This window comes from Schistocerca piceifrons, chromosome 3 (genome assembly GCF_021461385.2).
Source record: "Schistocerca piceifrons isolate TAMUIC-IGC-003096 chromosome 3, iqSchPice1.1, whole genome shotgun sequence".
NCBI classification, from domain to species: Eukaryota; Metazoa; Arthropoda; class Insecta; order Orthoptera; family Acrididae; genus Schistocerca; species Schistocerca piceifrons.
In genome coordinates this window covers 364376823-364521001 of record NC_060140.1, presented here as the reverse complement: position 1 = coordinate 364521001, position 144179 = coordinate 364376823, and the positions used below count along the sequence as shown (strand labels likewise).

The window sequence follows — 144179 nt, the reverse complement described above, 5'->3', positions numbered from 1 at the left end:
TAATTCAATTTTCCAAAGAGTAGATTGTAAATCAAGAGAACACATAACCTTTACTCCATGAAATTTCTGTAATAATTCATCTAATGTCTGTGGTCGTTCTGTTTGTGATCGCAGAATGGTTTTGATCTGTCTGGAATCGAGAACAAATCTAATAGAATCATCCATCTTTTTAACAATGTGAAACGGGCTGTTGTATGAACTCACAGTGCGTTCAATTATTTCCTGAACTAGCATCGATTGTATCTCGATTGTAACTTTATCTCTGCATGCCAACGGAACAACAAAAGGTGATACAAAAAATTTATTAGGTTCCTTAACGCTGAATTCATAAGAAAATTTTTGTATAGTTCCTGTCTTGTGAGTAAAAACTTCAGAACATGATTTTAAAAATTCGAATACTCATGTATGTCTGCGTCAGAATCTACTTCATGCCTAAGTATTTCCTTTTTAATTAACTGTCCTGTGCTATTAGATTGTCCAGCTTCACTATGAAACGTAACGTCGTTCATGCAATAGTCAGCCTCAACAGGAAACAGAAAACGCAAACAGTTCACATCTTCCTTTGTCAACGAACATTGAAATTTAAGCGTTACTGGCACACGATTTAGTTGCAACACTACTTCATCATAGCAAAAATTTAACATCACTTTATATTCACGTAAAAACCCTGGGCCCAAAATTTGCTCCTGTTGACAAAAAGGGAACTATCAGAAAATTCGCAGAAAACTTGAATCACTCCTTTCAATTTAGTTCTTAATAGCAGCAAAGTTGGACAAACAGATGATAGAGCACATTTACTAAACACTGCCTCACGAATCGCATTAACTGGAACACCAGAACCAAGTGCAGCAGAAAGCGAAATGTTTCGTGTGGAAAAGTTTTGAAATAGGATGTATAAGTGTATTTTCACAGTCGTCATTTTCTTGCAATATTGTGTCTCTAATGTCATCCAAACATACAAAGTTAATATGGTTCGTACGTACATTGTCGGCAACTGAAAACGGTTCGTTTCCGTACGTGGATGGTAATCACTGGTGCAAGTTCATTTTACCTGGAGCTGTTGCATGAGTTGGGCGATCTGATTTCTACAGTTGTACCATGCTCAGAATTTGAATTTCTATGATGACACAAATTTTGGTTTGCTCTGTCATCACAATTAATTCGTCCTGTGTAACGGTAACAGTCCCGTGCGCTCGATGCCCTGATTTCTGCAACCTGAGAGCATGTTCAAAATTAAAATTTGTGTGGTCACACAAGTTTAAATTTACTTTGTCATTACTACTTCGTCTGAAATTGTCTACATTGACATAATGTGTATGTTAACACGATCCGCGATCTCTATTCCTGCACTGATAATTCCGATGGACACGGGAATCATCTCTCCAAGGGTCTGTAATTTGTACTGTACGGCTGATGTTTCTATCATACCTGTTTTCGTCGCATCTATCATCATACCGTTCACTTGAATTTCATCTACGTTTTCGGTTACGCTGCTGACGGTAATTTTCTCAATACTGACTGTTATTGTAACTTTGTGTGTGGTCATTATTGTCAAATTCAAGTTCTTGCAAAAGAGCTTGAAAAGTTTCGAAGTCAACCCTACGACGACCTGCCTGTGTCGTAATCTGAGAGATAATTTAGTCAAACAAATGCGGAATAATTCCGACGGACTGTACAGATTAGTTAAATGTCTCTTCATTCGCACCATGTTTTCAAAGTACTGCACAGGAGTTGATAAATTCGATTGTTCATAATTTTGCATAATATAATGTTATGTATCTCTCGATCTTGAGTTGTTTCAGATCAGTACGTGGACGACAATGTTTGCTAAAATTCACCATACATGTGACATTCACGTTCTATCGATCTCATTATTCTCGCAGGTTCTCCTTCGAGATAACTGCAAATTAATTCAAGTTTGTGGCCAATTGGGCATGTCGGTAGCAGAAATTCAAATTGTTGCAAACAGTCCCTTGGGTGAATTTCATTGCTAGCATTGCAAAAAATCTTAAAATTTCCTTACTGAGAGAAAATGTTTGTAATCGAAGCCACCGTTTTTCTGAACATACGAGTTTTCTCTCATACCGTAACTCGCATTCCAGATATTGTGTCCTGCGAACTTATCACGTTCACATGATAAGTGATCAGTATTTCGAAAATCGGTGCTTTTATTGTGATTTCCAACGTGATAATTATTGAACCTATAGTCGTATCGTTATTGTGACCTATCTTTTTTTCGATATTCGCAAGCTGTTCGTGTATCACGTTTATTTTGCTGATTAATTGTCATTTGTCCTTCTTTAAAAAGTTGCACAAACTGAAATGCTTCTGTATCAGCGAACGATACCGGCTGAATATCGTCTGGCCATTTTTCGTTTATATCACTATCCGAATAATTCTTCGACACGTTTTGCAACAATCGTCAACTGATTTCGCGACTTCGAAGATTCATTGTTAGTCTCTAACTGTAATGAACTCTTTTGCTAATTCTTCTACTTGCAATTTTTGTTATTACGTCTGTTGTCTCAACAATATCAACAGATTGTACACTGTCATGTCTGGATCAAAGATATTAACATCAGACTTGAGTTCCTCGCGTACCTGAGTTTTCGACAATCTGAGACTTCCTGTAATTTACGATTTAAATGGTCATTTGTCTCGTCACGAAACAATTTGAAGTTCTCTTACTATAGCTTCCAGTTCTGTTCCTGTTTGCTACTAGATTCTTTGATCTCGCCACGAAGTTCGTCATTAGGTTTTTTAATCTCACCGATCTGAAGTAGTATTAACTATGTAACATCGTTACTGAAACACGGGAAGACATACTTACTTTGCTCTGTAGAAATAGAAGCCATACCTGAATCTCTCATAACAAAATAGAATCTCAGAGTACTTTGCTCTCCTTAAGTATTTGTAGTTCCCTGAAATTCATCAAACGTTATTGGCTAATAATAGCCTACATCTTGAATATTCACTATGTTATTCAAAAGTTCTCTTTCATTATCCTGAGTAGAATTTTCTGCACTGCGTCTCAAATTTTCCGAGACTTTGTTTGGAGCTACTTCTGCAGTCTTGTCAATTTTTGCCTGTGCAGAAACTGTCGTTGTAGCAATAAAGCAAATGATACCAAATGCAAAATAAATATCTTAACACACAACTTTTAACTTCACTGTTACAAAATAAACAAACAAATTCTGAACCAGAAAGGTACTGAAATAAAAATTTTGTATTAAGGCAAAGCAGCGCGCAAGCAACAACGGTGCTATGATACGCCTGCTGACCGGCTACTACTGCATAAAATTTTGTAAATGCAGTAGCAAGCCGAAGCATGTCTAACAGCGAAATCATCCAACAAAACGAGATCCTGACAGACAATTCGACAGGTTGAAAGTTGTTTAGTTTTTATTAACCTTAGTATATTTGAAATTATTATTATTTGGTTCCTGGTGACAGACGTATGGAAATATGTGAAGGTCCATCTCTGACAACAGCAGTATTCTGATTGAAAAAAGAAAATTCATTAATATCTGTATGACCATCTTTTCCGAGATGGTTAGGACTCGGCTGTTTAGTACACAATGTCAAATGAAACAACTTTCTGCAGGCTGATATCCAAACTGTTATTTTATTGGGCTACCACTTTCCGCGATTTACTACGCTATCTTCAGGCCCCTTGACCGACGTGTAGGGAAATTCCTACCTCGGTTCCATCCAAATAGGGGATAGCATTCAAAGACTAATATCTGTAAATCTTTGTTTGATACAGGGATCAATTTCACCTTCATCTGCCGACTCTTCCTACAAACCATACGAAATAATTTCTCTAGTGTCTGACTGCGAATTTTAAGAGATTTTCTAACGCCTTCCGACAGCTCTGCAAGGTAGCATATTAGGACCAGTGCTATTCCTGATATACATCAATGATTTTACCAGTAGCGTTACTCATAGTGACAAAATTTCCTTCGTTGATGACAGCAATATTATAGTCACTGAGAAAGCAAGAGAATTAGTTGTCAAGACAGCGAATGAAACTTTCAAGGAAGTTTATGATTGGTCAATAAGCAATAAAGTGACATTGAACATAAAGAAAACTAATGCCATGAATTTCAGTGTGAAGAGGAAAAATGACAATGTTTAATTAAATGTAGATGGCATCTCTATAGAGTATTGATTCTCAGTTGAAGTGGTGTGAACAAATTAAAGGCATTCTCAAACAGAATGTCATCAGCATGTTATACCCTTAGAATCGTATCCTCATGGTCACAACTACTGGTACAACTGCTGCCAAACTGTTTTTATACAGAAATTGAATGATTGCCTGAAGTGATGTAAAAATCAAAGAAATCGTTAAGGACTTTAATCTGCTATGTTCACAAAATTGATGGTTTAAACCCTGAAAAAAATTACACAGATCTTTCTTTTTGTTTGACTGTATGGTCAGCAACAAATCTAATTATTCCAGAATGTCTAGAAACAACACTCATGTCTCTAGCCACAACAAAGATATGAATATTGCTCTTAGTCTAGTGACACACAAATCTAACAAAATCCATTCAGTGTGCAAGCAAGCAACAACTACATGCAACAAAAAGTCAAATTACCAAAAACCTTAATGAATACCAAAGTCTCCTCAGGCGCTACTAGACTGCGACCTCTCATGTCACGGGAATTCTGACCTCCGAAAGCCGTGTCCGACGACTTCCAGTTCTTGTCAACAACAATTCAGACTCGCGGTTTATGTATGCACATGACAGTAGAATTAGTGATTAACTTTCCAAAGAAATAATAAAGTTCAACTTTCAAGTATTCTAAGGACAGGTGTTCAACGCTTATAGCTGTGTAGAGAAATAAAGGATAAATATCTGCAAGCCAATAACTTACTTTCTATAACGAGCCTAATGTGAGTTTTGTACACTTTAATTTTAAGATATGGCGTGATAAAAGCATATGCATTATATCGGCACCATCATATGAAAGTTTCTGCACATAGCATAAGGTCAACAAAGTAAGACAGTACCTTACGTGAAGAAGTCAACAGTCGTGTAGCTTGTAGCCTGAGGGCTACATATAAGAAGCAGTATAGGCTGTTAGAGGAAAGACGAAACTGGAAAAACACATCTCAACCCAATTACTGAAATATAAAAAAGAATTAAAATTCACAAATACACCACAAAACCTAGTAAAAGAACTCCATTGATCATGTGAAATATATTGATCACGTCAGTTAGAAATGTAGACGGAGCTCTAGGTGCTTCTATCGAACAGGAAGTAGAAAAGGAACATCACACACTATTACGACTGCGATACAGTACCATACTTTCATTTAATGTCAAATATAAATGCAAGCAGTAAGAAAAACTTCCGTTCATTATGCAGGTTGAGTCACCTAACGTTACCACTGGATATATTTCATAAATCACATCAAATACTGACGAATCGATTCCACAGACCGAACGTGAGGAGAGGGGCTAGTGTAATTGGTTAATACAAACCATAAAAAAATGCACGGAAGTATGTTTTTTAACACAAACCTACGTTTTTTTTAAAAATGGAACCCCGTTAGTTTTGTTAGCACATCTGAACATGTAACTAATACGTAATCATTGCCGTTTGTTGCATTGTAAAATGTTAATTACATCCGGAGATATTGTAACCTAAAGTTGACGCTTGAGTACCACTCCTCCGCTGTTCCATCGTGTGTATCGGAGAGCACCGAATTACGTAGGGATCCAAAGGGAACGGTGATGGACCTTAGGTACAGAAGAGACTGGAACAGCACATTACGTCCACAAGCTAACAACTTTTTATTGGTCTTTTTCACTGACGCACATGTACATTACCATGAGGGGTGAGGTACACGTACACACGTAGTTTCCGTTTTCAATTACGGAGTGGAATAGAGTGTGTCCCGACATGTCAGGCCAATAGATGTTCAATGTGGTGGCCATCATTTGCTGCACACAATTGCAATCCCTGGCGTAATGAACATCGTAGACGCCGCAGTACATCTGGTGCAATGTCGCCGCAGGCTGCCACAAAACGTTGTTTCATATCCTCTGGGGTTGTAGGCACATCACGGTACACATTCTCCTTTAACGTACCCCACAGAAAGAAGTCCAGAGGTGTAAGATCAGGAGAACGGGTTGGCCAATTTGTGCGTCCTCCACGTCCTATGAAACGCCCGTCGAACATCCTGTCGATGGTCAGCCTAGTGTTAATTGCGGAATGTGCAGGTGCACCATCATGCTGATACCACATACTTCGACTCGTTTCCAGTGGGACATTTTCGAGCAACGTTGGCAGATGATTCTGTAGAAACGCGATGTATGTTGCAGCTGTTTGGACCCCTGCAATGAAGTGAGGACCAATGAGGTGGTCGCCAATGATTCCACACCATACATTTACAGTCCACGGTCGCTGTCCCTCTACCTGTCTGAGCCAGCGAGGATTGTCCACGGACCAGTAATGCATGTTCCGTAGATTCACTGCCCTGTGGTTTGTGAAACCCGCTTCATCGGTAAACAGGTAGAACTGCAACGCATTCACTGTTAATGCCCATTGACAGAATTGCACTCGATGATTAAAGTCATCACCGTGTAATTGCTGATGTAGCGACACCTGAAACGGGTGAAAGCGGTGACGATGCAGTATGCGCATCACACTACTTTGACTCAGTCCACCGGCTCTCGCAATGTCCCGTGTACTCATGTGTGGGTTCATGGCAACAGCAGCTAACACACCAACTGCACCCGCTTCCCCTGTGACGGGCCTGTTACGGACCCATTTGCGTACTACGACCATACCTGTTGCATACAGTTGGCGGTAGATGTTTTGCAATGTGCGGCACGTTGGATGCTCTCTGTCCGGGTACCGTTCTGCACACACCCTGCAGGCTTCAGCTGCATTTCGTCGACACTCGCCATAGATGAGTATCATCTCCGCCTTTTCAGAGTTCGAATACACCATGGTCACAGTTCCTACAACACTACACTATCACAGACGTCTGGTAACACGGTGTACTACAGTTGGTCTGCGTGCGGAGACGAATGCAGAATAACAATAGCAGCAAGCGCTACATGCGGACACTGCGACAGCTAGACCAAACCACAATAGTACACTACAGCCACAGTCGTAAACACGGTCGTCATCGTAAACATGTCCCTGCAGAAGCAGCTCGCCGACCGTGGCCCGTGTTTGTTACAACACGCAACTGAACGTCGGAGGTTTCAAGCGTCAACTTTAGGTTACAATATCTCCGGATGTAATTAACGTTTTACAATGCAACAAACGGCACTGTTTACGTATTTGTTTATATGTTCAGATGTGCTAACAATACTAACGTGGTTCCATTTAAAAAACGTAGGTTTGTGTTAAAAAACATACGTCCGTGCATTTTTGCATGGTTTGTATTAAACAATTACACTAGCCCCTCTCCTCACGTTCGGTCTGTGGAATCGGTTCGTCAGTATTTGATGTGGTTTTGCGAAATATATCCAGCGGTAACGTTAGGTGACTCACCCTGTATATAATGCATTCATGAACTCATTCTGCAATGTAGTCTGAGATCTGGATGCTACATAACAATGAAAGTCGTTGTTGTTGTTGTTGTGGACTTCAGTCCAGAGACTGGTCTGATGCAGCTCTCCATACTACACTGTCCTGTGCGAGCTTCTTCATCTTCAAGTACCTACTGCAACCTACATCCTTCTGAATCTGCTTCGTGTATTCATCTCTCCCTCTACGTTTTTTACCCTCCACGCTGCCCTCTTCTGTAGCATCACATTTCGAAAGTTCCTTTTATCTTCTTGTTTAAACTAGTTATCGTCCATGTTTCACTTCCATACATGGCTACACTCCATACAAATACTTTCAGAAAAGACTTCCTGACACTTAAATCTATACTCGATGTCAAAAAGCTTCCCTTTTTCAGAAACGCTTTCCTTGCCATAGCCAGTCTACATTTTATATCCCCAATACTTCGACCATCATCAGTTATTTTGATCCCCAAATAGCGAAACTCAACAACTACTTTGTCTCAGGCCTTCGTAAGCAACAACAACAAATAAATATGCAATAATTGTAGATGTATGTCTATCTTTCAGTGTGGAGTCTATAAATAATGTATAACATGTACAAAACGTCAATGTAGTGTATAAAGCGAGATCTAGGTAGTAAGTACATGAAGACGAAGAGTGAAAGTACGATGCGAAATGTAACGCATGTCCATTGTCCAATTAATTACAACACTATAAAGAAATACAGTTACAATATATTCATCATTATATGTGGATACACTATGGTCATATGGTTGATCTGTAGGAAAGTTAACTTCTGTATAACCAAGATAGAGAATAAGCAGTCCTGAATCAAAAGTGATTAATACTGGAATTGCCTTGAATGTATGTAGAATGTCTCAATTTTGTGCCACGTGTAGCTCATTGTCTGATTGTCTACATAACGTAAATTGGAGAGTTACATGTGATATAGAACGGCATGTAGGTTTTGAATCCACCGCCAGACAATAATATTCCATGGAATAAAGTACCTAGAAGTTATGGAAGTATGAAATGCACCAAGATAATTATAGTGGGCATTGTTGAATGCCTGCAGAAATATAGATATGATAGTTACATGTAACAGTGAATAATAACGACCCCAAAGAGACATAATTAACATAAAAATGCCAATTAGTTATACAGTAAAAGGTACTTAGAATGTACAGCGGACTGAGGTCCCGGAACACTGGTAACTTGAGGGACAAGTTATATATAATTATTGAGCAACGTAAATCAATCAGGTCTAATGTGATGGGGATTCCACTGTCTGTGAGAGTTTTACGGAGGCAAAGTCGATAATTTCCGTCACATCCAAGTACACAATGCCAACCATGCTTTGAACTAGCAGGCAGGTCCAACTAATGGCTCCAGTACCTAGGATTAAAAGTAGTCATTTATGTATTTTCATAAAACTAGAACACCATCCTGCAGCACCTAAGATGAGAAAACTGGCTACTGGTTAGGTGGATACTATTGCTCTTTCCTGCATTAAGTTGAACAATGACATCAACACTGCATTTATCCACAAACCTGTATCGAGAACAATGACTACTTCTGAGCCTTCCACTTCCACTTTTATAGGAGACTGAGATACACTGCAAGCTACCAGGGGTTAGGATCTTGTGTTACTTTTTTTATAATATCCTCAACATCATTATACCTAAGCATACGGATGTTCTTCTCTCAGACTCTCTCACAACTTAGACTAACATCTCTGGGCTACAAGCTGTTGTTACTTTAACGCTCAATGAAGAGCAGTCAGATGACTGTCCTCTGTGACTTCTATGAAAATCCGAAACTGGTTTCGCCAGTGACCACCTTTATATTTAACGGGAGGGTTATTTTTTGCTACTGAGATTGTCACACATTTTGCTGATAAACTGGATTGTACCTTATATCATGTCACTTATCTCTGAATCGGCTATTATCCAGTTATAATTTCCTTAATTATTAGTGAGGTTATTGTACTGTTTCCGAAATGAATGGTTTGCAGCAGTGTGTCTTGTTCTATTCCTGGACCACATAATATGGTTTTGACACTGTAACAGTCAAAGGCCGTTGATTAAAAGTTGACTGTCTGTGGACTCAAATTCAGTATGTTGCCTTTAGCCTCTTCATACAACATATCAATGGTATCAATCATAGACAATAATTCTTTCAAGTCTGTGTCACTGGTGTCTACGAGTTTCTCTCTATTATTTATGGGTAGCTCGTCTTTCGAAGTACGCACTGTATCCTTTGGCGAGATACTTTCTGTCCAGTAATATGTTTTGTTCATATATTTTTCAGGGTATTAATATAAGGACAGACGTAGGGCAAAATGCATTCATATATTTAAAGATATATAAAAAAATTACAGCGAAAATAGTAAAACTTGAGACTATTACGTACAACATACTGCTTAATATTCTGTGTAGTTTTTGTTTGAAAATCCACATCGACATACATTTCATAAAGATTTGAATTTTTAAGTATCATTATTTCTATATTGTATAATTTCTCGTAAAATAATAAAGCAATAACACTGGAATTTCATAGTTTACATCTGCGTAAGAGGCTAATAAAGCGTGTGGAAAAGATTTTTATTAGTCATAGTTACTTTGAAATTAATTTTTCAGCTTTTTGTTACCTGGGACCGCTCCATTTGTCAGATTTTAAAGGAGAACTGTCCTCATAGTAAAGATCACGGAAAAGTGCTGCACAGGATTATTCAGTAAGTAATTCGTATGAACTAAGCAAAATTTCGAATTGTTAACTTTTATAGTTCCTCACAAAAGGTACAGTATAGATAAAAAATATCAGTTTATGGGAATTCACATTTAAAGTTTTATTTCAAAATTTTTGACAGTTTTGCTACACTTTTAGTGGCTTCCCGTCGGATCACTGAAGTTAAGCGCTGTCGAGCTAGGCTAACACTCGGATAGCTGACCATTCAGTCTGGAAAGCTGGATGCACTCATTCCTCGTGAGGCAAACTGAGGTGCTGCTTGACTGAGAAGTAGCGGTTCTGGTCTCGTAAACTGACATACGGCTGGGGTAGAAGTGTGCTGAGCACATGCCCCTCCATATCCACATCCAGGAACGCCTGTGGACAGAGGATGATACTGCGGCCAATCGGTAGCATTGAGCCTTCAGGGCCACTTCGGGCGGAGTTTTTTTTTTTTCTTTTTTTTTTTTTGAGTAACTAATGCTGTCCATATCCATATCCTGTATACACTTTATTCTCTTCCTCGTCTTCCTGGAGTAATCTCTTCCCCTGCCTCTTTTGCTTATCCAACTTTTGCATTGTTTCTTCTTCTGCCTGAACTTTGTCCAGTCGCACTTTATCGATGCTTCTAAGTACCTACATTTGGAATGCACCTGGATGGAAGCCTTGTCTCTGCATACACTTAATCCTAGCTCATTTCCACTACTGAACACTAGACAGGCATCGCAGACGACTACCTTCATAACAACTGAGGACACAAATACTGCTTTTGCACAATGCATCCATATGATGTGACTGTAGCTTTCATTTTCATTCTGTGTTTTCCAATGTAGACATTTTTTCTGCAGTTCAGTGTTGGCTGGGTACCTGAAAGTTCGTTTTATAACATCTAAAACAGCAAGCAGGAAACCCTGTTTGTGTGTGTATGGCTTTCCAATGGCTTTTGCCTGAAGCTACTTGCAGTAAGATATGTCACAAAGGGAGTATTGAAGATTATCATCTGAGGGAAGTTTGCAAAAGAGTATTTTCCATATGGCTTTCTGCATCGTTCTCACACTATGTAAGTTATCCTTGACAGCTTTTCCATAATATATTTGTAAGGTGTGAATTTCCTTGTCTGTGAGTCTGTTAACACCTCCCAGTGGCTTCCCATCTGATAATGCCTTGCCTTTCATTTCTTTCTCAGTCCGAGAAGTCTACCTCCCATATACTTATCAACATGCTCCACACATTCCTGTTTTTAAATTTTAGTTTGTGAGCCATGAGGATTGCTCTCTAAAACAGTCTTAAAAGTACTGGAATCTCCATCACCTATATACTCTCACATACCTAACACCATATTGTTCAACTGACCACTGGAATATTAGTTCCACCCCAGCTGCTACCATCCCACCACTTGATCCATGGCAATTATTGTTGGACACTTTCTTGTGGTCCTGTTGCCACCTTTCTTCTTCCTGCCATCAGTGTCATTTCTTGTGTCATACTGACAGAAAAATTCGCTCATTACCTTGAATCTAAGATTTTCCCTGTATCCACACTAATGACAGATAATAAACCATGAAGTGATGTATGTCCCATCTTCACCCAGGTTCCATCAGAAGAGACACATAGATCTGTCTTCAGTAGACAGTATCCTTCATCTTCGATGTTAATATTTGCTGCTTCCTCAAATGCAGCTTTCATGTCTTCCTTGCACTCAACTTCAAGAGTTCTGAGGAGTGTTCTGTCATAATCACTGAATCTATTCACTGGTGCATACATCTTAAACAAGCCACAATACGAATTTGTGCCTTCTCTGCCTATACATAAGCATCTCATGGCATAACAGAGTCTTGTATTCGTCTCATACATTTTCCATGGAGAGCAGATGGCTTGAATTGAATATCATATTAACAAACTTTGCACCAAATATACATATTAATTACAATCACAATTCTATCAGTTTTATCATACAGTGTAAGGCCCTTTGACACACAATTACCACATGCACATGAAACATTAATCATATGGAAAAGTATTTCTAAGTCAGTTCACCTAAATCCACTGGAAAACTCGTATTTGGCTCTGTATACAGCACCATCGGTTCCCTCACTAATTTTGTTCTTCGATTAACTCAGTGACTTTGTCGAAGATTGTTCTTCAGACTTAGGAGCAGCAACTGTAGCACTGTAACTTAACTTTCCTGTTCCTTTTACATGTGAAATTCGACATTTACTCACTTTTTTGAATATGTGTCCACTGTTACGATCCAAGTCGACCAAAACAGGTTGTTATATGCAAAACTAAAAACTGAAATAAGTTTGTAGCACGTACTATTAAAAAAACCGCGTTGTAAACAAAGGGACAAGAAAAGATAATCTTTCTCAGGGCCATCTAAACTCATCTGCAGTTCACATCTTCAATTTTTATAATCCTGCCTTCCTCTGTTGCGTGTAACATTACGGTACTGTGTTAATTTTTGCTTGTTGACCGTCTGACTACAACTGAGTGAAACACAATTTTCATGCCATGCACGTTTCGCTTTTATTCTCTGCAAAGCGTTTTCAGTGGCCTAGAGTTTTACTTGTTGACAGGCAATGCTTGACACAGGTGTACTGACATCGTAGTTGGATGGTCAACAAGTAAAAATTAACAGTATACTCTTATCATCTACAGCTCGTTAATATTTTGTGAACGAAAAATTAACGCACAAAAAGTTTCTGGAGTGAAGATGTGGCTCACAGCATAGAAGAAGGGGGACTTGGGGTAGGTGCAGACGCCAAAAGAAACTTTTTTTACAATGTATTTCTAGCCAGAATTCTATTATGAAACTTCCTGATGTTATTATTAAAGAATCAGTCTAATAAATTAAGCAACAACAAAAATTAGAATTTTTTCGCAATTTTGCTCTACATCTGCCTTTAAATTTTCTTGCTACACATTAAAGTGTTCTGAGTTGAATATTTATTTGTACAGCCTTTCATACATGTCAGGTGATCAATATTTAGTAGTAAATGCTGTCTCGAATTCTTCACAAGTAGTACAAGATTCCGTTGTATCTTTCGCCCATGAAGTGCCGTCTCCTTGTATATATCTACTAACATATCTCAGTCTTTTGGGACTGAGTCCATGTACACAGTAACGCAGCTTTGAACGATTGTATCAATACAGTTGGGTGAATTTTCTTTTTATGCACGCTGAAGACTTGGAAATGGTAAAATGTGATTAGTTGCTCCTCCAGACGCAATGTTGGATTTTCATTTAACTCCTCCCACACTAATGGTACCTGAGGTGTCACATTCAGTTGTAAGTCTCTTTCTGAAACTGTGGATAATTAGACATACATGCTTGTCCCGGTTCATTGCTTGCATCACTAGTTATGCAGTGGTTATCTTGTTGTATCACTTCTTTGATTCTTGTATGTTAACAGTTTACTGACTCTACCTGATGGATGATTGTTGCTTTCCACTAGGCAAAGTCGTCACCCAGCTTGATTTTAACTTCTTAGAGACCATGAAAATATTCTTTACTCACTCGTTCTTCAGTAGATTTAATTTCCTTAACTGCCTATTGTACTTATTTATGTACTGTATTTGTCAACTTTTTATCTTTTTCCGTGAGCCATGACTGCAGATCACTAGCACAATGACTGCAAGGAGCTTTCAGTTCCTCAGATAGAGTTTCCTCTTGGTCGATCACTGCTCGTCACTTTCGCTTAAGGTGCCTCGACTTTGATGTCACATACACTGCTCTTAAGACTTCCAACTTCTTGAGGTAAATGTTTAAGTGCCTGAGAAACGTTTAACAGCTCAGCTGCTAAATTCCTTTGAGTTCTGGATATTTCCTTTATATTTATATTTAACGCTGTATGGACACTGGTAATTTGTATACATTGGTAATTTGTGCTGTTTGCACTGGAGACATTTCAAATAGCAATGCAATTTGACGATTGACAAGACTTTTTTGGCATTTGTTTCATCTGTATTAAAAGGGTTCTATCCTTTGTAACATTAATGTCGGCAGATCAATCAGTTGCTTGTCGCGGCCTGCTCTCTCTCTCTCTCTCTCTCTTTCTCTCTCTCTATCTCTCCCACTGCCTTCTGTCTGTTAAGTCTCTCTTGTTGGGCTATTTTAGACTGATATCTCGTCTTGATACCTCGTCTTTACTGTAGGTTTTAATGTACTCTGTAATTGAAAAAATCCACCCTAAACAGCTAGTAATATTACATGAAACACCAACAATACCCTTTAAAGTATTCTGTTTCAATTATATTCCTCTTAATTATATTCACAATAAAACAATGTATTTGTGTTGCCAATCGACATCGACTGTACACCAAAAAATGAAATAAATACTAGCTACTTAAGCTACTTACCAACTACAAAAAGGAAGAATCGTCAATCTACTACAAGTTGCACCCTCAGAATTCCTACCGCTACCTGCAAGCAGAAAAGGAAATAGGTCTACATGGCTTACTTTCCGTCAAGTAAGGGAGCTGCCCTTAGGGTCACACAAGTCTGAGCCTCTGTTTCTGGATTAAAACTTAACAATTTCATCAATTCTCTATGAATAATGGCATAAAACGCTAAATTTATATGAAATAATTGCTGCTCAATGAAAAGAGACAAATAATATTTTTACAATAATATTTTAGAACATAAGTGCGCTATTTCACCATGGCATCTGTTGAAGTGACGCCTCTTTTATACTGTCCCTTCTCTATGAAAGTTAATTGTAGACTGTATTTAAATACTAACATGTTTTGCAAATTATACATACGAGCACTACTCTCTCCTTCAGTCGTCATCTCCAGCGGTTTGGATTCCTCGCCGGAGTTTGGTCAATGTTTCACAATATATGTTTGAATTTATTGTCGTCCCAGGTTTCATGAAACTGATGAGGAGTACCAGCTTCCGATCCCAAACCACAGTCACCATAAACTTTCCTGCTGACTGTATTTGTTTGAATTTCTTTGGTGGCGGTGATCCGGAGTGACGACACTGACGAGATTGTTGCTTTTTCTCGGGGGTGTAATGAAACACTCACTTTTCATCTCCCATGATGATAGAGTCTAACAACTTCTCCTTGTTGCCTCCCTCCTCACACTGTTGAAGAAACTTGCGAGCACAGTCAAGGCGTTGCTCCTTGTGTCCATCAGTCAGTATCCGGGGGACCCAGCGAGTACACATCTTGCGATAACCCAACGTCTCTATCAAAGTTCTTTCAGTTGTGCCGTGGGAAGCTTCAGGAATGCGTTCAACAAGTTCATGGTCAGTGGCCTTCCCATCTTTGAGCAGCTCACTGTTGATCTCCTGGACAATCGCATCCAAAACCGGAAGTCTTCCACTCTGTTCTTCATCGTGAACTTCCGTGCGACCCACAGCAAAAGCCCTGTGCCATTTGCAGATGTGCTGAATGGACATTCACTCTTCATCGTAAACCTCCGTCAGTTGCCAATGAATCACCACTTAATGGATTGTTACTCACGGATACACTGACGGAAAAGGAACATCGCAGCACCAGGAAGGAGTTGTGAGACATAAAGTTGGTATGCGTGTTTCTACATCTGGAAGATGATATCTTTTCATATGCTGCACCAGTCGCATCAGAGTGGCTCCAGTAGCGCCACTGTGAGGACGTAAATCCGGTTTGCTTTAAGTACACGCTTTAATGATGACTATGTTCGGTGATGACATTGCTATCCTGAGTTAAAGTGAAGAAGAAATAAATGATCTGCTGAACAAAATGAACAGTCTAATGAGTACACAGTATGGTTTGAGAGTAGGTCGGAGGAAGACGAAGGTTATGAGAAGTAGTAGAAATGAGAACAACGAGAAACTTAACATCAGGATTGATGGTCACGAAGTCAATGAAGTTAAGGAATTCTGCTACCTAGGCAGTAAAATAACCAATGACGGACGGAGCAAGGAGGACATCAAAAGCAGACTCGCTATGGCAAAAAAGGTATTTCTGGCCAAGAGAAGTCTACTAATATCAAATACCGGCCTTAATTTGAGGAAGAAATTTCTGAGGATGTACGTCTGGAGTACAGCATTGTATGGTAGTGAAACATGGACTGTGGGAAAACCGGCACAGAAGAGAATCGAAGCATTTGAGATGTGGTGCTATAGACGAATGTTGAAAATTATGTGGATTGATAAGGTAAGAAATGAGGAGGTTCTACGCAGAATCGGAGAGGAAAGGAATATGTGGAAAACACTGATAAGGAGAAGGGACAGGATGATAGGACATCTGCTAAGACATGAGGGAATGACTTCCATGGTACTAAAGGGGCCTGCAGGGGGCCAAAACTGTAGAGGAAGACAGAGATTGGAATACGTCAAGCAAATAATTTAGGACGTAGGTTGCAAGTGCTACTCTGAGATGAAGAGGTTAGTGTGGTGTCATCGCCAGACACCACACTTGCTAGGTGGTAGCTTAAATCGGCCGTGGTCCATTTAGTACATGTCGGACCCGCGTGTCGCTACTGTGTGATCGCAGACCGAGCGCCACCACAAGGCAGGTCTCGAGATACGGACGAGCACTCGCCCCAGTTGTACGACGACTTTGCTAGCGACTACACTGACGAAGCCTTCCTCTCATTTGCCGAGAGACAGTTAGAATAGCCTTCAGCTAAGTCCATGGCTACGACCTAGCAAGGCGCCATTAGCCTTACATAGTTTGATAGTTATCGGGCTCCTATATCTACAAGGTGTTGGCACATTCGCCAACACATCATTGGCGACGAGGGAAACGTGTTCTTTCTTATTGCTTACATTTACTTGTGTCATGGCTTCGCCAGATGTACTGTCCGACTTTTATCGCTTGCAGAATCAGCAGACGCAGGCGTTATTGGATGCCCTTGGACAGCTCGTCCAGGGTCAACGTGCCATTCAAACCGATGCGGCAGCCGCCGCTTCATCGCTGCCGCCGCCACAACATGCAGTTGCACCGCCGTCTCGCAACTTTGACGCGACGCACGAATCCTGGAATGAGTGGTCACGCCAATTTGGATTTCATCTCGCCACCTACAGAATTCAAGGTAACGAGCAGCAGCCTCACTTATTGTCTTGTGTTGACGTGCAAACGTACCATGTGATAGTGAAATTGTTTCCCCGACGCGACGTAGCAACTCTGTCCTACGATGAAATTTTGTCGGCATTGGATGCCTATTTCAAGGAAACAGTTAATGTACGAGGGCGGTTCAGAAAGTAACCTCCGATTGGTCACAGTGCGGGTTGTGGGGGGAGTAGCGACGCCATCTGTGCGTTCACGCACTCAACAGGTCAGTCGGCATCAAGCCGTGGTCGAGTGAACGTCGTACCTGCGCTAGTTTAGTTTTTGTGGCAGTTTGAAATGTGTGCTGCAATAGAAAACCCCGCCAAATGTGAAGTGCGTGCTGTCATAAGGTTTTTAACAGCCAAAGGATATTCTGCGGCAGCTATTCATCGTGAGCTTTGTGCCGTGTACAGACCAAGAGTTATGAGTGAAGGAGTTGTCCGTGAATGGGTACGTTTATTTAAAAGTGGACGAGAAAACGTTCATGATGAAGAGAGGAGTGGTAGACCATCATTGGTGACTGACGAACTCGTTCAGACAGTTGATGCAAAAGTTCGTGAAAATCGACGTTTCTCAATGTCGGAGTTGTCTACTGGTTTTCCACAGATTTCTAAGACTCTCTTGTACGAGATAGTGACAGCAAGATTGGGTTACCGTAAGTTCTGTGCACGATGGGTGCCCAAAATTCTTACCGTCCACCACAAAACTCAAAGAATGGCCGCTGCATTAGACTTTCTGTCACGTTATGAGGACGAAGGAGAACCATTGTTAAACAGAATCGTGACCGGTGACGAAACCTGGATTAAGTACGTGAACCCTGAGACAAAAGAACAATCAAAGATGTGGGCACATTCAAATTCGCCTACCAAACCAAGAAAAGCCTCGCAAGATTTTTCTGCCAGAAAACTGATGGCAACGGTGTTTTCGGATGCCAAAGGGGTGTTGTTGGTTGAATTCATGGAACGTGGTACGACCATTAATCAAGACGTGTACTGTGAAACAATAAAAAAGTTACGACGGGCTATACAGAACAAACGCCGTGGTATGCTGACTTCCGGTATCGTTTTTTTTGCACGATAACGCCCTTCCTCACTCTGCTCGCAGAACAACGGCCCTTCTTGAGTCCTTCAAGTGGGACGTTATCAACCATCCACCTTACAGCCCAGACCTGGCGCCAAGTGATTATCACCTCTTCATGCATTTGAAGAAATGGCTCGGGTCACAGCGGTTTGATGACGACGAAGAGCTCAAACATGCGGTCACAGGCTGGCTCCAGGCACAAGCGGGTGATTTTTGTGCAGAAGGAATTTCAAAGCTTGTGAAGAGATACGATAAGTGCCTCAATCGCTATGGAGACTATGTAGAAAAATAGTGCAAAGATGTAGTTGTAAGATGTATATATTAAAATATTTTTATTTAACTTGGTGTATTTTTTTAAATCAACCGGAGGTTACTTTCTGAACGGCCCTCGTAGTTGCAAAAAGGTATACGTTTTTTCGTACAAAACGTACGGCCGGTCAAACTAACAGGGAGTGGGTTGCAACTTTGCAAGGACTTACTAGTGAGTGTGCATCTGAATGTGACTGTGGCCTTCCTTATTCAGATACAATGGTACGTGATGCAATAGCACAGAACGTTTCTGATGTTCGCATATGGGAGCAAATTTTGAAACTAGTTAATCACTCCCTTCAACAAGTGATAGATATATTGGATAGACAAGACACACTTGACTGTGCTCAGGACTCTTTTGAAACTTCGCCAGCAATGTGTAAAATTAACCGGCCCGCCGGGTGCGCTGCGCGGCCCAGTAACCTGCCCTCGCGCACTTCGACGCAGCTGCCGCTGCGCTCTAAACCAGGTGTGCCATGCCAGCACACAAATGCAGTGAAATCATACCCGCGGTGTGCTACTAGACATTCGCGTGAACATTGCCCGTCACGCCAAGCTATTTGCTTTTTCTGCAATAGGAAAGGACATGTTCAAAGTGTTTGCCAGAAAAAGCTCAGTTCAGACAATCACAACCATTCCAGGCCCTTTGCTTCGCGCCGGAATCGAACCAAGGACACTCAGGCTCGTGGACCTTCGCCCATGGACATTCATGTAGTTAATTCCGCTTCGTCCAGTGCCACTTTCTCTAACAGTGACTGTGTTCGTCCCACAAAAACTGTGTGTCGACGTCGCCGGAAATCACGTCAATTAGCAAGTGATGCTGTACCTGTATCAGATCAAATTGCACAAAACAGTCGCTCTTGTCGTCAGCAGGACAATAAACTTTTTATAGATTTGGACTTTAATGGCAAGGTCATACCGTTCCAGCTCGATACCGGAGCTGCAGTTTCGTTGCTTAATCACGACACGTACAAACAACTGGGCAAACCTCCGTTGCGTGCCGCAAATGTTCAGTTAAAAAGTTACTCAGGACAGTTCATCCCTGTGTTAGGACAGTGCACTCTTCTTGCAACATACAAGGGACAAACAAAACTTGTGTCATTTTACGTTCTTCGTTCTTCTACTGCAGTGAACTTGTTTGGTTTCGATTTATTTCAGTTGTTTAACATGTCTATCGTAAATCAGGTCCTATCAGTGAATCAGACTGTGCCTACAGATAGTGTTTTTAGTGTATGTGAAGAATTTGCAGACATTTTTGCACCGGGCCTTGGTTGCGCTAAGAATTTGGAACTGAAAGTAAACGCGCAACAGCAATTTTTCACAGTGCGCAATGTTCCTCACGCATTGCGTGATGAGGTCGCAAGAACATTCAACGATTTAGAATCACAAGGTGTGAGTGAATGTGCGCAATGCCTCTTCCATTTCAGCTCCGCTTCATCGCTTACGCCGTACAGGTGTTCCGTTCGTCTGGACGACTGAAAGCGAACGCGCCTTTCGCCAGTTGAAATCGGCGTTGCTTTCAACTACTTGCCTTACGCCATTCGATCCCCAGAAACCCCTTTTGTTGATGGTAGATGCATCGGATTTCGGGATCGGTGCTGTGCTTGCGCACAAAGTTGGCTCGCATGATCGCCCTATTGCCTTTGCGTCAAAATTGCTCTCGTCTGCGCAAAGAAATTATTCCCAGACAGAGAAAGAAGCTTTGGCTCTCGTGTTTGGTGTTACTAAGTTCCATGATTTCTTGTATGGTCGTCACTTTACCATCATCACAGACCACAAACCTTTGACGTCGCTTTTTCATCCGAACAAGCCTGTACCTCCACGTACAGAGCAGAAATTCATTCGCTGGTCTATTTTCCTCTCGCAGTACCGCTACGATATCTTGTATCGGTCCACGGAAACGCTGATGCGTTGTCCCGTTTGCCTGTTGCCGCTGATAAAGCATTCGATTCTTCCGAACTTGCTTGCATGTTCATCGATGCGGAAACCGATAAAGTGGTCGAATCGTTTCCGATTGATTTTCGTCGTGTAGCTACAGCCACAGCTGCTGGCCCGGTCCTTGCTACCGTTTTGCGTTATGTTGCTACGCAATGGCCTTTGTCAAAGTCTTGGATCGAGGATCCGTTGGTTCGCCGATTTTTTGCTCACAAGGAGAGACTTTTTGTTCGACGTGGTGTTTTCTTGTTGCGTTCTGATAATGATCAGTCCAGAGTCGTGGTCCCACGTTCGTTACAGTCCTCTGTTTTACGGCTTCTTCACCAAGGACATTGGGGTATAGTGCGAACGAAACAACTTGCTCGTCAGCACTGTACTTGGTTCGGAATCGATGCTGCGATTACGAATATGTGTTCTTCTTGCATGGCGTGTGCCGAACAACAATCCGCACCGCCGCGGAAAGTCTTTGCATGGCCAAAAGCCACTTCCCCTTGGCAACGCTTGCACATCGATTTTGCTGGTCCATTCTGGAATGCTCGATGGTTGGTTCTCGTAGATGCCTTCAGTAATTTTCCTTTTGTTGTCCGGATGTCTTCCACGACGTCCTCCACCACCATCCAAGCGTTGTCTGCTATCTTTTGCATTGAAGGTCTTCCGCAGACTATTGTTTCCGACAATGGCCCACAATTCATGTCCGCAGAATTTCAGTCATTCTGCCAGGCCAATGGTATTCAACATCTGACATCCGCGCCGTTTTCGCCTCAGTCAAACGGTGCCGCTGAACGATTGGTCCGGACTTTCAAGTCCCAGATGTTGAAGTTGAAAGAGTCGCATTCTCGGGAGGACGCGTTGTTGCTCTTTTTGTCTTCGTATCGTTCTCAGCGCCGAGATGGTCGCTCGCCGGCTGAGTTGCTCCACGGTCGTCCTCATCGAACCTTGATGTCTTTGCTGCATCCGCCGCATCAGGTTCCTATGCAGCGGCAGACTTCTGCTTTTGCTCCAGGCGACGTTGTATTCTTTCCCAATTATCGAGGTTCACGGCGTTTGCTCGCAGGGCGCATTCTTTGCTGCCTCGGCCGCGCGATGTATTTGGATTTGGGGGCCTCTGGTGCGGTGCGTCGGCATCTCAATCAGCTGCGCCTCTGTCGTCGCACGGGTTCTGCCGCTCCCCGTCTGCTTTCAGCGACGGTGCCGTCCGGTCAGCGCCCTGGGGACCCATCTACTGGCTCGCCTCATCCCCAGGTGTTACCGACGATGCCTTCCATTTTGCCCCATGGCGACGCACCGCCGCAGCCGCCACCGCCGCCGCCGCCTGTTCTCCCGCCGGCGCCGCCCGCATTCGACGCTTCGCTGCAGCCGCGAAGCGCCTCCCTGGGTCACGCGCCGCCGATCGCTTCCCGTGACCAGCTGTCCTCCGCCATGGAACTCTTGCCCGCTCCGGACCACATGACGTCATCGCGCGTCGGGTACCCCGACGCAATGGAGGTCGACCCTTCGGCCCCTCCTGTCTCTTTATGGGCGCATACACCGCATGTTGACGTGCACCCTGGACTAGGTTTTCAGGCGTTTCCTAGATCCCCTCGGACCGAATGGCCGGGTGCGGGTGGCACAGCCTCGCCTGTTGTTAGGCTCCCCACCTCTTCGCATACGTCAACGTGGGGTCCTCCCCACGACGGGCGGAAGCCTTATAACACGACCGTTCGCCTATTTGCGGCGGAGGAATGTGGTGTCACCGCCAGACACCACACTTGCTAGGTGGTAGCTTAAATCGCCCGCGGTCCATTTAGTACATGTCGGACCCGCGTGTCGCCACTGTGTGATCGCAGACCGAGCGCCACCACAAGGCAGGTCTCGAGATACGGACGAGCACTCGCCCCAGTTGTACGACGACTTTGCTAGCGACTACACTGACGAAACCTTCCTCTCATTTGCCGAGAGACAGTTAGAATAGCCTTCAGCTAAGTCCATGGCTACGACCTAGCAAGGCGCCATTAGCCTTACATAGTTTGATAGTTATCGGCCTCCTATATCTACAAGGTGTTGGCACATTCGCCAACACATCAGTTAGCACAGAAAGGAATTCGTGGCGGCCGCATCAAACCAGTCAGTAGACTGATGACAAAAAAAATGTTCGGTTCGTGGGGTGCTCAACTGCGCGGTTATCAGCCCCTGGACAAAGTCACAATCTTTACACAGTTCAATCTCGCCACGTTCACGAATGATAATGAAACAATGAGGACCACACAAACACCCAGTCTCTGCGTAGAGAAAATCCCCCTCGTATCCGCTAGTTGAGACTAAACTTGTGGAGTTGATATTAGTCAAGAATGCCTTTAAGGCGACAAGACTCCATTAAAAGCACCTTATTGAAATTGAACGAAGTCGTGTAATGGAGCTATGTGAAGTTCTCTGTTCCCTGTGCAGGAAGACTAGGCAGGAATGTAGCCGCTGTATATGATTGCTGGCAGCGGTGGTCACGAAACTTAACTGTTGCAAGAAGACCAGGCTCTTACAGTCACATGACGCTACCAAGAGGAAAGACCATCGCGTGCGGCGTTTGGCTCTGGTGCATCGCACTGCATATGCAACAACAACTATTATAAATCAGTTGCTTCGCCGGCCGGAGTGGTCGAGCGGTTCTAGGCGCTTCAGTCTGGAAACGCGCGACCGCTACGGTTGCAGGTTCGAATCCTGCCTCGTGCATGGATGTGTGTGATGTCCTTAGGTTAGTTAGGTTTAAGTAGTTCTAAGTTCTAGGGGACTGATGACCTCATCTGTTAAGTCCGATAGTGCTCAGAGCCATTTGAACCAAATCGGTTGCTTCAAGGACAGCTCCGAGCCAGACTCCCAGTAGCGTGCATTCCATTGCTACCAAACCACCGCCACCTGCGACTCCAGTGGCGTCAAGTGAGAGCGCATAGAACGGTAAGGTAGAGATCTGTTATATTTTCTGATGAAAGCTGGCTGGCTCTGCCTTGGTACCAGTGATGTGAGTGTGTTGGTAAGAAGGAGGTCAGTTGAGGGCCTGCAACCAGCCTATCCCAGTGCTAGACACACTGGCCCTACACCTGGAGTTGTGGTCTGTGGTGCGATTTCGTATGACAGCAGGCGCACTCTCGTCGGTATCCCACGGACCTTGAATGCGAAATTCAACATCAGTCTGGTGCTTCGACATTTTTTCCTGAATAGCATTAAAGGGGGTGTTTTCCAGACGGTTAACGCTCGCCTACATACCGCTGTTTTAGCCCACCATGCTCTACAGGGGTTACCTTGACCTGGTCGATCACCAAATATGTCTCCAGTCGAGCACATTTGGGCCATCATTGACCGACAGCTTCATTGTCATCTACAAACACCATTAAGTGTCCCTGTTGGTTGGTTGGTTAGTGGATTTTGTGGAGGAGACCAAAAAGTGAGGTCATCGGTCCCATCTGATTAGGGAAGGATGGAGAAGGAAATCGGACGCGTCCTTTCAAAGGAACCATCGTGGCATTTGCCTGAACGATTTAGGGAAATCACTGAAAACCTAAATCACAATGGCCGGACGCGGATTTGAACCATCGTTCTCCCGAATGCGAGACCACTGTGCTAACCATTGCGCCACTTCGCTCGGTAACTGTCCCTGTATTGACCGACCAAGTGCAACAAGCTTTTAACTCCGTCCCACGCACTGACATCTGACACCCGTACAAAACGATGTATGCACGCTTGCGTTCAACAGTCTGGTGGTTACACCGATTTTTAGTGTACCAGTATTTCACATTTGCAATGGTTTGTACCGCACTTACATTAACTGTGATCTTGTTGTGTTAATCACTTAAATATGTTATCTAGAAAAATGTATTCCCAAAATGTCGTTAATCAACATTAATTATTTGTTGTTGTTGCGATTTTTTTCTGTCAGTATAATATGAAATGACTGATTCTAGATATGACACACTAATCCTATAATCAAAGGAACAGAAGATCAGAACTTAACAAGACACAAACGACGGTTGACGGTAAGGTTATCGCAGGTGAACCACACGACAGGATTGCGAGCAAAGTGTCGGCCTTGACGTATTCAAAGGAACCATCCTGGATTTTACTTTACGAGATTAAGGGAATCCCTGCTAAGAATACATCTGGATTATCGAACGGGTTTTGAATTACTGACTTCACGAGTTCTCCCACTCGACCACCTCAGTTGGTTTTAGTCAAAATATACCACGCTTTTCCGTTTCGTGAAGTGCACAGTTTTGCTCTTCACTACATTAACCGCTTTTTAGCAATCACTGCAACAGGCTGTTGTTCCGTCGAGACCTTACTGGGTGTCCATGTAATCACTGAACAAAATTTCCTCATTTAAAACTGCGTCATATTCGGAAAGCTTGTGAATACAAGTAATACTATCAACTAACTAGTTAACGCACACTCCCTAACAAGAGAAGTGAAGCATCGGAGGACGTCAGATGTCACTGTAAATTTGTACACGCACACACCATCAGTGGGAATACAAATGACTAGAGCTTTAACTCTCTGTGACCTGAGCGCATTAGTGCTGCTTGTATTTAGTGTTGTTACCAAGCCTAGTGTGGTATATAAAGGATGACAGCAGCGTCAGATGTTAAATGATCCTATGAAGGGAGAGAAATGACATGTACTCATATGAGACAGCGTTATCAGCCCCTGACAGAGTTTGAAAAGAGTTTGGTTGAAGGTATCTGTTCGGCAGGCTGGTCGGATTGCGTAGTAGCCACATATGTGAGGTGTTCGGATGGAATGCGGCCCGATGATGGACTTCATGAGAATGTGAGGGCCAGATACTCATAAAGGTTGCGGTTGATTACGTCTGACTACCACGAGGTATGATCGCCAAATTGTGCACCCTTCACTTCGGTACTTGCCATCCGAGAACAAGTAGTGGATTACAGTCAAGATTCTTTATTACCTTGCACCACTGTTCGGAGATTAGCAAAAGTCATACTTGGGTATTACCAGCCAATGCGCACGTTGCAGTATACACCACAACACGGCTGCTTTGGAGTGGTACCGTGTAGAAGAAGCGTGGAGTGCTACTGATTGTAACATTTTGTTCATCCATTAACCGCAGTTTCGCACTACCCCAGATTACCAGCGTTTGCGAATATGTAGCGACCCAGGGAGGGGCCCAATTTTTCCAATGCGTTGAAGACGCACATCACTGTTACTCCTGGCGTCATGACGTGTGGAGCCATTGGGTATGGCTACAAGTCAGATCTGGTAGTCATTGAGGGAATTCTGACTATACAACAGTACGTCAGGGTTACTCTGGGTTCTCATGTATTACCTGTCATGCGACGATATCGTACAGCCATTTTTCAACAGGCCAATGTTCTTTCACGCATGGTATGTTTCTTTTTTAACTGTCTGCTTGATGCTGATGTGACCAGTAAGGTCCCCAACAGAACATGTGTGGGACAAGCTTCGACACAAACTCCATCCAATTACAGTCTTCTCCTTATTTTTCTTCTTAGCGTAACTGTCCGCTTCGTCCGAAGCGATCATCATTGCTATTCTGCCTTTATCAGTTGCCATGCGAAACAGATCTTCAGAGCTAATATTAAACCAAGGTCTAAGGTTGTCGAGCCAGGAAATTCTTCTTCGTCCCGGAGGTCTCTCTCCGTCGATTTTTTAGTGTATGATACGTTGAAGCAGCTCATATCCTCCTTTTTTGATTCCTCATGAAGTGGCCAAGGTATTGTAGTTTGCAACACTTGATGATGTTGATCAGCTCTGGGCTTTTGTTAACTCGAGGTAGAACCTCGACGTTTGTCACTTTTTGAGTCCATGATATTCTCACCCTTCATCTGTACAGCCAGAGTTCAAAGGCTTGGAGTCTAGCAGTGGTTGCCTCTGTAAGTGTCCATGTTTTCACACCACACAAGAGAACTGAGAACACACAGCAGCTGAGGAGCCGTATTTTTGTTGAAACGTCCCCTAAGAAAAATTAATGAATTACTGTGCTGATAAACATCTTATGTTATTTGATTTTCAAACAGCTGAGCAAAACTGAACGTACTCAGACATTCACTAAAGTGACACACAATATTTTTAGCGCAACGCAATCTGACTTTCAGATATCCCTACAAAAGAATGGCCCTGACTAACAATAACCTATACCTTTCATGAATTCTTACCTCACAAAAATCTTCGTTATTCGAACTACTGAAATACAGCGAGCGCCAATACTGCCAGCTAAATAAAAGATTCTAACTACTGAAGGCACGAACTACTGATAGGTACAGTTAGCAAATGAAAGATTTTGATAGAGAACAAACAATGTATTTACCTTAATAGTGTTCAAAAGTCATTAATATTTATTTATTTATTTATTTATTTGTTTATATATATATATATATATATATATATATCAGTTCATGACACCCAGTCTTACAAATTTACTGGTTCTGTCCAGATCATCTGCTCTCAAACTCCGCCATCTCACTCCCCACATCCACCACTGCTGGCGGTTCACCTCCAACTGCGCACCGCTACGTGCTGTTAACAGCCAACTGCCCAACACTACAATAGCAGTATTACAACAATGCAGACCAGCCACAGACTGCACACAGCACAGTCAGTGATTTTCATATAGAGCGCTACATGGCGTTACTAACATATAAACCTAGACAGCCTACTTACATTGTGTCCATGGTAAGATCGTGACTCTTGAAGGCTGAGCTCATCGAGTTGAAATCACTCCTCGCTTTTCCGATGCGACACCATCTCCTGCGAGTTGCCTCAAACTTCGAGTTGTCCCAAGATTCGTTAATGATGGTGCCCATATACGGGTACTGTGAAACCCGCTCTATGCTTGTGCCATTGATGTACAGATTCACACCCCTAATATTCTTCCTCCTGATGATTATTGATTTTGTTTTGTGTCTGTTGATGTCCAGGTCGAATTTATTGTTTGTTTCAGAAATTTTGTTGTTCAGCTTCTGCAGCCCTTCCATTGTATCCGCAAACACCACGGTGACATCTGCATAACGAAGATTGCTGAGTGTGACCCCATTCACTGAAATTCCTTCTTCCACGTCAGGTATAGCTTCTTTGAATATGTGTTCTGAATACAGGTCAAAGAGTATCGGTGATATTATAAAGTCCTACGTGACGCCACGTCTTATTCCCACTTGTTCTGCTCTTTTCTCAAGACTGCAGATTGGTTCCAGTATAAACTGGCTATTATTCTTAGATCTTTCCATCAATTCCTGTTTTCTTTAGTACTTCTATCATTTGTTCACGCTTCACACGATCACATGCCGTCTGATAATCAACGAAGCAAGCAAATACATCACAATTGATCTCACTACATCTTTGGATCAATACTTTTATACTAAATACTGCTTCTCCTGTGCCAACTGCATGTAGAAACCCCAACTGGTTGGGCGCTATTTGGACTTGACAAATCTTGTATATCCGCATGTGGATCACTTTAAGGAACAGTTTTAGCAGTTGGCTCATTAAACTGGTGTTACAGTAGTCCGCACATACTTCAGCATTCGGTTTCTTAGGTAGAGCAATGAACTCTGATGTAAACCATTTTGGAGGGATTTTGCCCCATGAGCAAATGTGGTTGAATACTTCTGTGATCATTTTTACTTTTTCTTTATTGAGTAGTTTGAGGAATTCTGCTTTTACGCCATCTGGCCCAGCTGCTTTCCCTTCCTTCATTTGATGTATGGCCATGTCCAGTTGACTTACTAGAATATCTGGTCCCTGCGTGGCTAATATCTCTGGTTGTTGCCTCCTCTGGTCATCTCTGAATAACTGTTCTAGATATATCTCCCACTCTCTCTCTTTTTTTCTTCCTTATTGTTTATGAGGTTGCCACTGTCATCTACTAGCTTCCCACTGTTTGATTTGTGATAATTTCCTGATGCATGTTAAAATCATAATACCTACTTTGATAAGGCTCAATTCCTGCGCTTAATTCAGTTTTTCCTCGGCTTCTGTAAAGAATATTAATGAGCAATTACAACAGTTGTAGACCTGCTAGCCTGAGGAGAGGGTAAATCGAATTTATGACACAAAATCAAACCGAATCCTGCATAAATTCAGGCCAGATGGAGTGCAACATCATAATGAGAAGTGGATTCATACTGCCAGTTAATTATAAATGTATATATGTAATCACTGAAAGAATATGAAATACACCCTCAATCCGCATTGCTTCAAATCGTTTCCTCTTCCCCTTCTGGGTGCTTCACGCTTTTGTCGGGCAGTACATAATATGAGTGGCAACGATGCCATCACTGCTGAGGCCCACGAGAAAGACAGGCCACGACGCGTACTTCGGTAAGGTAGGCCTAAAATCACTCGCTCGCTCATGTTGTGAGGGACATGTGGGTGCTATTCTGTCATTCTGCGCGACAGATTAATCAGAGATGTACCCTTTACTCTGTGGCTCCTGCAAGATGTAATTTCCACCCCCACACTACTACAGAAGTCAGACAGACGCTCTAACGTTCTAAAGAGAAATGCCTGAAAAACTTTCAGCAATAAATATCTTCTGGAGTCGTCCGCTGTAAGGAAATGACACAAAAATTCACGGAATTTCTTACGTAACTAGTGGGATGCTTGGGTACTGGAGTAGTGGTAGTTAGTGTAAGAAAAACATGAAACTAACGAAAATTATTATTTTTTTTGCAAAAATTCTGACAAATCACAATGGCACTTTTAGTTATGAACTGAACAAATTATTTCCGGGTTATTTTTGGAATGTGAAGTTACCTCTTAGGGATAGGATTCATTAATGAAATTTCTATACAAAGTTTAAGATTGTTGTTGACTTGGCAGAATGGCTGAGAGCCGCGCCTACTCAACTTGAATAATTATCCGTTAGATTGTTGCTAGGTACAGTTGAGGCTTTCGTGTGTGAAATGCAGTGAAGTGTACTGTTGTGGAGGAAATACGGGGCTCGCAATTGCTGTAGCGCACAATAGCGTAAGCTGTGATGACTGCTGTCTGCGCCGCTCACTGCTGACAAATAAGATAATTCTCGTTCTATCTGGATTGACCTTTGACAAACTCTCCCTACACCTTGATGAAGTGAAAGACTCCTATTCGCCCCTAGTCTAACTATTGGCGTGGCACACCAGTCAGATAACGAGTCCACTGCGATGCCACTCCGTTCACACCGCACAATAAGTGTGGCGGCCAACACAGTGAACAAAACTTAATCGCAAGGACTCAATATAGAGTCGCACTGTGATTCGCTCTCGACAGAGGTGCTCTCCCATTGAGGTACTGAGGAGAGACTTGTTCCTCGCTCTTTGAGTTTGAGTACACATACGAGAGCACACGCTCTCGTTACGTGTTCTCGCTCCAAGAGCGACAATGGAATGCCCCCTCTCCACGCCAGACGTGAAGGGGTATATCTTTTTGTCTCTTCCATTACTCCTTCAGCTCAAGGCGTCAGGAATATCGTCTGCCAATCAGCATTGCTCTTCTAAAACGGGAGAATGACGTTTCGTTTAAGGCGACCAATCCAGAAATCTGTAGCATTGGCGTTTGGCGTTTGCTGTCTCCTTGTGAAAACCTCCCACACAATGTGGCGGAATTTGCTTTTGAGTCGAACACGGGGTCGTTCTCCCTTTCACTTGGGCAAACGGTGTCTGCTCTAAGGGCGGTCACCGGCCGACATAGATAGGTTGACTTCCTCTGAAGTGACTGGCCTCCTGGCGTGCGGTTTGCCTCTCCCGAACTAAAAGCTTTTGTGACCGTCGTGTCTTGAATATGTGTGTGTACGCCAGCCTCGAGTATTTCAATCTCGGGGTGCACTTGCGATTTACTTGTTATTTGCAAATCGCTTACATGAATTCATGCAACATTGACTTTCTCTTATCGAGTTTGGGTTCGAATGAAGGGTCTTGATGTGCAGAATATGTTTGTGAGGGCGGAATATGTAAGCAATGAAGGTCGGAAGACCACGAGGTCTTACAATCTCAGTAGACAAAATGCATTTCTAAACCTGTTAATTGCATATTCTACTGGAATATGCTATTATGAACTCTTAATGATTAAGAGTGCTACAATAAAATTTAAGATCAATAATCGATATAAATGATAATACGGCTTGTTTATGGCATTTAGTCTCTCTTGCTTAACAGTTCTCGTTTCATAAAAGAAGTGGTGCTTTATGCTACTAATAATCATTCTGGCATGATTTTAATTTTATTGTACTCCAGCACAGCCATAACAAATTACAAGTAGGCCTATGGACTTCCGATCATTGTAGGACTAATAACAGTAAAACTCCATAATAGCAGATTCCAGTAGAAGATGCAATTGTCGTTTGTACGTTCACTCCCAACAGGTGCAGAAACGTAGTTTGTCTGTTGAGCGAGGAAACGAGCTCAGGCCTACCTTCGTGACGTACGCGCCACGGTCTGTCTTTCTCGTAGGCCGCGCATCATTGCATTGTGGCAGTTTATTTTAGTTCAGTGTCTGTACTTCACTCTTCATCGAGGATAACGTAGCGCATCTTGCCTGTACGGTTGCACCAATTAGGTGTCACAAGAGGAATGTATTTTCTTTATTATGTATCGGTGTGGTAATAAATCAAAGCTTTTAAAAAATACAGAAATACCAAATTAACTTGGATTCGTCTATCTATGGGACAGAGACTATAATGAGTCATAGGGCGAGATGGGTGGTATATCGAGAGAGCATCTGTGGAAAAAACTCACTGAAAACATCCTCGAATAGTGTAATTGGTATTGCATAGACCACAGAATACAGATGAACAAGTTCAGCATATAATTTTAGCATCTACTATCAATGCAGTATATACCATACAGACAATAACAGATTGCAATTTCCTTCACCTATTCATAAGCTCTTTTTCAGAAACTTTACATCAACGTTCCTATACAAAAGATTACAAAAGCAGCTTTAGAAACAGCACACACATCACAGCACCTGATTCTGGAACACGATTTGTTTATCGATTTTATGGAACTGTGGGTGTGATGTGTTATCCATACGCGTGCGACTGCAAAAAGCACAGTAGCAAGGATCATCTACTCCTTAACCATTCAATGCCGAAAACGTGTTCCTTCTCCGAACCTGTTTGAAGTGCGTAGCCTTGAGGCGAGGACGAGCGTGCGGGAAGATCTCGACAGTCTGCGTCATTCGTCTGTGTGAGCAGTGCGAGTAAGCATGTGGTCGCGCTGGCTCGGCATTGTGCTGGCTGTACTAGCGGCGTTCGCCAGCGCGGAAGACAACGGGTCTTCGACAGAAGAGTCCTACACAAAGGGACCTCTTGCTGTCGATTTGCCGGACCGATGTCCAACTGGCACTGTTTCTGTTAACGATCAGTGCATCAAGACGGTCAGCTTACCACCGGTGAGTAAGAAGTTTACTTGTTCGAGTCGTTCAGCAATTTTTATCGGAACTTCAAGTTGACTTCGCGTCTGCACGCGCTGTCTCATCCAGAGTTATTAGCGCATTAGAACATAAACTTGCAGTAGACCATGACCTGGATTAAACTCAAGTAATGGGACATGACGACACACATAAGTGAAAATTTAATTACTTCGTGTGTTGTATAGTATTGTATGTAAACCGGGGAACTACAAACGATGGAGAGGCTCCGTCCACGTCGCTGCCGCAGTGGTCCACAACCCCACGACGACAACCGTAGTCCACTTCACCCCTCCGCCGCCCCACACCGAACCCAGGGTTATTTTGCGGTTCGGCTCCGGTAGACACCCCCCCCCCCCCCCCCCGCTACTAGGGAACGTCACACACCAGACGAGTGTAACCCCTACGTTAGCGTGGTAGAGTAATGGTGGTGTACGCGTGCGTGGAAAACTTGTTTGCGCAGCAATCGCCGACATAGTGTAGCTGAGGCGGAATAAGGGGAACCAGCCCACATTCGCCGAGGCAGATGGAAAACCGCCTAAAAGCCATCCACAGACTGGCCGGCTCACCGAACCTCGACAGAAGTCCGCCGGGTGGATTCGTGCCGGGGACCAGGCGCTCCTTCCCACTGCGGAAAGCCGTACATCAGACCGTTCGGCTAACCGGTTGGGCTTAATTACCTCTTACTCAATGCACGAGCATTGTTATTACCTTCCTTGTTCTTACGCGTAAAACAGACACAAGGCGACACAACTGCAAACTGTAACCACGTAAGCAAAAAGAATGCTTTAATTGGAGGCTTTTGTCTCGGAATCTTTAGCTGACTTTCAACCAGAACAAGTGGCCGGCATTGTCAAAGATTCACTTTTTATTGCTAGTGGCCACGAGTAATGGAGGTTCGAATTTTGACAATGTCAGCCACTTGTGGTTGCGAAATATTAAAAAAATCGTCAAACCGAAGTTGACCGGAGATCCCGAGACGATAGTCAACCGGCAATATGTTAACAAGTGACCACGAAAGCCTCTACAGTTTTGTATAAATGGCTACGTCACATTCACTGCAAATCATTTGACATCCACTTTTAGGTGAATGCCCCTTCTTCAGTTTGTACATCTGTTGCAGTGAGTCATACGTACCCAAGTTGCTCCTAATGTCTTCTAATCTCATCTATCAACATACCATTGGTATGTAGTATTGGTATGGAGTCATGCTACCTGTTCTTTCTTATGTCTTGCAAAGCAGCTACATACTTCTTCAGTCCATCTAACGTTAATTTGCCTAGTTGTATCCCTCGAAGGTCTCCATTTCAGTTACATCACTGTCATAACTACATCATTCTCTCGAATGTGTTCCTTGACCCATTTTTTCGCTGAGGAACCATTTGTTTTTGAACGTTTTTAATATCAGAACTTCAGGTGTCACGGCCATCGCTCGAAATTGGTAATATCCACTCTTAAAAGCCGGCCGGTGTGGCCGAGCGGTTCTAGGCCATTCAGTCTCGAACCGCGCGACCGCTACGGTCGCAGGTTCCAATCCTGCCTCGGGCATGGACGTGTGTGATGTCCTTAGGTTAGCTAGGTTTAAGTAGTTCTAAGTTATAGGGGACTGATGACCTCAGATGTTAAGTCCTATAGTGGTCAGAGCCATTTGAACCAACTCTTAAAAAAGTCTGCTGTCTATAACAGGATCATTAGGAACAGAGCACAATGAGTGAATATGGCGTAAGATATTATCAGTGTTCTTTCCACATGAGCAGTCTCGCCATTCATGTTTATTATTTATCGAAACCACGGGAAACCTAAATCACGATGCCCAATTGGAGCTTTGTGGCTCGCTTTTTGCGACTAGGAATCCAGTGGCCTGATGAATGAGCTGTCTCACTCTGTAACTGACGTAAATAGAAAACTTGAAGAGTTTCTCTAACTTCTGTATTATATTATATCATTTATATTTCGATGCGTTGAATGTATAACTTGTGTTAGCCCTCTGTGTTCCAACAGCAGAACTACTTAGAATTGTTCAGTATAAACATTTTCATTAATATTTAGTGTAATGCAAATCCTCGCGGATTAGTAGCGTAGCATCAGCAGAGAATTCCTTAGAACCAAATCACCCTTCTGTTAGCCAAGTGTATTCGGCCAAGTTTTCAATATCAATTTCCATTTCTCTACGCATCTCCAAATATCTCCATGCTATTGCCATGGTTTTACGAAGTATAAATATTTACTAAAGAAAACCGTATAAACTATACAAAAATAGAAAACATAGTAATATAGTCTAGACAACTATCAAATTGGGTATTAAGATAAGGTATAAACATGTTATGAAACTATCATCCATTAAGTCTGAGGCAACCCATGTTAATTAAAAGATAACCGACATTTTCTCATAGCCATATAACTAGCTCAACTGGCGCAGCTGAAGTTTTCATTTAACAGAAGAAGGCAGCTGGATGAATCTCAGATCGCAAACAAAAAAGGAAAAAAAGGATTTGGAGTCAAGAAACGCCAAAATTTAAAATATTTGTTCCTACAGTCATGAAGTTTATTTTATATCAAAATATCTTTTATTGCATATTTTGTAAGGCATTCCTGAAAATGGAGCACAATATACAGTAGTTGTGAAGGTTTAATGCCCAGATATTTTGCTTAGTAGGGACTGTTTAACTATCTGGTTAAGACACGTAACATGTTGGTGAAATGGCACTCACAACTGGCAATACTATTGATTTTCTTTTCTATGTAGCAGCTAAGTGAGTGTAAATAATAAAACAATACGTCTGTTTGCCTTCTTCCGCCATATAACAACTGTTATTGCACCAGAGAAGCTACAACATAGCAGTCGGCAGCGTGCAATCCGGCAATGGAGAACTATGTAGTACGAGTTTGTGACTTTTTTTTTTTTTGCTATTGATAGATAGTTTCTTACGTAGTCAGCACGACGGTTCCATGTTACTGTCACTGCACAGTAACAAAAAAAGTGAGTGAAATCTTAGGGGACTTAACTGCTAAGGTCATCAATCCCTAAGCTTACACACTACATAACCTAAATTATCATAAGGACAAACACACACACACCCATGCCCGAGGGAGGACTCGAACCTCCACTGGGACCAGCCGCACAGTCATTGACTGCAGCACAGTTGCAGGTACTATATGCGCTGTTTCTCAAAGATAATCCACCTTATAATCCAGATATGATTTCAGAATATTTGTACTAGTTTATTTTTCATTGAGTACTGCTTTTTGTATCTGCTTACGGTAGCCTGTCTGTCTGCTAAAATGACACGTTCGTGAAAAATAGACCTTGAAATACAAATAACAGGCAAATGAGGTAGTACTCAAAGGAGACAAAGGAAAATACAGAATTATAACAAAAAATATTTCCCTGCCTTTCCCCGCGTCCGTCACTAACGGTGCTGGCGTTATCGGAAAATAAATGCAAATTATCATTGAATATGTGTAGTTTAAGTGACATGGTACATCGCATAAGGTGGTGTGATTTCAGTAGTTCCTGTACAGTATCGCGATAGTTCTTTGTCCTATATTTACCCAAAAGTATCTTGCAGTTGCTTAGGAGGTACACCCATGCCGAGCGGTTCAAGGCTCTTCAGTCCTTAACCCCGCTGCAGCTACCGTTGCAGGTTCGAATCCTGCATCGCGCATATATGTGTGTGATGTCCTTAGGTTAGTTAGGTATAAGTTGTTCTAAGTCTAGGGGACTGATGACCTCAGATGTTAAGTTCCATAGTGTTTAGAGCCATTTTTAGAAGTACACCCAAGTCATCTTCCAACATCACTCAACAAATCAAGGAAATGTTCATCAGGAATTAATTAACTGGTATACTGTCCTACAAGTAAACCTTCCTTTATTTTGGGTTCACTGAACCTTGATTTCTTGCAAATACATGAATCTACGTGAAGTTTTTCCATGGATTTTTATCAATGGCTTTCAGTTTAGACGAGACCTAATTTAATGTGAACTACACATTGTCAGTCTCAGGCATAGTTTACTCAGAGAAGGCTATTTTCTCCATTATAGTAATTTTCCTGTATCTGCTGTGATATTTGCGTAGAACATAGCAGTGATCTGTGTACTCGAGCTGTATGCGGATATGAGGGAATTGACCTCGTAATCTTCACCAATATGGCATTTGTATTTCTCACATTGAATAAGTGCGACTAGCAGTTCCCACATCTGTTCCTTGAATTACTTGCACGAGTACGGAACATAAGAAAATTTATTCTCATTGTAGAGACGTACTGCTTTCACACTAACTGCGCTACAAGCTGTTTACAATCGTCTCTCATTTAATCTGATCATACCAGTGTCTCCGTAAAGGACTCGATATTACTTCAAAATGCAAATAGTGTGGCTCATTTGATACACATAGGCCCTGAAATGTTAAGTTGGCCTGCTGATCACCTTCGCTGACTTCTACTTGCCCGCCACTGTACTCATCTTTACTGAGTGTCACATTCTCAGGAGGCACTGATACCGGCAAAGCTTCCCTGTGACTTTTTTTTTTCGTCTCACAGTAGTAACTGCAACGTATGCCCTCAATTATTTGATGGATGTATTCCAATATCTGTGTTCAACTACAGTTTTTACCCTTTATGGTTACCTCTAGGTAACCTCTAGGCAACCTCCTGTCCCTTCTTCTTGTTAGTGTTTTCCACAAGTTCCTTACCTTGCCGATTCTGCGGAAAAAATTCCTCTTTCCTTACCTTATCTGACCACCTACTTTTCAATATTCTTCTGTAGAACCAAATTTCAAATGCATCATTGTCTTCTGTTCCGGTTTTCTCACAGTCCTTTTCTCACAGTCCATGTTGCACTACCATATAATGCTATGCTCCCGACGAATAATCTCAGAAATTGCTTCCTCAAATTAAGGTCTATGATTGGTTCAAATTGCTCTGAGCACAATGGGACTTAACATCTGAGGTCATCAGTTTCCTAGAACTTTGAACAACTTAAACGTAACTAACGTGAGGACATCACACACATCTATGCCCGAGTCAGGATTCGAACCTGCGACCGTAGCGGTCGCGCGGTTCCAGACTGAAGCGCCTAGAACCGCTCGGCCGGTCTATGATTGGTACTTGTACAATCTATTGGCCAAGAATGTCTTTTTGTCATTGCCAATCTTATGTCTTCTGCTTCTTATGTCGTTTGCTCTCGAGGTACCAGTATATCATAATTTATTTCCTGCTCCCCAGTTCTAATGTTAAGTTTTTGGCTATTCTCGATTGTGCTACTTCTCATTACTTTTGTCTTTCTTCGATTTACCCCTAATCCATATTCTGCATTCGTTAGACTGTCCATTCCATTCAACAGATCCTGTAAGACCTATATCAGTTTCACTAAGTATAGCTATGTCATCAGAGAATCTTATTACTGATATCATTTCACCCTGAATTTTATTCCCAATTAATCCCACTTTTGAACCTTCCTGTCACTGCTTCTTTGATGTATTCATTGAGCAGTGGGGATGAAAGATTGCATTCCTGTCTTACAACCTTTTCATCCCGAGCACTTCGTTCTTGATCCTCCACTTTTATTGTTCCCTCTTGCTTCTTGTACACACTGTACATTACTCAACTTTCCTTATACCTCACTCCTACTTTTCTCAGAATTTAAAACATCTTGCACCACTTCACACTGTCGACGCTTTTTACAGGTCAATAAATCCTATGGACGTATCTTGATTCTTCTTCAGTCTAACTTCCATTACTAATCGCAAGAGCTTCTGGTGCCTTTACTGTGGGCTCCTGCCCACTCTTTTCGAATAGGGGGCATAAAGGATGCTGCATTCTGGGAATGCTATACAACAGTTCAAGCAAATAGCATTAGTACTTTTACTTCAATAAAGCAGATTGGCAATACGTAACTTTGAATTTACAAAGGTGTCGCAAGCGATGGGCGACATGCAAACAACTTAGAGTCCTTTGCTGTTTACAAGGTTCATGAAAACAACTGATATGGATCACACGTCACTGCTATTGTAGTGCCGGCGTACTACTGTCCTAATAATGTCCTCCTAATACTGTCCTAATACTGAGCGGCCGAGGCTGGCAGGAGCGGTGCTTACATTCCCTTCTCGTAGAGGCCGCTACTGTCGTGGTGCGGTCCTAATCAGCGCACCGCTGGCGATCGTCATCTCACCGCCTTCTCTTCTCTTGCATTCTTCATCTTCGTTCGGGCGCTTGCGGTTACGCCAGAACATTTACTTTTCGTAAAGCCAAACTGATGGCCATACAACAAACCTCAATTTTCTATTTCTTACTCTTGTCCCGTTAAACTGACGGCGAGATGATTCTTATGCTCCACGGGTCTTCCTATCTGTAGAACTGCGTGATTGATGCTTTTTCGAATGTTTTGTGTTATATCGCCATTCTCATACATTATACGCACCAAGGTCAGTAGTCGTGTTGCCACTTCCACTATTGATTTGAGAAATTCTGCCTTATTTGATCTTAAGTCCTCCAAAGCTATTTTAAATTCTGATTGTAATACTCTATTCCCTATAACTTTTCTGTCAGCTACTGTTTCTCTTTCTACCAGGTCATCAGACAACACTTCCCACTAATGCCTTCAGTGTAGTCTGTCCACATATCCGCCTTCTACTCTGCGCTATGGGAGGAAGGATAATTGGCCCCCATTTTATCGATGGCAATCTAAATGGTGCAACGTATGCTTATTTCCTACGTAGTGTTCTACCGATGTTACTACAAGATTTTTCCCTGCATGAGAGAGTGGCGATGTACTTCCCACATGATGGATGTCCGGCACATAGCTCGCGTGCGGTTGAAGCGGTATTGAATAGCATATTTCATGACAGGTCGATTGGTCGTCGAAGCACCATACGATGGCCCGCACGTTCAACTTATCTGACGTCCACGGATTTCTTTCAGTGGGGAAAGTTGAAAGATATTTGCTATCGTGATCTACCGACAACGCCAGACAACATGCGTCAGAGCATTGTCAATGCATGTGAATACATTACGGAAGGCGAACTACTCGCTATTGAGAGGAATGTCGTTGCTCGTATTGCCAAATGCATTGAGGTTGACGGACATAATTTTGAGCATTTATTGCATTATTGTGGTACTTAAAGGAAATCACGCTGTAACAACATGCGTTCTCAGAAATGATAAGTTCACAAAGGTACGTGCATCACATTGGAACAACCGAAATAAAATGTTCAAAAGTACCTACATTCTGTATTTTAATTTAAAAAACTACCTGTTACCAACTGTCCGTCTAAAATTGTGAGCCATATGTTTGTGACTATTACAGCGCCATCTATCACAAAGCGAAAAAAGTGGTCCAACTACAACATTCATATTTCTTTACGTGCCACACGAATATGTAGAAAAAGTGGGGGTTCCTATTAAAAAAAAACGCAGCTGATATCCGTTTGACCTATGGCAGCACCATCTAGCGGGCCAACCATAGCGCCATCTGGTTTCCCCCTTCAAGCTAGACAAGTTTCGTTCTTTGTAGTTCTTTCGTTTGACGCTTATTTCGTGAGATATTTGGCTCGGTCACGATTAATGGACCACCTTGTATAGCGTCAAGAAATTTCAAGCGTATCTCTTTCTTCCTTAATACTGCTGTACTCCAATTCTTTGCACGCTGGTACTTCCTGACTAGTCTCTTAAATTCAATCCACTCTTCATCTTACTGAATTGTGGTCTGAGTCTGTATCTAATTCTGGGTGCGCCTTATAATCCAAAATATGATTCCAGAAACTAACTATGATGTAGTCTTACTGGAATATTCCCGTATTTCCCGCTCTTTCGCAACCTATTCCTCCTCCTTTTGTGATTTTTGAACGGTATATTCGTAATTACCAGCTGAAATTTATTGCAGAACTCAATTAGTCTTACTCCTCTCTCATTTATTGTACAAAGTCCGTAACCTCCCGTATTCATTTCTTCTGCTCCTTCCCCTACAATAGCATTCCAGTTCCCGATACTTGTTAGATGTTCATCGCCTTTTAGATACTGAATTAGCCGTTCTATATCACCAAATACTTTCTCTATCTCTTGAGCCTCATCTTGGGACGTTGGCATCTGTACAAGAGATTCTGTCGTCGGTGTTGGCTTGCTGTAGATTCTGATGAGAACACCTCTAACACTGAACTGTTCACAGTAACTCAATCTCTGCCCTACCCTACCCTACCCTACCCTACCTTCCTACTCACAACGAACCCCCTACCGTTACACCATTTCTACTGCTGTTGATATTACCCTATACTCATCTGACCACAAATCCTAGCCTTCCTCCCATTTTACTTCACTGACCCCCACTATGTCTATATTGAGCCTTATTTTCCCTACCACTTTCTAACTTCTGATATTCCACGCCCCGTCTCACAAATAACGTTGTACTTTCGTTTATTAATCAATCATTTTTTCATGGTCCCTTCACCATTGGCAGAGCATTCCTGGAAATGCGAATGGGGGACTAGTCCGAAATCTCTTGCTAATGGAGAGATCATCATGATACTTTTTCAATTACAGGCCACATGTTCTGTGGATACACAACCCCATTGCCTTCTGCATCCTGATGCCTTTGATCACTGCTGAGTCTTCCGCTTTTAGGTTCAAAAATGGTTCAAATGGCTCTAAGCACTATGGGACTTAACATCTGAGGTCATAAGTCCCCTAGACTAAGAAACCTAAATAACCTAAGGACATCACACACATCCATGCCCGAGGCAGGATTCGAACCTGCGACCGTAGCAGCAGCACGGTTCCGTACTGAAGCGCCTAGAACCACTCGGCCACAGCGGCCGGCCCGCTTTTAGGGGTAGTTTCCCACCCCAAGGGCAAAAGATTGTCCTGACCCTGTGTGAGCTCCTCCGCCCTCCTTCACAAGGGCGTTGGCAGAATGTGGCGTGACTTCTTATCTTGGAAGTCTTCGGTCACCGTTGCTAATGATTTTTGTTCAATATGTAAGCGGTGGCGGAGTTCGAATCCGGGACCGAGGACGTTTCGATTAGTAATCAAAGACGCTACCCACTTTTTTAAGGGCTTTAAGATGTAAGGTCGTAGTTAGTGGAGGCAAAGATCCTCGGGATGTGGTCCAAGGGATGAAATGATGTTTTCTAATTCTTCATTTTAATTTGTATTTTATTTTAATATATTTTTTGCGAGTTATAGATGCAAAACACATCATTAATAAACTGAAGGTACCATTTAACACATCCAAACGTATACGGCAAGATTTATTGGATTCGCTAGCAAAAGAAAAACAGGACTCTGCAACGGCTCAGTTCGAATGTATCCAGGTCAGCTTCTCGCTAACTTAGAATCGTTATGTAGTCTCTTAAGTACATCAGGCGTGAAAATTAGTTGCAGAATCTTGATCTGCCACCTCATTTCACTTCTCGCACCCAGAACACCACAGCTAACCGGAAGTTCCGTGAATAAATAACCCAAGTAATTAGCAAAACGTGCTCTATATAACCCGTGTCGCCGCAAGATCATTTCTTGCTCTTGCTGTATGTACCAGAAGTCCATGACGTCCTAGTCAAAGTAGCGACACATATAATACCTCGCCATCACCTTTATCCAGTTTACGTCGTTTGTCCTGGGGGGCCGGCCGGGATGGCTGAGCGGTTCAAGGCGCTTCAGTCTGGAACCGCGTGAGCGCTACGATCGCAGGTTCGAATCCTGCCTCGGGCATGAATGTGTGTGATGTCCTTAGGTTAGTTAGGTTTACATAGTCCTAAGTTCAAGGGGACTGATGACCTCAGATGTTAAGTCCCGTAGTGCTCAGAGCCATTTGAACCATTTTTGTCCTGGTGGTGGGAAAGTATATTTCGTCCAGGAAGAGTACTTCGTCAATTTTGATCACCGTGTGGGCTGTACGAGGTAAAAGGGCCAACATTTTCGTCGTGAGAAGCCAACACTCGATTGCAGTGCCACAAACAGAACATCCGATTCGACGACTGTACAGTGGGATGAAATCTGCGTGTCGACCAGGTGAATAGAGGGCAGTCATCGACCGCAAATTTGCCGTTAATCGCTACGTACCACAAAGTAGTTACCTCCGTAGAGAGGGAGGAAAGGAGAGCCTTTCTCCACTTCTGCCAGTGTATTTCCGTGTACTTTTGTTCGACCACGTTACGAGGGTGCTGTTGAAGCAAACTTCGATATACATCTTTCGTTTTGGGCAGCCTGATCTCCGGCAAAACACACTTAATGTAACTGTAATGGACTAAGAAGACCTGAAGAATGCGAGCGGTGCCGTGATGTGGCCAACATTGTCTGACGCGCAGAGTGATTGGGGAGGTCGGGGCACTTAGTCGATAACAGCGCCCATAAAGGTGACGAGCTCGGCTCTCCAAAAGCGTTGCATCGCACTAAGAAATATCGCACGCGCCCTGCTCCTAACTCTTAGGAGTCCCATACCTCCCTCTCTCAGTGGCAGAGCAGCGTCAATGTATCATAGCGAATTTTAAAAAAGGAAGTCAGAGCTCATTAAATGTTCGAATTCTAACTGCAAAGTGATAACGGTGGCTATTAAGTTAATGCGATCGTTGTGGGCAACGGCAGTATGTGCGCCTAATGACCTATTTTTGGTGCCAAATGGACGTTGACATACTGTGCATTCTGGAACATATCTGTTGCCGGCAGTGTGTGTTGTCGTATCAATGAGCAAATCTGCCGCAGTAGGAGTCGATAATTGTCCGCTGCTGTACGTCGTCCATTTCCCAGACACTTGAGAGTGGACACGTAGGTAATGGACACTGCTGCCCCTGACGGCAGCCCTCTGCCCACTTCCATACATCATATCTTTAGTAGGTTAGTGTTACTACTCGCCACCGCCTCATACTGCTGAAGCCATCCCAGCGCCACCTGGATGTCGTCTCCTGACCTGACCAAATGAACGACGACGCCAGCGTATGCGCGGCATAGGAGAGAGGCGGTCCCTAATTGGACGCCTTCAAGACGCCGTCAGTGTGTGTGTAGCGCTCGTGCAACAGTGACTGCTGGTAAGATGACCGAAGGGGGAAACCTTGCCACACTGAGCGCTGTATTGTGATAGGCTCTGAGCCAGCATCGTTTACCAACACCATCGAGCGTGCACCGAGAATCAACCGCACGATCGTGCCTACAGATATGAGGTTTAATCCCATCCGTTCCATGACCGCACGAAGAGACACATGGGCCACGCGGTCGAAAGCTTGATCGAAATCCACTGACACCAGGGCTCCTCGTAAGCTACATGCCGTTATCAATGCTGTGACATCAATGTATGCCACTAGTGCCGTGTGTATTTTGCACTCCGCACCTAGACACGTTTGATCGTATTTTGTTCTTTACTGCCGCTTGAAGACGAACACAAAGAATACGTGCAAAGATTTTGTGGTCTACGTTCGATAAAATCAAAGGCCGGTAATCTTCTACGACCACAACTTGGTTTTGGAACGGTTATCACAATACCCTTTGTGAACTCGTTTGGGAACAGTAACGTAGGTGTGAAGACTTCATTGTACATCTGTAACCATGTCGTTCCCATATGAAGAGCAAAGGTGTGGTAGAACTAAAGAGGGAATCCGGCCGGTCCTGAGATTTGGTTAACGCACCACACCTTAGACCAGTGTCCAGATCATCAACGTTAATTTCAGCCCTAAGGCAGTCCACTTCATTGGAATGCTCGGACGCTGGCATTACTCGCAGCACACCTGCGTGTCGAGCTCTGTCCAGCTCATCCTCAGCATAGAAACAGCGATAGTGCTGAGTGAAAATAGACGGAATAATCTTCCGTAACGTGGCCCGCAATCCAACGGTTATTTCGACGCCCATATAAGTGTACGCCCCCACAGCCACCTTTCTCTCACTACATAGTGTAATGACGGTCGTTCGTCGCCTAATGCTTCGAACATCCTCGCTCGTGCTTTACCTCCTTTCATATTCACTGCTGTAAAAAGCAGCAGTTGTGCGTTGATATGTTGAACAGCCTGCTGGCGGTTGTTGGACGGAGTCTGCGTCACCAACTCACGTAGGGCTCTGAAATAAAATTCGGAAGCCGTCCGTTGCCAGTGTGAGTTATCTTCGAAAAATAGTGTGAACGTTCTGCGTTGAGCGTTTCACACAGCAGACCCACCATTTAATACATTGACGCCACGTTTCTTCAACCTCCTGGAAAGAGTTCCATACACCCTTGCTACGCCATGTACTTTGTCGTGGCAGAGCGTTGGTGCAGGTGTAAACCTGATAGTCTATACAGGCCATAGGCCACACTTAGCGTCAATCGTAGCGCTGCGAAGCCCAGGAGCAACACTTGTCGTCTAGCTGAATGGCTTGTAAGGTACGCATTTCCGTGGCTGTAGCCGCTGCGTCTTTTCCCAGGTGTCATGCAGTGCAAGGCCCCGGACCAGCATTTGTAACGCCGGGCAGGCGACGATGTGTGGGCGTTGGTCCAGTGAAACAATGCAGGAACTACAAGTGGATGCCCAAACGTCGAATCGAACCCAATGTCTCAAAAGCTAGTAGAAGAACTTTTCATGTTCCAAAGGAACATTCCACCGTTCTTTTCAGCACTACAGGCACTGCCCTATCCCACTTATCCGGCGATGCCCGACAGTGACTTTCAGTTAAAATGTGCTCACTTGTAAGGGAACTACATAGTGAGTGTTCGAGTACAGGTTGTGACGAAGGGACGAGGCAATGTGGAAATTTGGGTATGGCCGTGAATCGTGCAAGAATAATCAAAGCGGGTAAGTTGACAACTCGTGTAAATCAGAAAAACTGGGTTCGCGTCCCGCTCCTGCCCAAAATTTCATTGTCGTCATTTCCTTATATAGTTGATGATGGTCATATTCGTAACTGCGAACACATTTAGTGTATGTGATTCGTATACTTCACATATCGCGTGACACCACGTCATGTGACGCAATAGTGCTGCCCCTAGTGCATAAAGTGAAAACTAAAGAGTGTGTGACGTTAATGTGTATGGGGGTAACGCAACGATGTGAAAGACACCCCTTGCTCAAAAAGCCACGCCAATAAATGCCGCCTAAACACCACCGGTCTTCTTGGAGTAAACTCGTTTTACTTTCACCTCATCTTAAGACACTTAAATTTACAAACGCGTCATAAACATTGTTTCTTTGCTTCTTTGTTAGAACACAAACTTGACATTTACATCGTAAATGAAATGTAGAATCAAATGCATCGAAGTTAATCGCAAAAACAGCTTGATGTTTATGGAATCCAGTGCCATCTACCACGAATGGGAAACAATTGACGTGTAAATCCGATTAGCCGTCCACTGTAACCGAGCAGTTCTAGGCGCTTCAGTTTGGAACCGCGTGAGCGCTACGGTCGTAGGTTCCAATCCTGCCTCGATCATGGATGTGTGTGATGTCCTTAGGTTAGTCAGGTTTAAGTAGTTCTAAGTTCTAGGGGACTGATGGCCACAGATGTTAAGTCCCATAGTGCTTAGAGTCATTTGAACCATTTTGAAATCCGATTAAGGAATGAAAATACAATGTTGACTCCTACCACGCAGGACGGTTAACAAGGAGGTGCCCCCTTCACTAATATTAACTTCTCACATAGAACATTTTTTTCGTATGATGCTCGGATTTCGAGATATTTAGACTTTCAAGTTAAAAGAGACACTCTGTGCACTATTTGACCAAAAGTGTCTAGATACATATTAACTAGTGCGAGATGTGTTCACACTTTGGCAATATGATGGACTGAACTGTGTTTGTGACACATTCAGTGAGGTGTCTGAATGCTTACTGAAGAACAGAAACCACAGAACGTGAAGATGTCGACGTTCTAAATCATTTCAAAGGTGCTTCTTTGGATTCAGGTCAATCCGTTTCAGAAAAGTTATTGTCCACAAAATACTGACTCAAAGAAACTGCTTTGTTTTAGAACGCATTGCTGTGCTGATAAAATCACCGTCAGCAAATTGTTCCTGTGCACAGTACAAACTGTTGTAAGACATATGCAAATGCATCCAAATTTAGCGTTTCTCGACGTATATAACAGAACCACATCCTAACCACGAAAAACACCATCATACACTAACACCACCTCTTACACTGAGATGACGAAAGTCATGGGATACCTCCGAAAATGGTGTCAGACCACATGTTACCAGATGTACTGCAGCAACTCGACATTGCATGGACTGGCTCAACAAGTCGATGGAAGTCCCCTAAAGAAATATTGAGCAGTACTGCCTTTATGGTCGTTCATAAGCGCGAAATTGTTGCCGGTGCAGTATCTTGTGCACAATGCGACCTCTCGATTATGACCAACAAATGTTCGATGGGTCTCTTGTCGGCAATGTGGGTGACAAATTATTCGCTCAAATTGTCCAGAATGTTCTTCAAACCAACTGCGGAAATTTGTAGCGTGGTGACATAACATCGTTATGTGGGAACATGAATTCCATGAAAAGCCGCAGTTGGTTTTCAAGTAGCCGAATACAACCATATTTACAGGCAATGACAGGTTCAGTTGGACCAGATGACCTAGTCCGTTCCATATAACCACAGCCCACACTATTATGGAGCCAATACTAGCTTGCTCAATGCCAAAGCATTGACAACTTGGAAAGTGAGGTCTGCGCCACACTCGAATACTATTATCAGCTATTACCAGATAAAATTTGGGCTTCTCTCACCAGACTAGGGATTGCCAGTCGTCTATAGTCGAACTGATATGGTCAGAGCCCAGGGGAGGCGCTGCAGGCGATAGGTTGCTGTTAGCAAACGCACTCGCGACGCTCGTCTGCCGCCAACTCCCGTTAACGCCAAATTGCCCGTCACTGTCCGGACGGATACATTTGCCATTCTTCCTACATTCATTTCGGCTGTTATTTCATGCAGTGTCTCTTGTCTGTTAGCTCCGACAACTCATACTGAACCCACTGTGTTGTCCGTGGTGTGAGGTAATGCTTAAAATTTGGTATTCTCTGCACAGTCTTAATACTGTAGATCGCACAATACTGAATGCGTCAAGCGTCTAGCTGCAGCTACCATTCCGCGTTCGAAGTCTATTTATTCCTGTCGTGCAGTCATAATCACGTTGGAAACAGTGCCATATGAACCATATGATTACAAGTAACAGCTCAACCACCGCTCTGCACGTTTATATCTTGCGCACATGATTCTACTGCCCTATGTATATGTTCATATCACTCGCCCTAGAAGTTTGTCATCTCAGGGTAAGGAAGACAGTGGAGGAATAGCAGTCCGCTCTTCGTCAAGAGCCGAATGAGCAAAAGGCAGTGGTTTTGGAGGATGAGATGTGGAGCGAATTCGCGCTACGAATACATCCCAAAGGTGTCCCACTGGGTTCAGGAATGTTATTGTCCACGAAACATCGGTACATGGATGGCACTTCATGACAAGGTGCACTTTGATACGATCATCGTCTCCCAAATGGTCTAATGTAGCCCACTCTGCGTACACAGTCACCGTGATGGCTCGATTGCTGGTAGGCTTCCGAACTCGGGAGTCATTCCATCCGCTGTTTTCAAGCGTTTTATTACAACTTGTCTCAACAATGCCTGACGGTCTCTGTCCGTTAATCCGTAAGGTCTGCAATAATTTGGTTTTATTGTTGTTGCTTCGCGTCTCCAGTTCACAAGGACGTCACCAACAATCGATTTGGACAGCTTTAGGAGGGTTCAAATATCCGTGATCGATTTTTTATTCAGAGGTCTTCCAATGGCTTTCGCCTGACCTGTTCTGCTGTTTCTGCTTCGCTACTGACAGCAGAATTCTTGCCCCCCCTTTCTGTAATGATGGGTCGGCCTCTCGTGTCATCTAGCGATCATTCCCGCATTACATAAGTTTGTCTACATCAGGTGTGTATATACATTCCGCCCTTACACTGAGGCGCCAAATAAATTGCTATATTTCAAATAGAAGAATAGAAGAATTTGGCACTGCGGCCGGCAACGCCTATGTAAGACAACAAGTGTCTGCCACAGTTGTTGATCGGTTACTGCTGCTATAATGGCACGTCATCAACATGTAATTGAGTTTGGAGGTGGTGGTATAGACGACGCACGAGAGATGGGACACAGCATCTTGGAGGTAGCGATGATGTGGGGATTTATCCCGTACGACCATTTCACTGGAGTACCTTGCATATTACGAATCCGGTAGAACATGAAATCTTCGACATCACTGCGGCCGGAAAAACATACAGCAAGAAATGACCAACGACTACTGAAGAGAATCGTTCAGCGTGACAGAAGTGCAAACCTTCCGCAAATTCCTGCAGATTTCATTGGTGGGCCATCAACAGGAGTCACGGTGCGAACCATTCAAAGAAATATCATTGATATGGGCTTTCAGAGCCGAAGACCCACTCGTGTACCCTTGATGATGACGTCATGGCACATAGCTTTACGCCTCACCGCGGTTCGTCAACATTGACACTGGACTGTTGCTAACTGGAAACATGTTGCCTAGTCGAACTAGTCTCGTTTTCAGTTGTAACGAGCGGTTGGACGTGTACGGGCATGGAGACAACCTCATGAATCCACGGACCCTGCATGTCAGCAGGGGACTGTTCAAGCCGCTGGAGGCTCTTGAATGCAGTTGGAGTGATGTGGGACCAGTGATACGACTAGATATTACTCTGACCAGTGATACGAACGTAAGCATCCTATCTGCCCACCTGCATCCATTCATGTCCATTGTGCATTCCGACGGACTTGAGCAATTCTAGCAGGACAATGCGACACCCCACATGTCCATAATTAATAAAGAGTGGCTTCAGGAATACTATTTTGAGTTTAAACACTTCCTCTGGCCACCATACTTCCCAGACATGAACATTATTAAGGATATTTGGGAAGCGTTTCAACGTGATGTTCATAAGGGATTTCCACCCTGCAGTGCTCGAAGTAACCCGTGGTCTAGGGGTAGCGTCTTTGATTCATAATCTAAACGTTTTCGGTCCCGGGTTCGATCCCCGCCACTGCCTAAATTTTGATAAATAATCAGGATTGGCGGCCGAAGACTTCCGGCATAAGAAGTCGGCCTGATTCTGCCAACGGCCTTGTCAAAGAGGGCGGAGGAGCGGATAGAGGTTCAGGGTACTCTCTTGTCCTAGGGGGTGGGAAATTGCCCCTAAAGGCGGAAGAATCAGCAGTGATCAACGACATGAGGATGCAGAAGGCAATGGAAACCACTGCATTAAAGACACGTAACGTGTATCCACAGGACATGTGGCCTGTAACTGAAGAAGTATCATGATGATCTCTCCATTGGCAAAAGATTCCGGAATAGTCCCCCATTCGGATCTCTGGGAGGGGACTGCCAAGGGGGAGGTTACCATGAGAAAAAGATTGAATAATCAACGAAAGGATAACGTTCTACGAGTCGGGGCGTGGAATGTCAGAAGCTTGAACGTGGTAGGGAAACTAGAAAATCTGAAAAGGGAAATGCAAAGGCTCAATCTAGGTATAGTAGGGGTCAGTGAAGTGAAGTGGAAGGAAGACAAGGATTTCTGGTCAGATGAGTATCGGGTAATATCAACAGCAGCAGATAATGGTATAACAGGTGTAGGATTCGTTATGAATAGGAAGGTAGGGCAGAGGGTGTGTTACAGTGAACAGTTCAGTGACCAGGTTGTTCTAATCAGAATCGACAGCAGACCAACACCGACAACGATAGTTCAGGTATACATGCCGACGTCGCAAGCTGAAGATGAACAGATAGAGAAAGTGTATGAGGATATCGTAGGGTAATGCAGTATGTAAAGGGGGACGAAAATCTAATAGTCATGGGCGACTGGAATGCAGTTGTAGGGGAAGGAGTAGAAGAAAAGGTTACTGGGACAAGGAATGAAAGAGGAGAAAGACTAATTGAGTTCTGTAACAAGTTTCAGCTAGTAATAGCGAATACCCTGTTCAATAATCACAAGAGGAGAAGGTATACTTGGAAAAGGGCCGGGAGATACGGGAAGATTTCAATTACATTACATCATGGTCAGACAGAGATTCCGAAATCAGATACTGGATTGTAAGGCGTACCCAGGAGCAGATATAGACTCAGATCACAATATAGTAGTGATGAAGAGTAAGGTGAAGTTCAAGACATTAGTCAGGAAGAATCAATATGCAAAGAAGTGGGATACGGAAGTACTAAGGAATGACGAGATACGTTTGAAGTTCTCTAACGCTTTAGATACAGCAATAAAGAATAGCGCAGTAGGCAGTACAATTGAAGAGGAATGGACATCTCTAAAAAGGGCCATCACAGAAGTTGGGAAGGAAAACATAGGTACAAAGAAGTTAGCTGCGAAGAAACCATGGGTAACAGAAGAAATACTTCAGTTGATTGATGAAAGGAGGAAGTACAAACATATTCCGGGAAAATCAGGAATACAGAAATACAAGTCGCTGTGCAATGAAATAAATAGGAAGTGCAGGGAAGCTAAGACGAAACGGCTGCAGGAAAAATGTGAAGACATCGAAAAAGATATGATTGTCGGAAGGACAGACTCAGCATACAGGAAAGTCAAAACAACCTTTGGTGACATTAAAAGCAACAGTAGTAACATTAAGAGTGCAACGGGAATTCCACTGCTAAATGCAGAGGAGAGAGCAGATAGGTGGAAAAAATACATTGAAAGCCTCTATGAGGGTGAAGATTTGTCTGATGTGATAGAAGAAGAAACAGGAGTCGATTTAGAAGAGATAGGGGATCCAGTATTGGAATCGGAATTTAAAAGAGCTTTTGAGGACTTACGGTCAAATAAGGCAGAAAGGATAGATAATATTCCATCAGAATTTCTAAAATCATTGGGGGAAGTGGCAACAAAACGACTATTCACGTTGGTGTGTAGAATATATGAGTCTGGCGACATACCATCCGACTTTCGGAAAGCATCATCCACACAATTCCGAAGACGGCAAGAGCTGACAAGTGGGAGAATTATCGCACAATCAGCTTAACAGCTCATGCATCGAAGCTGCTTACAAGAATAATATACAGAAGAATGGAAAAGAAAACTGAGAATGCGCTAGGTGACGATCAGTTTGGCTTTAGGTAAAGTAAAGGGACGAGAGAGGCAATTCTGACGTTACGGCTAATAATGGAAGCAAGGCTAAAGAAAAATCAAGACACTTTCATAGGATTTATCGACCTGGAAAAAGCGTTCGACAATATAAAATGGTGCAAGCTGTTCGAGATTCTGAAAAAAGTAGGGGTAAGCTATAGGGAGAGACGGGTCATATACAATATGTACAACAACCAAGAAGGAATAATAAGAGTAGACGATCAAGAACGAAGTGTTCGTATTAAGAAGGGTGTAAGACAAGGCTGTAGCCTTTCGCCCCTACTCCTCAATCTGTACATCGAGGAAGCAATGATGGAAATAAAAGAAAGGTTCAGGAGTGGAATTAAAATACAAGGTGAAAGGATATCAATGATACGATTCGCTGATGACATTGCTATCTTGAGTGAAAGTGAAGAAGAATTAAATGATCTGCTGAACGGAATGAACAGTCTAATGAGTACACAGTATGGTTTGAGAGTAAATCGGAGAAAGACGAAGGTAATGAGAAGTAGTAGAAATGAGAACAGCGAGAAACTTAACATCAGGATTGATGGTCACGAAGTCAATGAAGTTAAGGAATTCTGCTACCTAGGCAGTAAAATAACCAATGACGGACGGAGCAAGGAGGACATCAAAAGCAGACTCGCTATGGCAAAAAAGGCATTTCTGGCCAAGAGAAGTCTACTAATATCAAATACCGGCCTTAATTTGAGGAAGAAATTTCTGAGGATGTACGTCTGGAGTACAGCTTTGTATGGTAGTGAAACATGGACTGTGGGAAAACCGGAACAGAAGACAATCGAAGCATTTGAGATGTGGTGCTATAGACGAATGTTGAAAATTAGGTGGACTGATAAGGTAAGGAATGAGGAGGTTCTACGCAGAATCGGAGAGGAAAGGAATATCTGGAAAACACTGATAAGGAGAAGGGACAGGATGATAGGACATCTGCTAAGACGTGAGGGAATGACTTCCATGGTACTAGAGGGAGCTGTAGAGGGCAAAAACTGTAGAGGAAGACAGAGATTGGAATACGTCAAGCAAATAATTGAGGACGTAGGTTGCAAGTGCTACTCTGAGATGAAGAGGTTAGCACAGGAAAGGAATTCGTGGCGGGCCGCATCAAACCAGTCAGTAAACTCATGACCAAAAAAAAAGTGCTCTTACGGATTTATGGACAGCCCGAAGGATTCATGGTGTCAGTTCTCTCCAGCACTTACTTCAAACGTTAGTTGAGTCCATGCCACGTCGTGTGCGGCCTCTCTGCGTGCTCGCCGGGTCCCTACAAGATATTAGGCAGGTGTACCAGGTTCTTTGGCTCTTCAGTTTATTTTCATTCTTATATAAATTTCATTTTTTACCCCGAAACATATGGATTACTGTTTCAGATCTGCCTCATTATTTACTTCGTGTCCACTCCGAGGTGGGGTTAATGGAGCCCAGAGGCGTCTTTAGTTGGGTATATTTCGTAAGCGGTTTCCAGATGAGGCATTCTCTTAGGCATTCTCTTGTAACAGATGGAAACCGACCACAGAAAACTATTCCCGTAAAAACTATGAAGGATTAGTTTCTATTTCTAGAAAAGTGAAGTGAGTAATTCGTTCTTAAAGGTCTGCTGTGTACCTGGGCTGTCGAGTCCTCAAGTCCAGTTAGCACTTGGCTCTGAGGGTCTCCCACTACAATAATATGATCGATAATGCAAGGCAGTGATCGTAAATGTTGACCTAGTGAAACTCATTCATGCAAACTGTTGAGTGACTGGAAGCCAAAATACGATGTGACCAAATTATTTTGAGAAAAATGTGTCAGAATCAGTTTCTGAATCATTAATTTATAAGAGATTCAGTGGATAGAAAAATGTGCCGCATAATGAAGAAGAATTGACAGTAACGTTGAGTAATGCCGTCCTCAGCCCAAAGGTTAATTTAAGCCTCTCAGCGCATGGTCACAGTCAGAGCTAACGTTTTCTTGCCGTCCTCCGACTTTGTAACATAGTTGCCAAGCCAGTTTAAGAAGACTTTTTAGTTTAACGTGGACTCAGTGTTACATTACCGCTTGGAATTGCTCACGTACACAAATCACCACCAGAGTTGAATACAAATTACGTAAAAAGCCTTAGTATCGATTGAAGAATCAGCACTGGGCTTTTCGAACGTGCTATATGACACACAAAATTAACAGTTTTTAGACGTCCCAGTTTCAGTGGAAATTGTGGCATCAATAACAATTGCACTGTTTATCCTTTCCTTTTCTTCTGCGACGGATGTTATGAGAGCAGTTCGATTATGGTCAGTGTCCATCTTATGCCGTTTATGTTGTGTCTGATTCGTATGGCTGTTGATTTATGTTACGGAACCGCAGGGGAAGGAGGAGGATTGGGGTTTAATATCCCTCCGACATCGGTGACGTTAACCACGGAGCACAAGCTCGCTTAACGAAAGGATAAGGAAGGAATTAGCTTGTCCCCTTTCAAAGTAACCATGCTGGCATTTGCACTTAGCGATTTAGTGAAACGACGGAAAACTTAAATCTGGATGGCAAGATGCGAATTTGAACCATCGTCTTCCAGAATATTCTTCCATTGTGCTAACCAATGCGCCATTGACGTGTCCATCACAGAATTGTTTACAATTGGAGTCTAAAACAAGGTAGTTTTTAACTAATTTCGTTGTATAAATATACAGGACGATTCAGCTGGCCCTACCTGTGAATTTTATGCAACCTGCAACGCCTTCAAATAGCACGAGTGACATTTCCATATTCTCTCCCACGCTACGAGCAAACTATTAGTCTTGTAGGAAAAATGAACAAGACCTCTTTGTAGCAGATTTAAAGTAGTTAAATTTCGTACTGGGATATGTTTTCGCCAGAAGCCAGAGTTTTCAAACTATTCAAGAAGTACAAAAGTGATTTTCAAATGTGTTTTCCTTGAAAAATTCGAAAACTGTGGCCTCCAGTGAAAACGTATCCCAATACAAAAGGAAAACTACATTGAATTTCCTACGAAAAGTTCTGATTATTTTTTCTGTAGGACTGATAGTGTGCCGGCCGACGTGGCCGAGCGGTTCTAGGCGTTTCAGTCCGGAACCACGCTGCTGCTACGGTCGCAGGTTCGAATCTTGCCTCGGGCATGAATGAGTGTGACGTCCTAAGGTTAGTTAGGTTTAAGCAGTTCTAAGTCTAGGGGACTGATGACCTCAGATGTTAAGTCCCATAGTGCTCAGAGCCATTTGAACCGTTTTTGAACTGATAATTTGTGCACGTGGCGACCGAGAGGACATGAAACTATTGTGCGTGGGTTTAAAAGCGTCGTGGGTTGCATAAAACCTATAGTTAGGGGCAGCTGAATCACTCTATATATGTAGTCCTAGGCTTTCTATAGCACAATATGATGTTGTTCATTATCGTTTCACATTTATATCTGAAACTCTTTACCGTAAAGCTAATCTCAGACTGCTCTCAGTTCTGAGGTAATTGCAGTTACTTTCAAAAAGATAAAAATTGGACATTGTTTTAATGATTTCGCGATGCCTGTAGCTGTCTATCTCTTTAGTTTTTGTATGGTTGTACAATTTCAGCCTTAGGCCATTTGCAAGTATCTGAAACGGAAGCATTATACATTGGATACATTAGTAACACTTGTGATTTTGAGATAGCAAAAAGTTATGTCTAAGCGCATTATAATTTACTTTATGGACGACTCGTTACTAATATATTATGTCATATACGCCCTTGTTCATAAGACTGCATGTAATGGTCATAAAATAATTTTCAAAAGTTTTCGATATGTTAGTAGCACTTTACTTTCGAGTAGTTGTTGCAAAGCTCTTATGTGTAAGGTCAATGGTTTAACACACTTAGCACTAGGAAGATTATAATTATTTAACAGAAATTTCTTAGTTCACCTACATATGCCTTGATGTCGAAGTAATCACTGAACAAAATTTTCTCATATAAAACTGCGTCATGTTCGGAAAGCTCCTGAGTGCAAGTAATACTATCAACTAACTAATTAAGGTACACTCCATGACAAGACAAGTGAAGCACTCAAAAGACATTGGATACCAGTGTAACTTCGTACAATCACTCACACCGTCAGTTGGTATACAAATGACTAGAGCTTCAATTCTCTATGATATGGAGAACGGTCACCAGAACGCATTAGTGTTGCTTGTATTTAGTGTTGTTACAAGGCCTGGTGCGGCGTATAAAGGACGACAACAGCGTCAGATGTTAAATGATCTCTACGAAGGGAGAGAAACGACACGTACACATTTGTGACAGCATTATCAGCTCCTCAATGAGTTTGGAAAGGGTGTCCTTGAGGGTATGTGTTCGGCGGGCTGGTCGGATCGCGCAGTAGCCACATATGTGAGGTGTTCGTATGCGAAGCGGCCCTATGATGGACTACATGAGAATGTGAGGGCGGGACACTCATAAGCGTTACAGTTAATTACGTCTGACTACCACAAATGTTGATCGCCAGATTGTGCACCCTTCTCATTGGCACTTGCCATCCGAGAACAAGTAATGGACTACGTGCAACACTCTGTATTACCTTGCACTATTGTTCGGAGATTAGCATCAGACATACTTGGGTATTACCAACCAATGCGCAGGCTGCAGTAAACACCACATCACGGCTACTTTGGAGTGGTCCCGTGTAGAAGAAGCGTGGAGTGCTAATGAATGTCGTATTTTGTTCATCCATAAACCGCAATTTCGCACTACCCAAGATTACCAGCGTTGGCGAATATGGCAGCCACCCAGGGAGAGGCCCAATTCATCCAATGTGTTGGAGACGCACATCACTGTTACTCCTGGCGTCATGACATGTGCAGCCATTGGGTTTGGCTACAAGTCAGATATTCTAGTTATTGAGGGAATTCTAACGATACAACAGTATGTTAGGGTTATCCTGCGTCCTCATGTATTACCTGTCATGCGACGAAATCGTAGAGCCACTTTTCAGCAGGACAATGTTCTTTCACACGTGGTATGTTTCTCGTTGAACTGTCTTCTTGATGCTGATGTGGCCAGCAAGGTCCCCGACAGACCATGTGCGGGACCAGCTTCCACACAAACTCCATCCAATTACAGTCTAAAGAATATTAATGAGCAATTACAACAGTAGTACGCCTGCTAGTTTGAGGAGTGGTTACAACGAATTTATGACACAAATTTTAACCGAATCACTGCATGAATCCAGGTCAGATGGAGTGCAACATCATAATGAGAAGTGGATTCATACCGCCAGTTAATTATAAATGTGACTCGGATATGTAACCACTAAAAGAAAATGAAATACATCCTCAATCCATTAAACGTTGTGACAGTTTCTTTTAGTTCAGTGTCTGTACTTCACTCTTCATCGAGGATAACGTGCTGCACCTTGCCTGCACGGTTGCACCAATTAGGTGTCACAAGAGGAATGTATTTTCTTTATTATGTATCGGTGTGGTAATAATTCAAAGCTTTTAAAAAATACAGAAATACCAAATTAACTTGGATTCGTCTATCTATGGGACAGAGACTATAATGCGTCATAGGGCGAGATGGGTGGTATACCGAGAGAGCATATGTGGAAAAAGCTCGCTGAAAACATTCTCGAATAGTGCAATTGCATAGACCATAGAATATAGATTAACAAGTTCCGCATATAATTCTAGCATCTACTATCAATGCTGTATATTCTACACAGGCAATAACAGTCCGCAGCTCGTGGTAGTGCGGTAGCGTTCTCGCTTCCCACGCCCGGGTTCCCGGGTTCGATTCCCGGCGGGGTCAGCGATTTTCTCTGCCTCGTGATGACTGGGTGTTGTGTGATGTCCTTAGGTTAGTTATGTTTAAGTAGTTCTAAGTTCTAGGGGACTGATGACCATAGATGTTAAGTCCCATAGTGCTCAGAGCCATTTGAACCATTTTGAACAGGAAATAACAGATTACAATTTCCTTCATCTATTCATAAGCTCTTGTTCAGAAACTTTACATCAACGTTCCTGTACCCACGATTGCAAAAGCAGGTTTTGAAACAGTACACATATCACATAACTTGATTCTAGAACATAACTTTTTTATCGATTTTATGGAACTGTGGGTGCGATGTGTTATCCACACGCGTACAACTGCAAAAAGCACAGTAGCAAGGATCATCTACTCCTTAACCATTCAATGCCGAAAACGTGTTCCTTCTCCGAACCTGTTTGAAGTGCGTAGCCTTGAGGAGAGGACGAGCGTGCGGTAAGATCTCGACAGTCTGCGTCATTCGCCTGTGAGAGCAGGGCGAGTAAACATGTGGTCGCACCGGCTGTACATTGTGCTGGCTGTACTAGCGGCGTTCACCAGCGCGGAGGACAACGGGTCTTCGGCAGAAGTCCCCAACTTCCAGATACCTCTTGCTATCGATTTGCCGAACCGATGTCCAACTGGCACTGTTTCTGTTAACGAACAGTGCATCAAGACGGTCACCTTACCACCGGTGAGTTAAGTAGTTTACCTGTTCTAGCCGTTCACTCATTTTTATCGGAACCTCAAGTTGACTTCACGTCTGCACGCACAGTCTCATCCAGAATCATTAGTGCTTTAGAAAATGGTCTACGGCAAATAAACCTTGACCTGGATTAATCTCAAACGATGCGACATGACACACACAAGTGAAAATTTAATTACTTCTTATTCAGGGCACGAGTATTGGAATTACCTTTCTTGTTCTTACGTGTAAAACATAAAAGGCGGCACAACTGCAAACTGTAACATCGTAAACAAAAAGAATGCTTCAGTTAGGCTATCATCTCGGAATCTTCAGCTGAGCCTGCCGGTGTGGCCGAGCGGTTCTAGGCGCTTCAGTCTGGACCCGCGCAACCGCTACGGTCGCAGATTCGAATCCTGCCTCGGGCATGGATGTGTGTGATGTCCTTAGGTTAGTTAGGTTTGAGTAGTTCTAAGTTCTAGGGGACCGATGACCTCAGATGTTAAGTCCCATAGTGCGGAACCATTTTTTTCTTCAGCTGACTGTGGTTCAAAGATCTGACTTTCTGTCAGAACCTGTGGCTGGCATTGCCAAAGATTGACTTTATACTGCCATGAGTAATGGAGGTTTAAATTTTGACAATGTCAGCCACTTGTGGTTGCGAAATATCAGAAAAATCGTTAAACCGACGTTGACCGTAGATCCCGAGAACCTAGTCAACCGGCAACCACGAAAACCTCTACAGTTCTGTATAAACGGCTACGTCACCTTCACTATAAATAATTTGACATCCTCTTTTAGGTGAACGCCTCTTCTTCAGCTTCGTACATCTGTTGCAGTGAGTCATACGTACCCTTGTTGCTCCTAATGTCTTCTAATCTCATCTATCAACGTACCAATGAGTCATGCTACCTGTTCTTTCTTATGTCTTGCAAAGCAGCACATACTTCTTCAGTCTATCTAACGTTAGTTTGCCTAGTTGTATGCCTCAAAGGTATCCATTTCATTTACATCACTGTCATAACCACATTTTTCTCTCGAATGTGTTCCCTGACCCATTTTTTCGCTGAGGAACCCTTTCTTTTTGAACGTTTTTAATATCAGAACTTCAGGTCTCACGGCCATCGCTCGAAATTGGTAATATCCACTCTTAAAAATGTCTGGCTGCAATTTTAGTTCTACAAAACGTATTTATTTTACAAAACCGCTGTCGATAACAAGATCATTAGGAACAGAACACAATTTCGGATGTAATGAATGTGGAGCAAGATATTATCAGTGTTCTTTCCACATGAGCAGTCTCACCATTCATATTTATTATTTATCGAAACCACGGGAAACATAAATCACGATACCCAATTGGAGCTTTGTGGCTCGCTTTTTGCGACTTGGAATCCAATGGCCTGGTGAGTGAGCTATCTCACTCTGTAACTGACGTAAATAGAAAACTTCAAGAGTTTCTATAACTTCTGTATTACATTATGTCATTTATATTTCGATGCGTTGAATGTATAACTTGTGTTAGCCCTCTGTGTTTCCACAGCAGAATTACTTAGAATTGTTCAGTGTAAACATTTTCATTAACGTTTAGTGTAATGCGAATCCTCAGCAAAGAATTCCTTAGAACCAAATCGTCTCTCTGCTTGCTTGCGGCACAGTGCATTCGGCCAAGTTTTCAATATCAACTTCCATTTCTCTACGCATCTCCAAATATTGCACGCATTATCTTTTGGTATTGCCATGCTTTTGCGAAGTATAAATGTTTACTAAAGAAAACCGCATAAACTAGACAAAAATAAATAGTCTAGACAACTATCAAATTGCGTGTTAAGGATAATGTATAAACACGTTATGAACCTATGATCCATTAAGTCTGAGGGAACCCATGTTAATTAAAAGGTACCCGACATTTTCTCATGGCCTTACAACTAGCTCAACTGGCGCAGCTGAAGTTTTCATTTAACAGAAGAAGGCAACTGGATGATATTCAGATCGCAAAAAAAGTATTTAGAGGCAAAAAAAAGCCAAAATTTAAAATTTTTGTTCCTACAGTCATGAAGTTTATTTTATATCAAAATATCTTTATTGCAAATTTTGTAAGGCATTCATGAAAATGGGGCGCAATATACTTGTGAAGGTTTAATGCCCAAATATTTTGCTTAGTAGGGGCTGGTTAACTATCTGATTAAGACACGTAACATTTTGGTGAAATGGCACTCACAACAGGCAGTTCTATTGATTTTCTTTTGTATGTAGCAGGTAAGTGAGTGTAAATAATAAAACAATACGTCTGTTTGCCTTCTTCCGCCATACAACAACTATTATTGCACCAGAGAAGCTACCACGTAACAGTCGGTAGCGTGTTATACGGCAATAGAGAACTATGTATTACGAGTTTGTGACTTTTTTTTCACTCACTCATACTCTAAGTTTGCTATTGATATTTAGTTACTTACGTAGTTTGCGCGATGGTTCCATGTTACTGTCACTGCACAATCCTTGTTCCAGGTACATTATGCGCTGTTTCTCGAAGATAATCCACCTCATAATTCAGATATGATTTCAGAATGTCTGTATCGGTTTATTTTTCATAGAATAATGCTTTTTCTATATGCTTACGGTAGACTGTCTGTCTGCTAAAATGACACGTTCTTGCAGAAAAGACCTTGAAATACAAATAACAGCCAAATGAGGTAGTACTCAAGGGAGTCAAAGGAAAATACAGAATCAGAACAACAAATATTTTCCTGCCTTTCCCCGCGTTCGTCACTAACGGTGCTGGCGTTATCGGAAAATAAACGCAAATGATTATTGAATACATGTAGTTTAAATTACATGTTATATCGCATAAGGTGGTGTGATTTCAGTAGTTCCTGTACAGTGTCGCGATAGTTCTTTGTCCTATGGTTACCCAAAAGTATCTTGCAATTGCTTACGAGGTACACCCATGCCGAGCGGTTCTAGACTCTTCAGTCCGTAACCCCGTTACTGCTACCGTCGCAGGTTTGAATCCTGCCTCGGGCATGGATGTGTGTGATGTCCTTAGGTTAGTTAGGTGTAAGTAGTTCTAAGTCTATGGGACTGATGACCTCAGATGTTAAGTCCCATAGTGCTTCGAGCCATTTTTTGAAGTACATCCATGTCATCTTCCAACATCACTCAATAAATCATGGAAATCTTCATCAGGCATTAATTAACTGGTATACTGTCCTACAAGTAAACCTTCCTTTATTTTTGGTTCACTGAACCTTGATTTCTTGCAAATACATGAATCTATGTTAAGTTTTTCCATGGATTTTTATCTATGGCTTTCACAGTTTTGACGAGACCAAATTTAATGTGAACTCAGGTAGATACAAATTTTGGATTCAACAACACATTGTCGTCAGGCCCAGGCATAGTTTACTCAGGGAAGGCTATTTTCTCCATTATAGTAATTTTCCTGTCCCTGCTGTGATATATGCATAGAGCATAGCAGTGATCTGTGTACTTGAGCTGTGTGCCGATATGAAGGAATTGACCTCGTAATCTTTATCTATATGGAATTTGTATTTCTCACATTGAATAAGTGCGAGTAGTAGTTCCCATATATTTCCCTTGGATTACCTGCACGAGCACGGAACAGAAGGAAATTTATTCTCATTGTAGAGACGTATTGCTTTCACACTAACTGAGCCGGAAACTGTAAGCAATCGTCTCTCACTTACTCTGATCATACCAGTGTCTCTGTAAAGGACTCGATACTGCTTCAAAATGCAAATAGTGTGGCTCATTTGATGCACATAGACCATGAAATGTTGACCTGCTGATCACCTTCGCTGTCTTCTACGTGCCTGCCACTGCACTCATCTTCACTGACTGACACATTCTCGCAAAGCTTCCCGGTGACCTTTTTTTTTTCATCTCACAGTAGTAACTGCAACGTTTGCCCTCAATTATTTGATGGATGTATTCCAATATCTGTGTTCAACTACAGTTTTTACCTTCTATAGTTACCTCTAGGACGGTGGTAACTATTATCTGGTGTCTAAACAGGTATCCTGCCATCCTGTCCCTACTTCTTGTTAGTGTTTTCCACAAGTTTCTTACCTTGCCGATTCTGCGGAAAAACTCCTCGCACCTTATCTGACCACCTACTTTTCAATATTCTTCTACAGAACCACATTTCAAATGCAGCATTGTCTTCTGTTCCGGTTTTCCCACAGTCCATGTTGCACTACCATATATGCTATGCTCCCGACGAATAATCTCAGAAATTTCTTTCTCAAATTAAGGCCTATGATTGGTACTACTACATTCTATTGGCCAAGTATGCCATTTTTGTCATTGCCAATCTTATGTCTTCTTCTTCCATCAATCATCGCCTTTTTGCTCTCGAGGTACCAGTATTTCATAACTTGGTTTACTTCCTGCTCCCCAGTTCTAATGTTAAGTTTCTCGCTATTCTCGATTCTGCTACTTCTCATTACTTTTGTCTTTCTTCAATTTACACTCAATCCATATTCTGCAATCGTTAGACTGTCCATTCCATTCAACAGATCCTGTAAGACCTGTATCAGTTTCACCGAGTATAGCTATACCATCAGAGAATCTTATCACTGATATAATTTCACCCTGAGATTTATTCCCAATTAATCGCACTTTTGGACCTTCCTGTCACTTCTTCTTTGATGTATTCATTGAGGAGTGGGGATGAAAGACTGCATTCCTATCTTACAACCTTTTCATCCTGAGCACTTCGTTCTTGATCCTCCACTTTTATCGTTCCCTCTTGCTTCTTGTACATACTGTACATTACTCAACTATCCTTATACCTTACTCCTACTTTTTTCAGAATTTCTAACACCTTGCAACCTCTTCACATTCTCGACGCTTTTTACTGTTCAATAAAACCTATGAAAGTATCTTGATACTTCTTCAGTCTCACTTCCATTACCAACCGCAAGAGCTTCTCGTGCCTTTACTGTGGGCTCCTGCCCACTCCTCTCGGATAGGACGCCGAAGGGATGCTGTATTCTCGGAATGCTATACAACAATTCAGGGAAATAGCGTTAGTACTTTTACTTCAATAAAGCAGATTGGCAATACTTAACTCTAAATCTACAAGGGTGTCGCAAGCGATGGGCGACACGCAAACAAGTTAGAGCCCTTTGCTGTGTACAATGTCCATGAAAGCAACCGATATGGATCACACGTCACTGCTATTGTAGTGCCGGCATACTACTGGCATACTACTGTCCTAATACTGTGTAAATACTGTCCGAATACTGTGCAAATACTGAGCGGCCGAGGCTCGCGGGGGCGGTGCTTATACTCTCTTCTCGTTGAGGCGCTCCTGTCATGGTGCGGTCCTAATCAGCGCACCATTGACCGACGGCGTCTCACCGCCTTCTCTTCTCTTGCGTTCTTCATCTTCGGTTTCCGTGCATGTGGTTACGCCAGAACATTTACCTTTCCTGATACCAAACTGATGGCCCTATAACAGACCTCAATTTTATATTTCTTTCTTCTGTATATTCCTCATGTCCCGTTAAACTGACCGTGAGATGATTCTTATGCTCCTCGGGGTCTTCCTAACTTTGGAACTGCGTGGTTGATATTTTTTCGAATGTTTTGTGGTATATTGCCATTCTCATATACACTGCTGGCCATTAAAATTGCTACACCATGAAGATGACGTGCTACAGACGCGAAATTTAACCGACAGAAAGAAGATGCTGTGAAATGCAAATGATTAGTTTTCAGAGCATTCACACAAGGTTCGCGCCGGTGGCGACACCTACAATATGCTGACATGAGGAAAGTTTCCAACCGATTTCTCACACACAAACAGCAGTTGACCGGCGTTGCATGGTGAAACGTTGTTGTGATGCCTCCTGTACCGAGGAGAAATGCGCACCATCACGTTTCCGACTTTGATAAAGGTCGGATTGTAGCCTATCGCGACTGTGGTTTATCGCATCGCGACATTGCTGCTCGCGTTAGTCGAGATCCAATGACTGTTAGCAGAATATGGAATCGGTGGGTTCAGGAGGGTAATACGGAACGCCGTGCTGGATCCCAACGGCCTCGTATCACTAGCAGTCGAGATGACAGGCATCTTATCCACATGGCTGTAATGGATCGTGCAGCCACGTCTCGATCCCTGAGTCAACAGATGGGGACTTTTGCAAGCCAACAACGATCAGCACGAACAGTTCAACGACGTTTGCAGCAGCATGGACTATCAGCTCAGAGACCATGGCTGCGGTTACCCTTGACGCTGTATCACAGGCACGAGCACCTGCGATGGTGTGCTCAACGACGAACCTTGGTGCAATAACGGCAAAACGTCATTTTTTCGGATGAATCCAGGCTCTGTTTACAGCATCGTGATGGTCACATCCGTGTTGGGCTCTACCCTTGATTCGAACCCTGCGAAACCTACATTTCAGCAGGATAATGCACGACCGCATGTTCCAGGTCCTGTACGCGCCTTTATGGATACAGAAAATGTGCGACTGCTGTCCTGGCGAGCACATTCTCCAGATCTCTCACCAATTGAAAACGTCTGGTCAATGGTGGCTGAGCAACTGGCTCGTCACAATACGACAGTCACTACTCTTGATGAACTGTGGTATCGTGTTGAAGCTGCATGGGGAGCTGTATCTGTACAAACCATCCAAGCTCTGTTTGACTCAATGCCCACGCGTATCAAGGCCGTTATTACGGCCAGTGGTGGTTGTTCCGGGTACTGATTTCTCAGGTTCTATACACCCAAATTGCGTGAAAATGTAATAACATGTAGTTCTAGTATAATATATTTTTCCAATGAATAACCGTTTATCAGCTGCATTTCTTCTTAGTGTAGCAATTTTAATGGGCAGTAGTGTATTATAAGCACCAACGTCAGTAGTCGTTGTGTTGCCACTTCCACTATTGATTTGAGAAATTCTGATGAAATTTTAGCATCCCTACTGTCTTATTTGATCTTAAGTCGTCCAAAGGTATTTTAAATTTTTATTTATTTTATTTATTTCTTTATTTATTGTTCCGTGGGACCAAATTAAGGAGAAGTCTCCATGGTCATGGAACGAGTCAATACATGAAATTATAACACGATATTAGAAACAGATAATATGAAATATAAAAAAACATTCAGGTGACAAGTTGTAAGGTTAAATAAAGAAAATCAACAATGAAACACTGGAATTTGCTTAATTTTGTAGCTGTTCCAGGAGCTCCTCGACAGAATAGAAGGAGTGAGCCATGAGGAGACTCTTCGGTTTATACTTAAAAGAGTTTGGGCTACTGCTAAGATTTTTGAGTTCTTGTGGTAGCTTATTGAAAATGGATGCAGCAGAATACTACACTCCTTTCTGCACAAGTGTCAAGGAAGTGCATTCCACATGCAGATTTGATATCTGCCTAGTATTAACTGAGTGGAAGCTGCTAACTCTTGGGAATAGGCTAATATTGCTAACAACAAACGACATTAAAGGAAATATATACTGTGAGGGCAATGTCAGAATTCCCAGACTATTGAATAGGGGTCGACAAGAGGTTCTCGAACTTACACCACATATAGCTCGAACAGCCCGTTTTTGAGCCAAAAATACCCTCTTTGAATCAGAAGAATTACCCCAAAAAATAATACCATACGACATAAGCGTATGAAAATATGCGAAGTAGACTACTTTTCGTGTTGAAGTGTCACTTATTTCAGATACTGTTCTAATGGTAAATAAAGCAGCATTTAGTTTCTGAACAAGATCCTGGACATGGGCTTTCCACAACAGCTTACTATCTATCCGAACGCCTAGGAACTTGAACTGTTCCGTCTCGCTTATAATGCCCATTCTGTCTGATCAAAATATCGGTTCTTGTTGAATTGTGAGTTAGAAACTGTAAAAACTGAGTCTTACTGTGATTTAGCATCAAATTAATTTCCACAAGCCACGAACTTATTTCATGAACTACATTATTTGTTACACACCCTTCACTATCAAGCTGGTGTCATCAGCAAACAGAAATATTTTTGAATCACCTGTAATACTAGAAGGCATATCATTTACATAAATAAGAAACAGCAGTGGCCCCAGCACCGACCCTTGGGGGATGCCCCACTTAACAGTGCCCCATTGAGACTGAACATCACTACCACTCTCAATATTGCGGAGAATTACCTTCTGCTTTCTGTTCTTAAAGTAAGAGGCGAACCAATTGTAAGCTACTCCCCTTACTCCATAATGGTCCAACTTCTGCAGTAAAAAGCCTTCGTTAAATCAATGAAAACACCTATCGTTCGCAACCTTTTATTTAATCCGTCCAAAACCTTACAGAGAAAAGAGAATATAGCATTTTCAGTTGTTAAACCATTTCTAAAACCAAACTGAACATTTGGCAGCAAATTATGAGAATTTAAATGCTCCAGTAACCTTGTATATACAACCTTCTCGATAACTTTAGCAAACACCGATGGCATAGAAATAGGTCTAAAATTGTCAACATTACCAATGTCTCCCGTTTTATAAAGTGGCTTCACTACCGAGTACTTTAATCGGTCAGGAAACCGACCACTCCTAAAGGAAAAGTTACGGACATGGCTAAGTACTGGGCTAACATACATAGAACAATACTTCAGTATTCTGCTAGATATCCCGTCATAACCATGAGAGTTCTTGGTCTTTAGTGATTTAATTATTAACTCAATCTCCCTCTTGTCAGTATCATGGAGGAGCATTTCAGGTAACAGTCTCGGAACACTTTTTTCTAAGAGCGCTATATGATTCCCTGTTGGGACTAGGTTTCTATTTAGTTCACCTGCTACATTCAGAAAGTGATTATTAAATAGTGCACATATATGCGACTTATCAGTAACACGGACATTCCCACTACGCACTGATTCTATATCCTCGACCTGTCTCTGCAGACCAGCCACTTCCTTTACAACTGACCATATGGTTTTAATTTTATCCTGAGACTTAGCTATTCTATCTGAATACCACATACTTTTTGCCTTCCTAATAACATTTTTAAGCACCTTACGATATTGTTTGTAATGGGCTGCTGCATTTAGATTTTGACTGTTTCTAACGTTTTGATATAATTGCCACTTTGTTCTACAAGATATTCTTATCCCTCTAGTCAGCCACCCAGGCTGCCTGTTTCTGCTAGTACCCTGTTTTGAACGTTCTAACGGAAAGCAACTTTCAAAGAGCATGAGAAAAGTCTTGAGAAAAGCATTATATTTATCGTCTACTGTATCAGCGCTATAAACATCTTGCCACTCTTGTTCCTTGATAAGGTTTACGAAGGTCTCTGCAGCAACTGGATCAGCTTTCCTAAACAGCTGATGACTATATTTGACACGTGTTGCAGCACAAAAACCTTTTAGAGTTAAAATTTGTGCATCATGATCTGAAACGCCATTCACCTTTTTGCTAACATAATGCCCTTCTAGTAATGAGGAATGAACAAAAACGTTGTCTATGGTTGTTTTACTGTTCCCTTGCACTCTCGTTGGAAAGAATACGGTTTGCATTAGATTATATTAATTAAAGAGGTCTACCAGCATCCTCTTCCTTGCACAATCACTTATACAATTAATACTGAAGTCACCACATATAGCTAACTTTTTGTATTTCCTATAAAGTGAACCAAGAACCACCTCTAGCTTTAGCAAAAATGTTGTGAAATCGGAGTCTGGGGAAGTTTAGCTCCGTTAAACTTAACCACACCTGCACAACATTCAAACACCTTTTCAGTGCAGTACTTTGAAACATCAATTGACTCAAATGGGATACCGTTTTTCACATACATGGCTACTCCCCCACACCGCAAAGAGCTCCTCGAAAAGCTGCCAGCCAATCTGTATTCTGGTACAGGAAGCCTCTGAATTATCTCCTTATTTAAGAAGTGTTCAGATATACCAATAATTTCAGAGTCAACATCTATAAGCAGTTCACTAACTTTATATCTAATGCCTTGTATATTTTGATGAAATATACTAATTCCCTCATTACTAGGATATCTAAGCTTTGTCAAAAGTGGTTCCTTTGTTAGAGAGACTTCTCTTAAGCAGGAATACCTATCAGCTAACTTTAATCTAAAAAAGGTGCAGCTCTAACACCCACTACTGCAGGAATTTTCCCATGAGTGATCCCACCAACCCCACCTATGCAGTCACCTATAAGCTTTGCCAACCTCCCCTTCCCATACCTGTTGAGGCGCAGGCCATGTCTAGTGAAACCCGTCCTGCTGATAGACTCCACCGACACCACTGAAATGTGACCCATGCTCTCTGTCATCAGCGCACCCCCAAGTCTCATGTTATTACGCCTGACGGCTGTATTAAGATGAGGCCGATCGTGACGCTGAAACAGCCCCACGAAATGCACATTCGTGTTGCCAGTCTGAGTGGCTATCTTTTACAGGTCACCATCTATGTTATACTCCCCATCCCTATCAATACTATTACTGACTCTAATACTGGATTCCCTACCACTACTCTGTCGGATACCGTTTCCCTTACTATCAGGTCATCAGACAACTCCTCCCTCTAATATAGCCCTTCCGTGTAATCTCTCCACCTATCCGCTTTCTCCTCTGCTCTTACCGAGCGAGATGGCGCAGTGGTTGGACACTGAACTGGCATTCGGGGGGATTACGGTTCAATCCCGCGTCCGGTCATCCTGATTTATCTTTTCCGTGATTTCCTTAAATCGCTCCAGGCAAATGCCGGGATGATTTCTTTGAAAGGTCACGGCCGACTTCCATCTCCGTCCTTCCTTAATCCAATGAGACCGATGACATCGCTCTCTGGTCTCCTTCCCGAAACAACCCAATCCAACCCCTGCACTTAAGAGTGGAATTCCCATGGCACTCTTAATGTTAACGCCCTCACTTTTGATTTATTTGTAGGTTATTTTGAATTTTCTGTGTGCTGAGTCATTTCTTTTTCTATATCTTCACAATTTTCATGCAGCCATGTCGCCTTAGCTTCCTTTCACTTCCTATTTGTTTCACTTCTTAGTGACTTGTATTTCCATAATCCTGAATTTCCCCGAATTTTTCCTACTTCCTTTTTTCGTCAATCAACTGAAATATTTCTTCTGTTACACATGGTTCCTTCGCAGTTACCCTCATTGTACCCATGTGTTTCTTTCAAGTTTTATGATTGCACTTTTTGGAGATGTCAATTCCTCTCCAAAAGAATTTCCTGCTGAGGTATTCAGTATAGCAGTATACATAGCTTCAGGAAATTTCAAGCGTATCTCTTTATTCCTTAATACTGCTGTACACCAATTCTTTGCACACTGGTTCATCCTGATTAGTCTCTCAAATTCGATCCACTCTTCATCTTACTAAATTGTGGGCTCACTCTGTATCTACTCTTGGGTGCGCCTTATAATCCAGAATATGATTCCAGAAACTATGCGTAACCATGATGTAGTCTTACTGGAATCTTCGCGTATTTCCCACCCTTTCGCAACCTATACCTCCTACTTTTCTGGTTTTTGAACAGATATCCCTTTAGATAGTGAATTAACCGTACAATATCATCATATACTTTCTCTCTCTCTTCAGCCTCTTCTTGCGACGTTGGCAAGTATACAAGAGTTATTGCCGTCGTTGTTGGTTTGCTGTGGATTCTGTTGGGAACACCTCTAACATTGAACTGTTCACAGTAACCCACTCTCTACCCTATCTTCCCACACATAACGAAACCAACTCCCGTTCCACCATTTCTGCTGCTGTTGATATTACTCTATATTCATTTGACCACAAATACTTACCTTCCTTCCATGTTTAATTCGCTGACCCCTATGTGTACATTGAGCCTTAGTTTCCCTCCCGTTTTCCTTTCGTTGATTAATTAATAGTTTTTTCATGGTCCCCACTCCATAGGCAGACCATTCCTGGAGATTCGAATGGGGGACTAGTCCGAAATATTTTGCCAATGCAGAGATCATCATGATACCTTTTCAATTACAAGCCACATGCTCTGTGGATACACAACCCCATTGCCTTGTACATCCTCATGACTTTGATCACTGCTGATTCTTCCGCTTTTAGGTGTAGTTTCCCATTCCAAAGGCAAAAGAGAGTTCTGACCCTCTGTGCGCTCCTCCGGCCTCCTTCACAAGGCCGTTGGCAGAATGTGGGGTGACTTCTTATCCTGGAAGTCTTCGGCCACCCTTGCTGATGATTTCTATTCAATATTTTAAGCGGTGGCAGGGTTCGAACCCGGGCTGAGGACCTTTTCATTAGTAATCAAAGACGCTACCCCGTTTTTTAAGGGTTTTAAGAAGTCAGATCGTGGTTGGTGGAAGCAGGGATCCTGTGGTTGTGGTCCAAGGGATGACATGATGTTTTCTAATTCTTCATTTGTATTTGTATTTTATTTTATCATATTTTTTGCGATTTATTGATGCATAACGCAACATTAATAAACTGAAGGTGCCATTTAATAAAACCAAACGTAAAACGGCTAGATTTAACGAATTCAGTAGCAAAAGAAAAACAGGCCTCTGCAACGGCCCAGTTCGAATGTATCCAGGTCGGATTCTCGCTAACTTAGAAACGATATATAGTCCCTTAAGTACATCAGGCGTGAACATTAGATCCAGAACCTTGATCTACCACGTCATTTCACTTCTCGCACCCAGAACACCACAGTTAACCGGAAGTTCCGTGAATAAATAACCGGAGTAATTAGCAAAATATGCTCTATATGTCCCGTGTCGCCGCAAGATCATATCTTGCTCTTGCTGTATGTACCAGAATCCCATGACGTCCTAGTCAAAGGAGCGATACATATAATGCCTCGCCATCACATTTATCCAGTTTACGGCGTTTGTCGTGGTGGTGGGAAAGTTTACTTCGTCCAGGAAGAGTACTTCGTCAATTTTGATCACCGTGTGGGCTGTACTATGTGAAAGGGCCAACATTTTCGTCATGAGAAGCCAACACTCGATTGCCTTGCCACAAACAGAACGTCGGATTCGACGACTATGCAGTGGGGGCAAATCGGCGTGTCGACCAGGTGAATACAGCGCAGTCATCGACCGCAAATTTGCCGTTCATCGCTACGTACCACAAAGTACTTACCTCCGTAGAGAGGAAGGAAAGGAGAGCCTTTCTCCACTTCTGCCAGTGTATTTCCGTGTACTTTTGTTCGACCACGTTACGAGGGTGCTGTTGAAGCAAACTTCGATATACATCTTTCGTTTTGGGCAGCCTGATCTCCGGCAAACCACACTTAATGTAACTGTAATGGACTAAGAAGACCTGATGTGTGCAAGCGGTGCCGTGATGTGGCCAACATTGACTGATGGGCAGAGTGATTGGGGAGGTCGGGGCACTTAATCGATAACAGCGCCCATAAAGGTGACGAGCTCGGCTCTCCAAAAGCGTTGCATCGCACTAAGAAATATCGCACGCGCCCTGCTCCTAGCTCTTAGGAGTCTCATACCTCCTTCTTTCGGTGAAAGAGCAGCATCAATGTATCATAGCAGATTTTAAAAAAGGGAAGTCAGCACACATTAAATGTTCGAAGGCTAACTGTAAAGTGATAACGGTCGCTATTAAGTTAATGCGATCTTTGTGGGCAACGGCAGTATATGCGCTAAATGACCTATTTTTGGTGCCAAACAGGCGTTGACATACTGTGCATTCTGGAACATATTTGTTGCTAGCAGTGCATGTTGTCGTACCAATGAGCAAATCTGCCGCAGTAAGAGGCGATAATTGCCCGATGCTTTATCTGGTCTACTTCCGTGGAACACCACTCCTAGACACTTGAGAGTGGACACCTAGGTATTGGACAGTGCTGTCTCTGACGGCAGCCCTCTGCCCACTTTCATACATCGGGTCTTTGGTAGGTTAGTGTTACTACTCGCCACCTCTTGATACTGCTGAAGACATCCCAGCGGCACCTGGATGTCGTCTCCTGACCTGACCAAATTAACGCTTTGTCAGCGTATGCGCGGCATGGGAAAGAGTCGGTCCGTAATTGGACGCCTTCCAGACGCCGTCGGAGGGCGTGACTGCTAGTAAGATGACCGAAGGGGGAAACCTTGCCGCAATGAGTGCTGAATCGTGATAGGCTCTCAGCCTGCATCATTTACCAAGACTATCGAGCGTGAACCGAGAATCAACCGCACGATCGTGTCTACACATATGAGGTGGATTCCCATCCGTTCCATGACCTTACATAGAAACTCATGGTCCACTCTGTCTGCGTGATCGAAATCCACTGCCACCAGGGCTGCTCGTAACCTACATGGCGTTATCAATGTTATGACATCATTGTATGCCACTAGTGCCGTGTGTATTTTGCTCTCTGCAACTAGACACGTTTGATCTACATGTATTTTGTTCTTTGTTGCCGCTTGAAGAAGGGCACAAAGAATATTTGCAACGATTTTGTAGCCTGCGTTCGATAACATCAAAGGCCGGTAGTCTTCTACGACCAGCACTTGGTTTTGAAACCAATTCATTGTACATCTGTACCCACGTCTTTCCCTTCAGAGGAGCAAAGGGGGGAGCAAGAGGGAATTCGTCCGGTCCAGGAGATTTGTATAACACATTACACCTTAGAACAGTGTCCAGATCATCAACGCTAACTTTAGCCTTAAGGCAGTCCACAGCATTGGAATGCTCAGACGCTGGCATTACTCGCAGCACACCTGCGTGTCGAGCTCTGTCCAGCTCATCCTCCGCATAGAAAGTGCGATAGTGGTGAGTAAAAGTACACTCAATATCCTTCCCTAACGTGGCCCGCGATCCAACGGTTATTAGGACGCCCTTATAAGTGTACGCCTCCACTGCCGCCTTTCTCTCACTATATGGTGAAATGACGGTTGTTCGTTGCGCAATCCATCGGACATCCTCGCACGGGCATTAACTCCTTTCATATCACTGCTGTAAAAAGCAGCAGTTGTGCTTTGATATGTTGAACAGCCCTCTGACGGTTGTGAGCCCGAGTTTGCGTCGCCAACTCAAATAGGGCTTTGCCAATGTGAGTTATCGTCGCCATATCGTCTGAAAGTTCTGCTTAATGCCAGTTTGACACAGCAGACCCGCCATTTAAGAGTGGACGCCGTCGAGGCTGACGCCACATTTCTTCAACCTCCCGCAAACAGTTCTCATCCCGCACGTAGGTAACGGTGACCTTTCATAGACCCTTGCTGTGCCATGTCCTTTGTCGTGGCAGAGCGATAGTGCAGGTGCAAACCTGATAGTCTATAAAGGCCGTAGGCCGCACGTTAGCGTCAATGGTAGCCGTGCGAAGCCCACGCGCCACATACATCCTATCTAGTCGACTAGCTGAATAGCTTGTAAGGTACTCATTTCCGTGGCTGTTGTCGCTGCTTCATTTCCCAGGTGTCATGCAGTTCAAGTCCGTAGACGGGCAAGCGACGATGTGTGGTCGTTGGTCCTCGGGTTGCAGATTGCAGTTAAAGTGGCCGTCGACGATTTAATTCTCCGGGCGTCCTCGAAAGTGCGGTGACACTTCCACTGTGTAAAAGGTAGTGCATTCATGTGTCTTCGTCGAGTCAGACGACGCATAAACTGTCACCAAGTGGCTATCCCCTACAGTCAGGGAAACATTACGGGGCGACGGTAAGTAATCCACAAGTTCTGTCACTATTCCTTCTCGTAACAGTATGGCTGTACCACCGTTACTGTCGGCACCTATTAAACAATAGGCGTCAGACCCATATAACTCTATTGGGGTGTGATTCTGTACCTCCTGCAGAAAAGCTATCTCGATGTCCTCTGCCAGTAGCGTACCTCAAAACATTTGGATCATTACCGGGTAGCCCGTACCGTTGATGTTAATTGTACCTATAGAGTAGGCGTCGGACGTCGTATGGACTGTGCATTGCTAGAGCATCACGCACCAACGAATCGGCTGGTTTCGAAGCATTCTTCTTGGATCGGGACACCACGATTGAACGTCCACCTCCTCCAACCCGTTAATTTGGTCCATTTCTTGTGCTCAATGTCCCATTGTATTGATGGGGACGCTCGCTGTCAAAGGGTTTTTGTCTCTAGTGCTGGCAGGTGAGACGTCATCCAGTAGCATAGTTGCACCCATCGCGTCACCTTAAGATTGTCGCTCCATCACGGGCTGTAGTACAGACGCTGTGGGTCTGACGTCGTCCTTGCCAGTCGGTGGAAACGAATCGTGGTCGTTCTCACTATCTTGTTCATCGCCTCGGTTGTGCTGCTCGTCTTTTGTGGCAGCCACTGCTTCTCCTGCTTATTCTGCGACCGCTGTTTTCGTTGTCGCGTCTCGACATCTGGAGAGGGATGCTGTTCACTGCGATCCTCTTGCGGATCCGCTTCCATATCTGAAGATGGGAGCACGGAAGGACCCCCACTCTGCAGCAGTTGTGGGGCGTTTCGTTGATGGCGTGACAAGTTCATTTCCTCCGCTAATGACGTGGGATCGGGGACAATACTTGTAGACTATGTGCAACGGCAGACGTATACGTTGCCCAAGTCGTTGCGCAGCGCTTCCACGTAAATAAAAGGCCATGTCATATGACGTGGCGGGCGCAGAAGGCAGTCAGTTCGGACATGATCTTCCTGACGGCTGCCAGAGCTGGTCATCGGTTGGTCATCAATAATGACGATGCTCGACAATCAATTATTGACTCGTAAGATAATATGTGCCCCCCCAAATTCAGCCCCCTATTTGGGGCACCCTGTTATGTACGGGATACGTTCGAAGCTGGTCCATTTTTCAGCAACTTGATTAAGAACTGTGCCATGTGGGCGAAATTCTGCGAAGTCAGCAGGAAATCCGAACAGAACTTCGGATACATGTACCCGTTCCAACTCCGAGACCTGCATGATAAACAGAATTCACACCCACGTTCTGGTCGATGTGGCAAAAACGGTAATCGTCGTCGGATAGGCGAATGAGTCTGTCGCACGCTCCTTGTCTGGGCACTGTTGGCATGAGAATTACTATAAGCTCCCGTGGATCTAGCTTCACAGCATCGTGCACGAAATGTTTGATTTAGTCCGCGTTTGGTTTTGTTTATTCTGCGTCGAACGTGAACTTGATTGTCCCCTTCCAGTAGGAAGGAGTCACCTCGATTTGTAGTAATAAATACACTGCTAAGCGAAGCCTCACGATGTAAACAAAGTTCGCGCAGCCGAAGAGCTAGGCACGTCCGAGTCCCTACAGCGTCGACTAAAAATAGGATTTTCGGTTACAGCTTCATTTAAAATTCACTGATTATTTTTAAATCATATACTGGACGCTGCAAGGTCGTTTTTATTCCCTGCAGTTAGGCTGTCTCTGTCATTTCCAGTTGCTGCGTAACTGGCGTCATCTGCATAAGGAATAGTTTCGTACGACACGATACTTGGCAGGTCATTCAAATAAAGTGTAAATAAATGTCAAGCACAGTGCCCTAGGGCCCACCACAAGCTATTAAAAAATCAGGGATCTTTTGTCATAGTTTATAGTCTGTAAGAGAAAAATCCTATCTCACAAATGTTACATTACTGAAGTGTGTCTATTAGAATCGGATGAGACACTGAATCACATGCCCTGTTACGATCAATCAATACGGCATAAATAAGTGATTTTGCCCCTTCTTCCGATGGAGATAAGAAATTTATTCGACCTTTTAAATTTTCAGTTTTGTTATTGGCTCTAAGCACTATGAGACTTAACATCTGAGGTCATCTGAGTCATCATAACCCGAGATTGGGTTATCCCGACTGAAACCTAGGTAAATTCTAGGTAAACGGTGCAAGTGAGGCTGTTGGTTATTAAAATTAATATTTATACAGTTGCTGACAGGGCCGCGAAATGTTGAAGATATTTAAACTGATTTTTCCATTTGGCAGTGGTTGTTGTTGCTAGCTTGCATTGGAGGTTATCACTTTTATCAGAATATAAATGTACTTGAATGCTGAAATAATTACATGAAATAATAGTCTTGTTATTATTGTACTAAATTATTGATGCAATGATTAATATACCAACACAGGATTGATCCTTTACAAAAAAATGTGCCAAAACCTTACTGATCATAAAACAGGACACACAATACAAACTAAGTGGGATGGAAAACAAATCATGAATTGTTGGCTACACAAATAGACGCATCAGATAGATAACATTCTACTGGGTTGACGTTGGTTGGCAAAGACTAAGGTTTGTCTGATTAATCTGTTTACTCTGGCTCAAAACATGGATAACGCAATCTAAAATTACCTAATGGTAGGTTTGTTCTATATCGAAGTTATTCCACTTTTGTGGACCTGAGAACAAGTGTCAAGACTATGATAATGTTCCCTCTAAGAAGCTGGAGCAGCAATACTGTAACCCTTTCTCGATGTGTAGCACTTGAAACATCCCCTGTGCTGGTAAACCCCCTAACGTTATTTGATTTTCAAGCAGCTGAGCAAAACTGAACGTATTCACACATTTCCCTCTTTACTTATTCTGATCATGACTAAACTGACATACAATATTTTTAGCGCAACGCAGTCTGACTTCCAATAATCCCTACAAATGAATGACACTGACTAACAATAACTTATACGTTTCATGAATCACTTACCTCACAAAAATCTTCCTTACTCGAACTACTGCAATATAGCGAGCGCCAATACTGCCAGCTAAATCAAGGATTCTGAAGGCACTACTGAAGGCACTAATTACTGATTGGCATAGCTAGCAAATGAAAGATTTTGATAAAGAACAAACAATGCATTTACCTTAATAGTGTTCAAAAGTCATTATATATATATATATATATATATATATATATATATATATATATATATATATATATATATATATATAAAATCAGTTCATGACATCCAGTCTTACAAATTTACTCTTTCTGATGCATACATGTCCAGATCGTCCGCTCTCAAAATTCTGCCATCTCTCTCCCCACATTCGCCACTACTGGCGGCTCACCTCCAACTGCGCAACCTTACGCGCTGTTCACATCCAACTGCCCAACATTACAATAGCAAATATTCCAACAATGCAAACCAGCCACAGACTGCACACAGCACAGTCAGTGATTTTCATACAGAGCGCTACGTGGCGTTACCAACATAAAAACCCAAACAGCCTACTTACACACTGTCTCAGGTAACAGTCGTGGTGCAAGCATCTGCAGAGTAGCGATGCGAGGCGGTTGTAATTCGTTGTCACGGGAACGAAATATGCAACGTTGCAGCTTGCTATCTGTTAGATAAATCGCTGTTACTCTGAAATAAAGCCCCGAAATCTTAGCAGATTCCAGTGTGTGACACTCCTCTTCACCGATCACACCATGGACCAATTTGACTCACTTACATTACAGTGTGCACAAGGAGATCAAACGAGAGTTGTCCGAGATTAGTGAGGGCTAAACTGTCGGTACAGCTAAGTCCTCACACGATGCCCACTCAAGACCAATGCCTGTGTGAAGTCACGTTAAAGATGAGTGTTTCAAGTGCAACCCACTCATAACTACAGCAAAGATTAGAATCCTCTCCAGACTGGAGTCTGAATCAGAACAAGTCTCTCTGCTTCTCCCTTCTTAGGAAACCTCGGTAATCTCCCCAAAATCACTCACATAAAAGCTGCTAAACGGGTTTTGAGGCAATCACGAAACTCCAAGAGCTCCATGTATCCCCTCTATCTTGTCTGCTCTACTCATCGGCCAATCCTATTCAAAATTAATAATTATCCTCTTTTCTAGAGAAGCAGCCAAATCCTGAATCGATTCCCCGTGCGGTGTGGATAAGACACTGTGCACCCGACTTGCTATTTCCCATGGCCACTTTGGCTGAATGTTTGGAGTTTCCATTTAGGCCTAAAGTGAATGACACATTTATCATAGATTTCATTATCAGGACGGGCCGAACATTACAATATGTCCGACCAGGTGCCTCTGTTAAACTAAGAGAAGTGCTTTTGAGTCCTAACATAAACCGTTACATAGCGACAATAAATGTTCTGATACATTATAAAATTCTTTTCAAGAACTGAGGCTTCTGAAAAACTCGGCAGGCAGAGGGATGACATCACCTGACGGATGCCTCGATAGCAAACAGTCCACGGCGAACATGGAAACACGCCAATTTTTATGACTGCCATTCCTGTTCACAAAGGGCATTTACGACAAAGTCGAAACGCCTTAGGTGGCGACCTACATTTCTCTTGCTTCCCAGCCCCTGCCCTGGCTGCAGGTGCCTAAAAACCTGGTAGAGCCACGTACTCGCTTTACTCGTCTCTCCAACCAAAAAGCATTATCTGTACAGTGACGCGAGGGATTCTTGTGACCAGCGTTTTTTGCCCGATAAGTACTTCAAGATATTCGTTTCCTTAATACACAACTGGCCATTAAAATTGCTACAACAAGAAGAAATGCAGATGATAAACGGGTATTCATTGGACAAATATATTATACTAAAACTGACATCTGGTTACATATTCACGCATTTTGGGTGCATAGATCCTGAGAAACCAGTACCCAGAACAACCACCTCTGGCCGTAATAACGGCCTTGATATGCATGGGCATTGAGTCAAACAGAGCTTGAATGGCGTGCACAGGTACAGCTGCCAATGCAGCTTCAGCACGATACCACAGTTCATCAAGAGTATTGACTGGCGTATTGTGACGTTGCTTGACCACCATTGACCAGACGCTTTCAAATGGTGAGAGATCTGGAGAATGTGCTGGCCAGGGCAGCAGTCGAACATTTTCTGTATCCAGAAAGGCCCGTACAGGACCTGCAACATGCGGTAGTGCATTATCCTGCTGAAATGTAGGGTTTCGCAGAGATCGAATGAACGGTAGAGCCACGGGTCGAACACATTTGAAATGTAACATCCACTTTTCAAAGTGTCGTCAATGCGAACAAGAGGTGACCGAGACGTGTAACCAATGGCACCCCATACACTCATGCCATATGATACGCCAGTATGGCGATGACGAATACACGTTTCCAATGTGCATTCACCGCGATGTCGCCAAACACTGATGCGATCATCATGATGCTGTAAAGAGAACCTGGATTCATCGGAAAAAAATGTCGTTTTGCCATTCGTGCACCCAGGTTCGTCGTTGAGTACACCATCGCGGGAGCTCCTGTCCGTGATGCAGCGTCAAGGGTAACCGCAGCCATGATCTCCGAGCCGATAGTCCATGCTGCTGCAAACGTCTTCGAACTGTTCGTGCAGATGGCTGTTGCCTTTCAAACGTTCCGGCCGGCCGAAGTGGCCGTGCGGTTAAAGGCGCTGCAGTCTGGAACCGCAAGACCGCTACGGTCGCAGGTTCGAATCCTGCCTCGGGCATGGATGTGTGTGATGTCCTTAGGTTAGTTAGGTTTAACTAGTTCTAAGTTCTAGGGGACTAATGACCCCAGCAGTTGAGTCCCATAGTGCTCAGAGCCATTTTTTTCTTTCAAACGTCCTCATCTGTTGACTCATGGATCGAGACGTGGCTGCACGATTCGTTACAGCTATGCGGATGATCTCGACTGCTAGTGATACGAGGCCGTTGGGATCCAGCATGACGTTCCGTATTACCCTCCTGAACCCACCGACTCCATATTCTGCTAACAGTCATTGGATCCCGACCAACGCGAGCAGCAATGTCGTGATACGATAAACCGCAATCGCGGTATGCTACAATCCGACCTTTATCAAAGTCGGAAACGTGATAGTACGCATTTCTCCTCCTTACACGAGGCATCACAACAACGTTTCACCAGGTAACGCCCGTCAACAGCTGTTTGTGTATGAGAAATCGGTTGGAAACTTTCCTCCTGTTAGTGCGTTGTAGGTGTCGCCACCGGTGCCATCCTTGTGTGAATGCTCTGAAAAGCTAATCATTTGAATATCACAGCATCTTCTTCCTGTCGGTTAAATTTCGCGTCTATAGCCCGTCATAGTCGTGGTGTAGTTATTTAATGGCCAGTAGTGTAGATAATCTTGGCTGAAGAGCCCCAAATGTCCAGTGACAGAATCTACTAGTACATGACCAAACTGTTTGATTATTCTCAATTCGAGAAAATGCTATTCGAAGGGAGCCACTTTAAAGGTCCAGTAAGCGTTAACAACTCAAATCTTCACACCAACGCCTGTCCATGTTGATAACTTCCTGTTGTCTCTCGAAAATGCTGTATTGGGTGCAAAATCATCATTAAAGAGTAACCTTGTATAGTGAGAGAGCGAATTGTCCTCTCGCAACTTGTGCTAGTATGATGAGCCTTGTCTCAGAGCAATGAAAGAACCCACAGCTGTAACGAAAGTAGTTTTTCTTTGTCACAATATAACGTATTTATGATGATTCACAGTGCGCTCCTCGAGTATACGAACGCAACATTTTAACCACAGCGACACCTGGCTTGGGCTATAATTACACGCTGAAAGCCGACTGGAAAGGAGAAGTGGAAATTAAAAAATAACGAAGAAAGAGACGGGCTCACATCCTGTCAGCAACAAGAACATTATAGGCGAAGTACAAGCATAGACGTGTTAAGTGTAGGAAGGAAATCGATGATGTTGTTTTGAAAGAAAGCGTACTCACGTCTGTACTATGCGGTCGAGTGAAATAATGCAGGAAGTACGCGTGGATACCCAAACGTCGAAAAGAAACGCAATGTCTCAAAAGGTAGTAGAATATCTTTTCGTGTTCCAAAGCAACATCGCATCGTTCTTTTCAGAAACACAGGCACTGCCCTATCGCATTTATCCGGCGATGCCCGGCAGCGACTTGCAGTTAAAATACCCTCACTTGTATGGGAACTACATAATGAGTTGTCGAGTACAGGTTGTGACGAAGGAACGATGACATATGGAAATCTAGTTATGGCCGTGAATCGTGCACGAATAATCAAAGCGGTTAAGGTGACAACTCGCTTAAATGAGAAAATCTGGGTTCGAGTGACGCTCCCACACAAATTTTCATTGTCGCCATTTCCTTATGTAGCTGATGGACTGATGGTGGTCATATTCGCAACGGCGAACACATTTCGTGTATGTGATTCGTATACTTCACATATCGCGTAACGCCACGTCATGTGACGCAATAGTGCTGCTCCTAGCGCATAAACTGAAAACTAAAGAGTGTGTGACGTTAATGGATATGGGGGTAACGCAACGATGTAAATGACACCACTTGCTCAAAACGCCAAGCGCATAAACGCCGCCTAAAAACCACCGTTTTCTTGGAGTAAATACATTTTACTTTCACCACATCTTAAGATGCTTACATTTACAAACGCATCATGAACATTGTTTCTTTACTTCTTTGTTAGAACACAAACTTGACATTTACATCTTAAATGAAATGTAGAATCAAATGCATCGAAGTTAATTGCAAAAACAGCTTGATGTTTATGGAATCCAGTGCCATCTACCACGAATGGGAAACAATTGACGTGTAAATCCGATTAGCCGTCCACTATAACCATGCGGTTCTAGGCACTTCAGTCTGGAACCGCGCGACCGCTACGGTCGCAGGTTCGAATTCTGCCTCGGGCATGGATGTGTGTGATGTCCTTAGGTTAGTCAGGTTTAAGTAGTTCTAAGTTCTAGGGGACTCATGACCACAGATGTTAAGTCCCATAGTGCTTAGAGTCATTTGAACCATTTTGAAATCCGATTAAGGAATGAAAATACAATGTTGACTCCTACCACGCAGGACTGTTAACAAGGGCTGCCCCCTTCGCTAATATTAATTTTTCACATAGAACATGTTTTTCGTACGATGCTCTGTTTTCGCGATATTTAGTTCTTTCAAGTTAAAAGAAACACTCTGTGTACTATTTGATCAAAAGTGTCTAGATACTTATTAACGAACACTAATACGAGATGTGTTCACCCTTTGGCTTTATGATGGACTGAATTGTGTTTGTGACACATTCAGTGAGGTGTCTAAATGCTTATTGAAGAACAGAAACCAGAGAACGTGAAAATGTCGGGCCCTGGGGCCTGAAGCGAAGTCGACGTTCTAAATCATTCCAAAGGAGATTCAGGTCAGTCCGTTTCAGAAAAGTTATTGTCCACAAAATACTGACTCAAAGAAACTGCTTTGTGTCAGAATGCATTGTTGCGCTGATAAAACCAGCGTCAGCAAACTGTTCGTCTGCACAGTACAAATTGATGTAAAACATATTCATATCCATCCACATTTAGCGTTTATTGATGTATATAACAGAACCACATCCTAGCCACGAAAAACACCACCATACACTAACACCACCTCCTACACTGAGATGACGAAAGTCATGGGATACCTCCGAAAATGGTGTCAGACCACATGTTACCAGATGTACTGCAGCAACTGGACATTGCATGGACTGGCTCAACAAGTCGATGGAAGTCCCCTAAAGAAATATTGAGCAGTACTGCCTTTATAGTCGTTCATAAGTGCGAAATTGTTGCCGGTGCAGTATCTTGTGCACAATGCGACCTCTCGATTATGACCAACAAATGTTCGATGGGTCTCTTGTCGGCAATGTGGGTGACAAATTATTCGCTCAAATTGTCCAGAATGTTCTTCAAACCAACTGCGGAAATTTGTAGCGTGGTGACATAACATCGTTGTGTGGGAACATGAATTCCATGAAAAGCCGCAGATGGTTTTCAAGTAGCCGAATACAACCATATTTACAGGCAATGACAGGTTCAGTTGGACCAGATGACCTAGTCCGTTCCACATAACCACAGCCCACACTATTATGGAGCCAATACCAGCTTGCACAATGCCAAGGGATTGACAACTTGGAACTTGAGGTTTTCGCCACACTCGAATATTACTATCAGCTATTACCAGCTAAAATTGGGGCTTATCTCACCAGGCTACGGTTTTCCAGTCGTCTATTGTCCAACTGATATGGTAACGAGCCCAGGGGAGGCGCTGCAGGCGATAGGTTGCTGTTAGCAAAGGCACTCGCGACGCTGGTCTGCCGCCAACTCCCGTTAACGCCAAATTGCCCGTCACTGTCCGGACGGATACATTTGCCATTCTTCCTACATTCATTTCGACTGTTATTTCATGCAGTGTCTCTTGTCTGTTAGCTCCGACAACTCATACTGAACCCACTGTGTTATCCGTGGTGTGAGGTAATGCTTAAAATTTGGTATTCTCTGCACAGTCTTAATACTGTAGATCGCAGAGTACTGAATGCGTCAAGCGTCTAGCTGCAGCTACCATTCCGCGTTCGAAGTCTATTTATTCCTGTCGTGCAGTCATAATCACGTTGGAAACAGTGCCATATGAACCATCTGATTACAAGTAACAGCTCAACCACCGCTCTGCACGTTTATATTTTGCGCACATGATTCGACTGCCCTATGTATATGTTCATATCACTCGCCCTAGAAGTTTGTCACCTCAGGGTAAGTACGTCTGTGGAGGAATGGCAGTCCGCTCTTCCTCAAGAGCCGAATGAGCAAAAGGCAGTGGTTTTGGAGGATGGGATCTGGAGCGAAGTCGCGCTACGAACACATCCCAAAGGTGTTCCTTTGGGTTCAGGAATGTTAATGCCCACAAACCGTCGGTACATGGATGGCGGTTCATGACAAGGTGCACTTTGATACGATCAATACCTCCCAAATGGTCCAATGTAACCCACTCTTTTTCACTGCGTACATAAAGTCATTGTGATGGCTGGACTGCTGGTAGGTTTTGGAACGCAGGAATCATTCCTTCCGATGATTTCAAGCGTTTTATTACAACTAGTCTTCACAATGTCTGACGGTCTGTCCGTCAAACAGTAAAGTCTGCTTGATTTTTGGTTAACTGCAGTTGTTGCTTCGTGTTTCCAGTCACAGGACGTCACCAACAATCGACTTGCGCAGCTTTAGGAGGGTTAATTATGCGTGATGGATTTTTTATTCAGAGGACTACCAATGGCTGACCTATTCTGCTGTTTTTACTTCGATTCTGACGGCAGAACTCTTGCCCGCCCCTTCTGTACCGATGGGTCGGCCTCTCGTGTCACCTAGGGATCATTTCCGCATTAAATAGGTCTGTCCAGATCAGGTGTGTATATACATTCCGCAGTTACACTGAGGCGCCAAAGAAGCTGGTATAGGCATGTGTATTCAAATATAGACGTACCCAATTAGGGAGAATATGGCACTGCGATCGGCGACGCCTATGTAAGGCAACAAGTGTCTGGCGCAATTGTTATATCGGTTACTGCTGCTACAATGGCACGTTATCAAGCTTTACATGACTTTGAAGGTGGTGTTATAGTCGGATGGGACACAGCATCTCCGAGGTTGCGATGAAGTAGGGATTTATCCCGATACGACCATTTCACGAGTGTAACGTGAATATCAGGAATCCTGTAAAACATCAAATCTCAGACATCGCTGCGGACGGTAAAAGATCCTGCAAGAACGGGACCAACGGCGACTGAAGAGAACCCTTAAACGTGACAAAAGCGCAAAACTTCCACAAGTAACTGCAAATTTCAGTGCCGAGCCATCAACAAAAGTCAGAATGCGAACCATTGAACGAAACGTCATAGGTATGGGCTTTCGGAGCCGGAGGCCCATTCGTGTACCCTTGATGACGACGTCATGGCACATAGCTTTACGCCTCACCGCAGCCCGTCAACATCGACACTGGACTATTGATAACTGGAAACGTGTTGCCTGGTCGGACGAGTCTCCTTTTAAATTGTAAGTTGCGGATGGACGTTTACGGGTATGGAGACATGTCAGCGGGGGACTGTTCAAGCCGGTGGAGGCTCTATAATGCTGTGGGGCGTGTGCGACTGGACTGAGTTGGGATCCCTGATAGATACGACTCTGACAGGTAACACGTACGTAAGCATCCTATCTCCTCACCTGCATCCATTCATGTCTATTGTGCATTCCCACATTCCAGCAGGACAATGCGACACACCACACATCCTGAATTACTAAAGAGTGGCTTCAGGAACACTTGCTCTGGCCACTATCCTTTCCAGTCATGAACATTATGAAGCATATTTTGGATGCCTCGCAACGTGATGTTCAGAAGGGATTTTTACTCTGTCGTGTTCTTACGGATTCATGGACAGCCCTGCAGGATTCATGGTGTCTGCACCCTCCAGCACTACTTCAGACATTAGTTGAGTCCATGCCAAGTCGCGTTGCGGCACTTCTGCGTGTTCGCCGGGGCCTTGCAAGACGTTAGGCAGGTGTTCCAGTTGGTATTCAGTTTATTTCGAACAATATAACGGTCAACGAACATCCTTATATACACTTCATTTGTTACCCCGAAACATATGGCGTACTGTTTCAGATCTGCTTCATTATATACTTCATTTACTTCGTGTCCACCCCCAGATGGGGTTAATGGAGCCCAGAGGCGTCTTAACTTGGGTATATTTCGTAAGCGGTTCCCAAATGAGGCATTCTCTTGCACTAAATGGAAACCGACCACAGAAAATGGTTCCCATAAAAACTACGAAGGATTAGAGTGTGTTTTTAGAAAAGTGAATTTGTTCTTAAAGGTCAGCAGTGTACATGGACTGTCGAGTCCTCAAGTCCAGCTTCCACTTGGCTCTTAGGCTCTCGCACTACAGTAACACGATCGATAATGCAAGGCTGTGATCGTAAATGTTGACCTAGTGAAACTCGTTCATGCAAACTGTTATAGTTAGGGGCAAGTGAATCACCCTGTGTATGTAGTGGCTCTGAGCACTATGGGACTTAACATCTTAGGTCATCAGTCCCCTAGAACTTAGAACTACTTAAACCTAACTAACCTAAGGACATCACACAACACCCAGCCATCACGAGGCAGAGAAAATCCCTGACCCCGCCGGGAATCGAACCCGGGACCCGGGCGTGGGAAGCGAGAACGCTACCGCACGACCACGAGATGCGGGCATTGTATGTAGTCTTAGGTGTTCTATACTAAAATACGATGTTGTTCATTATCGTTTCACATTTGTATCTGAAACTCATATCTGAAACTCTTTACCGTAAAGCTAATGTCAGACTGCTCCCAGTTCTGAGGTAATTGCATTTAAATTTAAAAAAAATAAAAATTGGACATTTTTTTACTGATTTCGCGATGCCTTCAGCTGTCTATCTCTTTATTTCATGTATGGTTGTACAATTTCGGCCATAGGCTATTATCAAGTATCTGAAACGGAAGCATTATACACTACTAGCCATTAAAATTGCTACACCACGAGGATGACGTGCTACAGACGCGAAATTTAAGCGACAGGAAGAAGATGCTGTGAAATGCAAATGATTAGCTGTTCAGAGCATTCACACAAGGTTGGCGCCGGTGGCGACACCTACAACGTGCTGACATGAGGAAATTTTCCAACCGATTTCTCATACACAAACAGCAGCAGTTCACCGGCGTTGCCTGGTAAAACGTTGTTGTGATGCCTCGCGTAAGGAGGAGAAATGCGTTCCATCACGTTTCCGACTTTGATAAAGGTCGGATTGTAGCCTAACGCGATTGCGGTTTGTCGTATCGCGACATTACTGCTTGCGTTGGTCGAGATCCAATGACTGTTAGCAGAATATGGAATCGACGGGTTCAGGAGGGTAATATGGAATGCCGTGCTGAATCCCAACGACCTCCTATCACTAGCAGTCGAGATGACAGGCATCTTATCCGCATGGCTGTAACGGATCGTGCAGCCACGTCTCGATCCCTGAGTCAACAGATGGGGACGTTTGCAAGACAACAATCATCTGCACGAACAGTTCGACGACGTTTGCAGCAGCATGGACTATCAGCTCGGAGATCATGGCTGCGGTTACCCTTGACGCCGTATCACAGACAGGAACGCTTACGATGGTGTACTCAACGACGAACCTGGGTGCACCAATGGCAAAACGTCATTTTTTGGATGAATCCAGGTTCTGTTTACGGCATCATGATGGTCGCATCCGTGTTTGACGACATCGCGATGAACGCATATTGGAAACGTGTATTTGTCATCGCCATATTGGCATATCATACGGCGTGATTGTATGGGGTGCCATTGGCTACACGTCTCGGTCACCTCTTGTTCGCATTGACGGCACTTTGAACAGTGGAAGTTACATTTTAGATGTGTTCGACCCGGGGCTCTACCCTTCATTCCCTGCGAAACCCTACATTTCCGCAGGATAATGCACGACCGCATGTTGCAAGTCCTGTACGGGTCTTTCTGGATAGAAAATGTTCGACTGCTGCCCTGGTAAGCACATTCTCCAGATCTCTCACCAATTGAAAACCTCCGGTCAATGGTGGTCAAGCAAAGTCACAATATGCCAGTCACTACTCTTGATGAACTGTGGTATCGTGTTGAAGCTGCATGGGAAGCTGTACCTTTACGCGCCATCCAAGCTCTGTTTGACTCAATGCCCAGGCGTATCAAGGCCGTTATTACGGCCAGAGGTGGTTGTTCTGGGTACTGATGTCTCAGGATCTAAGCACCCAAACAGCGTGAAAATGTAATCACATTTCAGTTCTAGTATAACATATTTGTCCAATGAATACCCGTTTATCATCTGCATTTCTTCTTGGTGTAGCAATTGTAATGGCCAGTAGTGTACATTGGATACATTAGTGACACTTGTGATTTTGAGATAGCAAAAAGTCATGTCTAAGCGCATTATAACTTACTTTATGGACGATTCGTTACTAATACATTATTCCATATACGTCCTTGTTCATAAGACTGTATGTAATGGTCATAAAATAATTTTCAAAAGTTTTCGATATGTTAGTAGCACTTTACTTTCGAGTAGTTGTTGCAAAGCTCTTACGTGTAAGGTCAATGGTTTAACATACTTAATACTAGGAAGATTGTAATTATTTAACAGAAATTTCTTAATTCACCTACATATACCTTTTTTTCTATTATATTTAATTATCGCTCGCTATTGGTGTTAATATGACTGTATGTAATGTCTTAAAGTAACTTGTAAATATTATTTCGGTTGTTGTGGGAACATTTGGTTTTGGAATAGTTGTTACACAGATGATATATAAATAAAGTCGATCACAGTACTCTCATGAAACGGTACTAGTAACTATGAGAATACCTGAAAATTGCTTTATGGCTGCGTGATCTTTCGTTTTCACTCATATTTATTAATGAGTGTGGCAATAATTGTACATTCCATGGATTTCTAATTCTTCGTCGTAAAACTAGTAAAAATATGTCTATGAATTTTCCATTTCGCAGGTATTTATGCTCATTTAAGAACTTTGCCTGGTCTTTTAGATGAACAAAGGGACCTGTTGATATTACCAGATGCAAATGTATTTAGGGTATTTGGCACCGAATAATTCAAAGATTAACTGCAAGGATATATTATTGTGAAAAATATGCTTTATGGATATTTAGAACTACACCGGTCAGCTAAATAACAATGACCTCTGTCCACCGCGTCGTTATATGTCGTGTGGAGGCGTTGGAGGCGCGTGATGCAGAAACGAAATTTGTAAGCGGAGCAGACACGGACAGCGGATCTTTCTAGCGACGGTATGAGCTGCAAATGTGAAAATTTGTTGAGATAAGAGACTTTGACAAAGGACAGATCATCATTTCTCAGAGCTTGTGGATAGTACCCCGAAAACGGCGAACCTTATCGAATGTCCACGTGCTGCTGTCGTGAGCATCTACGGAAAGAGGCAGAAGGACAGTGAAACTACCACTAGGCGCTAAATGGTTGGACTTCTACGACTTTTCACAGAACGTGGGGTTTCGAGACTTGTCTGCCCTGTAAAGTAGGATAGTTGGTGATCTCTGGCATCTCTGCCGAAAGGACACAACGCTGGTGAACGTACAAGTGTTTCGGAGCACACCGTTCATCGTACATGGTTCAACATGGAGCTCCGCAGCAGACCAACCTTCATGTTCACATGTTGACCCAAAGTCATCGTTAGGGGGCGCGGATCCATCGGGGTTCGACCGCCGATCAGTGAAACTTTTCGGCTTTTTTGGTATTGCGTTTTTGCTGCACTACATCGCTGGTCGTCTCCACAAACGCCATCGTCGATATGAAAGGCGGCACGGAACGTGCAACTCGCCACGGATGCAGGCTGGTGGGAGCAGTATTATGCTGTGGGAGAAATTCTCCTGAGCTTACGTGGGACTTTCGGTAGTAATCAAAGATGCTGACTGTTGCGAACCGCCTGCATCCCGGCGATGTTATATGCATAGACATCTACTGCCACGTAACTCCACAAACCTACCAACAAGCTTTCGGGTCCCTGATACGAGAATCAGTGATGTATTCCGTTCCAGGGAGGACAAACAAGCTATTAAGCAGGTGGTCATAATGTTTTGCCTCATCAGTGTCGTTCGAAATACGAGGGACAAACTGTAAGTTTTTAGAAAATCAAAATTTTCCCCGTTAACATCAGCACATTTTAACATTCGGTGATGGCACTCCTTAAAGCAATGATGCACTCTTCCTGAGGCGCTTTAGAAACCAGAATTTTATAATGTTCTATTGCTTCATCTAATGACAAGGAAGTGATTACACGAATCTTAACTTTAACTTTTAGAAGCAAAGAGAAATCAGAAGAAAGCTAGCTGAGAGTTGTACGCTGAGTGGTCCATGGAGCTGACCTTTAGAGCATCCAGGTCTTCAGTTCTTAGTTTTTCTGTAGGTAATGCTGGGTTATTGTGATGGGAAATTTATGAACTTCTTCAAACATTGCTTTAAAGACACATCTTTGTGCGGTCGGGTGTTGCGGCTAGTGTATCTTCCGACACTAAAATTATAATAATATGGCCCGTTTTATAAAAATAAAACTGGCAATTATCTCCTTACCAGCACTGCAAATTCGTCGGAATTTTCTAGGCATAGGTTGTGTTCGAGAGGCCGAGCTGATTTACAGTTCTTTTCAGGATCATAACAATGATTCCATTAGGCTGTACATCAACAATAACGATATTCCACACATAACTTGAAGTGCCGCTTTCGATTATTTTCTGAGCTTTTTGGGCACCAATGAGAACGGTGTTATTTCTGATCCAGAGTCAAATTATGTGGAAACCACCAACTATAAAGTTTGCTCACGTCCCACCTGTAATGTAAAATGATTTGAATTTGATTCCTTGCCGGTCGGTGTGGCCGAGCGGTTCTAGGCGCTTCAGTCCGGAACCGCGCGACCACTACGGCCGCAGGTTCGAATCCTGCCTCGGGCATGGATGTGTGTGATGTCCTTAGGTTAGTTAGGTTTAAGTAGTTATAAGTTCTAGGGGACTGATGATCTCAGACGTTAGGTCCCATAGTGCTCAGAGCCATTTGAACCATTTGATTCCTCCAATGCTCAATGTCGCCCCACTAAATTTATAGGATTGACATCGATTTTCTTGAAGCAATACTCGAACAGCGGCAATATTTTCGTCAGGAAGAGTAGTTCCTGGACATCGTTCGTGAAATTTATCACCAAGAAAATGCCGATCTGTATTGAATTCAAAAAATGTCTCTGAGAACTATGGGACTTAACATCTGTGGTCATCAGTCCCCTAGAACTTAGAACTACTTAAACCTAACTAGCCTAAGGACATCATACAACACCCAGTCATCACGAGGCTGAGAAAATCCCTGACCCCGCCGGGAATCGAACCCGGGAACCCGGGGGTGGGAAGCGAGAATGCTACCGCACGACCACGAGCTGCGGACGTATTGAATTCACTGCACTAACAAATTGTCGATTCATTTTGGGCTTCTTCGCAAAATGCTTTTCTAACGCGCTCTTTACGTTGTTTACGTGTTAAAAAGGATTTAAAATAGTAAAATAACATAGCCCAGAAATGGTCTCTGGTCGAACTAAGTTTACTGAAAATACTTAAATGATGATAATTAACAAATTACAAAACCAAATCGATCCAAGTATAGGACAATCAGCTCGCGAAGCATTAAAAGTATGTATCAAGTAACAGATTTCATTTGATTTTAGGACCATGGTATTACAAAAAGTTTCAGTATCTCCATCACACGACGTTCAGAGGCTACAACCCGAAAGTATACCAGTCTTTCTTTACGATGGGAGCCGATTACTGCAGGCACTAGCAATGAGGTTACGTAATTTTATAACTATTCAAATATTTTTAACATTTTTGTACAGTCATACTTATTTTGTCTTTTTGACTATTTGATTTTTCGCCTTAGATGAGACATTCATAACTACTTCTCATTTTCCACACTACTACTCCTATATTTACTTAATTCTTTCACATTGACAGGAGAGCTGAGGAATTTCAGCGATTAATCAGAAGAAGGAACTGACATCTTTAAGATGGTAGTGAGGGAAATGTCTAAGCACCGGAATAATGAATTTCAGTTAGTGTATAAACTGTATGAAAAACAGCAAAGACATGCTTACGACGTACACAAATTTCTGGCAAGAGGATACGAGCTGAGACTAATATGTGACTGAAATCCATTCTAAGTGATTAGGCTGGAGAAGTTTGCAGAGAAGTGTAACAAAAGACAAATGCAGTCAGACTCTAATACCAAAAGTGAATCAGCAGCCCTCAAAAACGTTGTCAATCGTCTCTCAGAGAGCCGCCTCTTATTAAATGAGAGTGAAGTCTTCATACTATATCCTTAAATCAGAGACGGTAACAAACCTTCCAGTAGAGACACAGTACGTTTCGAGAGCTAGCGTGTAGAAATTCACTTGCTAATTACTAATAGTAGAACTGGGAGACTAAAAAGTCTCCGCGTTTGCCGAGAGAAGTCCGAATGTACGTGGATTTTCAAAAGAGCCACTTTTTATGAAATGACAATGAAGTCTTCATACCGCATCTTGAAATGGTAAAAAAATAACAAACCCTCACAGAGACATTAACTAAATTGTGAGAGCTAGCATGTAAAAATTCACTCACTAATGATTAACAGTAGACCTGGGTGGCTTTTTCTCCCCGTTTGCCGAAGGATGTCCAAATGAACTTGGAGTTTTGAAGGGGGCCATACCTTAATTGATATCACCAAGGGAGTTATAAGTCGGGAAGTGGTTGATGTTTAATGACTTGCTTCAATGTCACACAAAGATGAAAAATATAAAAATACTACAAAAATTAGCGGAGAATCACTTTTACGTCCACACGTGTCAGGAAATATATCATGTAGATTTCAGGCGGTAATCTGTTGTGCCAGGCCAATAAAGTACCCAACAGATAATGCAAAATTGCAAGTCTGCAATGATTAACAGCGTTGTCGTTAGGTAACCTTAAGAGGGCTGGTTTCCTCCGATTGTCTTGGCCTGTTAGTGGGAAAATTTCGTCATTTGATAGCTGGTTTCTAGTTAAGCGAGTAGTTCACCTTGAGGTTTATACTACCTCGGAGAAGAGCGCACCGTAAGCACACCGCATCCTGTAGGAGACTTCATTTTTGCCGAGAACACTGCGGAAGAAGTATGTTGTCGCATCTGTTGTGTACCGTGCTAGTTCTGCACACCACATTTGCCGATGCAGACCACGCGGAAAATACAACAGAACCATCCGTAGACATTGAGGAGTATGCAACTGTGCTGCCCGAGGACACGAAGAATACGACCAGTCTGACCCTTTACAACGCTTTGGATGTGCCTACCAGATGTAGATCAGGCTATGCTGATTACAACGGAAATTGTATCAAGACGATCAACCTGTCAGTGGTAAGTTGTTTCAATTTAGCTCAGTCTTTGGTGCATATGAGTGTTTTAAGCTTCTTTAGTGATTCACACGCAAATGTAAAAAAAAAAGTTTTTTACCACAGGTTTTATTTTCACTATTACAAATCAGCGTGCATACAATCATTTTACGTTATGGGTAAATCATCATGGGTCGTCATTAGCTTGTTATCATCTAAACAGAGACGAGTATCTGTTCCCGCATACGTCATATGTTTCTAAATAGAACATTAATTGCGAGAAGCCTCGAAAAACGCTTGAAGTGTGTAATGATACGAATTTGTCAGATCATTCCGTTAACCACCGGTTTTGTAGTTTCAGTACTTTCCTCCGTAAGGTTTGGAAAATAGGGCCCGCCTGCAGTTCCCAGAAAAGATATACTTTCTATGTCTATTTCAATCACTCATTGTTATTTATAGTAAACAGTATATTACTCATTGGAAGACATGTTATTGTAAAAAACTCTTACTGCGCATACATAGAAAGAAGGATCCTTTATTGTATGATTATATGATAACGGAACAAACACTGGTAGCAGTTACTTCTGTAAAATATCTGGGAGTTTGCGTGCGGAACGATTTGAAGTGGAATGATCATATAAAATTAATTGTTGGTAAGGTGGGTACCAGGTTGAGATTCATTGGGAGAGTCCTTAGAAAACGTAGTCCATCAACAAAAGAGGTGGCTTACAAAACACTCGTTCGACCTATATTTGAGTATTGCTCATCAGTGTGGGATCCGTACCAGATCGGGTTGACGGAGGAGATAGATAAGATCCAAAGAAGAGCGGGGCGTTTCGTCATAGGGTTATTTTGGTAAGCGTGATAGCGTGACGGAGATATTTAGCAAACTCAAGTGGCAGACTCTGCAAGACAGGCGCTCTGCATCGCGGTGTACCTTGCTGTCCAGGTTTCGAGAGGGTGCGTTTCTGGATGAGGTATCGAATATATTGCTTCCTCCTACTTATACCTCCCGATGAGATCACGAATGTAAAATTAGAGAGATTCGAGCGCGCACGGAGGCTTTCCGGTAGTCGTTCTTCCCGCGAAGCATACGCGACTGGAACAGAAAAGGGAGGTAACGACGGTGGCACGTAAAGTGCCCTCCGCCACACACCGTTGGGTGGCTTGCGGAGTATAAATGTAGATGTAGATGTTATTGCGCAATTCAACACGGACGAAAATGAACTTGTAATACTCCAGATCTCTGGGTAATGTGGGACAGTAACTCATTTCAGAGTGTCGTGCAAAAAGAGACAGAACGTTAGTTGTTACCATACACGTATGTAGTCACTTCATTTACTGCTATTTTGGGTGGACATTTTACTTGGCAAACATTGGGTGAGTTGAGAATGTGTGTAGCCCGAAACCCGTCACTGACTAAATAAACATCCATCTTAGTTGCCGCTCTGGCTGTCTCTTCTTGCATCACAAAAAATTGAAGTACTGGCATTAGTAAAAGGCATTAAATATTGCCCTGTAAATGAAATATTATGTGCAAAATTCCTTGGGCCCAGTTGAGTTCCAAGCTAAAATGGTCTCACTAAATTGATGAAAACTTACGAAGAACGGAAACGGCCCAGCATTCCCTTCCTATCTCGGCCACTGGGCTACATTTCGGGTTATCGGTGCACGCTTCATGGACAGACTCCAACCAGAGAGTCTCGGTTTGACTCCATATCAGGCACATAATTTAATTCTAATTTGTCATTAATGTTCATCCCAGCGAATATTTCGGTAATAGAAAAACATTACCTCAATACAGACATGGTGTTCTAGAAGATTATATCGCCATGTTTAGACATGACTCGTTGTGTTTAGTGATGAGATGCTGATTTATTTTGTGTAGTGTCATTACCTGCCACCTAACGTAATGATCAGATGGAACGTTGCAACTAACATAAACAGACTGTTCATTTAGCTAAGGAAAGTTAAAATACAAGGTACGGTATCTGATCACGTGTACTATAGATCTAGAAGCATTTACGCTCACTTCCGAGTCCATGCGCTTACTCATTGTTATTTTTCTAAATAATAAAATTTCCATGCAGACCTAGACTGCCTGCCTAAGTTCCATAGCATGTACAAAGGTGTTTGACAGGTTTCATACGTAGGGAAAAAAGGACAGATTCCCAATAAATTCCGAAGTTGTTAACAATTACTTCAACAACCTGCTGCCCAGATTCTAGGATTTAAAACTGTTGAACTCAACAATACCGGTAGCAACGTTCGTTATACACAAACGAGTAATGTTATGCCATGTCACCTTTAGATGATAAATTTGAATTATATACTCAATGGTTCACCTTCATAGTGCGATCTATGGTAGACGGTCTATGAAAAAGCTGTAAAAGAAAGCAATACAAAATATTCAGCGGGAAACACTAATATCAAAATGTACATGTCACGTACTAGACTTCCAGCTTCATGTCATATCGTGAAAGAGGAGACAAAAGAACTTGGTTTACTTCCAGCTTCATATTGGGATAAAATTGTTTCTCCCATCAGTTTTTCTAGTTTCATTATTAGGAATAGACACTGACCATTGGGCGACTGTGTTGGTAACACACTGCAGCTCTGTTAAGTAAAACGAGATTGTTCCATTAATAGATGAAACCTCCTACTCAAACTATTCAATACGTTTCCTATGATGTCCTACTTTTGTGAATATGGTAACAAAATATGTAAAAAACTGCGGAATACTTCAAAAAAGTAACTGGTAGATATCACGCAATATGAAAATGGTTCAATGACACCTCTGTAGTGATTTTTACGTGTATCAATATTGATACATACAATAGCGATCTGCTGCTTTTGTTGTCGATTTATTCATAACTGAAAGGTACCTACATGTACAGGACTACGAGAGACTGCTCAGTAAGACTTGATATAACGCGTTGTACGCTCCATGGCAGAAATACGTGGAATAAATGTAATTAAAATGTTTGCAGAAAGATTGGAATTCCATTCCAGGTAGAAAAGATACGTCGTTACCTAGAGGATGATGTAATACGCAGTGTGAACAGAGAAACGTCTTGTTAATTTGAGACGTGTTTTTTATTTCCAAAGTAAATTAAGTCATGTTCATAATTTACAGATAGCTATGTTATCTAAGAATACCCTTAATTGTGTGATGTGCAATATACCTGTTCCGAACGAATATCTTTGTAGTGAAAAATTTCATTTTCAGATGCCTCACGTAAGCTGAAATTGATCAGAACCTCGAAATAATATGACTGCTGTCTTAATTTACCCATTTGTTACTTATCTTCAAACTACGAAACTATATATTTTAGTGAATCACTTATAATTTTTACCTTCTTTATTCAAATTTCAATGCAAAAGATGTAGTTGTGATTTTAAACTACAAGACGAAAGCATTTGTCCACGAAACGCTCATCTTATCGTCGCATATGGCGAGCAGTATATTACGTGGTGTTTGAAGTGACTAGTATAACCTAAGGATCTTCCAACCGATTTAACTCTGTGAGCTAGATCACTCCCGCACTGTAGCTGCGGGCTGGGAGAGACTGTCAGTGAAGCTTATTTTACGCTATACTTACGTCACGTAGCGGGAAGAACTTCCTTTCAGGAGAAATTCACACAGTGTCAACGAAACTAACGTAAAACTTTGTAGCAGGAATCACGAATATTTCCACAACATTAGTGGCTGTTTCTAGAAATGTGTGTGACGAAACTAAAGTACCTCCAAATTTATCTGTGAAGTCCCCCAACTGCACAACTGCGTAGCGAATAGCAAATGCGGTGGCGATATGTTAATCTTCTAGATTTGCCGATGGTAATGTTGAGTGTTCGAAAGTACGAGTAACTTTTCATGTTGAAACTTTTCGTTAGACTAAGGTACACATTAATTAATTGCTCTATCTCAAACAACTGTAATTTTGAATATCACTATTCTATCCCCTTTTTCTAAAATTATATATTGTTGTCTAAGGAAGGTAACCTTTGAAATAGGCCTACGCTAAGCAACCTTACATTCCATCGAATGCTGTACGCTTGTATAAATCTTGTACGGGTGATTTCTACCGGTAGCTTAAGTATCTTGGCTTCACTTCCTGTTTCACTCTTTTATCTATCTTCAGTTTTCTGAGTTGTTTAATGCGTCCACGGATCATTCCCTGTCTTCTGCCAACTTCACCATCTCCGAATAAGGCCTAAAGATAATGTCCTGAAATATTTGTTTTATATATTCCATCTCCTTCAACAGCTGCAATTTTTCCCCCTATACGACGTCCTCTATTACAATGGAAGTTGTTCCCTTAACTGTTAACACAAATCCTATTGTGCTGTTCCTCCTTTCACTCAGTGTTTCCCACATTATCTGACCAGTCCATTCCATTTTCGACATTCTTCTTTAGTACCACATCTCTAAAACTTTAATTGTGTTCTTTTCATGCCTTCCTACAGTCGTGTTTCAGTTGCTGTTCTTTAGACGTGCATTTTCAGGAACGTAATTCTCAAATAATGGATTATGCATGATACTTGACGAGAAATGCTCTATATGCATGTGACAGTGTCCTCCTTATAGTCTGTTTCTTCATTCATCATCTTCTGTGTTGCTTCCAAGCTAGCAAAATTCTTTGATTTCGTCTGGTAAATGACTTCCGAAAAATCATTCCCATTGCTCCTCGGTATTTTTGTGCTCCTTTCGTTTACTCTCAATTCCTGTTTTGTGTTCCGCAAATTTTTCATTCTACTCAACAGATTCTGTAAGTCTTCGTCACAGTTACAAAGAAGAGCAATGTGATCAGCGATTTCATTTCACCCAAAATTTTAATCCCAATTTAAAATATTTCGTTTCTTTCTGTCATTACCTCTACGATTTTCAGCACTGACAGCAGAGGAGGGCTGCACATTTGCTTTGCGCCCATTTTCATCGGAGCACTCTTCTTTTGGTCTTCCATTCTCTTGGTTCTTGTACACGTATAACACTGTTCCTAGAGAGTACTGCTGGCCGGAGTGGCCGTGCGGTTCTAGGCGCTTCAGTCTGGAACCACGTCGCAGGTTCTAATCCTGCCTCGAGCATGGATGTGCTTGATGTCCTTAGGTTAGTTAGGTTTAAGTAGTTCTACGTTCTAGGGGACTGATGACCTCAGCAGTTAAGTCCCACAGTGCTCAGAGCCATTTGAGCCTGGAGAGTACACATATTTTTCTGAGAATTTAAAAAACTTTGTATCACTTGACATTGTCGTGCCAAGTAGGCCGTAGAAATTAAAATGTAAATGGAAAATTTATCGCTGACACCATAAGGCGGCCAGCTGCTTTGCTTGCAACCACTGCTACTACGAATGTTGCATGGTCGCGCTTATCTTCATCAGAACTTCAACTATGTGAGCTGCGGAACTCCAAATCACTAAAGATCGCATAACAACCTGACATTCGTCAGGTTTATACTTATCAAATATAATGAGAAAAACATTACTTTGCAATTACTGTGAATTTTCGTGCTCTTCATTGTAACGGACAGTGAAATGGCCTAGCATTAATTGTGGTAACTCCAAGATCGAAATTCTGAGTCACGATATCGATATATTTTTGACAAGAAGTAGGCTGAAAGTTCTGTTTTCTTTTCATCAAAATACGAACTTCGGTGAACACCGATCGGGAACAGTACACAAAAAATAGCCTTCGAAGACATAGGAGCCCTCTGTAAACTGCGGAGATATCCAAATGATATACATATTTCACCACATCAAAAAAAAAAAAAAAAAAAAAAAAAAAAATCTGCAGTATTACTTTCAGTCGGATAATCAACGATTAGTAACCGCAGAACTATATCAGGAGCTGAATAAAACTTCTTAGCCACCAAATTGGAAAGTGACTAAGTCAGTCATAATGCAGTTCACAGTTCATGTTTGTTTATAAGTCGTTTCTTTAGCTTCCTGTTTAATACTGCAACAACTTCAAAACTAAATTCAAATCAGAATTCAGTCGACCTGCCGTTTGCGATTCTAGCGCACAAAATATTAGGATAGCATCAGCGCCTCTCGCAAAGAATAAAAACATATTAAGTATAGCAATTTCTCATTTAACTTTCATCACACTAGCTTACTAGCTCGCATAGCTACCACCGAAATAAAAATTTAAATCGAGGTAGGCACTAATTCAGGTACAGACTACTTAAAATTATCCCTAATTTTCAAAACAAGCCATTTTTGAAAATTGTTACATAACAATAACTTCCACAGAAAAGCTCAATTTATACACAACTGGCCATTAAAATTGCTACACCAAGGAGAAATGCAGATGATAAACGAGTATTCATTGGACAAATATATTATACTAGAATTGACATGTGATTACATTTTCATGCAATTTGGGTACATAGATCCTGAGAAATCAGTACCCGGAACAACCACCTCTGGTCCCAATAGCTGCCTTGATACGCCTGGGCATTGAGTCAAACAGAGCTTGGATGGCGTGTACAGGTACAGCTGCCGATGCAGCTTCAACACGATACCACAGTTCATAAAGAGTAGTGACTGGGGTATTGTGACGAGCCAGTTGCTCGGCCACCATTGACCAGACGTTTTCAGTTGGTGAGAGATCAGGATAATGTGCTGGCCAGCGCAGCAGCCGATCATTTTCTGTATCCAGAAAGGCCCGTACACAACCTGCAACATGCGGTCGTGCATTATATTGCTGAAATGTAGGGTTTCGCAGGGATCAAATGAAGGGTACAGCCACGAGTCGTAACACATCTGAAATGTAACGTCCACTATTCAAAGTGCCGTCAATGCGAACAAGATGTGACCGAGACGTGTAACCAATGGCACCCCATACCACCATACCATCACGCCGGGTGATACAGCAGTTTGGCGGTGACGAATACACGCTTCGAATGTGCGTTCACCGCGATGTCGCCAAACACGGATGCGACCATCATGATGATGCTGTAAACAGAACCTGGATTCATCCCAAAAAATGACGTTTAGCCATTCGTGCACCCAGGTTCGTCGTTGAGTACACCATCGCAGGCGCTCCTGTCTGTGATGCAGCGTCAAGGGTAACGCAGCCATGGTCTCCGAGCTGATAGTCCATGCTGCTGCAAACGTCGTCGAACTGTTAGTGTAGATTTTTATTGTCTTGCAAACGTCCTTTTTGTTGATTCAGGGATGGACACGTGGCTGCACGATCCGTTACAGCCATGCGGATAAAATGCCTGTCATCTCGACTGCTAGTGATACGAGGCCGTTTGGATCCAGCACGGCGTTCCGTAATACCCTTCTGAACCCACCGATTCCATATTCTGGTAACAGTCATTGGATCTCGACCAACGGGAGCACCAATTTTACGATACGATAAACAACAACCGCGATAGGCTACACGAGGCGCCAACAACGTTTCACCAGGCAACGTCAGTCAACTGCTTTTTGTGTATGAGAAATCGGTTGGAAACTTTCCTCATGTCAGCACGTTGTAGGTGTCACCACCGGTGCCAACCTTGTGTGACTGCTCTGAAAAGCTTATCATTTGCATATTACAGCATCTTCTTCTTGTCGGTTAAATTTCGCGTCTGTAGCACGTCATCTTCGTGGTGTAGCAATTTTAATGCCCCTTGTGTATCTTAATAACTCGATTCTCACTTCATTCCACTGTGCACTAATTTTGTACATTGGACTTACACAGCACTTTTCGTACATAAAAATCTCTCAACGTAGCATATGTAGAGCAGTCTCTCTCCAATTGCAGCAGGGAAACTCGTCGGTCGTGCATCTGCATTTAGAGACGCGATCACTCCCGCGCTCTGTGTCTATCACAGTATCACAGAAAAATCAATATTGAATATAGTTCATAGCAGATAGATGGCAGTAGCGCCACATTTCACGTATTTACGAAATGCTAAATAACACACGTACGCGCCAGTAACGTACCCTCAGTATTTAACTTAAAACTAACAATAAATAATGTGTAGCCTGTGTCGCAATGTCTCATGAGTCAAGAAAATATTTCATCTATATCTACAACCTCTTGAATACTCTGCAACGCACACTTAAGTGCCTGTGAAAGTGTTCTTCAAACCAGCTTTAGGCTAAAATGTTTGTTTGCGTGGCTATCCTCCGTAGCATGCACAGAATTATTAATTTTGTTAACAAAAACCGTCTTTTATTGTTGCACAGTAATTTATTTTTCCCTGACGTGTTTGGCTTTTATTTACTCTAAGAGATCTTCAGTGGTATCTATAACGACATAGTTTTGTACTGATATGCGTTAATTTTATATTTAAAACATTTCATGTTGCGTTTTTATGTAAATAAGTAATTACTTATAACTCCTCGCATTTTTGTTTGGCATCTGCGTTTCCTCTCGTCTCGTCTGGAGATCGTACTACCACTTCATTTACGAAATATAAGTAGATTTTTTTATATTCCGAACTTCTTGTTTCACACTGTTCGTCTTGTTTACTCTTATTTTTGTGTGCACTGCTATTCTTTAGCCACTAGTTATAGATGGAATCGGTGGATTCAGGAAGGTTATACGGAACGCCGTGATGGATCCCAACGGCCTCGTATTACTAGCAGTCGAGATGACTGGCATCTTATCAGCATGGCTGTAACGGATCGTGCAGCCACGTCTAGATCCCTGTGTCAACAGATGGGGACGTTTGCAAGACAACAACCATCTGCAGAAACAGTTCGACGACGTTTGCAACAGCATGGACTATCAGCTCGGAGACCACGACTGCGATTACCCTTGACGCTGCATCACGGACAGGGGCGCCTGCGATGGTGTGCTCAACGACGAACCTGGGTGCACGAATGGCAAAACGTCATTTTTTCGGATGAATCCAGGTTCTGTTTACAGCGTCATGATGGTCGCATCCGTGTTTGCCGACATCGCGGTGAACGCACATTGGAAGCATGTATTCGCCATTGCCATACTGTCGTATCACCCGGCGTGATGGTATGGGGTGCCATTGGTTACACGTCTCGGTCACCTCTTGTTCGCATTGACGGAACTCTGAACAGTGGACGTTACATTTCAGATGTGTTACTACCTGAACCGTGATTTCTTTTCAAAGCATATCCTTAAGAATTTATTTAATTTACTTGCGATTCATCAAGAACATTTACACATTTAATCACACTATGTAAGCATGGAAGTAGTTGCCAGGGAGTAATTGATGAATCCATAACCAAATTCCTTTTAACAAATGGGAATTTTATTCACTTTAATAGTGCCTAAAAGCATTTTTTTTAAAGAAACAGATTTAAAACTATAATCAGTAAGAGCCCTCTAAATATCAAAGTTACAATTTATTCAGAGGCAGAGAGAAACAAGTTTTAACTGTTTGAGCTTTCGGGTGGAGAACTTTGCCGCTCCCTTTTGACACGGCTGTAGTTACGACCGCTCACAACAGCCTCTGAAACACTACACTGGTGCAAGTCTGCAACACACCAGATAACTTTAAACTAAGAGTTTTAACAATTTACACAAGCACACAAATTATGCACCACCCGTAGGATGGATGGAAATGGTACAAAACACCAACAATTAAAATATTAACCTTGTCACCGAAATTGCAACTTGATTTTAACTTCTAAGAAAAGTCTTACGGTGAAAGGGTGGCAACTTTATATACTAAAATGATCATTTAAGTAAAAGCCCACGAAATGCAATCGCATATAAAATTCTACAAGGTTGACCAAACAATAGTTAACATGCTCTACAGTACACACATACCACCTCTCAAGATCATAGGCAATAATATCAAAGTTTCCAAAGATCAAAACATATTTCAGGTGTTAGGTCGTTACACTCCAAGCAAAAAATTCGTTAACACACCAAATCCGAGAAACATGACAGAGGCAGCTACTAACGTACGGTAGATTAATAGGGAGATTACCAAACAATCCGAACCGCAGGTTGCTCTAACCCTCCCCTACTCCACAATGGAAAAACGGACCACCCAATTTATAAAAAACCACCTTCACACAGGTGGGCAAACGGATAAGAATGGTGAGACGACTCCAAAGCAAAACGCCTGGTGACCTAACCAAGAAAACAAGTAGAATTTAACAAGAGTAAATCAAACAACTTATCACCAATCACTTAACTTCTAATAAACTGCGATTTCTGGCGAAGACCTGGCGCAGCACCCCCAAAACGGTCTCCCGAACCGTCCGCTGCCACCCGCTTCAACGGACGCAGGAAGGCGCGCCGATCTCCCGTCTCACGGCGTCGCAACTCGCACCGGCCAGACCGATGTCGTGGGTTGACTCCTGTTGCTCTCGTGTCGACGGCGAAGCTATTAGCCCTCGCTGTATGGAGCGGCCCACTGGACTCACGTGGTGACCTCACATGCGCCGACGCTCAAGACGGACAAGGCATCTTGTGTGCCAGTGCACGACCGACCAACCGGTCGATCCAACCGGCATTGACCATTGCCTGAACATGCTCGAGCAGACTGGCGGCCTAACGCGCAGACAAGGATGCAGGAACTAAGCCCCGACCGGGCGACCACTCGCTGAGTTCTCTTACTGGCGGAGTGGAAAGACTCTCATTTATCCGGCTTTAAAGATTGATCTGAACGAAAGCCGTACTAGCACTCCGGACGACAGACACACTATCTGCCTCACAAATTCGGACGAGAGACAGACTAGCAAGCTGGGGACGAGAGACTGACCCAGACTGACTCCCAGACTGACTCAATAGTGAGCTCATAGCGCCCCTTAAATACACGTGAACAGGCAACCTTTCCCCTTTCCCACCAGAGGGAGACACCAAAGCTGCGATTGCTACAGCGGCGCCACCGCCAGACACGGATTGCGACTGCTTCACACCACGCGCTGCGGCGAGCTCTGCATAACAGCAGTTTTTACCACGGCTCAAAGGCGATGAAGAGTAACAGAAGGAAGATATATGTACACTAAAGAGCTAAAAAAGTTGTACAACTGCCTAATATCGTGTACGGCGCCCTCAAGCACACAGAACTGGCGCAACACGAACTGGCCTGAACTCGACTAATGTCTAAAGTAGTGCTGGAAGGAACTGAGACCATGAAACCTGCAGGGCTGTCAATAAATCCGTAAGAGTACAACGTGATGGAGATCTCTTCTGTACAGGAAGTTGCAAGACATCCCAGATACGTTAAATAATTCATGTCTGGGGAGTTTGGTGGGCAGCGGAAGTGTTTAAATTCAGAAGAGTGTTCCTGGAGCCAGGTGGGTTGTCGCATTTTCCGCTGGAATTGCTCCAGTCCGTCGGAATGTCGAATGGACATGAATGGATGTAGATGATCAGACAGGATGCTTACGTACATAAGCCTGTAAGAACCGTATGTAGACGTATGAGGGGCCCCATATCACTCCAACTGCCCACGTCCCACACCATTACAGAGCCTGCACCGCGTTGAGCAGTTCCCTGCTGATATGCAGGGTCAATGGATTCATGTTGCCGGCCGGGGTGGCCGAGCGGTTCTAGGAGCTACAGTCTGGAACCGCGCGACCCCTACGGTCGCAGGTTCGAATCCTGCCTCGGGCATGGATGTGTGTGATGTCCTTACGTTAGTTAGGTTTAAGTAGTTCTAAGTTCTAGGGGACTGATGACCTCAGCAGTTATGTTCCATAGTGCTCAGAGCCATTTGAACCAGTCATGAGGTTGTCTTCATACCCGTATATCTCCATACGCTCTATACGATTTGAATGAGACTAGTCCGACCAGGAAACATGTTTCCAGTAATCAACAGCCCAGTGTCGGTGATGACGGGTCCAGGTGAAGCGTAACGCTTTCTGTCGCGCAGTCATCGAGATGGCCTTCGGCTCTGAAAGCCCATATCGATGATGTTTCGTTGAATGGTTCGCACCTTGACACTCATTGATAACCCACCGTATAAATCTTCAACAGTTTTTGGAAACGTTGCACTTCTGTCAAGTTCAACCATTCTCTTCAGTCGCCATTGGTCCTATCTTGCCGGATGGCTTTCAGGCTACAGCGACGTCGGAGATTTGATGTTTTATCGGATTCCTGATATTCACGGTGCACTCGTGAAAGGGTCGTACGGGAAGATCCCCACTCTTTCGCTACCTCGGAGACGCTATGTCCCATCGCTCGTGCGCCGACGACGTTCAAACTCACATAAATCTTGATAACCTGCGATTGTAGCAGCAGTAGGAGATCTAACAATTGCGCGAGACACTTGTTGTCCTATATAGGCGTTGCCGACCGCAGTGCCGTATTCTGCGTTTTTACTTATCTCTGTATTTGACTACGCAGCTTCTTTGGCTCTTGTGTGTATATAGTCAGATATATAGGTACTTGCAGTTTATTAAACCGGGAAACAACCATAAACTGGCCTACAAAAGTCACCTAAGTTACAGCGCATGCGCGGAGCGGTGATGTCCTAATTCTCTAGCCATTATATGCAACCAGCTCTCGTCCATGTGACACTATTGGAAGGAAATGAGTTTTAAACAAATCATGCAAAATTAATTTGAATTCCATCTAAACTTAACCCTTACAAGCACCATCGTCTCGTAGCAAGAAGACCACAGAAACAAAACAATTAACATGTTAATTTTACGCTATTAAAAGTCACAACATTGTGAGATAAAACGTAACCAAATGTTAATTTTAGTCAATAATTAGGTGGGTACGACCAACGATGTCTTCAGTGCAGATGCACACCAATTTCAAACTCTTACGGTAACTGGCGAATTGCACTGCGTAACAAGGATAATGGGCAATGGACATATCAGTAGTGTGTGGATAAACTGAGAATTTGGGCCAGACAGAAGGCGTCAAAGTAGGGTAGTGGGTGCAGTTGCGATGAACACTGTTACCGAATGGCTCAGTGGTCAGCGCATCTGCCTAGTAATCAGGAGACGCGGGTTAATTCTACAGTTAGTTTGTGCTCCAGTAAGCCGACACCATAAACAGGCGATAAGGCACTGAAAATCTCAACATTTCAGGAACTGTTTAAGTTAACGCAATTATGATTTTGAAGAGCAAAACGCCGTTGAATTTGTTTCTCTTAGAAGGAGAAGCAGATATTACTTTACTGTCACTTGAAAAAGTTGACACCAAGAATCATTCTAATTAATATGAATAAGGGAAGAGGCTATACGCCATTTAGTGCGGACTGTTTCACAATACATTTTGGACGATACAAATTACTATAGAATAAAGAGGATTACTTTGGACAGCGCAGCAACATGGACAATGCTACGAAATTGGCAACGTTGAGACAAAACGCGCAACGTCATGTTGAGAAGTAATACATAGTGAGATGTAAGTGGCGATTGTGATCTTTCGGTAAATTTGATCCTTGAAGCTCAAGTGTAAGTTTTTGGAAACATATTCGCTAGTAGCTTCTAACATTTGACTTCATATACTTCAGCTTTCGTAGAACATGCGGTAATGCAGAGGGCTGGCTATAACTAGTAAGTGGTTCATGGGTGCGTTAGCACTAACTAGCCCGACTTGTCGGGAATTCTCGTATTTGAGCTTGGAATTATGATCGAATTATTGTTCGTCCACTCGCTAGGAAATTTGGATAGTGTGTGGCGGAGGAAAATGGCCTGTGTGTCACTGGGGAAGTTGATTTTGCGATAAATTTAAACAAATTTTAAACCCTAATAGCATAACTCAATCTTTTTTTGTTTCTAATTTCGTATGGTAAGCAATTTCGAGAGAAAGGAAAGCAAGCTCAGATGGATAAAGGAAAGCATGGAACAGGCTACATAAACAACGAGATATCAGTTCTGGGTGCTTGATGTTCGTTATACTAGTGTACATAGAAGAGTGCAATTAAACAGAAGGGAAATGTTATAAATGGATCATTTGGTGTCTCACATACCAAAACCGGCTGGTGACACTAGGCATCCATCAGTATGCGGAGCAGATCTACTGCAAACTTTAGCAGACAGGTTGAAATATTCGGAACCAAGGTGTTCAAATGGCTCTAGGCACTATGGGACTTAACTTCTCAGGTCATCAGTCCCCTAGAACGTAGAACTTCTTAAACCTAACTAACTTAAGGACATCACACACATTCATGCCCGAGGCAGGATTCGAACCTGTGACAGTAGCGGTCGCGCGTTGCCAGACTGTAGCGCCTAGAACCGCTCGGCCATCCCGACCGGCAAGGTGTTTTGAATTAACTCTGAGAGAATTGTGTGTTACTGCATATTCCTATGTTAAATGTTGCAACATTGAGTTACCAGACCCATTGTCAGTAATAATGCACCTGGCAAAACGGCCTACTTTAAGCGGAAAGGGTATCTAAAGCTAGAGCAGCAGGATTTGACAAGGAGGTAGTCAAGTTCTATTTCCACGTTTTAGAAACCATTATGATCGAGCTCGATCTGCATAATCGTCCTAGCTAATGGAGAGGGTTTCCTCTTTTTAATAGACCACCTTCAATAGTAACAGAGAATGGCAAAAAGGGAATCGTCAGCTTTACAAGTGCTGTACCGCCATAGGCACTTACGTATCCCCGTTGGTGATATTTAACAGTGTGCAACAAAAGCCCGAGGTGCAAAATAATCTTTCAATGTGTCTCTTCTAAGTACATGTGCGAGTGTCTGTATCGGTGAAGACGGATCTATAAAATTCCTTGAAAACTTTGAGAAGATCCTGTACCAAGAAAAGCTTTTGTTGATTCGTATGGTCACACTTCCCCATTTGTCCGTATCAGCCACAGAATTTTGTTTGGTCAGGTTACCTCACCATCGTACACTCGCTCTGTAGCCGCTTGACTGCAGCCTTTTTAAGATTCTAAGGCTTTACAACTATTAGTAGGCTACCATGTCGATGCATCGCAACATAGGGTCTGCTATCAGTAAATTGCAGTTTGGACTACTTTTCACGAAGGTCTGGAAACGCACGGCGTCTGTTGAACTAGCGGTCTGTGGTTTCTCATGCATCGGAATTAATTAAGTCACTAGTCTTTGAGGACTTCAACCCATAAGAGACCTACAACCATTCTCTAGAGTACAACATTCCTACAGAACTATAACAGACGAACTCGTCACCATCTCACAGCACGCAACGCACTTCACGCCTAAGGAGGGTCACATCACATCTCCTGGAAGTAATGAAATTGTTTAACAGAAACATTGGATGAAATGAGACAAAGTGTCAAAACAGACTGAGAAGAGAAACTTAGACAAAAAAGAATCAATGAGCCAGAAACGAGCACTAGCATAAGATGCGAGGAAGAAAGCTAATGAGGAAAGAACTCAATCACCATCAGGTAGGAGACCTTAGATCTGAGTAGTGAAGATGACTGGAAATTTGGATTTGGTAACTTTCTACCAAAAAGGTGACTGGACCCGGTGTCAAAGTTGCATAACATGACACTACGAGCGTTTTGTTGAGGCAAAAAGAAGAAAGTAGTTTGAGTGTGGTCGCTGTGTGTAAACATTTGAGTACTAGGAAAAACTGATATTTGTTATACCTTTCATGCTCGTGATTACGTATGAATGTTCCTTATTTGAAGACAATTATCTAGATTTGAAGTAAAACTAACATTTTACATGGTATTTTCAGTTTATTTAGCATTAATCATATTACTCCCACAATATACCCAAATTTCACAATATTTTATCAGTTCGTAAAATCTTGCAAGTAGATTTGGTAGCTAAACTGTGAGATAAATTGTAGATATTTTTATGTTTTTAAAAAATTAAAGAGATTTTTTAAAGATGTATGTACAATATATGTACTTATACTCGCAAGAGCCTCCGTTATTTAAAAAAAATGTTGAAATATCTGAAATTATACAACTTACCTCTTTACTCTAACTTGAAAAATTCAGGCCGGCCGCGGTGGTCTAGCGGTTCTAGGCGCTCAGTCCGGACCGCGCGACTGCTACGGTCGCAGGCTCGAATCCTGCCTCGGGCATGGATGTGTGTGATGTCCTTAGGTTAGTTAGGTTTAAGTAGTTCTAAGTTCTAGGGGACTGATGACCACTGATGTTAAGTCCCATAGTGCTCAGAGCCATTTGAACCATTTTTTGAAAAATTCAGGAAATATTCGGGGTGAACAGCTTAGCTGAATCGGTCGCTGTACAGTTTTATGTTTAGTTAATCTATAAGCTACAGTCTTCATAAAATAACATTTCCTTTGCTTTTTTGCTCCTGACTGTTTAGAGAGACAGCACGTGTGTATTTTTGCTGTGGATGTGATGTACACAGCAGACAATTTGACTGCAAAGTATGAATTCAGAAGTGAATATTAAATAAGAATTAAGAGTACACAGTCTCAGATTTATATCTCAGTTAACATAAAATAACATTGTTGGTGTAAAAATCGACTGACGCCAGAAAAATATTACTACAAATATATGGAACATGTCCGTAGTGCTATTCACAATCATGATTACAACACACAGATTACGAAAACTTTCTCTAATAACGGAGCTGTATTTCATAAAGGCGTAAGACTGTAACGCAAAACTGTGTGTAAACATAAAATAGACTACTGGAAATCTGGATAAAAAGAAAGTAGAACCGTTTGAGTTGTGGCACCATCGAATAATCTTATGCACTGGTGGGCAGAAGGTCGAAAGTAACTTCGCATGATATGTCGCTGCCAAGTATCATAGGTCGATAATACTTAGACCATACATAGCAAGAACTGGAGGGCACTGATAATATCGCCGTTGAGCGCTCGTAAACCCGAAATAAATAGACACACAGAAAGACCTGCCGTAGTACAGAAGGGAACTGAGTGGAATAAGCACAGAAACAAGCAGCAATTACACTGTTATTCAAATACAATAATTACACTGAAGTCACCGCGATTTGTAAAGGTTCCCTCGACATTGAAAAAGGCTGGACATGGTTCTTAACAGGTTGCATGAGCACCACAGATGGCAGCGCACACGCTACAGCAGTGCTTCTATTTTGGCCACTGTGTTCGTGATGAGTTTTTCGGGTGATGGGGCGTACCATTACTCCACCAAATATCCTCTCGTTCCAAGAGCTCCTCCACCGTGGTATCTCGATGGTATCGCGCACCGTCATACGTAAAAATGAAGTCAGCGCCGAGCGCACCCTACAAAAGACGAGGAAGCAGTATACTGTAGTATTCGGGGGGAGCAGTGCAGGATTATAACAACGTTGACCGGTGAGTATATCGTGTTCAAAGATTTGGAGGTCAGAATGCAAATCCAACATAATGTCTCCCTACACTGTAACACCTGGATTACAAAAGCAATCATGTTCGACCAAGTTTCAGGTCGCATTGCATGTTCCCACCTCTTGTAACATGAAGGTACGCTCAGAACCACTACTCAAAATGAATCTGCTCTCATCCGAGAAAAGTACGCGACATCACTCCTTACTGGTCTAACTGATAAGCAAGTTGTTGATGTTGTTGTAGTCTTCAGTCCAGAGACTGGTTTGATGCAGCTCTCCATGCTACTCTATACTGTGCATAATTCTTTATCTCCAAGTAACAACTGACGCCTACATCCTTCTGAATCTGTTTAGTGTATTCAACTGTTGGTCTCCTCTACGATTTTTACTCTCCACGCTGCCCTCCAATACCAAATTGGTGATCCCTTGATGCCTCAGAACATAGCCTATCAACCAATCCCTTCTTCTAGTCAAGTTGTGCCACAAATTACTCTTCTCCCCAATTCAATTCAGTACCTCCTCATTAGTTACGTGATCTACCCATCCAATCTTCAGCATTCCTCAGTGGCACCACGTTTCGAAAGCTTCTATTCTGTTCTTGCCTAAACTATTTATCGTCCATGTTTCACTTCCATACATTATTACACTCAATACAAATACTTCCAGAGAAGACTTCCCGACACTTGAATATACACTTGACGTCGACAAATCTTTCTTCTTCAGAAACGTTTCCCTTGACATCGCCAGTCTACATTTTATATCCTCTCTATTTCAACCATCATCAGTTATTTTCCTCCCCAAATAGCATAACATTTGTTCTACTTTCTCTGCCCCATTTCCTAATTTAATCCTCTCAGCATCACCCGATTTAATTCGACTACATTCCATTAGCCTCGTTTTGCTTTTGTTGATGTTCATCTTATATCCTTTCGAGACACTGCCCATTCGTTCAACCGCTCTTCCATGCCTTTTGCTGTTTCTGACAGAATAACAATGTCATCGGCAAACCTGGAATTTTTTATTTCATCTTCATGGATTTTAATTCCTACTCCAAAGTTTTCTTTTGTTTCCTTTACCTCTTTCTCAATAAACAGACTGAATAACATCGGGGATAGGCTACAACACTGTCTCAGTCCCTTCACAATCCCTGCTTCTCTTTCATGCCCTGCAGCCACCTTCAGAATCTGAAAGAGAGTATACCAGCCTACATTGTCACAGTCTACAAATGCTAGAAACTTAGGTTTGCCTTTCCTTAATCTGTCTTCTAAGTAAGTCGTAGGTTTAGTATTTGGTCACGTGTTCCAAAATTTCCATGGAATCCAAATTGATCTTCCCAGTGGTCGGTTTCTCGCACTTTTTCCATTCGTCTGTAAAGAATTCCTGTTAGTCATTTACAGGACTCTCTTATTAAACTGATAGTTCTGTAATTTTCACACCTGTCGGTGCCTGCATTATTTGAGACCGGAATTATTCTGTTCTTCTTGAAGTATGAGGGTATTTCTCCTATCTCATGCATCTTGCTCGCCAGGTGGTAGAGGTTTCTCGGGGCTGGAACTCCCAAGGCTGTCAGTAGTTCTAATGGAATGTTGTTTACTCCCGGGCCCTTGTTTCGACTCAGGTCTTTCAGTGCTCTGTCAAATTCTTCACGCAGTATCATATCTCCCATTTCATCTTCATCTATGTCCTCTTCTATTTTCATAATATTGCCCTCATGTACATCGCACATGCGTAGATACGCTATATTCTCCTTCCACTTTCCTGCTTTCCCTTCTTTCCTTAGAACTGGCTTTCCATCTGAGTTCTTGATAACCATACAAGTAGTTCTCTTTTCTCAAAAGCTCTCACTAATTTTTCTGTAAGCAGTATCTATCTTACCTCTAGTGATATACATATCCTTACATTTGTCCTCTAGCCATCCTTGGTTAGCCATTTTACACTTCCTGTAGATCTCATTTTTGAGACATTTGTATTCCTTTTTGCCTGGTTCATTTACTACGTTTTTATATTTTGTATTTTCATCAATCAACCTGATTGTCTCCCCCGTCACCTAAGCATTTCTACTATCTCGAGTCTTTTTACCTACATGATCCTCTGCTGTCTTCACTATTTCATATCTCGATGCTACACATACTTTTTCTACTGTATTTCTTTCCACCGTTCATGTCAATAGTTCCCTAATGCTCTCTCTGAAACACTCTACAACCTCTGGTTCTTCCAGTTTATCCAGGTCCCATCTCCTCAAATTCCCACCTTTTTGCAGTTTCTTCAGTTTTAATCTACAGTTCATAACCAACAGAATGTCGTCAGGGTCCACATCTGCCCCTGGAAATTTCTTACAATTTAATACGTGGATCCTAAATCTCTGTCTTACATTTACAGGGTCTATCTGAAACCTTTCAGTGTCTCTAGGCCTCTTCCACGTGTAAAACCTTCTTTCATGTTTCGTAAACCAAATGTTAGGTAGGATTAAGTTATGCTCTGTGCAAAATTCTACCAGACGGCTTCCTCTCTCATTCCTTACCCCGTTCCAAATTCACCTACTACTTTTCCTTCTCTTTCTTTCCCTATTATTGATTTCCGGTCTCCCATGACTATCAAATTTTCGTCTCCCTGCACTATCTGAATAATTTCTTTAATCTCATCATACAATCTCTTCGTCATCTGCGGAGCTAGTTGGCATATAAACTTGTACTACTGTGGAAGTCATAGGCTTCGTGTCTATCTTGGTTACAATAATGCGTTCATATGCTGTTCGTAGCAGCTTACCCGCACTCCTATTTTGTATTTATTATTAAACCTATTCCTGCATTACCCCTATTTGAATTTATAACCCTGTGTTCACCTGAACAGGAGTCTTGTTCCTTCTGCTACCGAACTTAACTAATTCCTACTATAATTAACTTTAACCTATCCATTTTCTTTTTTAAATTTTCTAACCTACCTACCCGACTAAGGGATCCATAGAACGCCAGTTTTCTTTCTCCTAATAACGACGACCTCCTGAGTAGGCCCCACATGAAGATTCGAATTGGGGACTCCCAAAAGGACGCCATCATCATTTAACCATACAGTAAAGCTGCCTGCCCTCGTGAAAAATTACGGCTGCAGTTTCCCCTTGCTTTCATCCGTTCGCAGTACCAGAACATCAAGGCCATTTTGTTTAATGTTACAAGGCCAGAAAAGTCAATGATCCAGACTGCATCCCCTGCAACTGCTGAAAAGGCTGCTGCCCCTCTTCAGGAACCACACGTTTGTCTGGCCTCTCAACAGACACCCCTCCGTTGTGGTTGCGCCTGCGGTACGGCTATCTGTACGGCTCAGGCACGCAAGCCTCCCCAACAGTGCCAAGAGCCATCGTTCATGGGGAGAGGGTGGAATAGCATCTTCGAAACCGGTGCCACCGTTGAGTGAATGTATACGGAACACAACGTACTGCTTATCATACGAGGACACCATCCCTACGCAATCACAGTGCCACTGCGTAGCATGAAACTGCGTACCTCGGAGTCAAATGTGTTTGCAATTACGTTCACTGTTTGACTTGGGCTCCATCTTGCCTTCTGCACCTGTAGCTCTTATTGCTACTGTAGTTCAATGTGGTCGACAACCCTCTCTCCCTCAGTCAATAGTGCCTGTGCTTCGGAACAACCCCAATGCATGTGAAACAAAATCTCAAGGAACACCACGCTCCTGGGCTACACTCGTTAAATTTTATCCTTCTTCCAGAGCCCCACTGATTCTTTTCGATGTTAAGGAATCCAAAGGTTGTCTCCGGAACGTGTTACAATGAAGAAAACCACAACAATCGACTGTAAATGCTCGTCGATTGACACACATGATCTTTTCCCGTCCATTTAACTGCTTGGCGTTGCGGAGCCAGCTACATTTGGCGTATCGTCACGCTGACCTCACTTAATGTGATATCCAGGTTTCTGTGTGCCACTGCGATACCTCTGGCAGCATGCAGGGAATGAAGCCTGTCAAAGGCCGTTACCGTACATCAGGTTAGAGAAACATCGGCAACAGGAAGATTTCCCTTTTTAGCGAAAGGAAACAGAGACTGGTAACTGTAAGAGGAAGTCAGATTAAAGAGGATGTAAGACGTAAAGATTGCAGTGAGCTGGAAACGTTAACTCGGGACAGGAAGACACAGAGGACAGCAAGTTACCAGTCAAAAGACCGACAAGGTACAATAAATCAAACTTGCAGAATTTCCGCTGAGAAGAAGCCGAACACTGAATTATCGTGTAGCCTTTGATTTGACCGATATGCAGGGTGATTATAAGTAAAGTTAAACTTGCAAACCGGCGTAGAAATAACACTACTGGTCAGAATAACGTCAAATTGCAACAGAATATTATTGGAGATCGGGCAAAACGAGTAGCAGAAGACAAATAAATTGGTACAAATTTTAGCAATAGATGGCGCTGTAAGCATCATAATTTAATAGTGGTCGCTTACAAATGGCAAGTGAATCTTACAACAATGCCTAAGCTGTGCGTGTGACGTTAAACAAACTGTACTACTCAGTGCGCGTGGGTGTACAGGTCTGATACTGTTAGTTACGTAAGCCCATCCACCACGGCGAGGTCATATCACATCGCATCGGAAATACCGTGTTTTAATTGTCTTGAGGCCAAAAGTCGCATAAAAAGCATCAACCACATCGGTTTTTAATTGTCCTAAGGCCAAAAACTGCATAAAAAGCATCAATCAAATTCAAGTAGGTTTATTAATGTTCGTGTGACTGGCGCAAAACATGTTCAATATGCTGTCCAGCGTTTTCTGCAACAAGCAGATGCGAAAGGAGGAAAAGCCGTGTACCTGGCGTGTTTACACCAACTTCAGTGGGTCGTGCGCATGACAGGTGATTTCATTTACATATTCTGACACATACAGCGCCATCTATTGATCAGTTTTCACACTATTTGTTTTCTTGTGGCATACGTTTTCCGCATTCTCCGACAATATTCCATTGCAATTTGACGTCATTCTGACCGGCGGTGTTATTTATACACCGTTTGGAAAGTTTAACTTTAATTATAATGACCCCGTATTTTACTTCAATTTGTCTTAATCATCCTAGTTACTGGCTACGAAATACTGCCAGCACCTCGTTAGCTTATAGGCACAAGTAGTTCTCCTTCAGACTAATGATTGTTGATGTTGTGCTTTTACATGATGAAGAAAGTGAAACTCTGTCTATATAAGTGTATTGATATATTTATTCATGTTTGACTCATTACAGGGAATCACAGCATGAAGTATTGATAGTTATATAACAGTTCGTATTGGAATAAAACAGAAGGCAATAAACTCTATTACAGATATAAATATCAGATTTATTGATATGTTATTAAGTATTGTAGACTCTGTATGACACTGAAATTGTGAAACTACTATTAACGTAAGTCCACTTTGTTTTTCAGCGTGACAAGAAATGAGAAGAAGTAACCCGGTTCCAGTCAGTGTGATGGACTGTCCAACTGAAGCACGTCGGTTACCAATTGAACGTGGTTGTCACGTGTCTTGAAAATAAAGAACATCTTTATGTTATATTGATTTTAGAACAAATAAAGATATTTCTTAATAATATAATGATATCTTTTCCTGAAATGCTTAATATATTGGTTCCTCACCGTTTTTTAACAGCGTCAGTCTTTCTGCCTTTAGCTCGCATTGTACTCAGAGTCGGTAGGTTAAGTACGGATTTGGCATGGTTAATTGTAAGGGGTGGCCGGATGCCCTTCCTGCCGCCACCCCATACCCCCTGGGACGGAATTAGAGTACCCCAGTGTCAGCATCGAGTGTAAATCGTGAAATAGTGTGAATGTGTTTCAAATGTCTGCAACTGAGGCGGGACGTGGGGACCAGCCCGGTATTCACCTAGGAGGATGTGGAAAACCGCCTAAAAACCACACGCAGGCTGGCCGGCACACTGGCCGTCGTCGTTAATCCGCTGGGTGTATTCGATCTGGGGCCGGTGCGCCTACCCGAGTCCAGGAAGCAGCGCGTTAGCGCGCTCGGCTACCCTGGTGGGTCTTTTTAACAGCGTCAGTATTCTGAGTAATAGATAAAGCAATGAGCCGATGAAGCTTCATCATTAACAACTTGATGATCTGTCATAATAGCTACACCAGTCATGGAGTTATTTATACTTGAGCAATACAGTTTGTTAATATTGGGTGATTTCAAGTTAAATATTCCTTGAAAATAACACAAAAAACGTTGCATTCATTTGTCACTCATTTGTTATGTTTGGTATATATATGCATGTAAGAACAAGAATCTGTAACCAAATATCTTCAGCGATGAAGTATTGCATAATGTTGGTATTCGACATACACATGAATTGTTTGTTATTGTCGTCAACAACATCAAATTACCTAAGTACACTGAGAATCAGATTCAATTACCTATTAAAAACGATTACGAACAGTGTTAAATTTTATTTGCTTTTGTAGAATCCCAGGCATGGCCACAGATATGCCGTTATCCCATAAATCGCACACGAGACTGAAAACTACTTAGCACTGTCGTTATGAGATATCATTTTCTTGGATGATGTAAGAAACTCTGACCAAGAGATTCCGTCCAATGAAGGGCGGGGAGGGAATGAAATTTTTGCTCTGCAGCGGAGTGCACGCTGATATGAAACTTCCTGGTAGGTTAAAACTTCGTGTCGGAGTGAGAACCGAACTCAGGAGTTACGCTTTTCATGGACAAGTACTCCATCGATTTAGCTATCCAAGCACGACTCACAGGTCGTCCTCACAGTCTGTAAGCTAGTACATAAGGTACAGGCAGAAGTAAAGGTGTGGCGAGGGGTTGTGAGTTGTGCTTGAGTAGTTCAGTCGGTAAGGCAATTGCCCGCTAATGGCAAAGTCCCGAGTTCGACTCTCTGTCCGGCACACAGTTTTAACCTGCCATGAGTTTCATATTGACGTAAGAGAGTGTGACACATTGTTGTATGAAGTAGTCATTGCGGTCATGTTGTCAGCAACGAGTGAAAAGCAGTTGTTTGAGCAGAGACTTGGCGCGGTGACTATCGGGAGTGATTTTTTCTATGCAGCCATCCTTGACAAAGCTCGCAGACGAATGTATACTCAGTGCATCTACATAGTCGTAATCGACACTATATTGTTAAGTTCAAATATCAGGAGTTGTGTGTGCCCTTTCAGTGACAAGACTGTTTCAGTTTGGTTATTTGTGCATATATCCTTCACCGTACAAATGTTCCTGCTGTGTCCTTGGTAATGTCTTCATTTGTGCTCAAGCGGCAGTCCGTGTGACAGTAACATGTACTTACCACATATATTCTGTGACGAATAGTAAGAGCAGACGAGATGCCGCATAGTCCTCTCACAGAAATGAAAACAGCAAATAAACATCTGTGAACTATGTTACATCGGTGGAACTCAAGAGTAGGAACTTCTAAAACGGAACGCAAGAGGCATAACATATGGTACCTGTGTAGATGAAGTAGGAGGTATGTACGCCTGCAGGTCCCTTCGTTACACGTCGCTGTTGCAAACGGACACTACGCTACGACACACACACAAATTTGAAAAAAATGGGCCCGAGGGAATTTGAACTCACATCTTCCCCTTCGCAATCAATCTCTGTGACTGTGTGACCACGACTTGCATACGCGTCGAAAGAAGCGAAAGAGTTAAGCATCGTCCCTCATGTGTACTTACACAATACTGAACACCCTACTCCAAGCTGCTGACACCAATTGCATTGTTTACTCAACTTTGTATAACAAGTCCTATAGAGTACAAATAACCAAGGCTTGTAGTTAGTGAAATACACACACACACACACACACACACACACACGTCATGGGCATCATTGCAGATCCACTTATTGCATGGGATCCTCTGCAGGAGTTACCTCCTCATGTCTCCAATATCCTCCTAATATGCAAGCCCAGCTGGGTCTACGAAGACGGAGAGACAGTGCATGAAATCTCAAAAATTTTAGGCTGAATGAAGCACAAACTACACTGGGAATTAGAAACAGAGAGAAGAAAAAAGAAAAACTACTCTAAACATAAAATCTATTATAAGAAACTCTTTTTCATACAATGTTTGCATAAAATCATTTTTTCACTCACGTTGTTACATTACGTGCTCATACCATGAGTGGTCTTACATTCGACCATTAATTTCGTAGATCACCCAACTACCACCTTTTGACAACTCTCCAAGGTCACCATCCAGAACACACAAAAGTAAGACATATCTAAGGACTGTTGTCGATTGTAACAAATAAGAAAAGAAACATTGTAGCACAAAACCTTCATTAATTTTTGTGTACATATTTACGCACAGAAAACAACTCTCTAATTTTTAACTTATAATTTATGTCTACATTTCAGGGAGTTTCCCCACCACCACCAAAACAGTTGTTGCCAACGAGGCAGAATGTTTGCTGACAATGCATGCTTTTTGCTTCAAAGGCTGATTTATTTCTGATGAGGCAGAAAATTTTGGCGGCGTTAACTGTATATCAGGATACAGCTGCATATGTGTCTTTGTCGTATATAACAAGTCTTTATAGGCACAACTCAACAGTGTTCTGTGGGAATGGAACATAGTTTCCGCCAACGTGCTAAACATTCCTCAGCTATTAAAGACGAGAATAACTATCAAAGGATTTCGTATGTTGTTACTGTATATAACAGTAGTCTGCTATTTGTCTACTTGGGCAGTAAGATGTAATGGCTTGGAACATATCCACAGCCCAGTTTTACAAATGGGCTGCCATTCGTGAGTCAATAGTTACGACACTGACGAACCTACAGGGAGATTGCCTGGTTCGCCTACTACTGTATGGCAATAGATTGAATAGAGCTTCTTGCTGTGCTCATAGATGAGAAGGTTTACAGCAAGAAGATTACATATGTATCAGAAATCCAGAAAATACCATTTTTGTTTTCTCAAACTACTGGATGGAGAAAAATTAGGTGATTTAGACGTAGATTTAAATTACATGTAGAAAATTTAGCTGTATGTTATTAAAACTACACCAGACAAAAGCAAGGGAGCATTTGTTATCTGCATGTAAATAAATTAATAAAGCGTCTGTAAAATAATACTGATTTCCATATTAATTAGCCTCTCAGACGTCCAAAAGTCTGCTAAATGTAACAGTCTGCTAAATGTAACAGTCTGCTAAATGTAACAGTCTGCGTGTGTCCTATGGATTGTCGTATTGGAATATAACTGATAGTACGTCGTCAGGTGATCTTCAGAAGTATAGCTACTAGGTAGTTGAAAGCATGGCAACTTTCGTCTCTTACCTCTGTGGTAAGGATAATGATGTCACTGATAAGAGTGCCCCTGCATGTAGCCCACCAATACTACCATATATACGTTTACAGATCAAGTGGGCTCCATTTTGGATTGTGCCATCCGTCGCCCTGCATACTTCAACACCAGATGTGTGCTGGAAGCTTTCTAAATATACTACTAGTGCTGTAATCCACCGTCTGATACGGCATTTAGCACACAAAATTAGAGCAAGTTAAACAATGGGATACGAACGCCATACAAATTTATTCACAGTAATTTCTTGTGAATGAGCAACCATGCCTGATCATATTACACAAACTTACACATAATTTACAGTCAAACGTTCATACATTATGTATATGATTAGAGTTGTTGTGTGGGTTTACGTTATCGATGGATATACTGTTGCACGATTCTTGAACTCCCTATTCATCTATACCATTTGTATCAAAATTCCTTCCATTTAAAAAACTACTACTGTAGAAACCGATGCACTTGTACCTTCCACCACCATCAGCACTACTTAGTACCCCTCTGCATTATTTCTGATGGGCGCATCTTCGCCAAATGAATCTTAACTTCCTATGAGAAACAGATAACACACGAACAAATAATACATTATTAAAATAAATTACCCACTTTTGTGTAAACATTTTCAAACCACTGCAACAAGTTTATACTGCAGGAGCTATTCCTATAAGAAAGGAAACTGTTCAATAGTCAAAAATATATCGTTTCAGATGTCACGTTGTTCGTTTTTACCACATTTATGAAAGAGTAAAGATCGCTGTTGAGGAAAAGGTCTCATCATTTGCCATTCCCTTCAACCAAGAGCTATTCAATCCAATCTGTATATCACGAAGAAATTTCTCCTGACTTTTGTGAAAGTCTGGCGTCTCCAAATTCTTTGTTGCACCATGATCTTTAAAGACGCTCAACCTGCCCAAGACCTCGCTAAGCTTCTCCCATATCTCCTCAGTAACTAACACATGACTCTACTTAAATGGCTCATCTCCTAGAGAAAAACCAACTTTAGCATAGAATCATTACTCTTCACGTTTACTACATTGCAGTCCAAGTCCATAACTGCTACGTGCTCAACAAAAAGTCAACAGCTAAAATCCTATGAATTACCAAAGTTGACACTCCTACTTGCCTCTGCACCTCAACACTTTTTCCTACAGTAGCCCTTTCCACCTGTGAAGGAAGAATGGCCCATAGACTTACAGTGTCACACCTGTGACAAGCTGACTCACTCAGCAAAGGCAGTTAGCAGAACACAGTATGAAAGAACTCGATTCACGTCGATTAGAAGCAGTGGGCGTATAAATAATTTAACATTTTCGTGGAAGGGCCCTTCACGTCCTAAAAATCCAACACGTTAAAATATTCATAGCTATTGTTTGTTCTATTTGCAGTACATGAATTGGCTGGAAATAGGTATTTGAGCGACAAGTTTCTGACTAGGAGTAGAATCCATTTTTTCTGACAGATACTTCTTGTTCTCATACACTTGTTTCTTAAAATCTGTGAATCTGCCAGTAACTGCCAATATTGCACAGTTACAACGTCCTAAAGTCTAACTCACAGGTAGTCAACATTTTTTACCTACTGTTCACTTTTGTATTTCTGTTAGCAGTAAAATTTTCTAAATGTCCATCAGTTCCACAGTGCCAGTGATCTATAGAGTAGAGAAGTAATTTTGCTTTATCAAATTTATAAAGCGGAATTACAGCAAATTAAAGCATATAATAATAGTTAGTTCCCAAATACTTTATACCAAAATTGTATTAAAACGTAGTATAGATGCTTTTCACCATGATAGATGGAACGCCCACTAGTGGGCAGTAGAGACCAGATCGACTACCACTGGACTAACCTGTCTCTCATCTACACTAATTTGTCCGTTGTCCACCTCAGAGGTCTTCTCAAAGAAATCACAGAGAGACTCTTCATTTAAATGAGTGGAAATTATACCTCCCTGAAACGTCTTCTCCAAAAGATTCGTAATTGTGTTAAAAATTTTAAATTTTGATTTTTATTGCAGTAATGTCAGCTTGCCGTTCCGTTAGTCTCAACTCGCTCTCTCAATGTATCTGTACCAGTTTTCTGTTCCCTAACATTAGCGTCAATTCTTTTCAACTCCAGTACTGTCCTTTTTTTTTTTTTACTGTACACTAGTATGTAACTTCCCATTACGTTCTTTTGCACTAGGCCCTATTTTTTCATAACTTCTCCATTTGTTCTTGTTTAATTGCCACAAGTGACTTCAATACTGCTATTACAATTTCTCCTGTGTAGTACTACTTACTGAAGCCCATCAATTATGCTTACTCACTTGACATTCAGCGGGTATTGTAGAAACGGAACTTGATAGGATTTACTGTTGTTCAGTCTGAACAATAAAGGCAGCAGTGTGAGTTGATCCTGAACCAGGTTATCACAAGTACTAGTAGAACGACGTTCAACACCATCTTACAATCAGCTGCACCCTCACTCAAAGTAACCACACTGAGTTGCAACACCAAGAACCACAATTTCAACACCCTCAGCTTGTCTGTCCAACATCACATTAGAATTATCAGACGCTTCATCAACATACTGAATATTAGCGGTAAACTGAACATTACTAGAATCAAATAACATTCCTGATCTAGCCTTCTCATTCCTTTTGCGATTCCTTACAGTTCTAGACTCTCGTTAATATAAGCTATTCCATCTTACAGTGTACAAAGAAACAAATAAATTAAAGTTTTACCTTCAGAGTAACACACCAGACCGCACATTGCCGGAAAAGAGTTACAAACAGAAGTCCTACACCTGACAAAAGATACAATAATTTTCTACTGAATCACGAAAAGCTCCCTGTGACAAACCACAAGACAACGATGTTCCCACTTCCTTTTCAATGTCCATAGTATCTCAGAAAATCAAAATTGAATCAAATGTAGCATCTCTTAGAAATATTGAAAGATCTGTACGAATAAATGGGAAACAGTTGAATAATCACTAAACAAATGCTTATGACTAAATGATCTCAGAAGCACGAAATGACTCAGGTCATAGCCTACAATGATCAGTACTACCTCAAGTCAGTTCCAGACACACTTTTTTAAATTATGAAGCCCAATAACAAAAATTATGTGAATTGAAGAAACAGTTGGATATTACGTATTGTAATGTAATGAGCGCCTCCTAAGAATCTGAAAATGATTCCAAACTCAACCTTCCTCCAAATCACCCTCTTCCTTCGTATGTGCGTATGTGATCGTGGTGGGGGTGGGGGGAGGGGGTTGATAGAATTTCCATGCTGCCCTCTCTTCCACAAACTGAATCCTTAAGAAAAAAGCACCTGTCGTTACTCTGCAGTGAAATCAGTCGTTGTAATAAACCATATGAAGTACACAAATGATTGGCATTGTATACATAAGAATCATTGACTTTATCACGTATATGAAAAATCCAACAACTTTTAACAATCATAGCATATAGGAAAGCAGCCAACAATGCTTATTTCTACATAATGTATGAAGCATAAACTCTTCCCACAGCACCGCATAAAAAGTATTTGAATAAATTTCAACACAAGAAATAAAAAAAATATTCGTCTGTAACAATACACCCTTTCAACAAAACACTAGGGCGAGGAACATATTCGCTTTGAACATTAGAAAACAAGTAGTAGTTTCAGTGACTGTACAATCACTGCAACAGCCAACTCAGTTACAGTATCCATTACAACATACCACCAATAAGCTATCCTCAATTATATCATGAAATATAGGCACGCATTTGAACACATATAAGTATTGTGTACCTGATGTATACTCTAGTACATAAACGAAATTCTATGTTCAGAATGTAAGTGAGACTGCACAAATGTATCCAAGTGCAGACGCAGCTCGTTAAAGTATGTATGGTGAGTCGAAAATAAATTTCAAATAACGCAATGTTCCTCACAGAAGTGGTATTTCAACAACAACGCAGCTGCAGTTAATGATACTGATAATGCACGTATCCAGGCTGGGAGCCTCACATGTGAGGAAACCGCCCCCCCCCCCCCCCCCCCCAGAGCGAGTCGTTTTAGTTGAAGCCACTTCGGCATCATGCCTGTCGATGGCGGTGAACTGATGATGAAGAGAAGGTTAAGACCCAGTCTCCAAGCGTAGAAAATCTCCGATCAGGCCACGAATCGAATCCTTAACACTGACTGCTCAGCTCTGGAGGTGCACAGGTAACAGCACTTCAATGTGGTAAACACTGTTCACGTATATATAAGAATTGGACAACATTAATGCACTAGCAGATGTAGATTGAAACATAATTCTATCTCTTTCCGAAAAATGCTTTAAAGGAGAACATACGAACAAAATACTTCGACTAATATAACAACACACATAGCAGTAGTAACTGTCTCACTGTTACTAGCTGCCAACCCAAAAAAACATTAAATTACTGCGTATACTTTTTTAATACTGCTAAACAGAAACCTTATATGAAAGAAATTGTAGTTTATTAAAGATCAGAAGGTTTAGAGGAGCCATAATTCCAGATAAGGTTTGACAATTATAGGGAGACTTTTAGACAGGATTTCAAGTAAAACAGTTACATTTGCAGCTACTGATGCAATAGCGATATCAGAGGAACGAAATATCTTGGCTGGTTGGGCCAAATTGTAAGTCAGCAGCTCTTTTGCGTAACTGAACTACTAGTACGAGTAGAGCCACTAAGCCCTGATTTAGTGAAACTATGTCTTTTTATATTCAAATAATGACCCAATTATTCAATTATTCATGATGTCTAACTTTACCAGCGAGAAAGAAAGTTACAAGTGTAGCTCACATTCACATAAATCGTGCAACTTAATGAAAAGCAGGCATACTATGAAAAAATTAAACATCAACTAATAGCAAGAACCTCGTAAGACCCTACCAGTATTACTAACAAGGAACTGCTTGAGTCGGTGTTCGCCAGTTCAATCTTTAGTAAGGTTCATTTGAAAGTATCGTGTTAACAGTTATGATAGGAAAAGTGTTAGCTGCTAATGACTCATCATGTGCTCCAGAGCGCGACAGAAAATGAGTGTCTGGGACTCTGGGAAGTTTAGGGACGTACGTATTACAATTGAAAAAATGAACATCGTCGACAATTAAGCAATGTTCAAAGCAAACCATCATGAACGTCACATGAAAAACGGCGTGCCACAGGAACAACAATGGTTCGACACTCAGGATCGAAGGAGAACTGCTTGGGAATTACAAACTGTGCATGACGTTGAATTAGTTACCAAATCTTAAAAAATGATTAAAGAATCGTATTGGTATAGGGTCGATGGAATGTGATGGAATGTGATGGAATGCAACCTAATGCGGAACAGACTTTCATGGAGTTTATCGTGAAACGGCCTGTCCCTTAAGGCGTAGCGGCAGATAGTGCGATACGTTTTACAGGAACGGAAAACAAAATCCAGCGCCAGAATTTTTCCAGTGATTCCAGAAGATATGAACTGCAATGTCAGCCACTTCTTTTCAGAAGGGATTGTTTTTCTCTAAATCTGAACGATTTTTTTATGCAGGCCAAGACTCAGGTAAAAGCAAGTTATTTCGAGCAGCTATTGGCCAAAAGCTGTGCTCATCCATTTTTCCAATCTTGCTTGCTGTGACGTAAATAATCACTACAGCCCTTGCAAGAACACGTGTACGAGAAAAAATAAAGAACTTTGCAACCAATTTACCATCCAGGTAAACAGTCGGCGTAATTGTATGCTTTAACATATTGACGGTAGTTGATCCTGATACAGTTTTCTTGGTAACTCTGATTTCAAGGGCTCCTTTCATAAGCATCTCCTCTTGAAATCCCGACTGGTCGATGTTGAAACTAAATTCCTTGCTGAACGGTGGGGAACGTTTGTTTAACTCATCTACAAATTTTCGCGCCGAGTTCATAGTTTGTAGCGCATCATCAAGTTAACGCATTGTTTGGAAATTCATTACATTATGTTTTCCAGTTCTGTAGCACTGTTTGAAACTATGCAACCATCCACTGCTTGTCTTGAAATCACTGTAATCTGTGCCACACGCAGTTTAAATACGTAATAGGTCACTAAAAAGAGCATCCTGTAAATTGTCTCGAGCATCCTTGAAACTCCTTAATCTAACTTAAACTACTTATACTAAGGACGACACACACAATCATACTCGAGGGCAGCCTCGAACCTCCGACGGGGGAAGCCGCGCGGACCGTGACAAGATGTCCAAGACCGCGCGGCTACCCCGCGCGGCGATGAAATGTCAACTTTTTTGTAGATACAGTGCAATGTTTGCTTTACTGATCGTTGTTATTGCTGTGCATCGTACCAACACCACTATCACTATAGCACTGTTGCGAGTTACTAGTGGACTAAGCAATTTAGCTGCGTTCCATAGCGTCATGCTGTATTCACCACTGAGTATCTCTAATCTTTCCCGCTGTTGTCATTAACAGCCAATGTTGTGGTTGCGTGGTAGACAATATGTGGTGCGTCGCATACCATGAACACAACTGATCCCTTCCGACCTCGTACTCAAGGGGTTTTCTATAAGTGTAACAGAGACCAACTTTTGGTCGACCACTGTGCAATGGGGATTCAGGCCCCCCGCTGTAATTGCAATTGTCAAATACCAAAAGTGAGAAACTGCTAGTGGTGTCACACGATAATTTGAATAATGTAGAGATAAAAAGACTTGAAATAGCATGATCTATTAAGCAATTCTAGATTCAACGACATAACGTTCCCTGTAATTTAAATCGAGGAACATGAACATATACACTTTACAGTCTCAGTGTAGGGAAGCAGCCTACTCACGCCGTATAAAATTCACATCAGTCTTTCCATTGTGTGCCAGCCAGTCCGCTGTAACTAGCTCTGACGTCATAATGTTGCGCAATACTTTAAAAAATCAAGTAAATAACCTGAAACGTTTCTAGCATGTCAGGAGTAATACTAAATCAATATGTGCTGAATATCAGTTCAATAACTTTAACCATTTTCGAAATTTGGACGTTTTTCTGTAAAAATCATTGGCGCAACAGAAAAGAGCTAGAAACATAAAAATTTATATTTAGATTCCTTTTGCATAATAATTTAGTAGAAACAGTCTTCTGGCTCTCACAACTTAAAATTTTAGTTGAAATTCATGATTTTCTGGTTTTTGTCTTAAAAATTAAGGAAGAAAGATAGATTAAGTAGGCGAATAAATAAAGCTAGGATGTTTAAATTAAAGTAGAAGGGAGATCCGCTATAATCATAAAGATATGAGAAGTTTCAACTGAATTACTGTAAAACTATAGCGATAGCGTATCTCCAAAGGGCAAGTTCAGAGCTCGTCAGCTGCGTGTAGTGTAATTAAATTAATTCTCTCGCCCAAAATATTTGACTTAGCCACGTCAGACTTTTATTATGATTACTTAACAGTGTGCTGATTGCATATTTAAATTGAGAGCTTCATCGGCCATCAGCAAAGGAAGCAATGATTTATTCGATAACTTAAAGTGGTGCAGTACTAGCCCAGGGGCTAGTCGGGAGAGCCGATTTGATCAGGCATTCCCTTAGCCGTCCGCACCGCGGCTTTATATATAAGAACGCTGCGTGAGAGAGAAAGGCCCCAGTTCGCTCCAGACGCTGATTAGCGCACCATCTGTGCCAGGAGTCGCGTCGCATCGGTATCATTGCTATAAACAGCCTCGGATGCCGTAATAAGTTACTCGGGATACGCGTAACCACGAAATCGTTTTCGAGTGAAGTGTTAATTCTGGGATGACTTTAATGATCTATCTTCAGTTTGCGTAGGTCATATTTTCACGTGCCGTCGCGGGACAGACATTCTACCATAATTTGGCGTGGCGTTTGATGAACATTATCATCAAATTATAGCGAGCATTCACTTAAACATTTAATTTGAACAGTTATAGTTGCATCAGTGCATTGGACTCTGAACTGCTCTCCTAGTTGTATTGGGTGGATTCTTTTAGGTCTGTGACTTTCAGAATATAGTGAATATTTTAGACAGATCGTTTTTGATTATGAATCCCAGACAATCTCCTAATTCCTCAGAGCTATAAGCTGTAGCTATAAGTGTATTTCTCAGATGAAGTGGGCACTAGGAATTCTAATTACAGGCTTCACGTTTTGCTAATCACTTTCTGGCTGCCAATATCATAGTTAGAGAGCCAGTGTTGAGAACGGCAAACAACAGCATTAAATAAATAATACGAAACATTTTATAACAACAATAAATTCCACCCACCGCCCCACATCAGCCATAGCTTTTCGTCATTCAGGAATCGCCGATAACATCTTCATAAATTGAATGCTATAGGAGTGGTATTTATTACAATAAATAAGGGGAACCATTTGAAAAAGGAAATGCTTCATCAACGAGGTTAAGAGTAACTGTTTAGTAGAGAAAGGTGTTAACTCGCCACTCGTGAATATAAAATGGTGGTGGACAAGGCACATTTCTATATATTTGTTAATATTTAATAAATGACATAGGAAAAGGAAGAAGAATATGCAATACGCACCTGAACAGAGAATATAACCAACAACAAAGACTCCAGTACACTTGCACTTAGAAACAACAATAATTGTGTAATTTGTTTGACAGAGCGAATGAGTTACTAACTGAATAATAAGCACACACCTTCGTAACTAAAGTCTAGCTAAGAAATGCATAAAATACGAAGCTTTTCCAACACTGCACAAAAGGGTACATTTTTCATAGCTAGTTTGGCACTCGAAATTCTCGAAAATGAAGCCGTGAGACACGAATGCCACACAAAAGTATTCATAGCCAGATCTCGCCAATCAGCAACCACTTCGAATAATAGCAAATAAATTAAATGCTCTCACCAATCACTGCAAATAAATCACTATGCGCTTAGTCTCTAGCCATAGCCAGCGTTTCGAAAATAGTGGACTCGACTAGTCTCTTTCAACGCTTACTAAACGCATGTACTTTTGCGATATTGCAGCTCCTGGGAACTAGCATCAGTAATGATGATTGTGGTCAGCTGTTAGCGTGATACTGTCGTGAGCATCTTTGGAAAATGTTTAAAGGAGGGTGAAACCACAACTTCGCGGCAAGCTGTTGGACGTCTACTCATCGTCACAGAACGTAGCATATCTGACGGTAGAAAGCTGGAACAAAAAACACATTTTTCGGAACACATCGTTGAGTGCACGGTGTTTATCAAGGGGCTCTGCAGCAGGCGTGTTCCCATGTCGACCCAACGACATCGTCCATTACGATTGCAGTGAGCACTTGATCGTCGTCGATCAATGGAAACCTATTACCTGATCATGTGAATCACGTTTCTTGTGCGGACAGTAGTATAAATAAGAGTCATTCTCCTGGTCTTCCGTAGGACCTATGCTGGTAAACGCACCTTGCCTACTTCTGTCAATTTGAACCTTATTGCAGATGAACTGCATCCCTTTATGCTTGTTTCTTTGCACAGTGGCGATGGCATCTTGCAGTAGACTAGCTGTCCCTATTAGCAACTGTTCCAGTGGTACGAGGAGCCTGATAATGGACTGGATGTCTTCGCTACAAAATTAGCCTATTTTGAACCCAATGGAACGCATCTGAGACGTTATCGGGTGCCAGCTACCGGCCTTTAAATTACGGAAGCTGCCTGACCTTTGTATAAAAACCTGGTGCCACGTATCTCCGAAAACCTAACAGACACATTTCAAGTCCATTTCCTGTGGCATCGCGGTTTCAATACGTTCCCAAAGTGGAGCTGCATGTCATTAACTACCATGATGTTTTGGCTAGTCAGTTCGTAAGTTTAAGAGAGAAAGTTTTTACGACAATGGGAGCATGGCAACTTAAATGCATTATATTGCAGGATCCATAGCATACACTGCTGTTACAATGGTGGGCAAAATGAGCAAAAGCAGTGTTAACATCATTTAGCAACAGCATATTCGAAAGAGCAGGTAATTCAGCTCTTTATTTATTCATTTATTTATTTCACCTGGTAGTATGAGGACGTTCAAGCCCTCTCTTACATCCAACCACACTTCATTTCAATTTGAATGGTACATGGGCGATGTATAATAATAATAATAATAATAATAATAATAATAATAATAATAAACAGACAAAAAATTCTCATGCTTGCTCTTCAAGAAACATGACTGACTGACAATGAAATCATGGACTACCGCATCTTCAAGAGCAAACCACAACAGAAGGTCGCGAAAGGTGCACCAATCTTCGGAATGGCCTTTCTTGTACGCAAATCCATCACCAACTCTGTTAAAGAAATCACACCCATCAAAAATCGAGTCATGGCCATGCACTTTCGTAGTGCCAATAAAATATATATGATCCCAAACCCCGAACCCGTCGAAAAATTTTGGAACATGCTCAGAAGAACTATGAGCAAAACTCAACAACACGAGCTGAAAATCCTAATGGGAGACTTCAGTGCTCTGCTCGGGAAAGAAAAAACTTATCGAAAAATAATCAGCAAAAATTCTGCACACCAAAAAATCAACACTAATTGCTCATGTCTGATTGCCATATGCCAAAAACTTAACCTCAAAATTATGTCCACCCACTTCAGAAAACCACCACAAAAACAGTAAACTGGTAATCGCCAATCCAACATCTTCAGATCGACGAGGTTGCCACCTCCTACGCCCAGTACTGAATCATCACGACATTCAAGTCCGAAGAGGTGCGAATATCGTATCGGACCACTACCTCATCCGAGTTAAAGTAAAATTCTCCCCGAAGAGAGTAGACAATAAAACACCGTATATCCAAAAGTTCGACACATCTATAATTCGAGAAACAAAGATCACAGAAAATAGGGAAAAGGAACCGACAAGCATCGGGACTGACATATGTAGCAAAATAATCAGAAAAAAAACAAAGAATTAATTCCAGTTAAGAAAAAGATAAACACCCATGGTGGGATTCCCACTGCGATCAAGCCCTCAGCAATCGCCTTTCAAAACACAACAGCGACAAACGGCCGAAAACATTTCCTCGATATCCACAAAGAGACAAAACAGAACCATCAGGAAAACCAAACACAACAACATCACCGAAAAGCTCAAATCAGTTGAGGGCAACTTCAGAAATTACAACAGCAGAAATTTCTATACAGCTTTCGCTAACAGAACTAAGGGTTACTAACCACAAAATTTGACCTTCTAGAATAAAGAGGGGAAACTCGCACTCACCAACCAAGAAAACTGCAAAGAACTGGCACACTATTTTTCCGACCTTCTTAATTGCCCTTAACCATCTGAACGATTCGCACACACATCCCCAAGTCACACGGAAACTGACACCGATCCACCGACACAAGAAGAAATCCGACATCATCCCAGAATTACTGAAAAATATCGGAACGCGATCATTACAGGAAATCACACAGATCATCAGGACTTATGGCAAAGTGAAGAACTCCCAGAAGACTGGAAATGTGCACTTATCCACCCACTTCACAAAATAGGAGGCAATTGTGATGTGAATAACTACAGAGGTATCTCCCTCCTTTCCGTTCCTTACAGAATCCTCTTCGCTTGTCCCTTACAACGCGCAAAAGAACAACTCGAACCACTAATAGGTGAAAATGAAGCAGGGTTCAGACCACACAGATCAGGCACCGAACAAATTTTCAACCTGAAATCTTCACCGAAAATTCAAGCTACCGGAAATTTCCCAACCATCTGCTCATTTGTCGACTTTAAGAAAGTTTACGACTCCATCGACCGACAGTCCCATTTTAAAATACTCAAAGAAAACAATCTGGATGCAAAAACACAACTGCTAATCCAACAAACCCTAGCAGACACGATTTACAAGGTCAAATTCAACGGAGGAATCTCACAACCTTTTCCCATCGAATGGGGTCCGACGGGGTGATGGCTTCTACCCACTACTTTTCAATATCGTTTCAGACAATGTCATTGAAGTATGGGAACAAGAACCGAAACATCGAAATATCTGGAGGCCCATCAGGCTACGAAAAGAAGAGGGTAACATCGACGTCATATGCCTAGCCTTTGCTAATGACCTCGCGATCCTTTCTGGTGATGAACAAACAGCAGTCTATCAGACTGAAGTCCTAAAAGAACGTGCCGTGAAAAGTTGAACTGCAAATTTCTTTATCTAAAACCGAATTCATGTCTACGAAACACAAAATTTAATCTCAAAATATGGCACAGTAAACAAGGTTAACCAGTTCAAGTATTTAGGAGAAATTATTGAACCTAAAAGTATAGAAACATCAACACAAAAAACAAGGGAATTCAACATGCGGAAAGCGTATGGGAAAGTTGCGACCATCTACAATAAAAATTGCATAAACATCAACAGTAAAGTTCGACACTACACAACTGTTATCAAACCTAAAGCACTCTACGCCAGCGAGGCTCTAAACCTTAATTACAAAGGAGATCTCGAAAATTGAAAAAAGTTGAAAGAAAAAGCATCCGAAAATCCTTGGCCCAATACTCACAGACGAAGGATACTGTCTACAGTCACACACAGTCACAGAAAAATATTCCAACATCGAAATCGATTTCCGCAAACGCCGACTCAAGTTCTACAGACACATCACGAGACTAGATGACAACCAGTTAACAAAGAAAATTTTGACGTACTAACAGAAAATGAAATCGACAGCAGTCTGTATAAAGCAGGTCCGAATCGATCTAAAAAATACCAAAATCTGACCGACAGACGTCGAAGATCGAAATGTCTTGAGACATGAGGTCTACAGCTGGGAAATTTCATCAGAAGACAAATTCAAGGTACCTAGAAGTAAGTGGTTAGATGAACGTCGAGCTAAGCATAGCGAGAAGATGTAACAATTCTGGAAAAACTAGAAAATTAACAGCTACAGGTCATAATTAATGTGATCCTCTATGGGTCTAAACAATGTAAATGAGTAAATAATAGTAATCGTCGTAATAATAATGATAATAATAATAATAATAATTACTAAAAATGACAATACATATGATTATGAATTTATGGAATTTAAGAAATGTCAGTCTTATCAACATTAAGCAACTTCCTCAATAGTTTCTTGTAGAATGCGAGTAGACACATCTAACAGAAACTTATGACTACGCTACAAAGAGGATCGAAGTGGAGAAGAAGTTGAGCTATCAGAGAACAAACGAAAAATAACAGGCTAACATTAGCAACTGAAATGGAATGAAGAACACAGGAAGATGGATGCGAAAAGCATAGAGAGGAAAGCTACACCAACAACACAAGGTAAAGCCTTAATCTGCTTTTGAATACCGAGAGATTTTGGTTAAAGAGTCAGGTTACAGAACAATGGTCCATAGTCATATAGCTGAAGTGAAGAAGTTGAAATACTTGTTGTCATGTAAAGGTAAAACCAAGGTCCTTGACACATCCGATTTGGTATTGCAGTTTAGGAATGATAGTAGTTATGTGATACATACGGGCGTGGGCCACAGTCACAGCCACGGGTTGTAGGTAGGGCACCAGTTACCGCCGAGACCACAGTCAGTGGCCTACGAATGCAGCTCTCTCAGCAAGAGCAGGTAGCTTCCGCGGTTCAGTATACTGCCATGTAGCAAATGCCGGGCCTAAGCCACTAGACCCCAGTCGAGTTGCCTCCGAGCGACATACAAAAACGGCTTATCCCACATAGTAGCGCCAGAAAGCTGTGTGTTAACCCTCCGGGCCCAGCCTGTCATCGTCTAATCAGAGACGTTCAGTCTGTGCCAGATAAGGCCATAGTACCCCCACAATCAAACCTACGACTGCTACCTGACCACTATCCACAAAAAGTCTTGCACACAGTCCCGAAGACAACAGGGGCGGACAAGAGCAAGAACTATCACTCAATGAACTTCGACGTCTTAACCATCCACATTGTTGACAAAAACAGTACACAAAAAAATTGAAGATGTTATTCGGCGATCAATTTGGCTTCAGGAAAGGTAAAGGCACCTAAAGGACGGTTCTGACATAGCATTTGATAATGGAAACCGGGTTAAGAAAGATAAAGACAAGTTCACAAGATCTGGCGATCTAGAATAAGCGTTCGACGATGTAGAACAGTGCAAGGTGTTCGAGATTCTTAGGAGAAGAGCTGTAATATACAGGGTGTTTCCGTAGGAGCGAACAAAAATGTAAAGGACATTGAAAATGGTCTACTGAAGAATTTGAGGTAGGGAAACGGTGGTCGCTACAACCACCTTAAGGAGATAATAGAAATAAAGTCACATTATTATGCACTTTTTTTTATTCACGTGAGCTACAGTCGCCTGAATTCGTCGATCGAGAAAAATAAACACTCCTCGTGATGGATGGTGTCTGTTAGGAAACTGTTCGCTGTACATACTTTCTGCAGCGAAAGCATTGCAACGTACTTCCCCGTACACAAGGGGCATGTCAGTGAGTTCTGCTAAACTCTACAGGTACTGTGCCATCGTATTGTACAGTACGTCTCTGAATATCACTCAATAATGAATGGGTCTGTCCATGAATCATAGCACCTTCTATCATGGGACAATGTATTGACCGTCCGCTGTGGCCGAGCGATTCTAGACGCTTTCGTATGGAACCAAGCGACCGCTACGGTCGCAGGTTCGAATCCTGCCTCGAGCATGGATGTGTGTGATGTCCTTAGGTTAGTAAGGTTTAGTTAGTTCTAAGTTCTAGGGGACTGATGACCTCAGATGTTAAGTCCCATAATGCTCAGAGCTATTTGAACCATTTGACAATACAACAGAGCCACCTTATGGACAAGTAAAATAAACAAAACAAGCATCATGACTTCTCAGTAATCAGGCCCGTTCTCCTTGTTTCCTTGCAGGAAATAAAGAATGTACATACAAATAAACAGCACAGTAGACTTCTACGTATGTTAGAGCCGTAAATAAGCTGGAAGTCTGTAATGCTAGACAAAGCGGTAGACAAGTCTACTTCCATATCTCCTTAAGCTGGCATCTACGACCGCAGCTCCCCTGCCTCAAATTGTTCAGTAGAGGATTGTCTTTGTCCTGTTATACTTTTTGCATGCCCCTTACAGAAACACCCTGTATAGGGTTAAAGGGGTAATGTACGATGTGTACAAGAAAAATGTTAAGAAACAAAACAAGGTTCACATTATTTACAGCCAAACACGTATACTAGTTCTATGTTTACGTTAACCGACAACAGGGGTGTTAAGAAAGCCATCCGGTTCTAAATTTAAAGCAATACAGCCAAATCATGAAAACAGTTAGTCCCATACGAAGGAAAGGCAGGGAGAGAGAAAACGATAAATAAGGAGAGAGAGAGAGAGAGAGAGAGAGAGAGAGAGAGAGAGAGAGAAGCACTACGGAACCTGAACCCTGTTGACTCACGAGAAATCTCAGCGGAAGAAAAGAAATGTTCTTTTTTTTTTTCTCTATTATAGACAGGCTACCGAAACACGCTGTTCACCTTCACTCAAGTACTTGAGGACATAAAAGCCAGCTTGCCTAGTACTCCTGAGTCATTTTCTTCAAGGACTGAGAGGAGTTAAGATGTGGTCGCTTGTGCTGTGCTTCTTGCTCGCCTCGCAGGGAGTCATGATGACTGAGGATGAAACGGAGGCCCCACTAGTGGACTGGGCGCATTTTTCTGTTCTCAGCACACCCATTAGGTGTTCTACAGGCACTGTTGATGTGAACGGCAAATGCATGAAACCTCTCCAACTATTAGAGGTAAGACACAATACTATTTACAAAATATTAGCCTTTATCAGTAAGATATTTTACATTTGTTTCCAGTTCGATTTGGTTCGTAAGTTCAGCCCATTGCGTGTCAACTTGCTGATACAACATTGTGGTCTCTCCTTTTGTTACATTTTTTCCTGAGGTGGGTTGTATGTTCTGTATGGTGTCCCAAATAAACACCGGAAGCCTTTAGGGATGGGTTCCTTACAACAAAACAAGAACAAAAAGTCGAGTTAACATTGGCCCTAAAATGCTTATCGTGTGAGCTATGAATATTTGTTCGGATGTGTTTCACACTAGTGAAGCTGAACAAGTGCTCATAGTTCTTAAAGTATGCGGTTTAGACCCCACGGACATTTTTTTTCTTCGTTTGCTCAATACTACCTTCTCCCAAAATATGGGAAGCAAAGTCCTTGCAGTACAAGAGATCTGTGTCATAGTACTGAAGACGGACAAGCGCTCATAGCTTATAGGGTACGTACTTCAGAGCCCATGTTTACTAGATTTTTCTCTTGTTTTGGTGTAAGGAACCGGTTCCTAAAAACTGTCGCTGTTTTTGGGACACCCTATGGTCGCCATAATGGCAGTGCGTCAGTGGAGATGCAAACGCATACCGTAGTTAACAAAATAGCTAACCAATTGATTCAAAAACAAGGCCGACATGATGAGAGTTGATGTGGTCACCTTGACGACAACAGCGGTCCAATGTGACTGCAAAAATTTATTATAATCAATGAACGGTTTCTGTAATCATGACCAACATCAAACTGGCCTAAAGAGAGGATGTAAATATTTATTAGTAAGAATATTATAATATGTTAATAACACTATAAGTAAGCGAGTGAGGCGGCGCCGTGGTTAGCACACTGGACCCGCATTCGGGAGGACGACGGTTAAAATCCGGATCCGGCCGTCCAGATCTATATTTTAGTGATTTCCCTAAATCACTTCAGGCAAAATTCCGGGATGGTTCCTTTCAAATGGCACGGCCGATTTCCTTCTCCACGCTTCCCTAAACGGAGCTTATGCTCCGCCTCTAATGACCTCGTTGTCGACGGGACGATAAATACTGATCTCCACCTCCAACACTATAAGTAGTGGTGTTGACAGACATTATATGAGAATTATCTAACTAGAGACGTGCCCGTCTCCTTACGGTTAATAAAGGAGACAAATAATCTTCATAGGCATGACTCGCACCGTCACATTGAAATAAAAAAAAAGAAAGAAACAAAACGTAAAATCGTAATAATAACTCATAGGTCATGATCTAGAGCCTTCGTTAATACACTGTGCTTATAAATACCGTACAAAAGGTGAAGGGGCTTGGCCGCTAGGTGTCACTACCCGTAAGCAGTATAACCAATGGCCTCATACAGTACATTACGTGGCCGCTGCCGCCTTGCGCATTGGTAACACCGGTTGCCGTCAGGTCCCCGGAGTTTAGCGCTGTAGAGCTGGGCTAGCATTTGGATGGCTGACCATAAGGTCTTACGAGCGCTGTTGGAAAAAGAGGTGCACCCAGTCCTTGTGAGGCAAAGTGAGGAGTTACTAGACTAAGAAGTAGTGGCTCCGGTCTCGTAAACTGACCTACGGCCGGGAGAGCCGTGTGCTGACACCATGCCCATCCAGTGACGTCTGTGGTCTGAGGATGACACGGCGGCCGGTCGGTACCGTTGGGCCCTCATGGTCTGTTTGGGCGGAGTTTGATTTAGTTTCGTTAAGGAGATACGATGTATATTATGAACCAAAATAGGATGAGTTAAAAATGTAATTAAAAGGAGTTAGAGCTTAAACATGGATATCCAGCAAAAGTCACTTAAAATTATAAACAATAGCTCTCAAACAGTTGTCTGCGACATATATCGTATCTAATGAAGAACAGAAAGTACCATATCGAAACACGCCAGAAGCCACAGGCACAGTGGACTCGTGAAGAACGAGCTAAGAAAACGTTTTCAGTACGGGGCCAGGGAAAGAAAACAGTTGCACATGAAGCATTAAAGCGCGCAACAACTGCAAGAGCGTGTCATATAGTGAAAAATATGGTGTCTGTGGAAACTCGTTTTATTTGTATGTTGTTTCTCAGTTCCTTAGATTGCAGAAGATTGAATAGACGCAAATATCTATGTTGGTCAGCATATACCTGTTTTCAGTCGGGTATTATCCAAATGCAGTTCTTTTTCTGCAGATGTGTACGTTCTCTAACCGTAACACTAAAAATTTCTACCTGTCTTTCCAGTATAAAATTTCCCACAGTCATCGCAATGTATTTTATAGACACCCGAATTTGAAAATTTATTAAGTTTGTTATCTTTGTTGTGTCTAAACTACAGTTTATAGGTAACTATCTGAAATCCGCACCTGCTGGTTGTGTTGTTCAGTTGTTTATCTAGCTGTTGAGAAACTTTTCCATAATTAATCTTCTGGACAATAAGTTGGTTGCTTTTCGTTGCACTTGAGAAGGTAAACAAAGAAGAATATAATTACATAAGAGCACAGGAACCAACACTAAAAGTAGCTGATAAAAAAGAAATATAGGAAAGAAACAGAAATAGTCCTCAACACTTATAGGAACTAAGTGACGAGGAAGACCTGCTAATATTGCTAAAGCTACTTCACTGAATAAAATGTTATGTTGTATGAATCACGAAGTATTCGAAATACAGTAATTTTTCCTTTAGAATTGAGGAAACTACCGATTTTCTTGTTCGTATGTCAGTACGCAAATCTAATTAACGGTCGATATTACAGTACTGATACAAAATCAGAACAGGTTTAGTTAAATACTTGACGTGACAATCTAGTGAAAATAGATATTTTAATGTGGAAAGCATGAAATAAAGTGCTGCTGGACTGAAAATAAATTAAATATGAAATAAATTATCAGATTAAATTCTTTCAATAAATGTTGGATGTAGCAAGTACACTAGCTGATCAAAGGCATCGGTACACCCTATAAAATGCGGAATTGACCAATGGATATTGTCAGTAGTGCGTCAGTAACAGGAGAATGGGTCGGCCAGAAGGCCTCAGTGACACAGAATAGGATTAGTTATTGTATAAAATGAGTGGACAAAATGCGTAAGAAAATTCGCAAAAATTCGTTAGTTGATGAATAGGTTCGGCTCATTGACGAGCCATTTTTAGATCTATGAAACAATTACTTAATTCTGTTTGTACCCCCTTGAGACATTGCGCATCGTCATAATCTGTTTAAGTCAACCGCTCTTGTTGTCATGTACATATTCAAGTAGAAGGTCGTCATGGTCACGTAATTTATAGCTATGTATCATATATACACTGATCAACCAGAACATATGACCACCGACCCAATATCGATATAAACCCGTCCAGGTGATAGCAGCATCACCTGGCAAAGAATTAGGCCTGCTATTAGTCAGACACACGCGTAGTGCGTGTAGTATTAGTGCTCGTGCTGTCCTTGTGTAGAAGAGAATGACGCGCTATCTGTCTGACACTGACCGATGGCAGATTTTAATGACCCGGAGGCCCCGCACGAGCATTTCAGAAATTGTGCGACTTGTCGTGTGTTCGAGGAGCGCTGTGGTGAGTGGCTTCAACACGTGGCGAAACCAAGGTTAAACCACATCGAGGCGTCGTGGGGTTCGACGGCCACCCCTCATTACTGATATCGCACGTCGTAGGCTGGGAAGATTGGTAAAACAGGATAGGCGGCTAACTACAGCGGAACTATAATCAGACTCCGATGCTGAGCAGAATACAAATGTGTCTGAACTCACAGCGCACCAAACACTCCTTACGATGGGCCTCTGAAGCTGACGACCCATGCATGCGCCAATGTTAACAGCACGACATCAGCAACTAGGACTGAACTGAGCGCGTGACGACGGCAGTGGTTGGGCGTTGCATGATGTGAGGAATGCCGATAACTTGTTCATCATGTCGATGGGAGGGCACGAATCCTCAGCTTGCAGGGGAACAGCTCCTTGATACCTGTTCTGCGGGATGGAGACAGTCTGGCGGCGGCTACATTATGCTCTGGGGAACATTCACGTGGGCATTCATGGATCCAGTGAAGTTCTTGCAAGACATCCTGTCGGCTAGGGAGTATCGTACATTCATTGCAGCCTACGTACATCCCTTTATGACAGTCATGTTTCCCGACGGGATTATCATTTTTCACCAAGATAATGCCATTCACAAGGCCAGGAGTGCTGTGGAGTGGTTCGACGAACACAGTGGCGAGTTGAAACTGATGTGCTGGCTCCACAGATCGCCAGATTTGAACCCAATCGAACACATCTGGGATGTGAGTGAACGTGGCGTCAGTGCTGATCACCTCCCTCCGCAGAAATAACGGTTATTACGTGACTTGTGTTTGCAGATGTGGTTCCTACTCCCTCCAGTGACTTACCAATGCCTCACTCCTTCTGTGCCACGATGCGTCGCCGCTGTTTTCTGTGACAAAGGTGGAAATAGCAGCTATTAGGTAGGTGACCATACATTCACACTTGTGTCTCGATACAAGGCGACTGACAGTGGTAACAGTTACATAGACCATGTGTGGATGTAAACAAGGCCCATTACTCGCAACGCTAGCTGTAGGAACAAGGTAGACTTGTATTGTGGCTGTTATTGTTAACGGGACGTTAAATCCTGTTGCTCTTTCCTTGGCCTTCATGCAGTTATTTTACAATTTTTATTACGATTTTTTTATGAATTAGAGGAAAGGCGTAACCCTGGAATGAATATTTACTTTGACTGTCTTTCTTTTCAACCAGAAATATTCGGCGTTTTGTGGCTTCAAGATTCTCTGACTCGTTCTTCTATGTTCATAAAAGTGTGGTGATATTTGTAATTTACAGGTTAACATTCAGTTATTCTGTCGTATAAGAAAATGTTCAAATGTGTGTGAAATCTTATGGAACTTAACTGCTAAGGTCATCAGTCCCTAAGCTTACACACTACTTAACCTAAATTATCCTAAGGACAAACACACACACCAATGCCCGAGGGAGGACTCGAACCTCTGCCGGGATGAGACGCACAGTCCATGACTGCAGCGCCTTCGACCGCCAGGTTAATCCCGAGAGGCTGTTGTATAAGATTTCTTGTTAGCGTTGTTAGAGATAAGTTCCACATTAAATAATTGTAGGTGACTTTTGTGTCGGTCCTTGATAGATCATGACAACGATAGTAAGTAGGAAGCACCTTCCCGATGTTCTGCCAGATCTTATTTATTTGGCCACACTCTCCCTTTTGGCTTATTTGGCCGTTGTCGGTGGAGTACGAATTAATTTAAAAATAGATCACATCACATAGCTAGGACGAAGATTTTCGGGAATGTTTTCTTTGTTACAAGGCGAATTCCTGAACTAGTAACCCTTCTTAGTATTTCCTATGGGTCACCTGAAACGGCGGAGAGTGTAGGAGGGGAGTCGGGCACTGGTTTGTTTGTGACTAAGGGTCGCTTGGGTTGACAATTTTGTTCTTCAATTTTTTTTCTTCTTTTCTCAAATTCCATCAACGAGTCCTGAGATGCGACGCCTGTTAGGAACGCCGGAAGTCCTGGGAGTGAGCGAAGTGCCGGACGGAAAACCTCACCCAGCGGGATCAACGCTGCTTCGGTAGCAACGACAGTGAACACCGGTTGTCTATCGTGAGTGCGAGACTGAAGACAAACGGAAGCACTCTTATTCTGAAACTTATCTGAACAAGCAATTTGACCTCACTTCAAGCAACACCACCAACAGATGACATTTAAAATCACACGGAAACAGCCAGTTGAACTATGGCAACGTACTCAGAAATATATTGACAAAATTTTTTGGCCACAATAAAATGTTCAAATGCGTGTGAAATCTTATGGGACTTAACTGCTAAGGTCATCAGTCCATAAGCTTACACACTACTTAACCTAAAGTATCCTAAGGACAAACACACACACCCATGCCCGAGGGAGGACTCGAACCTCCGCCAGGACCAGCCGCATAGTCCATGACTGCAGCGCCCTAGACCGCTCGGCTAATCCCGCGCAGCTCCACAATAAATATTGAACGTGGAGGTAACATACGAAATGGTTAAGAAACAAGGATTCACAATCAACGAATTTACATAACAGTTTTCCACGTTAGTAATAAAAGCTGTCAAACATTAGAAGGCAGTAGCGGCCACTCTAAGCTACCCCCATCTACTTGAGCTAGAGCTCTCACAACACGTTTAGCGAGCTTTACGTCACTTATATCTATGATAGTAGGCCTTATTAACTAATCACTCAGCTACTCAAGACTGGTTACAACTTTAACTAGGGATCCAGTTAAAGCGGGGAGTTAACTATCATATAACAAGAGTGCACTAGCCTGACTAACAGTAATACCCGGCATGCAGTAGTAGCCTTAAGAGCAACCATCTGCTCAGGCTCACTTTTGACTAAAGCAATTAAAATAGTTCTGTGTAGGACGTTGCATATGAGAGATTAAGACCATCACTGAGGAAAATGTACCACGTCGACGACGAACGCACATTCATTATTCCTTATGCAATACAACGGCTCAGTTTCAAAATATGGACACATCCGTACAACAACCAACACGGACAAGTATACGAAATGTTCACCCAACAAGCAACGTGGACCTCGTTCATTAGCAGCAGCCAAAACATACAACGGCAATCCTGAAACAATACGCCGATCGATAGACAAGTAATTTGTAAATCACGAAGGGAACACTCAAGACACAGAGGAACACGGGGCAGCGACAACCAGTCACATGCTCGTTCATCCAACAACCAAGCAACAGGATAATTACAGATGAACTGTAACGTATATGCAACCAATATGTGCCTATGTTCGTCTGTCAAAATGGACTCGATAAGCAACCTGAGCTGTCAGTAATCGTTATCTAACCGGTGTAGCACTGTGTGCGTATTGTACGAGTGTCAGTTTCATTGCCGTTTAAGCCCTCAACAGATCGTTACATGAAAAACTTAAAACTAACCTTGGATAAGCTATCCGACTGCGTATTTGAATATGAAAAACTACAGGAACAAATGAACCTGTACCAATGAATACCTAAGCTATCTGACTGCGTTTTTGTATAAGAATTCACAAGTGATACAGAATCTTACTTGTGCAACGGAATTTACTGGATTAGAGTACGTGACATACTGTGGTGTGTAGGTGTCTCTGTTTTGACCCTAAGTTTTGCACTCACCTCTTTAGATGGCTGTCTTTTTCCATGAGGTTTGCCGGCCGCGGTAGTCGCGCGGTTCTAGGCGCTCCAGTCCGGAGCCGCGCTGCTGCTACAGTCGCAGGTTCGAATCCTGCCTCGGGCATGAATGTGTGTGATGTCCTTAGGTTAGTTAGGTTTAATTAGTTCTAAGTTCTAGGGGACTGATGACAACAGCAGTTGAGTCCCGTAGTGCTCAGAGCCATTTGAACCATGAGGTTTACAGTAATTCGCAGCAGCACGCAGCAGTAGCGGCAAAAGCTTTGTAAGTAGGCTGTTTATGTTTTCTTTATGTAAGTAGGCTGTTTAGGTTCTTATATTGGTAACGCCGCCGCCAAGTAGCGCTCTCTGTATGAAAATCACTGGCTGACTGGCTGTGCTGTGTGCAGTCTGTGGCTGCTTTGCATTGTTGTAATACTCGCCATTGTAGTGTTGGGCAGAGGCAGCTGGCTGTGAACAGCGCGTAGCGTTGCGCAGTTGGAGGTGAGCCACCTGCAGTGGTGGATGTGGGGAGAAAGATGGCGGAGATTTGTAATTTGTCATGAACTGCTATATTTATATATGATGATATCAAGGTAAATACATTGTTTGTTCTCTACTAATATCTTTCATTTGCTAACTATCCCTATCAGTAGTTAGTGCCTTCCATAGTTTGAATCGTTTATTTAGCTGGCAGTAGTGGCGCTCGCTGTATTGCAGTAGCTTGAGTAGCGAAGATTTTTGTGAGGTAAGTGATTTGTGAAAGGTATAGGTTAATGTTAGTCAGGGCCCATTCTTTCGTAGGGATTTTTTGAAAGTCAGATTGCGTTGCGCTAAAAACATTGTGTGTCAGTTTAAGCACAGTCATGTATAATTGTTCTAGGGGGACGTTTCATATGTCGACCCTTAGCCGAGGATACCTCACTGGAATCTTCTGATATTTTCGTGTAGTGTGTGTAGTTAGTGTAGATTTTGTTTATTGCTAGCGCGTAATTGTAGAGAGAATCCCCTTTGTAGTTGTAGCCTTTCATTGTTGTACAGTAAAACAGTTGTGGCATGCATATAGATTTGCACCAAGTATTTCACAGCTACGCTTGCAATTAACTAGATATTATTTTCAGTGCTATGTTAATGTGTTCTCCTATTTTTGCACTTCAAATTGTGCTTTTCTGTGTTATCGTGTGAAATATTGTGACAATTATGGTGTGTGAAAAACGTAACACTAGGCTCCAAAGTAAATTGAGAAATGATAGTGACGACGAGCGTAGCTTGCCAGCACCACTGAGTAATGAATTAACTAATGTTCAAAGTAGTAATTTGGTAATTGCGCATAAGGAAATGGAGCGGGCGGCAAACAATGGTGTAGACAGTGAAACAGGTAGTGAACTGGGAAGCGTTATCGATCGATTGGTCGGCAACAGCTCGCCTCAGGAATCGGGAATGACAGAACACAATATTGCAAATACTGCAGACTCAGGTTTTGGGTTCTCACCGTTTTCTCAAATGAGTCAAGACACATTTTCCGCTTGTCAAAATGTGAATGTTGCCGGTGCAAATTCACTGCCGAAAAGCACTGAGGAACATGTTTCAGACACCAGTGCATTGTTATTACAATTAATGCAACAAATGGGACAAAAGCTTGAAAAGTTAGACACAATGGAACAAAATCAGAGACAAACACAGCAAAAGTTAGACACAGTGGAACAAAATCTTCAAAAGTTAGACACAATGGAACAACACCAGAGACAAACACAGCAACAGTTAGACGCAATGGGACAAAATCTTCAAAAGTTAGACACCACACTTGAACAAACACGTGAAGATTTAACTAGTGAGTTACATAACATTGAATCGAAATGTCAAAAAGTCTGTAATGACATAAAAACACAAATTTGTGAGCATTTTCAACCCATTACAGAATCACGAAGCAGCCATAAAACAACTGCAAACCATTGTTCATGAAAATCACAACACCTTGCAAGCTAAAATTGACTCAGTTGCATCTACCGATTCGGTTACGCAACTTGCAAAAGCTCAAGAAAACTTAAAGGACACAGTAGATACGATTTCAACACAAATGGACACTCTGAAACTTGGTTCAGAAAAACACTCTGAGGAAATGTGTTCACTATCGGAGAAAGTAGCCGAACTTTCGGATCAGGTCACTAACTTATCTACAAAGGTAGATGATGATCTGAATGACACAAGACCTGTAGCCTTCACTGACACAGAAGAGTATGAACAAATCAGAAAATTCAAACAGAATCAAAATCAAATCAATACACAGTACAAAAGAGAAATCCGAGAAGTACAAGATCAGCTGACACAGGTAATACAAGAATTACGTATTTCAGAGGATACTCGCGCCCCAATACGGGAAGAGGGACACAGAAATACGGAACAGCCACAAAATAATAACACAGGGCATTTCGGAAGTTATGAAAGAAATTGGGAATGTGCACCGAATTTTGAGATGGGACGGCCGACACGACCTAACAGTGACCGATATGCGACTCGCCGACATGATGATTTTGACTATAAGCTGTTCATTACTACACGTAAATTCAAAACATTTAAGAATTCTGGCAACGACATTCATCCACAAGCATGGCTTCATCAATTCTCGCATTGTTTTCCTCCCAACTGGTCGTTAGAACACAGATT

General features: G+C 42.4%; 1 long non-coding RNA gene across 2 annotated transcripts; it reads left to right on the top strand.

The window, feature by feature from the left end:
- The first annotated feature begins 31788 nt into the window (after positions 1–31788).
- LOC124788200 lies at positions 31789–114873 on the top strand. Of its 2 annotated transcripts, none has more exons than XR_007016069.1 (2): positions 31789–31998; positions 114705–114873. It is a non-coding gene; the product is annotated as an uncharacterized LOC124788200 (long non-coding RNA). The 2 variants fall into 2 exon arrangements; XR_007016070.1 differs by lacking the exon at positions 31789–31998 and adding an exon at positions 57347–57559.
- Positions 114874–144179: the final 29306 nt, after the last annotated feature.